This window comes from Thalia democratica, chromosome 3, assembly GCF_965202585.1.
Source record: "Thalia democratica chromosome 3, ktThaDemo2.hap1.1, whole genome shotgun sequence".
NCBI classification, from domain to species: Eukaryota; Metazoa; Chordata; class Thaliacea; order Salpida; family Salpidae; genus Thalia; species Thalia democratica.
Genome location: NC_139167.1, coordinates 33,262,548 through 33,406,726, shown reverse-complemented (window position 1 = coordinate 33,406,726; position 144,179 = coordinate 33,262,548). Strand labels below are relative to the sequence as shown.

Here is a 144,179-nt window from a genome sequence, read left to right as displayed (position 1 = left end):
CCTAGAAAAATATTCAAAGCAATGTTTTATGTTAATCAGTCATCATTTTTAACAACATGGTTGCGGAAAGATACAGGGTTTCCACTATTTAAGTCTAAAATTCTTTCCTAAGTGACCAGAAACTTCCCTGAGTATCTTTAAATTTCCCTGAGTTTATTTTAAGTCCTTAAAAATTTCAAATTAAAAAAAAAATTACAATGTTAATCTAATTATATTGAAAAACTAGCCGCAAGGCTAAAAATTTTAAATACGCACTTGAAAAAAAAATTAACATTTTTACCTAAAATAGTGAAGCTAGATTAATTAAATTTCATTCTAGATTAAAAATCTTTAAACTTCCCATGAATTTTAAGAAATAATTAAAACTGCCTTGAGTTTCCCTGAGTTTAAAAAAAAGAGTCAAAATTGTCTGGTTTTCTATAATTTGAAAATTTCCTGACATCCCTGAATGTGTGGCAACCCCTGAAGATATTATTATTTTTTAAGGTTTTAAGGTTTTAGCATTACAAGATTGAAATGATGTTGTAAAATTGCTTTAAACGTGTTTTTTGATTAAAAAACTATACAAAAAAACTTTATTTGATAGATTTTTTAATCTAAGCGAAATTTTGTTAATTTTTTTTTTTTAATTTAGGCTTTTTAGTCTTTTTTTGAAAATTAAAAATTAAAAAAAAAAAAAATCAACTTTTTAAATTCAAGGCTATTTCGCAAAAATTTTCAAATTCAAGGCTTTCCAGGATTTTTTATTTTTAGCAATCCTGTTAATAACATAATAAAGAACAATATGACAAAATAATTATTTATTTTATTAATATACAATATAATTTACTGTTTTACACTGGTAAACTTGATTAAATATATTTGCACACATAAGAAAATAATGTTCTAAACATGATTATAAAAATCAAAGTGTTAATTTAATTTAGTTCTAATACTATTTTTTATGTATTTAACATAAGTTTTCTAAAACTTTATTAATAACCTCTTTCTTAACAGAAATTAAGAACAAATTTCCTCTTATTATTAAATATTTCTCATATTCTATTTAGTACTACTACAATGTTTTGATAAAAAATTCAGTTTGTGGTCTTTTTTGAGCAAACCTAGATTACATTATACATCGGGATCAAGTATTAAAAGAAAGATTTTTTTTAAATAGCAAGCTTAAAAGTAAAAATTATATGACTGCCCGATAGGTTGCTTTTAAATATAGTAACTTTTGAAGTTTCCGGCTGGAAAAATAATGTTTAGAAATTTTACAAAAACACCTTGTGTAAACTTTTAAATGATTTAAAGATTTTTTTTACCTTAGCAAAATTTTATTTACTGGAAACTGTATGCAACCGAAAAAGTTCAACCTTAGAGTTTTTAGCTAGGTTGTTTTTAATTGTGGCAATTTATTTTTTCAATACATTCTAAAGAACTTGAAATAGTATGCACAATTTTAACAACTTAAATAAAGATTAGTTGATATAATAATTGCTTTAGTTATTATTATTTCTGTGCAAGTTTTCTTAATTTTTAAGTTTTTCTTCAAAAAGTCAAGAACTACCATCATAAAACATTTTTTAAGTGGTCTTAAATTATGCAAAATATGTTTATGTGATGAACTGCCATATGTAAACAAATCTTAGCTAAAAGTTCAAAAGTTTTATTGATCCTATACAGTTTGCATTGGGGTAGTTTTAAAAATAAATCGAAATACACCAATGTGAAAATTCATACAAATCAACTAAAATTTTGCACATTGTGTTATTGTGATATTTTTAAAATGTTAAAACTTTTCCAGCTGAAAACTCAAAAGTTGCTGCATTTATAAGCACCCTAAAGTCCTAATTAAAATTTAAATTTTTTACTTGTTATTGCTCGTAAAACATTAAAATTACACTATAAGCGGCACTTTTTAAGAAACGTAAATAGTTATTAAAACAAAAGCTTAATGCTCAAACTAGGCTAAAAAAACAGTAAAACGTAACTACTTGCTAGTCACAAATACAACATACTTCAAACATTATATTTGTTAAAATAAAAAGGTGTTGGTTAAGTCAAATATTTTTTACGTTATTAAATTTAAATAAACATTTAGACCAAATAAAAGACTTAACTTAGTAGACCATCTACAAAAGTTTAAGTAACAAAATAAAAAACAAACTTACAAAAAAGTCAATTAAACGGACAGTCAATATGTGATATTCAGATTTTCCTTCATTTTCTTCCTAATGATATTTTTAAAATTCTAGTTTTAAACTAAATATTTACAGTTCTCAACATAATACGTTTTAAGAAAATAAACGTACAAAATTTATTTTAACTGAACTTAAAAATTCATCCAAAGGGATCATAGGATCATAACTTGAATTTTTTTATTAAATTCATATAGATAAATAAAAGAAACTCTTTATAAACAAGTTAAAACCAATTAAAAACAAATATTTTTTGTTTGAAAACAATTGCTTATATAAAATTTCAGATACTAATTAAGTCTCAGAATATGTAAAGTAATAATTGCTATCATGATGCTTAATTTACAAAATAAATAGTATATTCGGTAATTAAACTTTAACTCTGCAAATTTCAAAAGTAATTAAAAAAATTTAAAATAAAGTTTTAAGTCAATATTTACAGGTATGCTACTGTTTTTTGAGATTTTTTTCCAGGTTTTCTTAAATACTTTAATGTTTTTAAAAGAATAAATGTGATATATTTTTAGTGTTAAGTTAAGTTAATGGTGATTACATGGTTGCCACTCATCAAGCTGAGAAAAATTTCTTGACTTTTCCTGACTTTTTACCAAATTTTTCCTGACTTTTCTAAATCAGTTTTACTTATATAAGTGTTCACTTATTTTAATAAAATACTACCCAAACTATTTAATATTATTAGTATTTTATTAAACTAAGTGAACAATTTATATAAGTAAAACTGATTTAGAAAACTGATTTAGAAAATACTGATTTAGAATTTACTGATTTAGAAAAGTTGATTTTACTTAGACATAAAATGTCTATACACATGTGTTCCATTAGAGGAAACGATAAACATGGTAGCAAACGATGAATACTAAAAAGAAAATGTTTCAGTATTCACAAAACAAAAAATAAGAAAAAAGGTATTCAAGAAAATACTGAAAACTTGCTCACAGAGCATCTTCTGTTTTAATAATCAAGTATTCAAACAAATAGATGGACTATCTATAGGATCGCCATTGGCCCCCCTTTTGGCCAATTGATTCGTTAGCAAATTAGAAACAGGTCTTCTAAATGAAATGCAACCTAAAATGTACACGAGATATGTGGACGACATTTTTACTATCTTCTCAAATGAAGAAATAGCAAATAAATTTAATCAAAAATTAAGTACTCTACATCAAGATCTTGTTTTCACAATGGAAACATGTATATCAAATAAAGTTACTTTTTTTGACATAAGTGTTAAGCTGGAAGAGAACAGATTTACTACCTCAATTTACAAGAAACTATCAAACACAGATGTTCTATTTAATGTTCGCCTTTGTACCCGCAATCATGGAAGAAAAACTTGATTAGACAATTGTTCATCAGAAACAAAAGATTAGTGTCAGCAGAACTACAGAACCTAGAAACAAATTGAATAAAGAATCTTCTTTTGAGAAACGGTTATCCGATTAATTTCATAAACAATGAAATAGAAAAACTTCAAAAATTAGAAGATAAGCCACAAATTCCTAAACAACAGTATTTAACAGTTCCTTATATAAAAAAGGTTTCAGAAAAATTGAGCAGAAATATAACAAAAAATTTGGAAACAATTGGATTTAATATCAAAGTAGCTTTCAGAACATCTAAAGTTGGAAACTATTTTTCATTGAAGAAAGGATCAACAAACTCTACAGAAATTGCATCGTTTATAAGTTTCAATGTCCAGGTGACCTGGATACACAATATATTGGAAAAACGGAGCGACAACTGTTCGTCAGAATTAAAGAACATACAACACCTACAAATAGTGCAGTTTTTTCACATATAGAACAATGTAGAATCTGTCAGAATCATAATGATATTTTTAATTGTTTTGAGGTAATTAAATTTTGTAAAAATAGAAATGTTTTACTTGCAGTAAAGGCTATTATGATAAAAAAAATTAAACCTAAACTTAACCACCAACTAGGTCCTGATAAAGGATCTGAAATTACACTTAACATTTTTGAATAGTCAATTTATGTTCTAATTATCTATTTTAGTTTTTATGATTAGTCTGATTAGTTTTATATTGATTGCTTCTTTAGTTTACTCGTATTTTGTTTGATTAATTAATTTTTGTGAGTATTTATTTTGACAAGGAAATTAGTTAAATTTTAAAAGCATTGCTCAATAAACCGTTTAAATCAAAAAAAAAATTGTTATTAGCAATTAATTCGCAGATAAAATCATGTAAACATCTTTCGCTATAAACTATATATCTGTTGTATAAAATATTTCCTCTTATCATTTAGTATAAAATTTGTAACAAATAAGTATAATCTTATTTACTTTAAAAACTTAAGTTACTCTACAAAAAATACACATAATAAGTAAATTTAATCTTGGCGTATACCTCTCTTATAACTTAATTTATAAATTTAAATAACTTTGAAATAATTATAAAGAGGTAAAGTATACATATTAACTTGTTACATAAAATACTAAACTAACTGCTTAGTTATAAAGAACTCAATGATTTAAACAAAAAACACTTTGATTCTAAAATTATGCTTGATAAACTTTTGTGTATATATCACTGTTTCACTATGGAAATGTCCTTGCTACAGATCATCAATACTAAAAAGCTTAAAAAATCTGCTTGTTCAAGTAGGGTACTTGTTCAATAAGTTAATAGAAAATTTTTGCAGATTTATAAAGGATATTTTACTAGATTATACCAGGTGAAGGCATTGGAAATAAAAATAAATATTTTTGTAAATTTCTAGGAAAATTTTGTAATTTTTTTCTGACTTTAAAGGACTTTTTATTAATTTTTACCATTTGAAGGCTTTGGAAAACAAGGAATTTTGTAAATTTAAACTCGCTTTTTTTTAATTTTATCAAATTTCCTGACTTTTCCTGACTTTTTTTCAAAACCCCCCATTTTTTCCTGACTTTTCTTGACTTTTGTCATTTTTAAAAATTTTTCCTGATTTCCTGACCGAGTGGCAACCCTATGATTAACTGTATTAAGTATAACAAAATTTAAAGGCTACTTTTGATGTGTTTTTTAATAAAATGTATATATAACAGATCAAGAAGGAAAAATGGCTATTTTTGTGTAGCTGTTTTTGATTAGATTTTTAAAGTATTAATTTTGTCTTGAATTTAACCAATAGTTTAAGAAAATATTTCATTTAAACAAATAACTATTCTTCTACATAACTGACTTCAATTTTTTTATATTGTAAATAATAAATAAGTTTTATCAATTATTTTAATACTTTGCTACACCTGCTAGACATTAAAACAGTCATTTCTTATAAACAGTCCACTGTGTAGTAAATGTTCGTTTAGTGCAGAATAATATTGTGAATATATAACTCCGATTTAATTAGTAAACAATAAATTGTATTAGTTTTACAATTATGTAGTTCCTTTCTTGTAATTAACATTATTTCAACAAGATTTTAAAAGTTAGTTCTTTTTCTAAAGTTAAAGTTTTTTTTTTCTAGAAAAAAAAAATATGTACTAGTAGTAACTCAATAGTAAAAACATTTTTTTTAATTGTTTGTTGGGTGTGAAAATAGGGGATACGTAAATATGCACAATGACATTATTGCACCGTTGGTTAAATTTCCATGACAGAAAATTAACTTTAAACAAAAAATTAAAAATAATAATAAGAAAAAATAACCACTAACCAAGGGTGAGAGGTCACAGTGATAGTAAAAAGATTTAATGAAAAATTTTATAAAAAAATTAACTTTTTACAAAAATGACTGTTCGTGCAAAAAGGCCTTTTTGAAAATATGACCCTTTGTGCATACTTGGACCTATTTTAGAAATTATGTAAATGCAAATAAAATCTATACTTCAAAGTTCGAGTTTACTAAGAAGTTTTATAGCTTTGGTTTTGTTATGACTTACAAGTTTAATTAGTCATAAAACTGAAATTTTTTTGCTTATAAAAGTAAAAAATTACACATAATTTTACTTAACCATATTTAATTCTTAATAATTTGATGTTTAGCTTAAACCTACTGCTGTATTTCATATTTATGTGCATTATGAATATTTGTTAAAAGACAATAAACTTGAGGTTGTAGTTCTAATTTCAGGGTTGCTAAAGGTTTTTTTGTTAATTTATTTTACATTTCTTTCAGGTCTTAAAATAAAAAGTTTTTTGGTCCATATTTAGTATAAAATAAAGCTTTAAGTAAAAAGACTGTTTAAAATTCTGGGTAGCCACTAGTTTTTTAAAAGTTTTTCACAGGTTTTTCGAATTATTTTCAGGTTTTTAAAAGTACACATTTTGGGTCTTTTTTTATTTCATGTTAAGTTTATAGTTAAGAAGTTAATATCATTGCAAAGTTACTGTAAAAGTACTTAAAATGTATTCTTTAATAACATCTTGATGGCGAAAGAATCTAAATTGCACGAAGACAAATTTGCACGAAGAGTCAACTTTGCATGACACAAATTTAAAATAAGTGGTTGTTTTGCACAGAGGATCAGTTGTGCACAAGAGCAAAAAAACATTGAAAAAACTAAAAGGTAAATCAACAAAAATAATGCTATTGATAGAGGGTTAGGGGTAACAGTAATATTAAAATAAAAAAAAGCAACAAATTTTATTATAAAAAAGCTACCCTTTGAGGGTATCGATTACGGGTAACAGTGACAGTAAAGAAAAAAAATAACTAATATAAAATAAGTTACCAATCGTAGGTAAAGATTAGAGGTAACAGTGATAGTAAAAATAAAATAAATGTTTATAAAATTAAAAAAAATATATTATAAAAAAAAATTAATTAAAAAATTATCTAATAAAAAATTCAACTGATGCATTTTTTTTCACTCGTGCAAAAATGTACCCTCGTGCAAAATGTCTTCATGCAATTTTGTCTGCTCGTATAAATTTGACACTTACCTATTTTGATGATGTCAAAAATAATTACCTTTATGATAAATTTTTATTTCAAATCAAAACTTTCCTACTTAACATGTAACAGGGTTGCCACTTGTTTCTTTAAATTTTTTTCCAGGTTTTCAAATTTTTATCCAGGTAAACTTCCTTAAATGTTTATTTTAGTGATAAAAAAAGTAGAGTAAAAAAAAATCAGTTTTTTTTTCATCTAAATTGTCAAAAGCCAGGTTTTTTGCAACCTTTTTAAGTTTCAGGTAAAAATCTTAACGGAATCATCATTAATTTTTTATAATAATTAATGTATAGAAAGTTTAAACAATAATTTATTATAAATAATAAATTATAAACATTAGTAATAAAAATCAAGTTTAAAAAAACACTTGATACAAAGTATAAATAAATTACAACTTAAACAAGTGAATCTAGTTCAAGATCAAGAGCATAGTTTTCAAAACATTTTTTTTATCATAAGGTCCTCTATAAATAATTGAATAAAGCTATGGCCCCAGACCACAAGGTTTCTTAAAAAGTTTTCATTAAAAACAAGTAAGACGTTTTTCCTCTTCGAAATTAACTCCATAATATATAATGTAATTTTTAAATTATGACCCCCTGTGGCCATTTGCTCAATGTAATCCGCAAGTGGTCATTTGGTTCATTTTCAGAAACCCTGATCTAGATTAAAAATTGAATTAAAATTTTTCAAACTTTTAAAAGGTTGTTTAAAACAGTGGCCTGAGTCATCCTGAGTAAAAAAAAATGGTATGAGTTATCTAAAGTCAACATAACATTTTCAAGTATTTTAACTGTTCTGAGTTAGCTTTAATGTTTGGCAACCCTGTAAATTGCATAATTTTCTTTCTTATTATTATAAAATATTAAAAGTTCCCTGTAATAAAAATAATATGTTTGTACAAAAAAGCAACATTAAATTGTAAACAAGAAGAAAATATAGAAAATAAATGTAAATAATAAAATATGATAAAACTAACAGTGTTCGTTTTTTCCTTCTCAGTGGACATATCTATATTACTTTAGATTTCTGTGAATTTTATATCTTTAATGAATTTAAAACTAACAACTATTTTATAGTTTTATTAGTAAAAATACTAGTATAAGAACTTTAAAAACAGTAAAAATTTATAAATAAACTTTTAGCATTTAAGTAACAAAACAAAACATATTTTATAGTCATAATGACACATAAGAAGATCACTTTCAGGCAAAAAGCAAGAATGAATTCATTTTTTAACAACTCCTTGAATATAACTTGACAATTTTCTTTTATAATATTTTTTAAATAGTGTCTGTTGTGTGCTTTATGTGCATTCAATATGTTTATTGTGCACAAAAAAATCTTTTAGATATAATATAAATCCAAATAAATCAATGCTTTTCTATTTTTTGAAATTACTATTCATAATCATAAATTTTAACATGTGATTAAGCTTTAAAGATAACTAAATTTTTAAGAAAAGTATTATTTAAGAGTTGCAATGATAACTATCTGTAACGACTTTTTATCAGTGACCCATTATGAAAGTTATTGACTGTAAACATTAACTTTAAAACCAGTAGTGCATGTATATGTATATACATGTATATTTATATATATATACAGTTTCACACTTGAATTGTACTTTAGCATATGAAGAAGTGAAATAAAACTTCCTTGCTTAAATTTATCAAAGTTAGATGCAGTTTGAAAAAATACAACTGTTATATTTCATAAAAATTTTTTTTTGCATCTTTATATACAGTGTTTTCAGTGAGCTTGTAAAAACATATAGTTTCAAAACTAAGATAGAGACTTTCCTTTAAACAAACTACAAAACTATTAATATGCTTTGTACATTTTGTTTTAATTTAAGAATAAAAATATAAAACTATAATCCAATTCCAAGTGTTTTGATAAGGGTAGGTAGTACGTGGGTGGTGTTTGAGAGACTAATGAGTCTTTTTGATTTCGATGTGCTTTTGCTTAATTATAAGAATATGAAAAAAACATATTAAAAAAAATAATGTTAACTGCCCAAAAAACTAATTTCACCCCCTAAAACCACATACTTTGATTTTTGACTTTAACATAACAAAATCATTTATACATGTCCTAGACTTATAATTTATGTCTTAAATGAAAGCTTATACGTTTTGACATATATTTAAATACATATTTAGACATTCATAACTGCATTTGATGTATTATGATGTCAAAATCACCCTAAATGTGCAAAATTTGTCTGTAAAATATAGGGGCAGGGAGTACAGAAATTTTTTCAGTCATGTTGTAAAATTAAATAAGTACATATGATTCGGATGTGTTTTTGATTAGATAATGGAATCAAAGAAAAAATTATAATTTTGAAAAAAAAAGTTGCAGCCCAAAAAACGGATTTAAACCCCAAAAATCACATATTTTTTGATTTTTGACTTAAACAGTAATAAAATTACTTATTCATGTTTTAGACCTAGACTTATAATTTATATCTTAAATGAAAGCTTATATTTGTAGGCAAAAAGTAAGTCATTTCAACTGCTTTTGTTGTATTATGACATCATTGTTACACTAATATGCAAATTTTGTTTTTAAAATTGCACTACTTTTTTTATAATAAAAAAAGCAAATTCTTCTGCTGTTCTACTTTTATTTTTGATTTAGAATATAAAATGTGTCAAGTCAGCTAGGCAAAAAAAATATTTCTAATGTAATGTCATTTCAAATGCATGTTGATATATATATATATATATATATATATAAAATACATTTTAGATCACTTTCTGTTATTAGAAGTTATGATTGTTGAGAGCATTTTATATAAATGTTACAATAATAACTAGCTGCTATAAGTTTAAAATTGTAAAGATTTGATAAAAAGCTTTTAAATTAGAGTATTAATACATATAAACAAACTGAGAAATTAATTTTTAATTTAGTTATATGTACAATACTTTATAAACTTTTACTGATAGTAACTTGAAATCAATAACATACTTTAAGCTAAATAAAATATTTTCAGATAATAATTAAGTGTTTAATTAAATAAAAATTCTTGAATTTAAAAAATAAATTTACATGTACTTTCTATGATATTTGAGTCTAGATCTTTTACTCTTAGACAGGTGCTCCAAATAATCATAAGTTCTAGTAAGGAATATGATTTGAAATGTATCAAGATGCAATTGAAATGACATTACATCAGTAATATTTTTCTGCCTAACTAACTAGACACATTTTATATTCTAAATCAAAAAAACAAAAGTAAAACAGCAAAAAAAAATTTATTTTATATCAGAAAAAAAGTAGTACAATTTTACAGAAAAAAATTGCGTATTTAGTGTAACAATGATGTCATAATACAACAAAAGCAGTTAATATGTCTTTAAATAAATGTCAAAAATATAAGCTTGTATTTAAGTGATAAATTATAAGTCTAGGACATGTATAAGTGATTTTGTTACTATTTAAGTCAAAAATCGAAAAGTATGAGATTTTGGGGGTGAAATTAGTTTTTTTGGCAGCAAACCTTTTTATTTTTTTAATTATTTTCTTCAGATTCTTTTTAATGAAGCAAAAACACATCCAAATCATGTGGACATCAATGAATATTAAGATATTACCAAAAAATGTACTGTACTCTCTACCCCTAATTTTGCTAATAAGATTTAAACTTAGGGAGCAGAATAATTACTAAAAGATAAAAAATTCTTAATAACATTTTACTAATAAATAAGCTTAAACAAAGTAGAAAGATCAATTCATACAGTTAGCTTTACATACTTGAGAAAATTTTAGAATTATTGTATAACTTAAAAAGTTTATATAATACTAGAAAAAGCACTAGAATTGAGAAATAAAATAAAAATATGTAGTTAAATAACTATCTCCAGTACCGTTTTACTCACACACAAAATTAACATTTAATTCATGGTGCCAAAACAATAATAAACATTTTTAGAAAAGTATTTTTGAGTCTCGAAATACTACAGACTAATATTTATCAAATAAAAACTTAAATGATAAAAACATGGATAAAAAAAAATTCATGACTCTTGTATAAAACTCAAGGTTTTCTTTTACTTAGCTCATCAAAATCCAGGTCTTTAACTTTTATGGCAAAGCTGAAAATACAATTTTTGAATCACATTCAACTCAAAAAATTTTAAAGTATTGAATAATTACTGATTTTTTTTTAATTTTTATCTACCATTCTTGTTAGCTTATAATAAAAAAATTTAAACAGATTAACCATATTCCATGATTAAATACATTTACAAAAAAAAAATGTATATCTTATAGAATATTAGAATATTGAAACCAAAAATTTTTCTTTATTAAAACTTGTATTAATATGTGTCCACTGTGCTGTTGCACCAAAGAGGAAAACATCATTAAAATTATGGGGTTGCCAGTAGTGACTGTTTAAAAAAAACACTTAAGTGGCAAAAACTAGCCTGAGTTAAGATGAAAACTGAATTAAAATTAAAACTGTTTATCAAGATTTATGACAAAAAAATCTGAATTAAAAAAAGTACTCAAAAAAGACTAAGCAAGTATGAGTTATTCAAACAATGAAAAATCTAAATTAGCCATAGTTAGTCCAAAAAAAGGTAGTCTGAGTCACAGAGGCTTAGTTCTAAATTATATACTAATTTAGTCATAGCTGTAATAAGAACCACATAGTAAGTTGAGTAAAAGATATCAATTGAAAATTAGAAGTTGACACAAAGGATTTTGCATAAAATTAATAAAAAAAAAACATATTTATTTTTGTTCTATAAATTTGTACTGGACTTTAATGAAGTTTAACTTGAATGTCATTTAAACAAAAATAAAGCTAACATCTTTTTAACTGTTTCAGGCAGGGCTTCCTTTCAACTAAAAGAACTAAATTTTAGCTCAAATGATTTTGAAAAAGTTACTCTTTTTAAATAGGCTAAATCTTGTTAGATTCTGTTGGAGGTTTAATACTTTTATTTTCATATTAAAATAAGCAAAGAATAAAAACAGAATAATTAATTTTTTTAATTCTTACATACAGGGTTTCCCTTTACTGCAGTCTTTCAATCCTCAAAAATCTTAGCCTCAAAAATAAAAAATACCCTAAAAAGCATGGTTTTAAAACTTTGAGGGTGGCTTGGCGTTTAGCCAACAGATCCTTCGCTCTACTGAGCACAAAAGATAGCTTTTTTCAAGAAAGTGTTCAACGTTTAAAAAAGCCTACTGTTATCTAATATGAAAGTTCATTATCGTAAATAGTTAAATAGCGATGAAACCAATGCAAGTTGGATAAATCAAATTCAAATATCCGTTTTAAACAGGCATATTTTAAAGTGGTTTTTACTGTATTCTACACTATACTTTATCTATTTTATTCTATTTGTACAAATTAGCTATGTTGTTTTGAGGTTAAAATATCTAATGAAATATTATTTTATTTAAAAACTACTTATAAAAATCAACCTTACCTATCCAAAAACTATTTTATATATAATTTAAATATTAAAATAAAATGATTGTTGCTTAATAAAACTTATAATAGTGATCTAAAAGTTCTAAACTAATACTTTTATAATTTTTGTACATTAAACGTAAAATAAAATTACACGATTTTAAAATAACTTTAATAAAAGCATAAATTAAAATTTTTAAAAAATTAATTTCCTTACACAAAGGGATATTTTACATATATCAACTTATTAATTGTTTTTATTTTATATATAAACTAATAAAAAGTAGCATTTACTTACTTATAGTATAATAATAAATTGTATATTGAAAATAATTTAGACTTTTAGATATAAAAATGATTAAAACTGGTAAACGAATATACTTTTTCTCTTAAAACAAAAAAGAAACTGTTTAAACGTAATAAAATAAATTTATAAAAATTTAAACGTAATAACTAGAACTCATTTTTAGTAGTTATAAGTGATAGTTTTAAAAGTTTCAAATAAATGTTTTCAATAATTAGTCTTTCAGTTAAAATAAACACGAAAAACTGTTCAAACGTCCTTAGTAGAACCCTTTTGTATATATTTAAGATCAGTAATTGGACGAGGCATGGCTTTATAGGCAATTTAAGTGGAGAATAAATGTACTTTTAACGTTTAACAGACACGAAAACAAAGTTATAGTATCCAAAATTCTAAAATGTTGTTTTAGTACATAAATTAGACAGACAGTTTTAATATTAAGTTTACAGTTTTATAAAAAAATCTTAATAAATATACTTTTTAGTAACAAAAAACATAAAAACGCTTATAAAACTCTTATGTAGAAGTTTTTAGCACAAAAGTTACAAAAAATAATAAAAAAGTAGTTTAAGCAAGTATAGTAAATAAACTTAAAATAAATAAACTTTTTAACAGAAACAAAAACACAATTAAAGCGTCCTTAAAGTTATCTTAAACAAAGTTTAATGAAAAAAAAATCAATTATTGTACTTAACAAAAAAAATAAATTTTCATAAAAATTTCTATCTATAGGCTACAATCCTTATTGACAAAATATTTTACAATTCAGATAGTTCAATAATCCGTTCGGCAATTAAACTTTATAACAGTTTGTATAGGTAATATAATTTTCTATTACAATAAACAATTTGGATTGGTTTGGTAAGCAGTTATAAAAAAGATAATCTTACAAAGTACAAACTTTTTGGTAAAAAAGAATACAAAAAAACTTTTAAAACGTCCTAAGTAGAGGTTTTTATCACATAAATTAGAAAACTAGTTAAAAAATGTAAGTTGAGCATGTTTTATAAAAAAAATTACAATAAATGAACTTTTAGGCTTAAACAACCACAAAAGAACCTTTTAAAGTTGTTTTAAACAAATTATTTTAAAAATAAATAAGTTTGTATCTTATGTTTGTTTTATAAATTATTAATTTTTTTTTTTTGTTATATTTGCAAAATAGACATAAACTTAATAGGTTTAGCATATATTTCTTGAAGTTACATCTAAGAATATAATTGCAGAACAGAAATTTGTGAAAAACTTCCAAAGTTATAAAATTTATTAAAGCTAAATTTGATTCAATTTGCAAGCCCCGACGGCCGAGCGGCTAAGGCGCATGGCTGTAGAACAGCATAATCTGACCTGTGTGGGTTCAAAACCCAGCAGGGTCATATTTTTCTAACTGGTGATCTGCCTGGCTCACCACTGCTGATACTCACCTTTTGACTCAAAATTTTTTGAGTCTAAAATTTTTGTTTCATTAAAAGTTGTTTTTTAAACAAGTCAGTAGAGGAATCAGATTAGCTCTGCTGATTTAAAACAGGGTTAATTGAAATTACCTTACTGAAATTTAAAATTAACTAAAAGTAGATATCCTCCATCTTTTTTAAAGCAATATACTTCAAATGATTTCATAAAATTAAATTTAAATTGTATGAGCCAAGAAACAAACAAACTGTTACTAAGGCTATTATAGAGAGGGGTCAATCAATTTTGTAAAGAAAACTTATCACTAGGTGTTAAATGAAAACCTAAGTTTTACCTGTAAGTCTGTTGGAATAAATACAAAAATTTGAAACTTTGGCAGAACAGAGTTCATATTAAACTATTTAACTAATCACTATCAATAACTAAAGTTGTTTACAATAAAAAACTTTTTTGGTATATACCTTAAGCTTTTAAATGTTATGTATTAACTAAATTTATTAACTATATATAAATTGGGATATATATTAACTAAATATCTATTATAAATAATGAGAACTTTAACTAAACAAATGGACTTAAAATACAATAATATTCACACTATTATTACATTCTTAGATTAGGTTAACATCAATTTTTTTTATCTATGTGCTGTTAACTGTGTTACCATTACTACTGTTTATAAATTTAAACATTATAAGATTTTATTATTTCACTCAAAAAAATTTATGTTGTGTTTTACTGTTTAGCTGTTAGCATCAATTTATACGGTTGAACGATTTTACCTCATTTAAAAAAGCTATCTTTCGTGCTTAGTAGAGCGAAGGATCTGTTGGCTAAACGCCAAGCCACCCAACTTTGAGTCTAGTAATTTGAAAAATAAATCACGTTTGCAATTATCATTCAATTTCAACAAAAAACATCTTAAACGATTTCTCGTGCTTTCTAAAACTCAGATTTTTTAGTTTTATCAAAAATAAAAGCCGATAAAAAATATTTTTTTCATCTGAATTTAAGTTATTTTTAACCTGTTTTTCTTTGATTAAGTGTACACGTTAATTATAAAATCAATCACGTTCGCAATTCTTATTCAATTTAAACAAAAAAACATCTTAAACGTTTCCTTGTTCTTTGTAAAACAGAGATCTTTTAGTTTTATCAAAAATACAAGCCGACAAATAATATTCGTTTCCATCTAAAATTCAAGCTATTTTTCACCTGTTTTCTCATCCTGTAAATTGGACAAGATTTTTGTAAAATCAATTGCCTTTGCAATTCTTCTTTAATTTAAACGAAAAACATCTTAAACAATTTCTTGTGCTTTGTAAATTTCAGATCTTTTTGTTGTATTAAAAGTAAAAGCCGCAAATAATATTTTTTACTATCTTAAAGTCCTACTTTTTCTAGCTCTTATACTATGTCAAGATTAATACTTGGCATATACATATGTTAGTTTCGATTATTTCATATTTAAATTTTCAGTCTAATACGCCATATAGATTGTTTAGCTTTGCAACTTTCTTGTCAATCGCGCTCATTTTGAAATATCTTATCACAAGCTTCTTAGTAATCAAGAAGCAAATATGCCAAAAACAAAAAAAATATCATTTCATTTGTTTCTTATTTTAAAGATTTGAATAAACTTCTCAATATTATGTCAAGTTTTTAATTTTAAGAAAGATTTACAAGAAATCGTGGAGAAACATCTAAAAAGATTAAACAAGTTTATAGGTAGAAAAGTTATGTACAAAAAAAAGAAACTGCAATGTTTAAAAAAGTTCGTGTGTACTTATATAACATAGCAACTTTATATTGTCAAAAACATCTTACTTTTAATGTTTATTAATTGTTGAGAATTTTAATTTTATTTTTATCTAAGTTCTATAAAAGTACTATTTTTTATAGCGAAAATTGTTTGCTGTTTAATGACTTTGACATAATTTCTAGATCATCATTGTTAAATTTGGATGTAAAATCAGCAGAAAACTTATTAGAAGGAAAATTTTGTATCTATTTTGTTCAGGCGCTGCTACCGAAGTTATTAGATAGTTGACATTTTTTGTAGCATTGATATTATACGACTTAGTTTCTTTTTTATTTTGTAAATAAGATCAAAAGCCATATACTACTAGAGCTGGTTTAAAAAAAAAGCTCAATGGGACCTTAAGGAAAAAATTGAAGAACTAACAGTTTCTGTAAATTTACAATACAAAAAAATTAACCACGAGTTTTTGCAATAAAATCAACAAAACTATAAATATTTGGTAATGTATTAAAGAAGTGGTTTCGTACATAAATGTTTGTTAAAATTACAAAAATTTTAGTTACAATTTTTGATTTCAGTTTGCAGAAAAGCTTGTAGAAAATTTAGATAATGATGAGACCATTCTGTAATTTTCAAGTGAAGAAGCACTAAATATGAAAAAAAATCACATATTGATTTTTTTTTGTGAGGAGGTTAAAATACAGTTTCATTATCAGAGAGCCTTTTTAATCTTGTTAAGTGTTATCAAATAATAACTAAATGCATGTGAAACTTAGATCCACCTTTGGATTACTGTTTTGCATGTGGGGAAGTAGACAAAAGAACTACGAAAAAGAAACGTATTTCATGAGTTAGTTTATCAAAAAAAATATGTAAGCTAATTGTTACACTAATTAAACTTAAAATAATTTTAGATTCAGTGTGAGGTTACAAAATGAAGAGGATGGTTTCGCCTAATATGTGTGGGACTAAATATTTAGCCATCAAAAGAGTTTAAATGTATGATGTGTGAAGATTCTTAACTGATTAAAAATTGTTTTTATTGTTGCTGACTTGTACAATAAAATATAAGTTGAATACAAGCATTTTTAGTTCTTTTTTTCTTCATTAATAATTTAGCTCCCAAATATAAAATGTTTACACCTAAGACTAATGAATTTTTACAATATTTTTTAAAGAGTAAGAGGTTTGGATAATTTGGCTTATTAAAACGACTTGTTATAACGATTTGACTGTGTGTAAATTATTTTTAACACTATTCTTAAGTTATTTTGTATAATCTGTCTATTACAACAAAAAGTTAAATAACTAGTACTCAAGACACATCTAAAAATGTACTTATAAATTGTTTTTTTTAAACTATAAAAAAAGCTACATTCAAATAAAGTATAGTTTTTATCGCAGTCTGAAACAACATTTTGCTGTAAAATACATTTATTTGTGATAACTTAAATAGAATATCTCTTAAAAATTGAAGGAATTAGTAGTGTCTTATGTTTATTTAATTCTGACATCAAAACTGAATTTTAAAAACTCAAAGAAAACATTATTTTAAACAAACATTTATCAAGTATTTTATCCAGCCCTGGTGTTTATTATAAGTTGATTATAAATTGTCTCCGTGTACGATCGGCAGGCCGGGTTAGACAGCGTTTTATTAGCTTTTAAATACTTTTGCGAAATAAATGTATAGAGATGTTTCAAATTCTTTTAGCTCAACATTAAACACCAACATAGGTAAATAATTTTTTAAGTTTGTAGACAAAAATTTCTTTAAAAACATTTTCTAGAAAAACCTTTCAATAAAATTCTGAACTCAAACATGTTTAAAATAAGCTATTCATGTATGCTTAAGATCGAGACTGAAATCGCAAATTAAAATCTCAAAGTCATAGATGAAAGAAATAACAAGAAGAAAAATGAATTGTAGAATGAAAACCTCATGCCCAATGGAAGGTAAATGTCTTTCCAAAAGTTAAATACAAAGCTACTGTCACATATAATGATAAGAACTGCATTATAACGGATCCACCCCAAGAAACTTTAAAACAAGTTACAATGAACATAAGCATAGTTTTAGAAATAAACATCTGAAAGAGTTCACAAAATTAAGCTCATTTATTCAGACCGCTAACTTCAACGAACATATGATCAAAAACAATGTTAAATGGAAGATTAAACATAAAATTATTCAACGTAAACTGGGTAGGGTGTGCAGTCTGTGCAATAAAGAGAAATTTGAAACAGAATTCGCTCACAAAAAATCATCCCTCAACTCCAGAACTGAACTAATCGGTAAATGCAGACAATTTGCTAAGTTTTGTTTAAAATAATAACAATACCGTGTCTATAATTGCAACTTTTACTCTTTTATAAGTTTGTTGTATTTGTGTATGTATAATTGTCGTTTTTGTATCTTTTTTTTATTATATAATGTATCAAATAATATAACCGTTATGATTACTTAAACGATAATTCTATAAAAATATTTTAATTGTAAATCAATTAATTTTGAATTTTTGTTGAATTAAAAGACCTATTTTGTTTGATCAGTTATAATTAGAATATAATTAGCGCTTACTAATAACACTTAATAACAGTACATTTAGCCTTGTCTGCCTTGCTTTATAGAGTTTTTTAGTTCGTAGTAATTGCATTATGCATTAAACACTGTGTTAAATAAAAAAAATCTGAATTTGAAATTGTTACATTAATATTAATATTTCTATACTACCTTATATTTGAGCTTTTTCCAGTGGAAATATAAAAGACCATAAAGTTATCACCATTAGAAATAATACATAACAAATATTTTGAAGCGTGCTTTTTATAACAAGTTCAGCTTGAGAATGATTTAGACCATTTTTCACCCTTAAATATATCTATCTTTACCAAAGAACGATATGACTCTTGATAAACTAAGACTTAAAACAAACTATTTTAGTTTATTTTTAGTAGTTATTTGTTTTTAGTCATTCTTAGATTTTAGTTGCGGGTGATGAAATTGGAAATACGAAACTATATTCAAAATTATACAAAAAAGACGTTGCAGAAACTTAGATCTAAAGTTTCTATTATAGTTTTTAATCATTTTTATCAGAAATTTATTTTATTGTAAATAGTATGGTGACAAGCTGTGATAGCAAAAAACAGTTTAAATCAAAACTAAAGTTTAATAACAAACCTTTTAAAATAGCGCTTTACCAAAAAGAAAATTTTTAAATTATAATAAATTACATAAAATTGAATAACCTATTGTTTTAAGTAATATTATCTTTAAACACTTCTTAGCAATTTATTGTTAGTCTAGGTTTCAGATTTGAAAACTTTAATAATTTTACAGTCTATGATAATGTTTATACTATTAATTTGTAATTTACCTCAAAGGATTTCTATTACCATATATACTTTGTCAGAAAGAAGTTGTTTTATAATTATAATTTTTAGTACATTACAGTTATAATTAAGCATTATACAGCTTGTTCCTATTTATACGCATTAGTTGTAATTTAAAATCAGCGAAAAGCTCAAAAATTGTTAGATTGAAATATTAGTCTGCTCTTTTCTAAAAAAAAATTCTATATTTTCTTACATCTGTATCACTCGGATGAAAATTTCTTGTAATAATAGTATTTTAACTGTTATGAATTAATTAGTAAAAAACAACTGAATTAAGTTTATATTTGTAAATAACAAAAAATATGTTAGGTTATTTATATTTATAAATGGTTATACTTTGCTTTTAAAAATGAAAACATCAATCAAAAAATATGTTTAAAATACAAAACCTTTTGTAGGTATTAAACAATTTCTTAAAATTTTAATTAATCTTTAATAAGAATAAAATATAAAATATAGTTATCAATAAGTAATCTTATTTCCACTTAAAGCTTAAGAATCAAGCTAATCTTTTTTTTATACATTTGTAAAAGATTTAGTCCAAAATCAGAAGTTTAAATTTATTTATGATAAAACGTGTCATTGTATTAGCTCTAGAATTAAATGTTACAATTATTAAATGATAAAAAACTATTATAAGTAATAAAAGACGAACATTAAATAAAAATTGTTTTTAACAAAATTTTACAAGTGATAAATTTTTACCTATGAATTTTGTTTTCAAAAACTTAATTCTTTAAAAAGAGATAATAATTTGTTTCAGACAAAAACTAATCTGAATAAATAAAAATTAATTTTTCAATGCTAATGAAAATTAGTAAATGTTAATTTTAGAAATAAAAACTACTGATTATTTAGTGCACAAGAAATTTAAAATTATTACAGAAAAAAAAAACTATCATTAGTATATAACGTTTTTTTTTTCTTTTGTTAACAAATGGAAAGCATTGAATAATTTAGATATTTCAAATTTTGGATATAAAAAACTTGTATAAAGATATCCTAATTGAAGTAGGACTTTAGTTAAATACATACGAAACGTTGAACTAAAAAGCTAATATTATATAAAACAAAATTTAATTGGGTTAGTTTAAATTCGAATTGAAACTTTTTAAAGTATATAAATTTGAAATTTTGCGTTATATAGGTCATAAAATTATCTTTTTATGTCGAAATTAACTCTTGATAATAAGAAATTGGCGAAGTTATTAAATTAAATGTTTTATAAAAGAAAAAACACATAAAACTATTACAAAATTTTTATAGAAATGGTTTTAGTGACCATTGGTAAATATTTGAGAGCAGTCGCGTGGAAGCTTATCCGCATTTATTAATAATGAGTAGTGTTTTACGGTGGCTTTATTTAACAAGTCATTCTAGTTCAGACAAAACTCACTCAAATGCATTGTTATAAAAGCTAATGCTGCTTGAAGCAGAATGTCTTGGACAATAAATTATTCCTTATTTTTTTAACTTAAAGCTATAAAAATTAATTATTTTTTGTGATTTTTAAACCAAATTAATGTGAAATGGTGTGTAAATAAACTAAATAAAACGCAAATAAAATTACTAAATATCATTAATGTTTATAAAACTTTTTCATGAACTCAGTTTTACAAAAAATTAAGTATAGAGACTACTAGCTTTATAAAAAATAAAACTTAATAAAGTTTTAAAGTTAGGTATGCAGTAACTGTGTTGCCATTAGTTTTAAAATAAAGTTAAATGAGCATGAACTAGGAAGAAACTTAATCTAAGGTATTTAAAAGTAGTACAAATTTTTTTTTTTGCTAAAACTAGTATGTAGAAAATTATAATACATAGCAAATAGTTTTCTTCTTAAGACCTGTGAAACTTATAGGGTTTATTCAGATTAAAATACCTAAATAAATTACTTGAATGAATTACAAACTACTTAAAAAATTAATAAGTGTTTGGTTAGTGTTGATTAGTAGCATCTAATAGTGGTATAAATAGCTTAGTCTGTCTTATTTTATAAGTTTTTAAATCATGACCATTGCGTTTGCATGAAACACCGTGTTGAATAAAACTCTCAATTTGAAATTGTCTACTTAATGTATATATGCTCATTTTCAATTAAGCTTTAAGTTGTGGAATTATAACTTACCTTAAAATTAATACAATTAAATTAGTAATGTAAATTTATTAAGAAGGAAAATTTTGAAACTCTGCGGTTTGAAATGAAACCCGCACACTTATAAATTGAAACCCGCAGAGCAAAAGACTGCAGTGAAGTTTTCAACTAACATCTCATTTTTTAATTACAAAACTTGCAGTTACGCTCCATTACTTTAATAATTAGTAGATGCTTGTTGGTTTCGCAAATTGTTCACACTTTTGATACAAGTTTTATAAGTTAAAAATCACAACATTTTTATTGTTTTTAAGTCATTAATAAACTCTAAAATAACTTTAAGGTGTTTTTTAATTTTTATACTATAAAATCCATAAGAATATATAAATTTTTTTAAATTACTTAGTATAGCATTAAATCAAATTCGTTCTTAAAACTGTGTAAAAAGTTATAACAGATCTTTGTATTGATTCGAATGTTTTTGAACACTGCTTTGTTAAATGAACAGAAGATTGAAATTATGTTGGCAAACACTAAAAAAAAGTTAATGATAAACTAACAATTTAATAAAACTAAGTTTAAAAACAAACTCAAGTCACATATAACTTTATATTATAAATATTTTTTAATACTTTTATATCATAAAAAGTAGTTTTTGTAGTTTTTAAGAATATTATTACCTAGTGTTATTAATAAAAAGTTATTTTAAAGGTTAAAAAAAAGTATGCAAATACTAAAAAAAAACTTTAAGTTTTACACAATTTGTATCATTTTTTGATCTTATAGTAAAGTTAAAAGTATTTTTAAAAATACTTTTATTAGTTATTGATAAAGTCGTTAAAATCGTATATTTTATATATTTTATAGAAAAAACTAATGTACATTGTTAAATAACTTTAGTAAACTTTATCTCGTAGATTTAGAGATTTAGAGTGAAATAGATTTGCGACAAAAACAATAATTAGATGTTTTCTGCTCTTTTTGGCCGATAAAGTATTATTTTTACAATAACGTGATTTTTTTTAATAAAAGTATAGAAACTGAATAATTCAAAGTTTAAAAATGAGCACATCACTTTATAGTACTCAAGCATGTCAATCAATGTTTTTATTAGCTGAAATTCAAACTTATGTATGTGTCATAGTATTGTGAAAAGGTTTGCCAAATAATCTGAAAATCTGATACTAAGTTAAGTAAAAACATCTCAAAATTTAGGTATTTTTTGTTAAACGAAAAAAAAGACCTAGGCATTAGAAAAAAACTTATTGGGTAACCTGTATTTTTTAACAAATTTAATATTACTATGCCTAGTTTTTAGAAGTTTTTCAAATTCTTATAGAAATAGTCTAAAGTTTAAAAGTAATAATATTTAAAAATTTGTCACAGTGATAATAAAATGTAATACTTTACTTAAGAGTTAATAAAAAATTACACAAAAGGTGCAATAATAAATTTAAAACATTTATTATAATATAACTAAATTAAAAAAAAAAAAAGCAAAATATCTTTTTTGTTAAAACTTTATCATTTTATTGCAAACTTCTTAGATTAAATATTTTTGCAAGGCCACAAATGAATACTCAGCAATGTTTTCAATGACCGTAGTTTCTATGCAAGTTTCAAACCACGTATTTCTTGTGATGTCATAAGTAGGAATCTTTAAATTGCCGTCATTATCCGAAGGGAAAATGTCATCGAAAACAAAGATTTTGTCAGCAACGATGTGCAAACAATCAAGGCGACCAGAGTTATATTGACCAATAGTGTAAGCAAATTGTTTTGTAAAATAATTATTTGCAATAAAAGTAAACTGCTTTGTCGAGCAATCATATACTTCATGAGTCATTTGGTCGCCCAACAAATAACTGTATCGATCAATCCCACCAATTACAAACATCTTGTTTCCTTTCGCAATCACACCCGACTTCAAACGACTCACTTGCATTTGAGCGGGTAAATACGACCATTTGTCGAGATGGTGGTCGTAAACTTCTACGGATTTCAGAACTTCATTAAAACCTTTTTTTTACCGCCGACCACCACACACTTGCCATCAAACACGGTGCAAGACGCATTTAATCTTGCTACATTTAAGTTTGCACGCTTATTCCACCGGTCATTGCCAGGATCGTAAACCGAACAGCTAAGGTACCTGTGTGAATAACAAGGTTTGTGAAATATGTATATTTTACCCATAAACGCGCAGCTACAGAAGTAACCAAAATTTGGCACAAAACCCGCACTATCAAGGGGTGCTAATGACTTCCGAACATTACTTTTTGTACAATAAACTTCAAGAGATTCTAAGTCAAGACATTCGTCTGTGTAATCACTGCCACCTGAAAAACAATAAAATTTTGTACCAATAACAAAAGCTTTGCATCTTGACCTTTGTGTTTTCATTTCACTAGTTATCTTACATCTTTTCATTTTTGAACCATATATCTCGTACAAACAAGAAAAATTTCTAACATTTTTGAAAACTCTATCTTTGCCGCCGATTAACATTACTCTTTTGATATTCAATATGTTGCTGTAGTGTCTATTTTCTAACAATGTTTTCGGTGAGCAAATGTAGCTGTCTTCTTTTATTTTTAGAGCTTTTGTAATTATTTTTTTGCATTTTAAACATCTTAAGCATAAAGGATGAGCCCGCACAACATCGACCAGCAGTTCTTTAGTTAACAAAGGTAATCGAACTAATTTCAAAAGATAATAAATAAATTGTTCACGTTCACCATTTCTGTACTCTATCCAATCTATTACTGCATTGAAAACTTCAACTTCTGAATTTATTTTCAGTTGGGATGAGGCAACCAGATTTGCAATGTCATTATAACTCAGCTCATAAAAGACTTTTTCTTCTGATTTTAAACGGTACTGCTGCAAGAAGATGTTATAAAAGTATTCATTCAGGTGTCTGAGATGTAGCAGCTTAGAAATTTTAAAGTAAAAACGATAATTTTTCGACGTAAGCATTTCGTCGCAAAAATATTTTTGAACTTTGATACTCCCCAGCAAGCTTTCTGCCTTTAATAAATCAATGATGATTTTTTGAACCATATTTAATTTACCTAAAGTTTAAAAGTTACAATAGTTACATCTTTTACATTATAATTATCACTTCACACATTAAATTCTTATTGGAAAATATTTTTTGAAATAACTTTGAGTGTTAAAAACAGTACGATAAACCTTGCCAGAAAAGAAACAAATACATTTTTACATGGGGTAAAAGTGTTTTTTTAAATAAATAATTTTATATTTGATTTTGTTTTGTTGTTTAACTTAGCTACTTTAAACAAATTAAAAAACTATTTTACTTTAGTTAGAGAATCTTTTATTTTGTGTCGTTACTAACAAATAACTTCATGAGAACCTACTTCGGAGAAATTTAGCTACTGTTATAGTTATTTTGTTTGTCTTATATGAAAAAAAATTTAAAACTTTATATATTTTATCTAGTAGGAATAAATATAAGCAAAACATATAGTAATTATTAAATTTATATATTTTCTACCGTTTTTTCATTGACAAATGTTTTATATTTTAAAACAGTTAAAAGCAGAACTTTAGCGTTTTAAAAAGAATAAATAAATGTTTTAAAATACCTGTCGTTAAAAAACTTAACATATTTTTCAATGTTAATTCAGATATATTTGTGAAGTTAAAAGTTCTCTTCTTGATGTTCTTCAATGTTTTTATTCTTCTAAAGTATCCAAAATTTTAAAATAGAAAACCAAAAGAAGCATGGAAGCTGTTCTGTCCACAACCTGCTTTTAACACGGCAGTAATATTTTTGTTGTCTGACTTTTTATTTTGAACTTTTTTCAAGTATTCTGTCAGTATTTGCTAAAAACTTTGTGTTCGTTCTCTACTCTCATTAACTACATATGGTGTAAGTTTTGAATTGGTGTTTCCCATTTCTATATGTTTTAAATATACTTCTGTACATTTTTTTTAATTCTAAAGTTTTCTATTTTAATTAAAGAAGTTCAGTTTAATATTTAAAATGGAAATTATTTATGATGTTATGTTTTAAAATATGCTTCTTACACACTTTAAACTAAAAATGACATGAAGAAGATATTCTAATAAATCTTTGTTATAAACAACTATGACTTGTCTTGATGTGAAACTTATTTATGTTATTTTAATAACACTGCTTGTGTTTAACAGCAGATTTTAAATACGTAAATTGTATTTATTAATTTATAGTTTTAAAATGTAAATAAAGTTGTAATGAAATGAGATCACAAAGTAGTATATCAGAGAAAAAAAGTAATATAATAGTTAACAACAGATTTCTATTATTTTTCTGACTTTAAGTCATATTACAATATATCTACATTATTAATGTAACTACCTTTAGGATTTAGAACTACTGACTAAATATGTAAAGAAATCAGATGATAACCGAGCATAATAAAGCTAATCTCAAACTTAATATTAATTCAAAGTAGTATTAATGAGAAAAAAAATGTTATCTTAAACAAAACATCTCTATGTACATAAAATTAAATACGTATGTGTGCAGTAACCATTTCATTTTTGCGAAAATAATTTTTTTTATCAATTCTTCAGCATTAAAACACCGTGTTTTCATATCTTTCAATTTCATTTTTACTCAATTTTGCAATCCTCAGAGAAATTTTTGATATACTGGTACTTTATAGCAGTGGTATTCAACCTTATCGAAATCTGATTACACCAAACTACTTAAACCTTAATTCTGTGCACACTAGAATACAGAAAATATAAGTCATTATAAAAAATTCTAGTATATTCATGTTTTGAGTTTCTTAATATACAAAAAATGTAATAAGAACTAGCTAACTTATATTATAATTTACTTTTTATAATAAAGACAAAACAAACGTCATTTTGAATGTTCTTGTTAATTTTTTTAATTTTTCTGTGCACATTAGATTAATTTATATGTACACTAGTGTGCAGAGGTGCTCATCGTAAAGATTACTGCTTTATATCACTTTTAAGCTTCGTAAAAATTGACCAAATTAAAAACATTTTAATGTATACAACTGAGTCATATCAGATATCATATATCAAAAGCAGAGCATTTAAAAGAAATCTTTTTGGAATCTGAAACTTTTACTTTAAATGAAATAAAAAAAAGAGTGATCGAAGTTTTTAGCTATTTAAGTGTTTGTGTTTACTTAATCAAATTTTTTTTTTGTTATTTAGACTTAAAATATTTTAAACAACTGTACGATATCATAAATCTTTTTTTGAACTCAAGCTGACTAAGGATAGTTTGTTTTTTCTTAATAAAATCCTAGGATAGTTTTAGTTTTTTATGATCTCAAATCTGATTTCTTTTAGATTTCAAAAATATTTTAAAAAAGAATTGTCACTCTACTTCTCTTCTGCTTTTTTCTTAAAAGATAACACTACCCTTTTATCTAAAACACGAAAAAAAAATACCATTCCAAAATTTAAATTGGTCTCAAAACTACTATTAACCTTTAAAAAAAAAGAATGTTTACTAAAATAACTAAACCAATTTTTAATAAATGATCTTTTAGTTCTAAAATGTTGTTTTTTTAATATTCAAATATAATATTAAAGTTTTACCTAGCTTGTACAATTAGTTTTAGTTTCTAAATTAATATTAACATGTGCCACAACCCATTATAAGATTGCAGCAATTGAAAAACAAAAAAAAAATCATTTAAATGTCATGCCTATGCAAACCATTTTGATAAAAATCTAAAAAGTTTTAGCACGTCACTGGTCTCTGCTGTCTTAGTTAATTATAAACTTTGACCTTTTCTACTATACTATTAAAATTTTAGAGCTTTGCTTTAATTTAATATGACTTACTTTGACTGAAAATTGGTCACTACTTTTTGTTACTTATTTATAGTTATACTTTGTCACTTGTACTTTGACTTTTTGAGTTAAACTTTTTCAAAACTACTTTGACTCTTGGACTAAGTTTGTTAGAACTACTTTGACTTTATGGACCAAATATTGTCAATTTAGTTTTGACTTTTTGGATTCAAAATTTGTCATTTCTACTTTGTGTCTTTGTACTTTTTTGGTTTGCTTTAACTAATATATATTATCACCTATTTTTGTGACTTAAAATCTTAAATTTTGCCATTACTCTTTTTGGAATACTTTAGCATAACCATCGACATGTGACATATTAGGACTTAAACTCTATTAATACCCTTCTTACTTAATACTTTGTTCAATATGAGACTGTTGTTTATTGGTTTTCCTAACTCACTAACCTTTCTGGATATGGGTACAAACTCAAAGGTTTTTAAATTGGCATATAGTAAATGTAAGTATTTCTTTTAAAAAATAAATGCACACTTTGTTTTGGAATTATTAAAATATACAGTTAAATAAAATGCTCTATTTAACAAAAATGACAAAAATATAGGAATGTGAGAAAAAATTGTTATAAATACTGCCTTCAAATAAAAAGGAAAATACTAGTAAAACTTATGTGGGTAAAAAAATTTGTTGGTAATGTTTAACTGTTACCTTAATGACTGTTTATACTTACCCAAGATTGCCAATTGTAACCTATGGATGTAGGTAACTTAAAAAAATAAAGTTAACTTATACTAAATACTGATATTAAATTTTACTTAGGATTACTTATTATTAAACTCGGCACGACTCTGAATGAACATGTTGTATTAACAAACATTGGAAACCACTAACCAATATATAAAGAGCATATATCTAAAAAAAAACTTTAAAAGTGGTCAAAACTTTTACACAAGAATTAATTTCTAACGGTAGTTATACATTGAGAATGTTTAAACAAATTTAGATTTAACTATATAGGATTTGAATAAAATTTAACATGAAAAGTAAAATTTTTGAATAAAATGTTTACTGCAGCAGGATTTAGCTAGGATCCCCCACCACTGTCTGTGGCTGGTTTATATAGCAATGTTCTTAACTTTATTCAACATTACTCTTTAGTTAATCTAAAATTGAGCTTTTCTTTAAAAATATTTCAAACTTCATGCTGTTTTTCTAGAGTTTAAAAAAAAATATCCAACCAAAAAAATTGAGTAAAAGTTGTATTCTAACTCGTATCAATATAAAAATATGTTGTTAAACTTTTGTGATACTCTGACTAATTATTGTAAAATTAAAACTTTAATATAATTAAAAATGAAATACAAACCAACTTATAATACAGTTTAATATAGTACACACAGAAATGTTTTTTACTTATTTTAATTTAAAAAAATTAAGACCAGCTTTATGATTTAAGTGTAAAATATTTAGATAAAGTACTAAACCAAAATCCAATATAACACAAAAAGTTAAAACAACAGTTTTTAAGTTTTTTACAGTAACAAAAATAAATGACTATAAGTAATGGTCATTAAACTATGATGTTACGTTTGACAGATTAATCGAACATGTAATCCAAAATTGCCACAAATTACTCAAGCATGATATGAAAAGTTTAATCAAATAAATAGCTATTTAGTATTCAGAACCCTATGGAATTTATATTTTTAAGTAATTTATACTTAACTAAAGAAGTATTAGATTTATTTTTAGTTGTTTTGACAGTTTTAAAGCTGCTGCAAAATGTTTACCATCAAATGCGTTTTGTTAAATATAAATGTTTATATATAAATTAAATACTTTTTCCCTTGTTTCACCTAGTTTTTTTATTTTTATCAAAATAACTTTGTTTAAACTAGAGTTAAGACTTTGATAAAACAAGTTAAATGTTTTGATACGTTATAAATAATGAAATTTGAATCATAGTTCGGAACTTTTAAAAGTAAAGTACGTAATATAATTTAAATAAGATTGAAAATAGTAAATTTTGTATATATAGTTTTTTTTTAACGGTTTCAAAGATTTGCTAACATAATTGATTCTTAAAAATGAAAAGTCAAAAGTAGACATTTACTTTAAACTGCAAACATGTAATTTTTGAAACCCTGCTTTTAGTAAAAATTTCAGCCCTGAAAGTTTAATACATTAACAAGTTCCTGTTAAAATTATTCTACAAACGCCACAATTGTTAGAACGTTAAGATATTTTACTTTACTCCAATTTAATTATTGTTATTTAAAGTTATCAACTCAAACCCAATATTTTTAAACATCTCACATTAATTTTTTTATAATTAAACTCAGGTCACGTATTTATGTTAGAAGTGCAAAGAATGAAACACTAGACATTCTTTATAAATTAGTCTTCATTTAACTATCATTTTAAAAAAGTATTGAAAAGAAAATGATAATATAGTAATTTTAAGTTGTTAGTATATAAAGTTGTCACCTAAATAATTTCAAAATTACAGTCAAAAGAGGCAGGCTACTTTCATACCATCATTTGAATTTCTAAATAATTTCATTGTACTATCATAGGATTTTTTTATAATTATTTATTGCTGTTAATATTTTTACAAGAAAATTTTGTTAATTTTACAAAAAATTATATGACTTAAAATTATTAAATATAAGTTAAACTAAAAAATTGTTAATGTCAAAATTTGTAAAATATTCTAGCAGCTATAATAGTGAACTATAATTTAAATTTTTCATTTGTTGACAGTTAAGTATTTATTGTAAATTATTAAATACTACTTCTATCTATATACTTAAAGTGAGGCCTTAAATCAACAGTCTTAAATTTATTTCTAAATATCACTGAAGCTTTACTTTTTAAAGCAAACTAATGCTTGTTTAGTATTCTGTTCTAGGTTTGCACAGCAAACATTTACATTCTGTTAACTATGTTTATATCAATATTTTGAAATTGTTGAATAAATAATAAATATTTAACTGCTAAAATTATTATATGTTATTTATTTTAAATTAAATTATCTTATAAAAATCCAAAAAGTAAGTAATATTAAGGTAGTTGTCTTCAATAAATATATTAATTTGAAAAAGTATTATTTTGAATTTTTAAAACTGAAAATGGTACATTAAACAGATTTGAAGTTTTATTCAGAGCAGGCTTTTTTTAGTGCCAAATATGGATGCATTTTATATACTACCCTCTATTTACAGCACAGTTTTTAAAAACTGGTTTTTAATGACAGTTTAAAAGCCACAATAGAACTGGAAAAACTTAAGTCTACCAAGTCAAAGTATAACTAACAAAACTTAAGTGTATAAAATTAAAGTAGAACTGACGGGTTTTGTTTTTACAAGGTCAAAACAGAACTTATAAAAGTCCACAAATTCACTATAGACAATATTTGTCCAAACAACTCACAAGAGTAATGATATTGTAAGAGTACAAATAATTCACAAAAAGTGGTGACCAATTTTAAAATTTAGTTATTCTAAGGCTCTTAAAACTTAATAAAATATATAAAAAGTCAATATCTGTTAGTAGCTAAGTTGACAAAGACCAATAAAACATGTGAAAAAATTAAGGGTATATATTTCAGCGCTAGGTATGATATTTGAAAGATTTATTTTTTCATTATTTATCTATTTTTAAAATGCTTTAAAGTTTTTAGTAGGTTGTAAAATATGATCAGTATTATTTTTGAATTTAAAAATAATTTCCGAAGTTCTAGTTAACACATTAATTTTTCTTTTAATAAAAAACTTAATAAAACTAAAAAGTCATTTGTTAAAATTCCTCAGTCAATTAATTTTATAACTTACTTTAAGATATTAGATGTTTTAAGAATTAGTAAAATTTTTAAAACGAGTTTTTTTTTTCTAATAATCTTTATTTTTTCTTGTTTATTAAGGAAGCGTAGTGTTTATTTTCAATCAAAAAGGAGAAGTAGAAGTAGATTGAAGATTCTCTTTTAAAAGTTAAAGAAAAGAAAATGAAACAGGATATCAAACTTCATTTGATAGCTGATTTGATTTAATAGAAGTTTTGGTAAAATTCTCATCTTTCTAGCCTGTAAAAGAAAGCTTAAAATGTCGCTTGTTTTACTGATGCAAATTTCAATTCACATTATACAGCCATATATTAAGACTCATCAAGTTGAAATATACATCATTCTAGAAATAAACCACCTTGTTCTGCTAACATTAGTTCAATCAGACATTTTTTATGTTATTTATTGTAATATTCTTTTTTAATAATCTTTTTTATTAAAAGTAGTTTTTTTTTTTTAATTCAGAGCTGATAAATGTAATATTGTTTTGTACAGTCTTTAATATTTTTAGTTTGGTCTAAAACTGTTTAAAAGTTTTAATATTATTCCAATCTATTTCTAAAGCAAAAAGTTTCTTATATTATACATATTTCTTTTTATTTGTTAGTGTTTGTGATGTTATTTGTAAATACAATGTATTTATTCAATGTCATGTCATGACATTGTAATAGTAGCCCATAAGTATTTTTTTAGTATAATTATTAGTTAGTTTAATACTTTGTATCTTTCTTTCATGGTTTAAATACTTTATAGTGCGGGTTTAAAACATACTTAACCAGATAGGTTTTAAATTAAAGAAATCTTCATCCATTAGTTACACATGCATAACTTTAACAAAAAACAAGATTTGAGAAGGCTGTGTATATATTCATATTTTTTATTTAAATGCTTAAATAACTAACTTCAGCAATTGCTTTATCTTCAGAATTATATGCTACAATTCAAAACCAGCAAAAGTTAAAATATAAGTATTTTAAACGAGTGATATTAAATATGCACGAAATAAAACTTTTGTATGAAAACACTTTTGCACGGGTGGTATTGTTTTTTTATTTTTAATTATAATTTTGTCTATTTTAATTTATTTAAATAATTTTTACTATCACTGTTACCCTTAACCTTTACACATGGTCGGAACAGAGATGCTAAATCGCAGAGCACAAAATCCCCGCAGTAGAATAAAAAATAAAAAGCATGGCAATAGAATTAAAATTTCTTATGAAAGCAAAAGCTGTATTTTACAAGTTGAGAACATAAAAGTTTCATATATTCAATTACACCAACATATTTAAAAGCATATTGTTTTTATAAGTATGAATGCCTTAAATGTAAGTTTATGTTTTTTATTTTCATAAGGTTAATTTTATTCACTTTATTGTTAATTTAATCATAACTACCTATTAACCTTGTAGTAGTAGGTAATGTTTGGTTAGAAAAATTAAAGAAAAGTATCTTCCACTTATTTAAATGGTTAATAAACTAAAAACATTGTAGCTTTGGAACTAATCTATGTTAAATTAATTTATTATTTGATTTTTTTTTCCAAAAATTAGATGCAATAGACAAATTATTTTTTCTTATATCCTACTTTTATCAAATTATTTGAATTTTTAAACTTAAAAATAAAGTTTGATTATTAAAATTTTTTAAGATTCATTATAAATTATTTTATTAAGACATAGATTTCACTTAAAAGTAATTTGAATATAATTTATTATTTTTGTTTACAAACTTGAAACTACTATTTGCTTAGATTAAATCTATTTAAAATTTTTAATGTGACAAATTTACTGAGTCTTTTTTTATTATAATTAGGTAGTTTATCTAAAAAAAATATTATACTTGAAAGTTTTAGTGTACAACTCAAGGTTTTTAAAACTAGTTTTGTAAATTAAGCAGAGTTGAAACAAGGTCAGGAAAAGTCAAAAAACTCAGGAAAAGCAGAAAAAAAAGATAAATAACAAGAATAGTAAGGTTTTTTTTTAAACAGTCAGGAAGTTTGACTAAATATTAAAAAATACCAGATTTTGTCAGTTTAAATTCACTGAATTCCTTATATTCAAAAACAAGTCTTTGAATGGTAAAAAAATAATTTAAATTCTTCAAAGTGTGATTAAAATTGAAAAAATTTCCAAGAGTTTTACAAAATTACTTAATGCCTTCATCTGGTAAAATTAAATGAATATCCTTTATAAAACTGCAAAATGTTTCTATTAAAATTTTTTTAAACTATCCTACTAGAACAAACAGTTTTTGTAAGCAGTTTGATAATCTGTAGCATTTTTTAGTAAAACAATGATAATACACATAAGTTTGTTTATCTAGCATTTGTTAGAATTGAATTGTTTTTTGTTTAAGTAAATAAATAATTTCATTCTAATTAAACACTAGGTTTAGTGTTTTGGGTAATAAGTTTATGTTTATAATTTACCTCATTATAATTTTTTCAAAATTGTTTAAATTTTTAAAATAAATTATAAAAGAGGTGAACTTCATGGTTAAGTTTAATTATTTATAGTTTATTGTAGAATAGTTGTTTTTTAATATTTTTTACATAAATAAGGGTAAAATATTTACTACTAATTTTATAAATATTGATAAACTGAAATATAAAATTGAAGGCTTTATTAATTCCAAGTGTTTGAATATGTATTATATTATTTGTTTAAATTGATAATTTGATTTAGAAAAGTCAGGAAAATTGTAATAAAAAGTCAGGAAATTGTTTAAAGAGTGGATAATAACTATAGGGTTGCTATTTTACCTAGAAATTAAAAATTCTGTACTTTGACAATTAAGGCAATTAAAACCTTAGCAAAGCTGAAATTAGATATAATTTAAAAAAAACCTACATTTTTTAACAATAAACCTAAAAAACCTGAAATTCTTAACAAGTTTACATAGTTCGGTAATAAAATTTAACTTGATTCAAAAATATTTCATATAAATAAGTTTTTTTTTATCAACAAAAAAAACTTTTTTTCATAAAACGCATTTTAATAAACTTAAGTATTTTTCAATGGCTTATGCTATCAGGGTTGCCACTTTACCTGGAAATCTGTTTTTACCTGGAAACCTGATACTTAACAACTAAGGCAAAAAAAACCTGGAATTTGAGAAATTTTTAACCAAAGACTTAGAAAAACATTCAGTTTTTAACAATTTCAGCATGTTAAGTAGTACAATTTTAACTTGACACAAAAAAACTATCATATAAATAAGATTTCAATTAAGATTTTTTAGTTATAATACACATTTTAATTAACTTTATAGTACATATACAATGTTTTTTTTATTATTTAACACAGTTTTTTATATTAGACATAACTTTAAACTAAAAATAAACCAAAATACATGTAATTTTAAAAGCCTTGTAGAGATTTGAAAAACCAGGAAAAATTTATAAACATGAGTGGCAACCTTGTACTATTCCAAACAGTTTATTACAATAAATTTAACTTTAAACTAAAGCTAGACTCTAAAATGTGTATTTTTGAAGATTTTTTGAAATCATGTAAAAAATTTAAATAAAAATCAGGTGGCTATTCTCAGGGTTGCCACATAGTCAGGAAAATTCAGGAAATCAGGAAAAACTAAGAAAAATGACAAAAGTCAGGAAAATTCAGGTCAAAATGGGGGGTTTTTGAAAAAATTCAGGAAAAATTCAGGAAAAAAATTTATAAAAACCTCAGATATTGTCAGTTCAAATTTATTTATTTCCTTTTATTTCAAAGCCTTCGATTAGTGAAAAATTAATTAAAAATTCTTTAAAGTCAGACTAAAATTGCAAAATGTTCCTTAAATTTTACAAAATTACTTAATTTTCAATGCCTTTTTTAGTAAAATTATAGTAAAAAGTCAGAAAAATCTTGAAAAAAGTCAGGAAAACTTTAGTAAAATGTCAGGAAAAAGTCAGGAAAAGTCAGGAAAAATTTCTCAGCTTGACTTGTGGCAACCATGCTATTCTGTAGTAGTTAAGGTAAGTCTCTAATGGTTTTTTTTTCTTGGATTTACAAATAGTTATTAAGTTACACACTAAACACATTACTTTAGCAGTTACATTTTCGTAGGTAACAACCGTTGAAATTATTTTAGATGAAATTCCAGACCAAGAAGATTTACCAACTTTAGATTTTCCACCACCTAAAAAGATGAGGTACCAGAAATCTTGGGAATCTGTTTATGAGTTAAAAGGTTTTTTTATCTCTAACAATTTGTAGTATTTAAGAATACACACTTGAGTATTTCAATTTTGAATTCAACAACAATTTTTTTTTAATACTGAGCTTTTTTATTAAATATTATAAAGGAAAGTTCTCATGTTTTTATTGAATTAAATTAATTTTTCCATTGTAATTTTTGAAAAAAAAATAATTTTTAAATAGTTTTTAAAGTATTTTTTGTAATTTTATTTCAATAATACACAAAAAATTTTATCATCTAAAGTCAAAAATTCCAATTCACTTTTTACCTAAAAATTAACATTTTGTTTTAATAATTTAATAATTAACAATACTTTAGCATGACATTTTTTTTTACTTTAGTACTAACCTTTGACTACTTTATTTAAATAAATATACTTAAAATACATTTTATAATAACAACACACAAATTAAACTGTTAATTTTATTATAAAATTAAAACCAAAATTTGTTAGTATAAAACAATGTTCGCTTCATAGACAAAAATTGAATTTCTAATTTTATTATTTAAGTAAAATGGTTCATAGAGGCCATAAGGCGGTGAGATGGGCAAATTATTTATTTACAACAATTTTTTGGTTTTACACCTTACAAATTATCATGATTTTTGTTTGTTAAACAAAAAAAATTTTTAATTTTTGTCATAAAATACATTTATTTGAATATTAAAAACATTTTTTTGACAAATGGTTTGTGGTAATATCAAGAATTCTTTATAAAATTTTTTAGTATATTGCTTTCAATTACAAAAAGAAAATTTTTATTTACTATTTTATAAATGCTAAGAAGATTAGCTTTGACTGATTTAATTACTAGACAGATCTACTTAGTTTTTTTATTTCAAAAAGAATTATTTCACTGCATTGATTAAATTTATATATAAATTTTTGATAAAAGTTGTGATATAAATAACAATTTTATTATAAGCAAATTTATTATCCCATTTGTAAGCTTAGATTTATAAGATAGATTTAACTAAAGCTTTTACTAATTGAGAATAAATAAATTAAAAAAAAATTGTTATTTATTGATCTTGTAGTGAAACAAAATTTTAAAAAGCACGTTTTAAAAGTAAATACATACTTAACTAGCTCAAGTTGAACTGTGATGCTTACATCAGGCTAGCCACTTTACCTGGAAGCCTATAATTTGTCAAATTAACCCAAAAAAAAACCAGGAATGTTTGTATTTTTGAAAAAAAATCGGAAAAACTTCAAATTAAAAAAAAACCTGGAAATTTTAACATTTTAAGCATTGTCAGTAGTTAAATTTTCGATTTGACACAAAAATTTATAATATAAATAATATTTTTTTTTCTTCATCTAAAAATTTTTTATCTACCAACACATTTATTGTAAGTTTAAAGTATCTTTTTAATGTTGTCATACTGTTTAACACAGTATCTTACTTTGAACCTAATTTTCGACCAAATAAAGATTAAAATTGTGAACTTTTAAAATTCTGTAAGAATTTTGGAATACTTTGAAAAAAATTTGAAAATACAAGGCAACACTATTACATCTATTAAACTGTTTAGTTTATTGTGAAACGTTTTTGTTAAATCATTGAAATCTCAATTGTTCACTTATTAATAAAATAAATATTAGATACACAACTTATTTATAAACAAATATAAATAGTGTTTAATGTTTTATTAGTTATATCTGTTATGTCAACTATGTGTAATGCTGTTTTACTTATTAGATTGGATTGCTCCAACAAATTGTGAAACTAAAGCTTTTTGCAAGTGGTGCAATGTAGAACTACAAGCAAAAAAGAGCAACTTAAAAGTTCATTCTTATTCTGACCGACATAAACGCGCATCTCCAGTCACAAATAACCACAACTCAATAAATCAGTTTAGGATGGAAAAATCTTTTAAACAGCAATTCAACAATTTCCTTAAAGAAAACGTACGCCAGACAGAAGTCCGGTTAGCATTGCAACAAGCTCTTCACGGGAACTTGCTAGCAGGCGAACACCAGATAGATGTCATGAAGACACTTGGGACAGCTCACGAATCAGCAACGCTTAAAAGGAGGAAAGCAAAAATGATTCTGTGCAATACTCTCGCACCAATTTGCAGAAGACTAATCATAACTGATTTTATGGTGAAGCATTGTTCTTTCTATCTGGATGAGAGTACAGATACTGCTGGACAAAGTTTTCTAGGTAAGAAAATAACTTTTAAGCTTTGTTAATTTAATTAAGTTTAAATTTGTTATTTATTTACATACATTCTGTTGAATATAAAAATATTTTAATACAAAAAGCTTATTAAATTTAAATTTCAAACATGAAATAAGCTTAAAACACATTGTTCTTTGTTTTATTTTTTTAATATAGATTAATTCTTGTAACACGTTAGCTGTAAAAGAAAATATTTTGTTATGCAATGAGTTGGACATTTTTAGATTACTCAGATGTAAGTAGGTTTAATGACAGTTAAAGGAAAAAGTTTTTATTTTACAGAATTTAATAGGTTAATAAATTAAAATTTACATAAAATTAAAGTTAGAATTACTATGATTTTTTTTAATAATTATACAGTAAACTCGTTCTAGTAAACTAAGTCAGTTTCATTTCTAACATATATTTGATTTTTGTGTTGACTTTTATTTAATAGTTTAAGAAATATGTCAAAATATTGTTGATTTTATTTTTCTAGTAAGGAGAATGATTTAATTATTATAATATTTATTAAACAGCAAAAATTTTAATTAATAAAGAAAATAATGAATAAATTAGCAATTTGTTGCTTTAACGAGCAGGGTTGCCACTTCACCTAGAAACCAGGAAAAACATGGAGTTAAAATTTTAGGCATAAAAATACCTGGAATTTTGTACATAAATCTTTAAAAGACGTTGAAAAACCTGATATTTTCAATAATTTTTACTTGTATAGTAATAAAATTTGGATTTGAATAGAAAATTATACCCTATTTTTCAAAGTTTTTTGTCATCATCAATTTTTTTTATTAATGAACCATTTATAAAGCAGCTTTAGTGTACCTTTTCCATGTTTTTATACTCTTTAATACAGTTTTAACATTAAACTTAACTATTAACTTTAAACAGACCTTAATATGTGTAATTTTAAAAACGTGGAAGAAATTTAGAAAACCTGGAAAAAATTTTAAAAATACCGAGTGGTTAACCGGAAGCAGTTTATGTTCAAATAATTATAACAGTTTTCCTTTTATATACAGCGGTTGTAATTACAATTAAAGCTATACTTTCTTAAACTTTTGTTCTACTACCTTCAGTTGTTTAACTAGAACAAAGTGGTAGTCCTTTAATTTCACAGATTTTATTTACTTAAAAGTTCGACTATATTTGGTATTTTTTAACTTTCTTAGATATCTATTTAAAAAAGCATGAGTAGTAGTTACCAACAGATATTTTTAAAACATTTATATTTTTTTTTATTCCAAAGTATACAGATTATAAGTTCTTTTCATTCAAAATTTTACAGTTATTAAACTTATAACAAAAAAAATTAGAAAGCTTTATGTTTGAATCACAGGTGTTAGTATTTGTTATCTAAGCAAAATAAAGAAAACTTCAGTATCTACATTTTTACACCTCGAAGACCTTGGAAGAGACAAATCAGCGTTATCTATTGCTAACGCATTCAAAAGAGTCTTAAAGATGTATAATGTTCAGTTAAAAAATGTAGTTTCAATATGTAAGTATATATGAACTGTTACTGTTTTTTTCATTTTTGTATTCTAGTTATGTATTTATTAAATATGTACTACTAACGTGTTTTTAATTTTAAATTTAGATATTAATAGTAAGTTAATTTTTGTTTATTTCAGCTATTCTCTGTGTATTCTTGCTAACTTTTATAAACTAGTTTTAATATCTTACAATGATCTATCTTTATTAATAGACTTAATTTGATTTTATTCAATTGTTTAAGAAAAGTATAAATTTAAGCACAAACTGGTCTTATAATTTAAGAAAAATATTTTTTTTTTTTTAACTTAGTAAATATATTTTTAGGTACAGACGGAGCTGCTTCCATGACAGGAGTTAAGAATGAAGTAGGACAAATTCTGAAAAAAGATAATCCCAGGCTTATAACAATATCCTGTACAAATCATGCTTTGCAAAATGCATGTTTAAATGCAACCAAAGCTACAATACCTAATGAAGTAAGTATTAAAACTATTTTATATAAATTATTAATTCAATTGTTGAATGAGAATTTTAGTAAGCTGCATTTATTCAAGTTACAAAGTTGTTTTTTTATATTTATTTATGATATTTTATTATATTTTAATATGTTGTATTAAAAAAAACCATTGTTGTTGAATAAAAGTGTGTATACTTTTAAATTAAATAAGGTTGAGGAGCTTATTAAGAAAACGTTCAACTACTTCAAGTTATCTAACACAAGAAGAAGTGACTTTGAAAATTTAGGTGTGTGTATGACGGGTGAAATTCCGTTAAAATTTAAAGCCTTAAGCAAAACTAGATGGATATCACACTTTCCATGCATTGAAAGAATTTTATTGAATTGGGAAGTACTCAAAGCTTTTTTTAATGAAGTAGGTATTAAACTATTACTATAAACTTCAAGACGCTTTAATAATTAGAAAAATTATTAGTATAAAACTTAAAACAATCCTGTTTTAAATTATTTAGCATTTTTACAATTTACAAAGTTATCAGTTTATTCTTAACAGATAAATCAACAAACGTTAACTTTTGGAGCAGTGTTCGCGTTGAATACCAAGAACTTAAGGAGTTAATGATGAAACTACAAACGATACCTTTTAGTAACGCGCAAATCGAGCGAGACTTTTCCTTGATGAATATCTCGAAAAACAATAGACAATCTAATATGGGCCATATTTTGTTAAACTCCTTAATGATTATTAGGTAAGTAAAAATTTAATGTATTTGGATTTATGTCTTTTTATTTTAACCTATTTATTTCATAGAAATGAAATTTTAATGTGTAATTTAAACTGTAAAGTTTTTAATCATTATTTAGATTATTTAATTTTAGTTAAAGTTGGGTATGCAACTCGATGACCGAGAGGTCTTTTTGTGTACCCGGATCCTTGAAACAAGAAATTTTTGAATTTTGTTTTGTTATTATTCAACAAACCTTATCATTTTGATTTTTACTTTTAAAAAACATATTTTATTATAGGAGACTTAAAGGCCCTATTAATAACTTGTTTTTTTTAATGTAATCAAATTAAATTAATATTTTGTATTACAACGATTTGTTTTATATAATTTTTTTTCTTTTATTTTAAATATAAGGGAAGAATAAATGCATAATAAGAATTGAAACATTTTTTTGCTAAATTTATCGGTATATTATCAGTAAAATTCAATAATATATATCACTAGTAAAAGTTACTAGAACTTTTTTAACAAATTTTAGTTTAGGTAGTTTTTTAAATTTTTTATTCTAATTAAAACTATTTGTACAAGGTTAAAAAGCTTGGCGTTTGCTTATTATTTAAATATTATATAGGTTGTTGTCTTTTTAGATAAAGTAAAGTATAGTGTTAATCTGTTTGTTGAATATTTTTATCATAAATATAATATTGGTAAAGTACAAAATTATAACTCAATGTATGGTTTATAAATTACTCTTTTTCATTCAAAGGTTCAATTCAAACATTAGTAATAAAAAATTCCTACAATTACTTTTTACATTCTTAAGCCAATTATTACCCAAAATTATAATAAATTCTATTTTTCTCAGATCAACCTGCAAAAGAATGGAGTTATGCTGTGACAAATTTCCACTTTCAGATACAGTGATAGAAGAAGTTGGTAAGTCTAGTTTGTACAAACCAAGAAGCCAAGATGTCAATGAAATCTTGACAAACGAAGAGTACAGCAAATTTAAACCTTCAAATTTGACAATGTTTGCAGCAAACAATGTAATATAAAATTTCAACAAAATTTTTGCGTGTTAAAAAGCAGTTAATTTAAGAAAAAAAAAATGCTTTTCATTTAAAGTCAATTCACTATTTTAAAAACACTTTTACTTGAGTGACTGTTAAAGCATTCTACTGTTTAAATTTGTTGTGACTGTATTTTATTCAAAAATTTCAAATTTGTTTATTTACAAAGTTTTGTACATTAATTGCTAAAATTTCTTAGACTATTTGTACTTTTTTACATATTTTGTAGTAACAATAATAAGTTCAATAATAATCCAACCGTTAATCGCGCTAATTTTTTATCATATGAGTATTATGCTAAATTTCTTTTGCCTAACAAACTTTAAAATTTCTCATTTTCTTAGTTTTTATTAAGTATTTTTTAATACTTAAAATTGTTATTTTAAATTTCCGTATTAACTTTTGTATTTTTTAAAATTTTTATATAAAATTTTAGGTTTTTAAACAAAACATTTTTACTTCAATTCAGCTTTTTTTTTAAACAATTTTCTTTATTTACCAATATAGATTTTTTTTTAATTGCCATAACTGCTAGTTATTGCAATACAAATTAGTTTAAGTCATCGTGCTGTAAACTGCCCTTATGTTATGCACTTGTTCTTTTATTAATAAACATATAAAATTAATCCAAGCTCTTTATATATATATCAAAAAAGTATGTAGAGTATATAGCTTGTATTAGTATAATATTTTGTAGTGTCGAAGGTTTGTATAATTTTTTTAATTACAATATATCCTAGTTTTTATTTTTTCACAAACTTTGAAACTTGAATTAAATGAATAAACCTAGAAGTACATAAGCAACTTACAAAAATAAATTACTTTTTAGTTAACTATACTTACAAATTAAACATTGAAAATGGTTTAAAACTTAAAGATAAATGAAATAAGTAATACTAGTAACCTTTTAGATTTTTTTTCTCTTAAATAAAGTTTTATTTTATGAAACAAATTAAAGTAGTTTAACATGAATTCCTTTAAATGTACAATTTCAGTCTTTGCTTTATATCATAGTCATTATTATCTAATAAAATATCTTTTCACTAAGTTAACATTTTTAGCTGCGAATATTCTTACTGCAAAAGCTTTAGTATAATTAGATTGTTATAAAACTTATAGCAGAAAATATTTTTAATTTAGTTTAAAAAAGTAAATTAAGCTTAAATCTTTAACAAACCAGTTAAACTGACCTTTTTTTTTTCATTTAATAAAAATTTAAGGTATATAAACAAATAAATTTTTGATAAAAATTTTCATAAGAAAAAAAAATGTTAAAATAAGTAAGTAAATTGTAAATTAAACACTTATGTAGTTTTTCACTTTAATAAAATTTTTGCAGGAACAAAAAAAAATTTTGACTTTAAGAAATATAAGACAAGACGTGAAAGTTAGTTAAAACTTAAAAAATTAACATGCATATTAAAGTTTTAAAATTAAGTGAATTACTCAAGCGTACGATTTTGGCTTATAAATTTATTTTTTCTTCTAGCTCTCTCACTTTTGCGCTAAAACTTTGCGTCTATTTGTAAAGTTCTTAAATGAAGAGAATAACTCGAGCGCGCTCCAGCGTACCACTCACTTTTCACTTTACTTTCTTTTATTTCTCCAAATTTCTCTCAATTTACTATAGAGCTTTAAAGCGCGTGTTTACAATTAAAACAGCTGTATTTAACTGCCATCTTGATTATACCATGTCTGGTCGGAACCTTTGTATTTTTTAGTTTTCTATTAACTAATTAAATTATATTTTTGTTTTGATTTTTAATAAAAAAATGTTTTAATTTGTGTTAGTTATTTGTTTTTACTTACTCTTGGTCGGCTAGATGTTTTTATTCTTTTTTCTTTCTTTCTTTTTCAAATAATTTCTATTAGTTATCTTTTACTCTACAATCACTGTTACCTATAACCCTTTACTTCGGTTGATGGTTTTTTTTTAACTTTTTATTTTTATTCTAATCTTTCTTTTTTGTTTTTTTTTCTCCTTTTTTTTTATCTCGAGCTAAAATGACCCATAGCAAAAGTGACCCTCCATAGGAAAGTGTGTTCGTGAAAAATGTTTCGTGAATATTTGACCTGTTTATGCCAATAACTCGACAAATTAAACTTTGACTATCTAAAAAACAATATCATTTTTTTTAACTTAAAGTTTTTTTTTTTGTTATATAAACGGCATTTAAAGTTCAACTTTAATATTTTTTGGATTTAATAATAAAAAATTAAGATATCTGTACCGATAGTTACAAGCTTTAACTAATTATTTTAAATCCAGGAATAGTGACTACAAAATTTTTTGTTTAAGTAAATAAAAACGAGTAATATATCAGAAAATGAATTTTTGATTTGTGCATAGAAAACTCAATGATGAATTTTGATGGACAAACTTTACAACATTTAAATATTTTTGCTAAAAAAGGTTAAATTTACTACTGCAAACTGCTCGTTAATATCGAATAGGGGCAATGATCTTATAATGACATATAGTTTTTATTAAACTCGTGTTTTGTTTTGTTTTTTGTGTTAAAAGTGTATAAAAAAGTCCGAAGTATTGTGAAAACTTTATATTCATCTTTGCGTGTGTTAAATTAAAATTGATATTTTTTACAGACTGAAAAGTTTAATTTTTTTACAAAGTAAATCTTATAAATTTATTCATTGATGTTTTTTCATTACAAACGCTTTTTTTGAGTATAAAAGTATTAATATTTTCACTAATAACAAATACCTAAATGATGCTAAAAAAGTGACAAATGTTATAAAAGTGTTTAATTTTTTTTAATTATTACAGGTAGAAGCTCAATAGAAGACTTTAATGTTGTACCAGCATTACAGCTAGTTAAGGTTATACCTAGTAAAGAAACAAATTTAAAACTAAGCAAGTATATTGAAGACGAAATAGTTATTGAAAACATTGCGACATTGTTTCACTTTGCTGAAGTGCACAAACTGAAACCTTTGTACAAAACAGCGTCTTCTTATCTAAAGCGTTGTTTCCAAATGGCTTCTGAATGTAGTAACTTCGAATTTCTTAGAACTAGATTACGCTCTTATTAAAAATATCCTACAAGGCTCCGATTTGCACATCCATTCTGAAATTGAAGTTTTTAATGCAGCTGATGCCTGGCTAGAACATAAAAAATATGAACGCAGCAAATTTGTTAAAGATCTCTTTCTCAAAGTGCGTTTTTCATTGTTGTCCCAGGATACTTTTAAAATCATTTTTAACCAGTCTAAATCTTTCTCCAAGAATAACGATTGCGCCGCAATCTTTAAAAATAAAATAAAAAAGAAAGAAAACTGACCTCGAACAAACTTTAAAACTTGTTACACAAACAGATACTGTAGATCGAGTAAATTTAATTTGATATTTTGCGGAGGCGAAAAAAATGTTTTTTCTCAAAACTTTGCAAGACAATTTCACGGAGATGACCTTAAAACTGCACATGCTCTCCCCCCTATGGTAAAAAAAACGTCAAGATCACAAGGCAGTTTTTCTAAACGGGCAAGTTTTCGTATTTGCCCTTTTAGATACTTTTTTGATATTTTACAGGTATAAATAATATTGTTATTTACTGGATAATTACCCATTTATGTTTTATTCTTTTTTTAATTTAATTAAATATAATATATAATAAAATAACACATAAAAGATTAAGAAGCATGTTCTATCTTCTTTAGTAATATATCTTTTACAGAAATTAAAATTTTTTTTAACTAATTGTAACTAGTATAGCAAAAAACAATTTCTAAGACTTATGTATGTATTAATATTTGAGAGTGAATATCAGTTGTTTTTAACACTAAAAGTTTTCAGTTTAACATTTTACAAGTATGATATTTTTTAATTTTGGCAAGTTTAAACTATTAACTAAGTTTTTTTCTATTAAAAAGTACTTAATATTTCTTTACTACTTGTTTTATAAAGTCTACTTAAATTTGCTTGACTTTTATTTTTTGACTAACAGTTTTAATAAAACTTTTGTAATTGCAATTGGTTACATTTATAACAAGTATGTTGAAATTTTATTGATATATTGGTTATAATATTTGCTCATTTCAATATTTCTTTTTAACATTACAGCTTAAATAAAAAGATTAAGCTTTAAATAAATAAAGTTTTTCTCGTTATTTATTTTATTTAGTTTGTAGCTAAACCTTGTTGATTTTAAACAAAGCAATATTTCTAACAAAAAATATTATTCAGTATAACTATTTTAAAACTTTATTTAATTTAATTTATTTAATATTTAATTATAAATTTCATATTTATTAGTTGAATAAAACATAAAAAAAAGTAAAAGAGCAAAGTTTTTGGAATAAGTGAATTACTGTATACATACTAAAGACATCTACGAACTAATTTTTAATATCTTAGAACTCTTTATAAAATTCCATTAGAATTAAAAAAAAATTAAAGCATATTAAAAATATAAACAATTGTAATAAAATAATTACTTCTAAAAATAAATTTTATATGCTTTTATTATTGCAATCTTAGTTACTACTTTATTGGACATTTATGTGAAATTATACTTATTTCACTTCAATTGTCCATATGTCGATGCATGCATTCGAATAAATTTTAAAACTTTTTTAATTAGAAATTCCTTTCAAAAGACAAGTTTCAAATAAATAATAACAACAGTTCTCTAATTTATATTTTAAATTCTACTCGATATTTTTTGATTGACAAAGGCAAAATAAATACAATTTTGTATTCATTAATTGCCGTGTGCAAAAACAGGTGAGTATGTAAGCTGGCTATTAAAACCGTGCTGAGACACCTGCAGATTCCAACATGCACATTCTAACATGCCGAAACACTTGCAGCTTCCAACATGCAACGAGACACCTGCAATTGTCAACATGTTAAGCCACCTGCAACTGTCAACAAGTCAAGCCATCTGCAACTGTCAACATGTCAAGCCACCTGCAAAAGAGAGTGTAAAAATGTATATAAACGATGAAGCACATCTACAAATTAGGTTATTATACCTTAACTATCCTACGGAGCGGACCTAGGCCGCTTCAACGGGGCGACTCTTCCTTCGTGGAAGTAGTTGCAGCTTTTTACGTGAGACTTCGAGGCCGGAGACGTAAATGGCAGTACGATACAAAATAGTTGGCTTGGGACTGCGCGGCCGCAGAGGTTAACTAGAGAACGATATAAAACAGCTTACGTGAGACTTTGAGGCCGAAGACGTAAGCTGTGGTACGATATGAAACAATTTTGATAGGATTTCTACGTTCATAAATATTGTATTTTCTTTTTATCGATATTGAAGTTCGTATAAGATTAATGTGTAGAAAACTTAAGCGTCACGCACCATTTTGAATCGTTCGTTTGTGAAAGTAATAAATTGTACATAGTTTTTGTTGTTTATTTTATAACTAAATTAAGTTGCTATACCTATTTATACCCGTTAAAGATAGAGATATAATAATATCACTTTATTTTACATATAAATAAATATGGTATACAGTAACTTAATTAAAAGACACAAGGATTATATTGTCTTATCCTTTAAAGTATTAAATTAAAAATTAGTAAAGTTCCATATTTTCCGAAAAATATTTTAGAATAAATTTGAAAAATATAAAATTAAAAAAAAAGTAGCAATAAAATCAATTTTATATTTAAAAACAAATTATTTACATATTTGGCAAAGTAAACAACTGAAAGGTTTAAACGTTTCTTATGAATTTAAGTAGATTTTATAGGTTTTGTAGTTTTTATTTAATTTATTCTTGGATTAAATAACAAAAAAAAAATAATTACACATCTGCTAGATTTTTTTTATTGATTTAAAAATAAAAAGTTTTAGTTTATAAGTTGTAATTACTGTTTAGTAGGTTTACTTAAAATTATTATTGTATAAGGTATACATAAAATATTTTATTTTTGTGCTATAGCGTCTAAAAGTTTTTTTAACATAAAAGAGGTTTATTTAATATATGTATAAATTGTAATTAAAAAACATCTAATTATTTACGTGGATAAATCATAAAAAAAACTTTTAAGAAAAAAAAAATCAGAAAATTAAAATAAAGTTTTTGTTGCTTTACAATTAATATTTTATTGATATATTTAAATTAAAAGTTGAGTTAAATATTAAACAATTTTTTATATTATTTTAAGGAGATAAACAAAATAAGGCAAAAATAAAATATGAAATAAAGTATTTCTATTTACAATTCGTTTGAACTAAATAGTAATAAAAACAAAAAAAAAACCATCAAACAACAGAAATTTATTGAAATAAACTGATTACTCAACCATGAATGACTCAAAAATCTAAAATGTAAAAAGAAATGTTTCTAATACCGATAGGGAAAATTGTTTAATACTTTTATTCAAACAACATTAGTTTTAAAATGAATACTATGAAATTTTATATAATATTTTAGATTCAGCTGTGATCATATTTCATTATTCTAATAAATTTCTTTTATATTTGTATATTTAAAGTTCTTATGGTGTTTTAAACTACAATTGAAATGTAATTGATTATCTTTTTCTTTAGTAATATTAAAGTTAAGTATATTTTATTCAAAATTAAGCGCTTGTAAAAACTTTCGAATTTAAAACGAATAGTGAACATATTGTTTACAAATGCTAATCCCACCAAAAGTAAACTTACACTTTTGAAATTCAACATAAATTTCCTTTAAATCAAACAAATGTAATATCATTAATCATTGTTTAAAATCACAAATAGATTAACATAAGTTATGGAATTTAAATATATTATATAAATAAGTTTTAGAGCTTAATATTGTATTTGTCTTATCTTTATTTTTTTTGTGTATGTGTTAGCCACTGTGTTCCATCTTATGTTAAAATCAATAAGTTTACAAATATTTCATTGGTATTCATAGGCAACATATTGGAAGGTTTTTCACTGTCAAGCTATCATATTTCAACTTAAAAATATACCTTAAAGTAAAAGAGTTCAGATTTATAAAACAATAAACACTACTAATAAAATCTTATAATGACCAGGGAGGCCATTAAACCTACAATGCTGAAAAACCTTTTATTTTTGTAGTAGAAAAACATTAGACTTACTCATCCCTCTACAATAATAAATGTTTTTCGAAAAATTTAGGCTAAAAGAACATAAAATACCTTGCAATTTCAACTGCTTTTAAATGTAAAGTATTAAAATTTTGATTTGACACAAAAATCTATCCTAAAAACAAAATTTTCTCTACTATCTTATTTTTTTGTTAAAAAAAATCACATTGTAAGTAGCTACAGAATTATTTAAATGTTGTTTACAGTTTAATACAGTTTTCAACTTTAAATTAAATTTTAAACTCAAAGTAGAAGCAAAAATGTGTATTTTAAAATTCTGAAAGAAATTCAGATAACCCTGAAAGAAATCTCTCAAATACCAGTGGCCACATTAACAAGAAGTTAGCAGTATGAAAGTATAAGTATGTAAGCGTAAAATATAATTTTTTAAAGCAATTTTCTTGCAAACGTTTAAGTACTTTATATTTATTTTTAAGATCTAAAAATTTACTTATGGCTTCTTCAGAGTCTAAACTTGCGGTAGGATGTATTTTTGACGATTTAAAGATTTTTAGTAATTATAAAAACACTTAAAAAAAAAACAACTCATACAACTGATTTGCGTAGGCTAATCGAATGAATTTTGGTTTTTGCAATTTTCTTGCAAACTTTCAAGTACTTTATATTTATTTTTAAGATCTAAAAATTTACTTATGGCTTCTTCAGAGTCTAAACTTGCGGTAGGATGAATTTTTGACGATTTAAAGATTTTTAGTAATTATAAAAACACTTAAAAAAAAAAAAACAACTCATACAACTAATTTGCGTAGGCTAATCGAATGAATTTTGGTTTTTGCAATTTTCTAGCAAACTTTCAAGTACTTTATATTTATTTTTAAGATCTAAAATTTTACTTATGGCTTCTTCAGAGTCTAAACTTGCGGTAGGATGAATTTTTGACGATTTAAAGATTTTTAGTAATTATAAAAACACTTAAAAAAAAAAAAAACAACTCATACAACTGATTTGCGTAGGCTAATCGAATGAATTTTGGTTTTTGCAATTTTCTTGCAAACTTTCAAGTACTTTATATTTATTTTTAAGATCTAAAAATTTACTTATGGCTTCTTCAGAGTCTAAACTTGCGGTAGGATGTATTTTTGACGATTTAAAGAATTTTAGTAATTATAAAAACACTTAAAAAAAAAACAACTCATACAACTGATTTGCGTAGGCTAATCGAATGAATTTTGGTTTTTGCAATTTTCTTGCAAACTTTCAAGTACTTTATATTTATTTTTAAGATCTAAAAATTTACTTATGGCTTCTTCAGAGTCTAAACTTGCGGTAGGATGAATTTTTGACGATTTAAAGATTTTTAGTAATTATAAAAACACTTAAAAAAAAAAACAACTCATACAACTGATTTGCGTAGGCTAATCAAATGAATTTTGGTTTTTGCAATTTTCTTGCAAACTTTCAAGTACTTTTTATTTATTTTTAAGATCTAAAAATTTACTTATGGCTTCTTCAAAGTCTAAACTTGTGGTAGGATGTATTTTTGACGATTTAAAGAATTTTAGTAATTATAAAAACACTTAAAAAAAAACTACTCAAACAATTGAGGGTAATCGATTGAATTTTTATTTGGTGATATCAAATTTAAATGAACGCTTATATAGAGTTAATCACTTGAGAAAACATATTCAAGTTTGCTTTGGGTTGGAATTAATATAGTTTTGTAAAAAGAATATAATGTTAAATTAAAGTTTAATTTGTTGAAGTTTTTTAAAAAGAATGAAAGAAAACAGCTAAGACATAAAGCTTAAAAGAAGATCGAACTTTGTGTACAGAAAGCAGAAATAGCGAAACAAAAGTAAAGTTTAGATAAAAATATACGACAATATAATTACTTTTAAACTTAAGTAATTATTTGTAATATATAAAGTTCAATATTATTGTTTTATTTATTGATTTTGTTTTTTGTTTCACTTGAATTAGATATTTATTAAACTAATAATAAGAAAAATTATCTAAAAATAATTAGACTTAAAAATGAACCTGTTTACATTGAAAAAAAAGTGAATTATATTAAAACCTAGCTTAAAATAAATGAACAGAAAATAGAAACAGAAAAGTAAATGCAGTGGCTACATACTTTCCTCGTGTGAATTATCAATATACCCCAAGTAAGAACATGATGCGCAATTCCAATTCACATTTTCTATATCTTTAGGCAAATTGTCAATACAGCAACTATGATACCACTTTTGGCAGTTATCGCATTGTACCTAAGATAGGATACGTTAAACAATTAGGTTTTTATATTAGTTTGTATATTACAGCGAAAATCTATATTATACATAAAACAATGAACTAACCCATATATAATCATCTTCTTTTAAATTCGTATCTTGTGGAGTCTTGAGCATGCATATGTAGCAGATAGTCGTTTTTATAACTGAAAATTTAACCAGATTAACTCATATAAGTTTTGTTTTTGACGATTTAAGTACCTTAGTTGGGCTAATAATTAAAACTAAGTTAACAGTTTTATACATTTAACGGTCGTAGTAAAGATTATATTTACCTCCATCATTTATCAACTTAGCTGCCACTTTTAATCTTTTTTCATAACATTCGGTACAATCAGTTGTTAGCTGTATCGATTTGGGAAGCCACGGATAAGATTCAATTATTTTTTCACCAGCCTAAAAAGATTAGTTATTACTAAACGAAGCTTATTAATTCACCAAAATATATCAAACGCAGTCATAAACTTATCTCTTTACTAGTATTTTAAAAATTTTATCAGTAATACCTCAATGACATAAACTCCACAGCTTATTCCGTCTGTTTGCTTGTTATGTTTTATCGATACGGCTTTGAAAGTGTTCACCTTTTTTAACAACTCTTCGTTTTTTCTAACGTGCGTTCTAAATACAAAGACATTTTAGAACTACCATAAAAAAAATATTATCGCAAAACGAAATCGTAACTACTAAACTATTGTTAGTAGACAAAAAATGTAACATATTTTACATGCAACACAATAGTAGTATTATATTTCAAAACGAAACATGTCACTGTTATATTTAAATCTTAGTACAACTTTATTATAAAAAACAATTTTTAAAATTCTTTTTAAAAATATAACCACATTACATACAATAAAAAACTATTTTTTGTTGATAAAGAAACAAATACTTGAAGTTTTAAATAGCTGCAGTACAACGTAAATTAAATTATATATGTCTATTAGTAAATTTAAAATTCATTAATCAGTCTAATTACTACACAAAACTTACTTCATATATTTTAAAAAAGTCTCGCACTGTTGTATTTCACCCTTTGAATCTTTCAATGAATCAAAAATAATGATATTCGTTTTTACTTTGAACTAAAAAACAAGACTATTTTTTTACAACTTGACCATTAATGTAACTATAAATCAATCCTTTATTTTCAAAAAAAAAAAATTTTTACTATAGAAATATAAACTTTCAACAAGTTTTTTTTGTAGCTATTACACTACACCAAACCCAATCTACGATGTTATCAAACTTTACTCAGATTAAAGACGGATAAAGCTTTTTTCAATGATATAATGCCTTAAAAATGGCCTCTAATAAAATAACTTGACTCATTAAAATTGAAGTATAAACTCGCTGAAAAGAGTGGTAAACTTTCTTCACTTTAATTTAAATCTTTTTTATCTTACCTTTTTGAAAGAATAGCTTGTGCAGTGTGAGTTACTTTGATACTATACTAGACTTTAACAAGTTTTAAACAAGTAACACTGAATACAAAGTATTAGTATACAAATTTGTACTACAACTAAATAACTTTTTAAGCTAATCATGAATTTTCATTATTTTGTATCATATTTTGTATCACATCAAAAATTTTCATAGTTGGTTTAAATTAAAAACTATTAGATTCTATGTACAAAAAATTACTAACTACTGCAATCCAATGGTTGTTGGCTTTAAGATGACAAAATCCAAAAAATGACTCGCTTTCAACAATCTGAGAACATATTATCATTTTGTTTCGAATACGTATTAGTGTTAAGAAATAGTATACATGATAACTCACAATTTTTATGAAACTATGATGTACTTTCATTCCATTATACAGCTTTTCCAAATCAAGTCTTTGAATTTGGTCATTCAAAAGTAGTATATCATTAGCTTTCGTTATATTTAATAGATTTAAGAAGTAACCGTATATGACCTGTGTAAAGTTATAATTGGTTTAATTTTTGCTAGAAACTATTTAGTCTTAGTTAAAAACAACATACACTATTTGAAAGCTTTCCGACTGATCTACTGTTCAGAGTGTAGAAGTCCCAGTGGGTAATATACGTACTAGCTCCTGTATTAATCCTTCTTGCGTGTGTAACAATAGTATACGCATTTCTAAGTGGTTCGGTATCCCACAAATAATACACCTACAAATTGATTGCCGTTGTTTCATTTTATATTTGAAAAATACTAAAATAATTGTTTTACTTACTTGTTGTTCAGCATATTTAGGTTTGTTCCGTACAAACGTTGTTATTACGCTACTACTTTTTCGTTTTTTATTCTTTTCTTTCGTGACTGGTAAGTCAAAATCACTTGTTTTTTTTTTTGTCGTAATTTGTTGATTTTTTACCTTTACCTTTCTCTATCAACTTTGAAATGCCTGATACCTAAAACAACAAGAGTTAACAAACTTTTAACACTTTTTTTTCTATACCAAAACATATTCTGTGAACCTTTGAAGTTATTTCAAGTTTTTTGGGCGGAGCAAAATATTTAGAACTTTGTTTTTTGTTTTTTTGATCTGGTAGTTGTTTTGCTCGGTTCCAAACCTCCTCTAATGTCAAAGTTCCATCTCTCCCAGTACACTCCTCAAGGTCCACAAAGTCCATCTGGTTTCTCATCATGTACATGAAATATCTGTTTTTTTAATAATGATAAAACTTTATTTATGTCAAGTTTGTATTATTTATTGACGTACCTTCCTTTCATATCTTCATAAAGAATCCTAACAAATTCACTTGGTTTAAGCCGAGTTTTTTTCTTAAGTATTTGGTGTTTAAGTATACGAAACCATAACTCGGCGTATGCGTTCGTATCTCTGAAAAATCGTAAATGTGTTATAGAATATACTATTTCATTACTTAATAAAAAAATTACCTTGTTTGGCGATTTTTATCTGAATACAGAAGCATCCCTGTCCACAAGGGAACCAGAGGCATATAAAATACGACAAGAGTTCTTATAAAACCAGGCAAATGGTATTTATTACGATCTTTGCCATTACTTGTAGTATTTAAAAAAATTCGTATATTTTGATAGTAATTTTCCAAAAGGTGATTTTTCTGCCATTGTTTTACAAGCTTCTTCCTCTTTTAGATCGTATTGCAGCCAAAACTCATCATATCCTTTTCCTTCTTGTTTTTTATTATTTTCATTAAGTTTGTCTTTTTTTCTTCGTCCTTTTTTTTATTACGAATCTTGCGGTTGAGATATTCTAACGCGGCCTTGAAATTATTTATATTTTCATTTAGTTAGTAGTTTTATGTTAATTGTTTTTTACAGCTACAGCGGGTATATTTTAAGAAAACAAATAATTTATCATATTAATTTAAAAAAAAAAAAAAAAAATTCATATTTCATGTATAATGCATACCTTTTGATCATCCTCAAAATTTTCATTTAATAATAAAATGCACAAATTAGTAAATAATTTGGTCAATTCCTTTTTACTCGTTGAGTCTATCATGCTGGCAAATACAAATGTCCAAAACTCTCTTAACTCGTTATTTTTTTTTTAAGTGTTTTTATAATTACTAAAAATCTTTAAATCGTCAAAAATACATCCTACCACAAGTTTAGACTTTGAAGAAGCCATAAGTAAATTTTTAGATCTTAAAAATAAATATAAAGTACTTAAAAGTTTGCAAGAAAATTGCAAAAACCAAAATTCATTCGATTAGCCTACGCAAATCAGTTGTATGAGTTGTTTTTTTTTTTTAAGTGTTTTTATATTTACTAAAAATCTTTAAATCGACAAAAATACATCCTACCGCAAGTTTAGACTCTGAAGAAGCCATAAGTAAATTTTTAGATCTTAAAAATAAATATAAAGTACTTGAAAGTTTGCAAGAAAATTGCAAAAACCAAAATTCATTCGATTAGCCTACGCAAATCAGTTGTATGAGTTGTTTTTTTTTTTTTAAGTGTTTTTATAATTACTAAAAATCTTTAAATCGTCAAAAATTCATCCTACCGCAAGTTTAGACTCTGAAGAAGCCATAAGTAAATTTTTAGATCTTAAAAATAAATATAAAGTACTTGAAAGTTTGCAAGAAAATTGCAAAAACCAAAATTCATTCGATTAGCCTACGCAAATCAGTTGTATGAGTTGTTTTTTTTTTTAAGTGTTTTTATAATTACTAAAATTCTTTAAATCGTCAAAAATACATCCTACCACAAGTTTAGACTCTGAAGAAGCCATAAGTAAATTTTTAGATGTTAAAAATAAATATAAAGTACTTGAAAGTTTGCAAGAAAATTGCAAAAACCAAAATTCATTCGATTAGCCTACGCAAATCAGTTGTATGAGTTGTTTTTTTTTTTAAGTGTTTTTATAATTACTAAAAATCTTTAAATCGTCAAAAATTCATCCTACCGCAAGTTTAGACTCTGAAGAAGCCATAAGTAAATTTTAAGATCTTAAAAATAAATATAAAGTACTTGAAAGTTTGCAAGAAAATTGCAAAAACCAAAATTCATTCGATTAGCCTACGCAAATCAGTTGTATGAGTTGTTTTTTTTTTAAGTGTTTTTATAATTACTAAAAATCTTTAAATCGTCAAAAATACATCCTACCGCAAGTTTAGACTCTGAAGAAGCCATAAGTAAATTTTTAGATCTTAAAAATAAATATAAAGTACTTGAAAGTTTGCAAGAAAATTGCAAAAACCAAAATTCATTCGATTAGCCTACGCAAATCAGTTGTATGAGTTGTTTTTTTTTTTAAGTGTTTTTATAATTACTAAAAATCTTTAAATCGTCAAAAATTCATCCTACCGCAAGTTTAGACTCTGAAGAAGCCATAAGTAAATTTTTAGATGTTAAAAATAAATATAAAGTACTTGAAAGTTTGCAAGAAAATTGCAAAAACCAAAATTCATTCGATTAGCCTACGCAAATCAGTTGTATGAGTTGTTTTTTTTTTTAAGTGTTTTTATAATTACTAAAAATCTTTAAATCGTCAAAAATTCATCCTACCGCAAGTTTAGACTCTGAAGAAGCCATAAGTAAATTTTTAGATCTTAAAAATAAATATAAAGTACTTGAAAGTTTGCAAGAAAATTGCAAAAACCAAAATTCATTCGATTAGCCTACGCAAATCAGTTGTATGAGTTGTTTTTTTTTTTTAAGTGTTTTTATAATTACTAAAAATCTTTAAATCGTCAAAAATTCATCCTACCGCAAGTTTAGACTCTGAAGAAGCCATAAGTAAATTTTTAGATCTTAAAAATAAATATAAAGTACTTGAAAGTTTGCAAGAAAATTGCAAAAACCAAAATTCATTCGATTAGCCTACGCAAATCAGTTGTATGAGTTGTTTTTTTTTTAAGTGTTTTTATAATTACTAAAATTCTTTAAATCGTCAAAAATACATCCTACCACAAGTTTAGACTCTGAAGAAGCCATAAGTAAATTTTTAGATGTTAAAAATAAATATAAAGTACTTGAAAGTTTGCAAGAAAATTGCAAAAACCAAAATTCATTCGATTAGCCTACGCAAATCAGTTGTATGAGTTGTTTTTTTTTTAAGTGTTTTTATAATTACTAAAAATCTTTAAATCGTCAAAAATTCATCCTACCGCAATTTTAGACTCTGAAGAAGCCATAAGTAAATTTTTAGATCTTAAAAATAAATATAAAGTACTTAAACGTTTGCAAGAAATTTGCTTTAAAAAATTATATTTTACGCTTACATACTTATACTTTCATACTGCTAACTTCTTGTTAATCAGTGGCCACCCTGAACAATTTGAAAAATAAATTACATGATATAGACTAGTTAATTAATTCAAAGTGGAAATCTATTTAAGTTGAAAAGATATTACTGCTATATACACTATTCACATTTTACATATGACTTTTTTCTAAAGTCTAATAGTCTTTAAAAGTAGCATTAAAATATGTTTTCAGTAACTTTATGTTTTTGAATACAATTTTTAATTTAAACTTGGTTTTTCTAATAAAATAGACAAGAGAACTTGTTTTTTCTAAACCTGAAAGAATAAATATGAAAGAACTTATATAAAACCAGTGGCCACTCTGTTGTTGTAAAAACAAATTTCTTGAAAATTTATAAAAGAAAGTTTCAAAATCAGTTTTATTTATTTGAGTAGGTTATGTACTTATAAATTTATTTTAAGTATTTGCTTATTAGTCCAGCACTTTTGTAAATTAAGTTAGATAGATTAGCTGATTTAGAAACTGTTTGTAGTGTATGTCAAAAAGACTTTGAACCTTCAAAAACTGATTCTATTTGTAGTGATAGTTAAAAATGGTGGTTCCATGTAAATTGTATAGGAATATCTGAACAAGAGTTTAGTTTTTATGTTAATATTTAAAATCCTTTTAATTGTATAGACTGTGTAAATAACCTAGGACTAATTAAATGTTGGGAGTGATGATTTTTGCAAATCTTGTTTTGAAAAATCCTCTTTTTTTGATGATTTTTTGTTTTGTCAAGGCTGCTTTAAATAGATACATCTTAAATGTTCCAAAGTATTAATTAAAATGTTTGCAGAAATGTGCATGATTTACCCTTTTTTTGAAACATTTAAGCTAAAAATGTCTGTATGTTTTAAATGTAAGTTGTTTTGTATTCTTACAATATTATTTAAATGTGTTTACAGTTTAATACAGTTTTTAACTTTACATTAAATTTTAAACTCAAAGTAGAAGCGAAAATATGTATTTTAAAAACCTGAAAGAAATTCAGAAAAACTGAAATAAATTTCTCAAATACCAGTGGCCACCCTGAAAGATTTAATAAATTAATAAAATGATAAAAACTTAAAAAATAGTTTAACCTGTTTTTTATGCTTCAAAAATGTCATGTGAGAGTGCCTCTGAAAATAAAATGAAATTAAGCTTGTACAAACAAGGTGATTACAAGTTTTATTGTGATATATGTAAGGAGTCTGTTTTTGTTTCAGAATGTTAACAACTTTAATTATGATTGTTTTTATGGACATGTTAAGCCTAGTATTTCTGAAATAAACAATAAGAGTTACTTAGATTTGTATAATGTGAAATTTAGCAAGAAAAATTGTATATGTATTGTTTTTATGAATATAAGTAGCTTGAATGCAAATCTTTATAAAATTAAAGAATTTCTGAGTGTAACTGAGGGGTTGCCTAATGAGATTTGTGTTTGTGAAACATGGCTAACAAATCTGAGACTTTTTGTTGGTAAGTTGTATGGATAAGATTTTGTAAATAAATTTTCTAATAGTAATCAATCTAGTGGTGTTGTATTTTTTGTTAGAGCTTGCCACTCTTTTGAGGTTGTAGAAGGTGTCTTTTGAACAGTGTGGTGTAGGTGATTTGTGGATCTCTATTTAACATGAAAATAATAAATCTTTTGTAGTTGGTAATGTATATAGAATCCAAGCACTGCATTTAATACTTTTAAAGAAAGTTTTCTTAAAGTTTTAGACCTATTAAATAAAAAGAATAAATATTATATATGTGGTGGTGATGTAAATATAAATATTTAATAGATATCAGTGTACTTGTGACTATTTTGATTGTATTTCTAGTGCTGGTGCTTAGCAGTTTTTTTATTTGCCATTTAGGCATTCTGCTAATTATTTGTCTAGTTCTTTGATTGATCATATTTATTCTAGTTTTGATTGTGAAAAGCTAAATGTCAATGTTGTGGATTATGATATATCTGATCATATACCCATTATATGTGAAATTAAATACAAAAAGACCAAAAATGAGTATTGTTATCTGAGGTCCTTTCACGACTTCAGTAAGTTTGAAGTTTGAGTTTTTCTGAATGATTTGAGTGTGAAATTGAGAAACATGAACCTGTGTGCCGAAAATTGTGAAAATTTTAATAAATGTTGGGATGAGTTTGAGAGTATTTTTAGTGGGACAGTATTTGATTTGATCATCCGCCAATCAAAATATTAAGTTAAAAGGTACAAAAATTAAAAGCTAAACCGTGGATAAAAAAAGGTATAGTTATCTTAATTGACTTTAAAAACTTAATGTTTAAATTTGCCATTAAAGATAAAACAAAAAAATTCTGTTTGTTTTAAAAAATATCGAAATATACTAAATAGATTAATAGACTGTTTCAAGAGACTTTATTGTAAACAACTAAATAAAAAGAATAAACAAAACAGTAAAAATTTATGGTAAATTGTCATTGTGAATAATATTGTTTCCACTAAACCTACGCCTAGTTGTAAAATTAAAGGTGTGCTTGATGGGTGTGGTAAAATTGTGAATGTCTAAAAATTTTTTTTTTTTTTTTTTTTAAAGGTAGAAAAACATCAGAAGAACCCACTCTCCCCTCTACAACGATAAACGTTTTCTGAAGGTCATGCAAGTGAGTTTCAGCTCATCACGTGTTATTCCACCTGCCCTATCTTTTAAATTTACTAAGAAAAAAAAATACTTTTTAGTTAAAAATAAAACTAAATCTGTCTAAAAACAAAAAAAAAAAACAAAACAAAAATGTTTAACTAACCAAAAATAAAAAACTAATCCTAACCCTTTATTCAAAAAACAAAACCCTTGGTGACACGCCATTTGGTAAACACTCACAAGGCTAAAATCTCAACATCAAAAACCACAAAGTGTGGGAAAATACTACAAATGTGTAGGCAATCTAACGTACAAAAATAATGTAAATATTGCTGACAATTTGTTAAAAAAAGAAAAAATGTTGTTGATGTAAAGAACAATAAGTATTTGTCTGTTTCAGTAAAAAATGATTTTGTTTTTAATGAAGTTTCTGATAGTGAGATTATGAATTATATCAAAACGATGAATTCAAATAAAAGTGTGCATTCTGATGTCTCTAGTATTCTTTTGTGAACCTCAGTGCAAAAATAATTTCTCCTTATCTTTCTAAATTGTGTAATAAATGTATTGAGTATGGTGTGTTTCCTGAGTTGTTTAAATTTGATGAGGTACCTATTTACCAATCTGGTAGGAAAAATGATATTAATAACTAAAGACCTATTTCTCTTTTATTCCTATTTTCAAAAATTGATTGGATTAGAAAATCATGATTGAATTGTTGATGTGTTTTTTGTTGTAGCGTCCGCAGATACTTACCTGGGGATTTGAGCTTTATGATTTTCCCACACTTTGTGGTTTTTAGTGTTGAGATTTAAACTTTGTGAGTGTTTGCCAAATGACGTGTCACCAGAGGTTTTTTCAACAAAGGGTTAGAATTAATTTTTATATCAGTTAGTTAATTTTCTTTTTCATTACGTTGACAGATTTTTATTTATTGATAATTAAAAGGATTTTTTTTTCCTTAGTAAATTTAAAGCTAGGGCAGGTTAAATAACAGAATAACATGATGAGCTCAAACTCACTTGACCTTCAGAAAATGTTAATTGTTGCAGAGGGGAGAGTCAGTAGTTCTAATATTTTTCTAACTTAAAAAAAACTTTATGACCTAGCTTCCTTGAGTAAAATGTTTTTTGTGTCTGTAGTAGTACCATTTTACTTCAAGACAAACAATTTTTTTTCATTATAAACTTTATTAAGGGCATAGGGGGGTAAACACCCTTTTTTGGTTTTTGATCTTATTTTATAGAGTTTTTACTAATCTACAAGATGCTTTTTACAGGTTTGAAAAATTCAAAACAACTTTTGAGATATAGCCGGTCAAAGTCGGAGGCAACGATAGGATCCTAATGGGAGGCGCAAACTAAAACGGCAAATAACTAGAAATAACTAAAAATCTATCTTCTCCTACGTTTTTTGAGATAACTACCTCAAGTTTTCAGGAAATGTTCCTTGCAGTATTTAAAAAATTCTGTCGGAAGGAATTTCGAAAAAATTATTAAAAAACATTTTATAATAAAAAAACAAAAAAAAAAGTTTTTTTTGTTTATTTTTTATATAATTTTTTAATTTTTAAATTTTTTTAAAATTCCTTCCGACAGAATTTTCTAAATATATTAAGGAAAACTTCCTGAAAGTTTGAGGTAGTTATCTCAAAATACGTATGAGAAGATAGATTTTTAGTGAAATAGTCTATTTTTGCTGTTTTAGTTTGCGCCTCCCATAAGAAACCTATTGTCCGCTCCGACTTTGACCGGCTATATCTCAAAAGCTGTTTTAAATTTTTTAAATCTGTAAAAAGCATCTTGTAGCTTAGTAAAAAATAAAAATAAGCTCAAAAACCAAAAAAGGGTGTTTACCCCCCCCCCCCCCCCTATGCCCTTAAAAACTAAGCGCTTTCGGAATATCCAAATTCCCTTATCAAAATGCTATACACTCCCTAGTTAAACAAACACAAAATAAATAAAGTGAAATTATATCATTTGTAAAAAACACAACTAATTAAAAGGACAAGTAATTAATAAAAGTTGATTTTTATAAACAAATAAGATAAAATGGATTATTTAAATATATTAATGACTACTCTTGATCCTTTATCAGGACCAAGCTGATTATTTAAATTTAGCTGGAGTTTTTTAATTAGTAGAGCTTCTGAAGGTAATAATACATTATACGAACTGCACGTTTTAATAATTTCAAAACAATTATAAATGTTTTTAAAATTAGTACAAAATATACAATTTTCAATATGTCAAATTCCGCACTGTTGGTTGGAGTCACATGTTCTTTAATTCTTACGAAAAGTTGTCTTTCTGTCTCACCAATATACTGGTTGTTTAGATCACCTTGACACGTAAATTTATAAACAATACAACTTTGATACAAGCGACTTATTGAATCCATAAGTGAGAAATTTTTCCCTACTTTTTCTGATCTATAAGCAATACGTACTTTTACCCCGATTGCCTTCAAATACTGCTTTTGTGTTCCTGGAGAATTTCTTTAATTTCGTCTTTTTAACATATGGTATTGTAATGTATTGTTTCTTATCATCTTTATTTTCAATTAATTCTGTCTCAAAGTTGTCTTTCTTTTGTATTTGTTCATCAATAAACTTGGCCGGAAATGAGTTTTTCATCAACAGCTCTTTTACCTTTTGCCACTCGTCATTTTGTAGATCTTCTGTAACAAGATTTTTGATTCTGTGATTCAGGTTTTTTACTAAATTTCTCTTCACGACTGCAGTACACACGAGTTAAAATTCATGAGCACTACCGTGATTGTTAGTTTTTTGAATATTGATGTTATAAACTTGTTGTTTTTTATTTTCACCTTTGTATCAAGATTTGGTAGTTTACCTTCTTGGCAAGTTTGGATTACAAATTTCATGTTTTATGCATATTGTTGATTTTTTCATCAAACTGATGTATTTGTTCTTTATTTTGGAAAATGTAGAAAATGTCGTCAACATATCTGCAATACATTTTAGGCCTTGCAGTTTTGTTAAGCAGCTCTGTCTCTAATCGACTGACAAACCAGTTGGCTAGTAAAGGGGCAAGAGGTGAGCTCATTGATAAACCTTTTGTTTGATATATGGTCCCATTGAACATTAAAATGCTTTGTGAGCATGATCTTAGAAGGTTTTTAAATACCGTTTGAGTCATTTTTTATCGAGCAAATATTGAACTAGTATGGTCTATGTATACTACTTTCATAACTTTATTAATAGTCTCCTCCAACGGGACATTGGTATACAAACTCTTGATATCAAATGTGACACAAATGTCTGTGTTCAATGGTCAGTGTTTTTTCAATTTTTCAACAAACTCAAAGCTGGAGTTTTAATCCAATCACTTTTTAAGTATGGTTTAAGATCTATCTCTGGCCATTTACATAAGGCGTATTCTGGGTTATTTATTGCCAAGAGTACTGGTCTGAGAGGACAATTAGTTTTATGGTTTTTAGCAAAACCATACATTTATCCAGGTTGTGTTCCTTTGGGTGTTAACTTATAGTACACTTTGTCAGTGACTAATGGCTTAATGTAATTGTATACAAGTCTGTATATAGTTGTATAAAAAGTCGTATATTATATATATTATATTATAAATAAAAGTATTGTATAAAAGTCTGTAGTAGCTTTTTGATAATTTAAGCTCAGACAACTTAAAATTCTACGTTTTTAGCTAATAAAATAATAAGCATTAACTTAACTACCTTTGCATTTTTTGCAATTTAGAAAAAATTTTCAAACTTTAGGTTCCATTATTTTCCTTCTAATTAAAGCTAACTAATAGCTTTTTTTGTTTCTTGAAAACGATCCTTTGCATTTAATTAAAAAAAATCCATTGGATTGGGGTTTGAATTTTTAGTGGGGCCCCTTAGTAAAAACGTTTTTTATTTTTGGAAATTTTACTCTAATGGATGTTTTAGACAGAATATATAAACATATAATTTTTATATTTTTACTTTGTAGTGTTTTCAACGGTCGTTGTTTTTTTTTAAACTTGTAATATTTTAATAATATAAAAATAATATAAGAAATATGAAGGATTTGTCTTCAAATAAATGTGCATGGGTCATGTCTTAAATTAAAATAGAAAAAGCGTGGACTGTTTTTAATAGACATAATTAAGTGTATTAAAACATGTAATTTTTTTTTTTGTTACAGTGACCATTAGAAAATTTAAGGTTTTTAAAATATACAATTGGCATTTTTTATATATATTATCATAATATTAGAATTTTGAAAACACAGTAAAAAATATTAAAAAAAATATTTTTTGGCTAAAACAATACAAAATATCCTTTATAGTAAAAATTCTGAAATTAAACTTTTTTTCGAAGGCCTCACTCAAAAATTAAAACCTCAATCCATTGTTTTTTTTTAATTTAAATGCTAAGGAGCGTTCACTAAAATATAAAAAATCTTAGTTTGCTTTAAAGATAAGTAAAATAATAGAATTTAAAATTTGGAATTTTTTTAAAAGTTTCAAAATATGTTAGCGGAGCTAAGTTAATGCTTTTAATAAAACTACACAAAGTAGAAAAAAAAATACTAAAATGTCTTAATATAAGTAGGTTTTGTTTGGTCAGGGTTGCCACAAATCTGGAATTCTAGAAAAACATTTACAATTTAGACTAAAAAAAAAAGAAAAAATTTGGAATGTTGAACAAACATCACTAAAAGACCTAATATTTAAAACAATATTTCATTTAAAAAAATTGATTTGATTTTACATAATAGATCTATCATATTGATTAAAAAAATTTCTTCATCAAAACTTTTTTGTTAGTAAAAAACTTATTTAAAGTTGCTTTACAGTATCTTTCTAATGATTAAATTCTTACACAGTTTTTATTTTCAACTTAAATTTAAACTAAAAATAGACTCAAAAACATGTAGTTTAATAACATGGAGTAAGTTTCTCAAAAACTTTTGCCCAGCCTGTTTATACAGCTTAAAAAAATAATAAAAATTTTAATGTCTTCATTCAATGAGCTCATCAATGCTTAACTATAATTCTAAAAAAAAGTAAAATCAATGATAATTGTTAAAATACAGGTGTGCAAACAAAAATGTAAACTAAACAAAAACAAATAATTACTTAAAAAAAAGTGAATTTTTTATTTTTAAGTTAAATTGACTAATTTAGTAGTGAATGGTGAAATTGTAATTTTTTGAAAAACTAGTGGTATAAGATTAATTAACTTTTGATAAAAGTGCATTTATGGTGTTTAGACATTTTACATTAAACAATAGCCAAAAAATTAAAGAAACATCAAATATAATAAAAACCTACTTAACATTTCTTTTTTGTAAGAAACTTGATAGTTTTATATTTAGTTGTTGTTTAAAAAAATCAGTTGTTAAAATGCATGAGCCTAACAAGCATATTAATATATGCTGGCTTTAATTATAAAAGTTTGAAATTTAGGTTGAAGTTATTTTTGATATTTTTTATGCTACAAAACATCTACAGAAAAATTTCTTAAAAACATGCACATTACTAACATCACTGTAAACTTAAGAGTTAAGTTTTAAAGTGTGAATTAAGTTGTACCTTCTATTTGCTTTGATGATAGTAACTTTTCATGTACATAAGTACTACAAATATTGCGTTGGTTTTGATTACCAATGTGATATATTTTGATAGTTCTGTGCTGTTTTCTTAGTTAATTTTCAAGTCACTGATGTATTTTATGTTGGTCCATTTTTTTTAATGGGCCACCTGTAAAGCTTAACAATTTTTTTAGTTGTTTACAGAGCTAAATGTTGCTTTATACAGTATGTTTTTGACTAAGCATTTGTTAATGAGGGGACATTTATTTTTTATCAGCGATTGCAAAAGTTTTTTTTTTATTGATTTTTATGGTTCTTCTTTTAAATTTTTTTTTTTAAAGTTATTCGTGCAGCTTTAAGAGATTTTAAAATTAAATTTAGAAATATTTTTTTTACTATCATTTTTTACCCCTAACCCTGAATGGTAGCTTTTTTGTTGATTAATATATTTTTATTTATTCATTTTTCTTTTTAAACATTATAATTTTTATTATTTATATTTTTACTATAGTTATACCTTAACTAAAAAGAATGCTCAATTTCTGCGATGTAAAGAGCTTATTTAAATAGATTTATGCAAACAACAGTATAATTAACTAACATTGTTATATGCAGTTTCATATTTTATTTTTGCTTGAAAAGGTCGCAATCTCTTGTCACCGAAACCGGTCGCGAATAAAATATACAATTTGCATAAATCTATTTTAATATTTATATTTTTACTAAAAATTTTCAAAAAATTGACCTCCTGTGTTCCCATAGTTTACAGAGGTTTAAAACTTTAACTAAATAAAGTAAACTCAAAACCTCACATAGAAATAGTTAAATGGTATTTAAATTAAAAAAAGAGTAATTCTAATAAACTAAATATAGTTTAAATGCTTAGCAGTCGAAAAAGTAAGGTTTACAGTAAAGGCTGCAACCCTTATTTTAAAAGAAAATTTAATGTATACATACTCTATGAGTAGTTCATATTTTCAATGATTGAAATTTTAAAATTATAATTCACAACTTTCAAAGGTCTAAACAAATCAGTTTATTAGTAAAACAACATTTACTAACTAAATCTAAATTAAGTAGGTTAAACAATTTAAATTAAATAATATACTTATAGGTTATTTATGTTTTACTACTAAAAATGGATTTTAGAAGAAACAACTGATTTCTTTAAGATGAAAGAAAAATGACAATGTATCACCAATAATCACAATCCAGGATAGATTTTGTTTTTAATAACTTGTAATACTACAATAATTATAATATTTTTTATTAATATATATAATTTATTAAAAAACCAAGTGTATTTAAATAAAATATTCTTACTGATTTGCCATATATGTAATACTTTTTTTTAATCTAAACATAAGAACTAATCATAAAAATGGTCAGTGGAGAAAGATTTGTTTTACTAACTTGTTATTAAACTTGTATGAGCTTGTAAAAATAAACAAAAAATTATTATAATTAACCTAAAGTTATATTTAATAGTATAAAAAGAAATACATTTTAAATAAACTAAAATTTATTTTATTTATTACTTGCGGCTAAAATGATCATTGAAACAAAATAAATATCATTCTTGGTTAAGTTTTATTACCAAACAATTTACAAGAATGATTAATTCTGAAGTATAACAAAACATAAGGTAGGGGTAGGCAGTACTTGGGTGATGTTTGCTTGACTTAGAAGTCTATATGATTTGGATGTGTTTTTGCTTGATTAGGAGAATCTGGAAAAAAAAATTGCAAATAAAAGTATGCTGCCCAAAAAACTAATCAAGACCCTAATAATCACATATTTTTGATTTTATGACTTGAACTGTAATAAAATAACTTATACATGTCCTAGACTTATATTTTATATCTTAAATGAAAGTTTATACTTATTGAGATAGGTTTAAAGGCATATTAACTGCTTTTGATGTATCATGATGTCATAATAACCCTGTATGTGCAAATTTTGTCTGTAAAATGGTGCTTTTTTAAAAATTAAAAAGCATAGCTTGTTGCTGATTTTAATAAAAAAATTTATTGTAAAACAAAACTTTTTAGGTATAATTACTTACCTTTTTAAATTTATGTGATGTGGTATGTATTTGATGTCATAATTCATTCAGCCTTAAGTGTTTAAAAAACCCCTAAATAATTATTCAATTAGCACTACAACAAATTTATGAAATAATAAAAAGTTATGATTTATTATAGGCAAGATAATGTTGTATGGTTCGTAAGTTAAGTTAATGATTGCAAAAAAAAAGACTTTTACAAAGAAATAAAGAACATTGCAAAATAAAATGAACATTGTAGTGTATCATTAACATTATTGCGAAATGACTGATACTTTTTTAAAATTTTATTTAAAACGGCTGTCCCATGATTGATAAAATCTAATGGACTATCTGATTGAAATAATTAGGTAAACATAATAATCTTAAATATATAAAATATATCATTTAACTTTCTATATACGCTACTTGTTCTACTAAAAAAAATATTCGGATCTGGTTTCTTGATAAAAAAATTATAGATCTTTTATTAGAAACATTTAATTTTACAATTCACCTCCAATTTTACAATCACTTATAAAATTTATATGCAAGTTTAGCAAATCACTTTTAGATGGGTGTTTCCTTTTCTAATTGTTTCCATCTTGAACTCTCATGAGGTAGTCTATTTTGTATAAACCTGAAAATATTTAAAAAGGTTTTGAAATTTCTGAATGGAATGGAGCAAAGGTGGGTAGCAGAACAAAAAGTTTTAAAGCTTAAACAGTAAAAGAAAAAATGAAAAGGGGAAGAAAAGGAATAAATACATGCAGAAGCTTCTCAAACTGTGTAAAAACTTGGGTGGGCCTGTAGTGAGCATAGAAGAGCTTCATACTACTTTAAAATCCCATCCTGATCAAAATGAAGTTATTTTTGTACTGATTTATTTCTTTTTAGAGAGTCACACAAATCTGAAGTGTTATACAATCCAAAACTTTTCAACGTAATAAATAATAACCAAGAGGAAAGACTCCTAACTTTTTGTGCTTTTTTTGCAGAAGATGACGAGTGCTGTCAGTCAGTCTCTGTGTTCATTACCAACAAACGCTGATGCAGCATTAATTGTAAGGGCTTCTTCCCTCAATATACAGAAAAAAAATTGAAAATATTTTGATAGGGCACAATTATGCTACATTATTTAATGAAGGATCATTAGACACATGGTATATTGCTCTTGTGATAGTAAAAATGATGATAAGACTTGAAAGATGGACTACCTAATGAGAGTTCGAGATGAAAATAGTTTGAGGTGCTAACACCCATCTAAACATGATTTGATGAACTTGCATATAAATTTCATTCTTGTTTGTAAAATTGAAAGGGAATGGAATGTTTCTAATGAATGATATATTACTTTTTTATTGAGACACCATATCCAAATGCATTTTTTAGTAGAACAGATGTCTTGTACAGAAAATTAAATGATAGTTTTTTTGAATATTTTATAGTATTATGTTTACCTAATTATTTCAAAATGATAGTCCATTAGATTTTATCAATCATGTTACAGTCGTTTTTACTAAAATTTAAAAAAAGTATCAGTCATTTGGCAATAATATTAAGTGTTAAAACTAAATGATACAGTACAATGTTCGTTTTTTTTTTGCAATGTTCTTTAGTTATTTGTAAAAGTCTTATTTTGCAATCGTTAATTTAATGTTCAATGCCATACAACATTATCTTGCCTTTTATAAATAATACCTAATAATATTTCGTTATTTGATGTAATGCTTATTAATAATTATTTAGGAGTTTTTTAAACACTTAAGGCTAAATGGATTATGACATCAAATATCCAGCTAATATTCATACCACATAACATAAGTTTATAAAGGTAAGTAAGTATACCTAAAAAGTTTTGTTTTACAATAAAAAATTAAAAAAAATCACTAACAAGCTATGCTTTTTAATTTTCAAAAAAGCACCATTTTACAGACAAAATTTGAACATGTAGGGTTATTATGATGTCATGATACATCAAAAGCAGTTAATATGTCTTTTAATTTATATCAATAAGTATAAACTTTCATTTAAGATATAAATTATAAGTCTAGAAAATGTACAAGTGATTTTATTACAGCTTAAGTCAAAACATTGCAAAATATGTGATATTTGGGGTCAAAAATAGTTTTTTGGGCGGCATACTTTTTTTTTGAAAAATAATTTTTTTTTTCAGATTTTTCTTAATATAGCAAAAACATATCTAAAACATATGGACTTGTATGAATTTTACAATATGACCAAAAAATGTGCTGTATTCCCTACCCCTACATAAGGAAATTAACTATTAACATAAATTTACAAGTAACGTTAGGCAAATACTTACACACATGCCCCACAGTATATTTATAAAGGAGATAAAGTAATACATTTACCTAGCAAAACAAAATAATTCGAAAATAAGTTGTAAGCTTAATTACACTATTCAGTCTAAAATCAACAAAATTAAACTCTAGAAGATAAAAAATAGTGAAATTTTCAACTAACTTATTTTACTAATAGCTTTATAATTTCCAAAACACAAATTAAGTGTGAGCGAAACACACACTAAACAACTATTATTCAGAAATTTAAACAGCACTATTATTTAGCTTGGTGATCTGAGTAACTAAACATAAAAATTAGCTTAATTAATCAACTCAATAAAATTAATAAGGGTACAGGGTCTGACATTTTTTCTTACTAAAAATAACATTAAATCTTACATAAACGCTTGAAGTACAAACTACAAGCCAGTTTTACAGAATTAAAAAGTCTTATTTAACTTTTGAGATATTGTAATTTTTATAAAAAGTTTCAGATACAAACATATGGACCACAAATTTTTTGAGATCAATTTTCTTGGAAAATTAAAAAATCACTAAAAACCTATCTTCTCCTTTATATTTTGAGCTAGAGACTTCAAACTTTCATGAAACGTTTTTTGTATAGTTTAAAACACTTTGAATGTTAAGATTTTAAAAATACTAAAATATAAACATTTTAGATAAAAAGAGCAAAAAAATAGGTGGTTTTTTAATAAAAATTTTATTTTTCAAAATTTTTTAAAAATTCTGCCATCAATCTTTTTAAAATTAAGTAATACACTTTCTGTTAAAATTTGAAGAAGATTGCTAAATGAAGGAGGAAATAATTTTTTGGTGAAATGGTCTTTTTTTTGCACTTTTAGTTTGAGCCTTCCATTACGAACCTATTGAGGTCAATGACTTTGATTGCTTATATCTCAAAAAATACTTCAAATTTTTCAAACGGTTAAAAATGTCTAATAGCTCAGATAAAGCTCTATAAAATAAGATCAACTTGTAAAAATCAAGGTGGATCCCCCTATGCCCATAATATATACTACAGTTTAAAGAAGTTTATGGATACTAGGGTGTATCTGTTGCCCCTCAAAAATTAAAATTTTAGAATTTGTAAAATTTTTTGACGTTGGAAAACAACACAAATAGACAGCACAAAAAAAAAAACTAGCTTCCTAGATTTAAGCCTGCCAAAGCAAATCACTTTGAAAATTTTGCTTTATGTTGGTATATTTAAAAAGGGGAAAACAGACTAATTCACAAAAAAAACTTATTTTCTCCTACGTTTTATGAGATAATTATCTGAAACAGTTGTGAAATGTTCCTTCCAAATTTAGAAAATTCTTTATAAACAAAGTTGAAATAAAAAAAATAAAACTTTTTTTTTTGTCAATTTTGCATAGATTTATTATTATAATTATTTTTTTTTAACTTTGTTTATATAGGTTTTTTAAATATGGCAAGGAACACTCCTAACACTCCATCTCAAAAAGCATAGAAGAAAATAAGGTTTTAGTGAATAAGTTTTTTTTCCCTTTGTAAATATACCGATATAAAGCAAAATTTTCAAAATTATTTTGCGTAAGCAGGCTTAAAGATAGGTAGTTATTTTTTTTGTGCTGTCTGTTTATGTAATTTTCCAATGTCAGAAAAATTTTACTATGCGAAATTCCAAGGTTTGGCAACATATTCACCCTAATAGGTACCACTTTAGGCATTGTAAATTCATTTCGGGTTTGTTTTACACAATTAGAACAACTCAGCTCATTTTCTAGTGACACTCCATTGTCTCTTTCAGAAAACCCAGAATTGATATAAGGATCCAAATAAGGCAATATAGCATAACTCTACTTTGTAGAGGATTGACCTGCATCCAATTTAGGTCCTTAAGTGAAAGGAATGTAGTTGGTTTTTTACTGTAAGTTTTGCTATGGTTTTTTTAATAGTTTTGTCTTTATTACCATTTTTAAGCATGGAACACCATCATTTTGTAAAAATTTATTTTCTAATCATTGCCATAAAAAATCAAACTTCTGCAGTGGTACGGTTGCTTTTCTTAAATAAGGTATACTGCATAGAGATTTGAACCAGGAGAGTATTTTTTTTAGAATCTGATGATTTTAAATAGTCAAGCAACCTGGTCCATCAACCTTAACAACATTTTATGGTAGTCTTTCAATTTCACTACTACTCTACATTACCCCACTTGTTAGAAAAATGACCTTTTTGGAATTGTAACATGACATGATCACCGCAATTAAGTGGTAGAAATGATTTTGTGTGCTCACTTAAATTTTAGAGTGACTTAACATAACAAGACTTAAGAGCTTCTTCCGTTTTATTCGATGCTTTGCGCCACATTTTCGATACCTGCAACTTATTGTAAGTCATAAGACTATTTCTGACTTAAGGTAATAAGTCCTTTAAATTTCTTACCATAAGGATCTGTTTAGGAGATAGTTTTCATCCCGCATCTCTGCGTAAGTAGAACCTATACTGTTCTGTCATTTTCTAGTTTGAAAATTTGACCAACATTCTCCATTGAATTATGGCTAAGTGGCTCTAACTGTTAGTTCTCCCTACCATTTGACATAGGATGTGTGAAGATGATGTACAATGGTGTATACCCATTTAAAAAAAAATCTTTAGCAAATTTGGCAAAAAACTCAAGACCACTAACTGAAGATATTTTAAGGAACATCAAAAGTGACAAAATACAACAAAAAGATTTACAAAGCCATTTGGAACCAGACTTATTTGGACCTAATTTGATTTTTTGTTGTTCTGTCCAACCTGAAAGTCTGTCAGCACGTAAAAAAATATCACTAACCTTTGAAATTAAAATAATCACAGTCAAGTAATTCAAAAGGATTTTTTTTGCATCAATGGTTCAATTGAAGGTAGGGGAGGGTTGCTTGGTGCAATTAAATTTTAAATGTTGAACTTTTATTGACAGTATAGGATTTGATGGTTCAGCAATGCGAGGAAAATCACTACTTATTATATTCCGTTTGATGCAGGCATCTCTTGAAAAAAAAAAAAAAACTTGCTAGTGCATAACCTGATATATCCAATTTCTTAGCTATATGAAATTTATCTGTGTCATCTTTTGCCATTAATTTTATAAAGGTACATTATTTTGAGCTGTTCTCTTTTGATTGCTAGCATATTTCTTTGACTGGTAGTAGATTTGATTTCTTCAAACCATGTTTTAGGTAGCTATCAAGGTCCCATAAGCATGACTGCGCACCCGTTTCTGTAACAACGTTGATTACGCAATAGTTTTGTTAGTGCATTTTAGTTTCTATTAAGTGTATGGTTGTTTATCAATAGAAGCTTTTAGTTAAACTGTAGAATAATTCAGTGATATCAATTTTTTCCACCCACTCTAAGAATCAAGAACATAATGATCAAGTTTGACTATGTTGATACTATCATAATTAACAACTGCTTTATAATAATTTTGTGTATATGATCAAGCAACCAGAAGTGCAGTTGTCACATCAGCTCTTTTATTGTCACTTTGATAAACTTTTTCTGAGAGTTAATTCAACATTTATTACAAGTAGAACACACAAAATACTTATTATTTTTCTGCTTTAAATAATTTTTAAGTTGGTCTACCACACATGTTACAAATTGTTTTACCACTTGGTTTTTATATGATTTTTCTTGAGGAGTTGTTTGTAAAAACTAAGGCTATAGTAGCAGGTTGTAACAATTGCCTGCCATCTGTTTTGCTTCAATTTAACCAGTTACTCATTAACATCTTTAACATCTAGACTTTTCCATCCTTGCGAATCTTTGTGTGTATTCTCATCTGCTAAACCAGTAACCATAGCATCTTTTAAAGTTATGTTTTTAAAGTTTACTACTTAATTACAAATACCTTTTTGGCAAGTACAGGTGTAAGAACATAACTGGATTTACCTTTAAATGGGCTAATAATCTAATGTTTTTAGCTAAATTCTGTGTTGTATTAAAATAGCCTGATCGTCGGTCAAAAACTGAAACAGGAATGACTGCAAGACGCTTTATCATACTGAAATTTTTCACAACCTAAACTTAATATATATGCATTCATTTTAGAATAGTATAGCCAAGATCTTAATTATGGCACTAGTAAAATTTACGAATTTTTTCTGACACTATCATCTCTATGTTGTCTTTTAGCTTTGTACATATTTGCCTAAATTAGCTTTATACCTCTTCATTACAGTCTCTCCCTATTGTAGATAGTCTATCTTTGGAGGCTTTGGTTTTGAATAAACTTTAATTAATGTTGTCACTGTTATGTATACTTAGCTAAGACGCAGCTAAAGAATCATCGACATCTGGTGTCTCTTATGTACTACTCTCCAATGGGCAAATAATCACAGGCATTTTTAATTAAATTCAGTACAATTCGATCATAAATAAATTTCTTCCTTGATTAAGTTTTATTAACCAAATATTTATACAAAAACTACAGTCCACCTTAAAAATCATTTCCATCTAAAGATTTTATAATATTTGTTTACAATTCTATTTTGCTATAGCACTTCTTTATTCATCAATGCAGGGTTGCAACTTTACCTGGAAAAACCTGGAATTTTGAACAAAAACCACTGAAAAAACCTGGAATTTTAACATGTTATGCAGTAAAATTTTGACTTGACTCAAAAAATCTGTCATGTAAATAATTTTTTTTTGTCGTCATCAAAAATTTTTTTTAGTTAAAAACATATTTAAAGTAGCTTTATAGTATATTTTCAATGTTTTTATACTATTTAACACAGTTTCTTACCTTAAACTTAACTTTAAACTATATATAGACCCAAATTGTGTACTTTTAAAAACCTGGAAAAAATTTGAAAACCCTGTAAAAATTTTGATTAAACGAGTGGTAACCCCGTTAATAAAATTACAGTAGTATAAGTAGAGTGTATGACTGTTGCTGTAGTAAACATTATTTAAATAATTAAAGATTTAATGAACAAGCCCTCTGAAAATTAAAAGTGTCTATAGCAGTTGCATGCTAAATCAAATTCAGATAACTCAAATTTATGTAATATATAATATGGGCCATCTATAAATAAGTGTTTTGAAGAATAAAAATGTAATAAAAAGTTCTGTACAACCAGTGGCCTTGAAGGTGCAGAAAATTTACAAGTAGTCAAAAACTCCCAGTTTCTTATAAACTTATATAGTAAGATAAAAATACTACAACTAGTTTATTTAAGTAATAATAATTTCAAGGGTTTTGTCAAAATAAAGTATTTTTTTAGTTGTTGCATCTGCTTCACTGCTCTACATGAGTTGACCCCTCTGGTTTAAACTAAACTAATAGCCTTTATCATTTTGTCTAATTTTAAGCACAATAGAATTTCAACCAACAAAAATTAGAGAAATAATCAAGGGTCCACAAAACTTGACTGAATGTAGTCAACAATTTTGTATCTAAATTAGGATGTAGTTTATAAAACTGCAAATATTTTAATTTGGCCTGATGATAAAAATAATATTGTACTAGATGTTTTTTAACTTAAAATGAAGTGCAAAAAAAATCTTTTTATGTTCAATTAGGGTTGCCACTTTACCTAGAAATTGACAACTTACCAAAAAAAATCTGGAATTTGAGAAATTTTGAAAAAAAAAACCTGGAAAAACCTGGAATTTTGTACAAAAAAAAGTAAAAAAACTTGGAAAAACCTGGAATTTTAACAATTTTCATAAAAAATTCAGTTTAGTAGTAAAACTTTGATTTGACTCAAAAATTCCGTAATAAAAATTTAAAAAATATGCAATCATCAAAAATATTTTTTATAAAAAAACATATTTAAAGTAGCTTTAAACTATGTTTTCAATATTTTTATACTTTCAATACCTTAAACTTAACTCAAAACTAAATATAGAGCCGAAAATGTGTACTCAAAAAACCTGGAAGAAATTTGGAAAACCTGGAAAAAAATTTGAACAAACGAGTGGCAACTCTGGTACATATCATGTTAGCTTGAAGCTTACACTAGATATTTTGGGTCTGTTATAAAGAGTTAAAACAACTTGGCCTGCACAATATATATAGTTTTGAAGTTCGGCCTGCATACCACTAAATGCCTACCAACCCTGGTATAAATAGCATGTCAGTCTAAAATTGCAAAATTTTGTTTTTGAACCCTGTTATATGTGTAAGAGTCAAATATGTACGAAGGTACACTTTTACACGGATTTATTTATATTTAATTTATTTAATTTATCACTTATTACATTTTGTTTAATTTTTTATTGATTTAAACTTTTACTATCACTGTAACCCCTAACCCTTACCCTTAGTAAAGGGTCTATTACTTTATTTTATTTTTAATAAATTATTTTTATTAATTTTTCTTGTTTTTAAAATGGTCATTTAATTAGTTATTTTTATTATCTCTGTTACCCTAACTCTTATCCTGGTCGGTATTTTTTAAATTCTTTTGTTTATAATGTTTTTTTTTATAATGTTTTTTATTTATTTTGTTTTTTACTCTCGTTCGAAAATGACTTTCGTGCAAAAGTGACCCTTCATGCAAAAGTTTCTTTTAGCAATTCGTTTATATTCGACCCTTCGTGCAAAAATGTCATTGTGTATATTTGACCTGTTCCCTTGTTATATAGTGTAAAATACATTTTAATGTATAAAATTTTTGAATTTAGAATAGTAAACTTCTTAACTGTTTGAAAATTTAATAATTTTTGATAAAATCACTACTTTGTAGCAAAAATTTTGCATTTTTCAAAAATCTCTTAGGTTTATACAAATGTAAGTGAAAACGTAAGGCTTTTAGCTGATTAAAATCTGCCAACTATGTAGTACCAATTTCCTTTTAATTTTCTTTTTATCATTTTATACACTAGTAGACTACTAAATGAATTTACCAAGTAATTAACTAACTTGGTGTATATACTTTAATTATTTATATTTCCTAGCTATGGATGTTATATGTATTTTGTTATAAATAAAAATATCTAAACAAAATGTTTAATTGAAACACAATGAAGCTAAGTAAAAGTTGTTATTCATAAACAACTTTTATTGCTTTCATTAAGTTTTAGTTTAAAACAAATCAACTAGTATTATTTTTATATTCGGTTTTAGTAGCATAAAATAAATAAAACAGCTCATAGACAGTTTTTTAAACTGTAAAGCATATTTTAAACATGTTTTAATTGTCTGTATATACAACATATGATTTTCAAAGATAAAATGTTAAGTTTAGTATAGAGAAAAGTCTGAATGAAGATAAAAAACCTTTTTGAAGCTATAATAAAAGTTCTGGTATTAATGTTTAATCCTTCTTTTAAAATTAAAATAAATTTTTATAAAGGTTTGAAGAAAAATTGTTATTGCAGTTTATGACCAATTTTAGAAATCTAATAACTTCATTAACTTAGACAATTTTTTATCTTTAAAATTTTTCTAATTTTTTTATTGTAGTAAAAAATGTCTTATATCTAGAACAAAACTATATGAAACAACTTAAATATGTAAAAAAAGGTGGCCCCTTATGCTTTTAAAATTCAAATAAAACTTTAATAAAAATAATATTTGAAGCTGTTATACACAATCTGAAGTAAATTATCGTTAAAAAAAATTAAAACAAGTGGTCTTATCACCATAAAAACTAGAAGTATGAACTAAAAGTCACAATTTGTTAGAACATATTAGTTAATTTAATTTCGTGGTTATAATAACGTGTTTTGAAATAATGTAGTCTAAATAGAAGACAAAAACCTATTTAATTAAATTTTTCTCAAAAATTTAAGCATAGCATAAAGTCTTAATCATTTTTTATGTTAGTGTTAAAAATATTTAAGAAAACCTTCCTCAAAATGCTTGTTTTTGAAAAAAACTTCCTTTTTTATTAAACTTTTGTTAAGAACTTTATTTCGAGTTTGTTAATAAGACTCCCATGTTTAGTGTGCACAGAAAACTTAAGAAATTTTTAAAATAGAAAAAATAGATTTTTCAAATATTGCACATTATGATTTTACTATATTTCATAACTGAAAAAGGGTTAAAATAGAATAGATAATTTTTCATTTATTTTTAATATTAAATATTTACATTATGGTTGCTAAATTGTTTGTGAAACATAAGATTACAGCGCACTCATACTTTTAAGCTCTACATTTTAACAATAAATATTTTTTTTTTTTTTAACCAAGTTTTCAATCAAACTCAATTTGGCTTCTATTTTTTAACTGAAAATAAATAAAAAATATTCATCACAAAACTACTATTACTCTTTATAAGCTCTATATTGTTATTTTAACATATTAAAATTTATGTAAATCAGTATTGAAAACAATAGTTAAATTTTTAATGGATACTAGCTAAACTATAATTAAATACTAATTATCTATTACTTTCAAATCTTTCATAGTTTCAAAACATAATGAATGTATTAAAAATTTACTAAAAATAAGATCTTTCTATGTTAGAACTAATTACATAATTAGTACAACTATTAATGTATTGTTGTTCACCTACTAGTTTAATGTGAGCTATTATAGAAAGAGTTATTAATAAAAACATATTTTACAAAAAGTTAATGTTTTAATTATATGTTTCTGTATTTTTTTAAAACTGTTTTTAATTTAATCTACAGCAAAGTAGATGAGGCTTTGCTAAAAGTTAAAAATTCCTTTTAAAATATTTTAAGAGTGTTTTGTAAAAAATTCATTAAATTAAGCTTTATAATTATATTTTTGTAAATAATTAATTCCTTATTTTATTTTATAGGACTGTTTCCCCTAATGTTTGCTGAATCATCAATTAACTTTTTTTAATATTTATACACTTAAACCCGAACCCACACTACCAAAATATTATATTGTTTTTATTTAAACCCTTAACCTTAACCTACATTACCCAAACATATTAAAACATATAATTTTTATAATTTTTCATGCTGACTCTGCAAATATTGGGGGATTTCCGTAACATCAACAAAAGGACTCATTTTATACATACATTAAACTAAGAGTTGAACGATATTTTTTAAAAATATGTAAAAACTTTTAATGCAATTTTTATAGCTTTAATTTAAAAACAACTTAAATCATAATTCAAAAACGTTTATAATAATATAATCAGAACTTTTTATAATAAAAAAAAGACTTATAAAGAAGGTATAAAAACATTCTTAAAATCACAAGGAAAACAAAAGTGATAAAAAGTTTTTAAATTTATATTTTCTTTCTACCTACAATAGAAACGCTTTTTAGGCTATATTCCATCAGACGTCCTTTTTCTTGTTCAAAACTAAGCGCTTTCACAACTCTTTTGTTTTTGCTTTGTAAAATAAAAATACTTACAATCATTAAAACTACTAAAGCAGCCAACGCGAAAACAACACCAGCTGGTAGAATAAACACATTGTTCAAATTTTTTTTATCTTGAATAATAAAAGCAGCAGAACTCTCTCTTTTTGGTTTGAGACAAACAAAGCTGGCAATTTGCGTTACTTCGCAATAATCAGCCATTATAGGAAAAGGACTTTGAGTGATTAAAGGTTGAAACATAACAGCTGTACATTCAGCATAAGACCCTTTAAGGTAGTCAGTATATATTTCACCGTGAGTTTTCTCATCCCATTCTATCCCATTTGTAAACACTCTTTCTTGCTTTGTTCCATTGTAGGCTACATCTAAACCAATCCAGTAGCTAGCTCCATTGTAAGTATTAAACGTACAATAAGTATCCTTCTCATAATTGGTGTTTAATAGTTCAATGATTTTGTCGGCATCCAATTTGTTAGTAATTGGAGCTAATATCTGACCCTTCTCAATACATTTTAATTTTGCCTCACATAATGATAATTGTTCCTCATAAAAAGAAAATGTACCAGTACTTGTTTCAACTGAACTTGAGCAAGTCATAATATAAATATAATCTGTTATTATTTTCAATATATTTTTTATTTCTGATTTTAAGGAAATAAAATATTAATAAAGCTACTATAGGAGTTTTGGTAAATCAAAACGTTTTTTTTTTAACTAGTTAGTTAATTTTTAAAACTAATAATTTCACTTGGTACACACACACACATATATATATATATATATATAGAAAATAAAGTCATTATTCAAAATTAATCACTTTCTACATAGCCCACTTGAAGAGCTATTAAATAATTCATTAGTAAAATACGATTTAAAAAATTCTAGAACATATGTTTCGTAAAGCTAAATTCTTTAGTCATTGGCTAGTTCAATCTAAAATAAAGAGCACTTTGGTAAACAAAGATCTAAAAGTTTTACAAAAAACAAAAAACATTATTACATAATAAACGTAAGATGATAAATTTAAAAGTATTTTATGGTCACTTAACTGTGGATTTTGTAAATTTTAGTTGTTTTATTAGTTATACGGAAGATCAATCAAATTTTTGTAATGTACAATATTCAATTCTTAGGTCACACTGTTTTTTGTTTTTATGTATTATTTTTGCATCTCTATTTACTAAAGTTCTTTTTATTTTAAATTGAACTAGTTGATGACTAAAGCAATTAGCTTAATGAAACATATGTTTTAGAACATTAGACATTGTATTTTACTAATAAATTAAATATGTATTTTTATACATATTAGGGTGCTTATTTTTGCAGCTACTTTTGATTTTTTAGGTGGAATATTCTATACTTTTGAAACATCATAAAAACACCCCGTGTAAAAGTTTAGAAGATTTGAAAAAAACAATTAACGTTGGCTAATGTATGGGATCCAAAAAATACAACTTTGAAGTTTTTAGCTAAATTTTTGTTTACATGTGGCTAATTAAGACAAAAACTCAAGAAAGTTTTATGGTGGCATTTCTTAATTTATGTAATTTTTATCACTTTTGTAATTTTTCTTGATTTTATAGTTTTTAATAAAAAAAACTTTAATTAAACTGTTTTTAACGGTTTTGTGTAATAATAAGCCACATGTAAAAAACCAATCGGCTTAAAACTCCAGACTTGCATACATCCCATACGTTTTGCATAAGGGGGGTTTTGAGAAAATAGGTTTTAGTCAAGGTGAGAGTTTCTTCTAATGATATATAGTTTTGCATAGTTTGTTTTTATAATATTTGTAAATCATAAAAGTTTGTCCAGCCAGAATCTCAAAAGTAGCTGTAAAAATGAGCTGTAAATTTTGTGATAAAAGTATATATATACATATATAGTTTTATAACAAAATTATACTTTACTAAGTTTAAATTTTAGCTCATATGAAGTACTTATTCATAGAAGTCACTATCTTGTTAAAGAATAAATATAACTAAAATATTTAATTGTACTTTTAATTCGACTTAAAAAAATTTTGTATTTAAAACTTATAAATTTCTTTTAGTTTGTTAGAAAATGTTTTATATTCACCTTATAAAAAAGTTATACATAAACCTTTAATTTTCATCTATAAAAACAGTTAAACAAGCACTTTTAAATTCTATTGAAACAAAAAAAACTTGAAAGTTTAAAATTAAAAATAAATTATAGAAAATTGCATAAAATTCACTTTCATCAACATAACTAACTGATATAGTTACACTTTTATTTACTTCCAACTGTTTTGTAGCTCATTAAACAACAAGTAGATTTAAAGCAAATTTCTTATAAACTGATCATTTATAAAGGACACGTTGAGTAATTAACTAATTAGATACATCATCAGACCAAAATGGTTTTATTTTGTAAATGAAAATTACTTTTCACTATACTACTTTTTAGCTAAAAAGTTTCTTTCAAAGTATTGTGTAGTTTTTGATTTCTATTTTTTTTGTTTTTGAACGAATTTATACAAACAAAATTAAATAAAATAATTTGAATATATTTTACAGATTTTTTAAGTATTTCTTATAAATATATTAAAAGAAAAGAAGTACAATGTATCAAATCAAAAGTCTTTTGTTAGTTTGTTTTAGAAAATATTCAATAAAAATTATAAGTATTTCGAAATATTAGTATTATTGATGAGTTCCACATTTTTGACCCTCTTTAAATATTTTAAAGTAACCCTACAAGTTGTTCGATGTAACATTAAAGTTAACAATAAGTTTTTTAGTTATTTTGTTTGTTACCAGTTAATGTTTTCCACGATGACAGAAAAATATGTACTTACTTAATTTGCCCTTTTTTTATTTTTTTTTAGTTAAAAATGTCGCTAATAATAATTATTTGTGATAATTGTCCAAATATGTAAAAATGCTAAAATCTGTCGTTTAGCATATGAACTTTTTTATTCTTTTATTTTAAATATTATAATTCTAAACAGTTTGTATAAAATTTCAATATATTGATAAGAAAAATCTATGCAATTTATTTTTATCTGTTACTTTTTTACTACAGTAATAAACTAAATTATTGGAAAAAAATATTTATTGCAAAATTGTACTTTTATACTTTTTACAACTTTTTTGGTTTAATTAATCTGTAAACTTTATACTCAGTTAAATACAGTTTATTTCAAAAAAACTGATTTAGATTTATGAAGTGTTAATTTTATTGTGAATAACAAGTGAATATATTTAAAAAAAACATTTATAAATTCTAGGTTTGGAGTTTTACTAATGTTTGCCTTTCAAACTAATACAACTTCAGAATTGTTGAAAGGTAATTAAAATGACAATATAATTTTTTATAAATATATTAACAAAAAGATGTAGAATGCTATGTTAAATTAAATATTAATTTTTGATATAGTCTAATAACAAAAATTAAAGACATGAAAAATTTAAACTCATTTAAGTTACACCTTTTAATAATTTTTGAATTCTTTTTTATAACATTTAGTTTTCACTTTTCATTATCGAAAAAATTTATTGTGAAAGCTTTTTTTGGATAGCTCAGAGTATCAAGCAGAATTAGATTTTTCGGAAAGCAAATGGACAAAAAAAACTACAAGCTAAAATTATTATAAACAAAACAATACTACTTTTTTATAGATAAGCAATTAAACTAAAACAATTTTTCAATTATTTTTAGTATATTTGAACTCATTTTAATATATTTAAGTTTTTTTGTCGTAGTTTTTCCAAAAGAATTTAAATTCTCCATTTTTTTCAACATCACTTTAAAAATTTCAATTAGTACGTGCAAAAGCTGCTTAATCTAAAGAAAACTAATACAAATTCTATAAAAAGTTATTTCTTTACTTAAAATCTTAAAACTAAAGATAAATGTTTCGTCACTATATTATATGTTTTCACTTGTTTGTAGTAATTTAAATATGCTCTGTTCATAATTGTAATATCTACTTGAAAATGATTATCTTTAATCGAAACTAGTTGTAGAACTTTAAGCAAAGTAAAAGTATCGCAGATACCTTTTTATTTTTTAAAGTATAACTTCAAACATTATTTATTATTAAAAAAAATCAAAACATTTTTAATCGTTTATAAAAAAAAACAGTAAAAAATTTAAAAGTTTACCTTTAACTCAATAGAAAAAAGGGTTGATTATACCAATTCGATCATCAGTTCACAAGCTTCGGTAGTTCTGAGACCGGTCTCGTCCTTATTAGTACTTATCAGTCAGTCAAAACCGAAAAACTTGCAGTTTAAATCTACAATCTTTATCGTGCTCTCACACAAACCAGCCATTTGCTTGTATTGATCAGAGACGTCAGCATTGTCTTTTAACTATGTTTTTTATAAATCGAATGATAAACTGATAAATAATGCAACTTTACGAAAATATAGCTTACAGAATATATTTGAGTATATTTTAGTAAAAAAAGACATGTATTATAATAGCTAAATATAGTTTATTAGCTTCTTTCTTTATATTAAATAATTAAAGTCATAAATAATAGTTTAATTTTTTATTATAGAAACCAGTGGAAACTTCACATTCATACTCGTGCCAGGTGGGGGGCAGGTGAAAACATGTGGAAAAAATTCAATTGTTGATAAAACTAAATTTAATGATGTTAAAGAGGAAGTGGAACGTTTTAGCAAGAAATATGAAACGAAATTATGGTATCGAATAGGAACCAATATAGAATTAAACACAAACTGTTCTTACTTTTTAGGAATTAGAAATTTGAAAGTTTTTAGCTTTACACTTTGTTCAAAATTTAATTTTAAACATTTTGTTGTCTGTGAGAAGATTAAAAGCTGTAATATAACAACAACGCCGTTAGCAACTCCAGAAACGGTAACGACTAGCTCAACAACGACTCAAAAAACAAAATCAGCTAAGCTAACCGAAAGTCAAGAAACTAACTACTGGCCGTTATGGGTCATATTAGTTGTAGTTTTCTGCAGCATTTTAATCGTAATTGGGATTGTAGCTCTCGCGTATTGGTGCATAAAAGTCAGTTTCAAATCTCATGTATTTAGTAAAACCTTAAAAATTTCCAATGCTTATCTATCACACTTTAGTCTGTTTGAGATGTTAAAAATTTTGTATTTAAGTTAGTTTTGCATAATGCTTACTTAAATACGAAAGAACAGTTGTTTGGTTTTTATCTAATTTTTTAATTGATCTGTTTATTAAGCGGTGTGAAACCTTAGCACTTAATAATTAAAGTAGACTGTTTGTGTTACTAAATATTAAATATTTTACATGTTATATAAATTACATATAAGAAATCATTATATTGTTTATTGAACGAAAAATAAAAGCGCTCAAATATTTGGTCCAAGGACCTGTTGTACGAAAATACCTTTCGGTTATCGAGTTTAAAGGTATGTCAAGGACAATTATTATAAATAGTAATATTTTACAGAAACATGTGACAAAGTCTCGCAATAATGACACTACAGTTAGTTAAATTTTGAATAACTTGTTATATTAAAATCTTTAAAACATTAAAGAAAATGTGCTCAAGTATTTATTTCCTTTATACTTAAATTTATACTGACTCTCTCTAAAAATCTATGAAATTTAATAGGAGCAAAATTTGATAAACAATGAAGATACCATTGTATCCACGAATGACCACGATCATGTCAACTTCATTCGAGATATTCCAGCAATGGGGCTTGAAGAAGTTGCTCCAACTAACATCTTAAACTACAACCTGATAAGTGTACTTGGAGAAGTGAGTGTAGGAATTCTTGGTAGATATTAAATACTTTTTAATTTTTAGAAGTTTAAAATGAAATATATCTTAATTTTAGAAATTGTTCTTTAAAATAAAAATCTTAAATTAAAACTTAACAATTGTTGTTAGAGAAGTGAGTGTAGAATATTCGGTAAACTTTTGTTAATAGTACTTAGTATTTGAAACTGTAACAAAATAAATAGTTCTTGTTTCAAAAAATATTGCAACTTGTTTATACAAGTTTACATTTGCGTTTCAAAAAAATTTTTTTGTATACTGGTTTTTACCAAAATTAAGTTTCATAAAACAACCTGTTTAATTTAATAAAATAACCTGTAACAAAATAAATAGTTCTTGTTTCAAAAAATATTGCAACTTGTTTATATAAGTTTACATTTACGTTTCAAAAAATTTTTTTTTTATATACTGGTTTTTACCAAAATTAAGTTTCGTAAAAAAACAAATAGCATAAATTTAATAAAACAACCTGTTGAAAATATAAGTCATTATTAATTTTTACAACAGTTTATATTAATATTTGTTTTAAAATGTTTTTAATAAGTAAGATTATCATTTTTGTTTAATTATTATTCTACAATTACACAGGGCGGCCATGGAATAGTGATTTCTGCTTGCAGTAGTTTGGACAATTACTGTTATGCCCTCAAACTGCAAATTGTCACAACATCGTTAGTATTTATGTTTTAGTTATTAAAAGTTTTTCGTAGTTCTTTTAAACTATAGAACATGGCTAACATTTTAAAAATCTTTTACATTTTTTGACTTATAATTTGATGGAAAAAATGCATGGTTTTCATGTAATCTCTTTTTTGTTACTCTGAATTTTATGCAAATGCAACTAATTTATTCTAAACTATGCAATCACAAATCAGTAATTAAATACTATTCATAACTGAAGTATGTTTTTAAAGTTACAAATTGGAGAAAGTTAGAAACGAGGCAAACAAGCTTGCCAAGATGAACCATACAAGAGTTATCAAATATCATGGAGTTTGGGCAGAAGCGTTGAATGAAGAAATAAGGTTTATAATTTAATAAATAATATAAAATAAGTATTTAAACTTTTATAACTATTTTTATTTGTTTTTTAAATTACATCGCGCTTTTTATACTTTCTTTTTTACATTTTTCCTCTCATCAATTGTGTAAGCTGCAGTTTCTACAGCATTGGTTGTAGTGTTTATTTATAATTATATATTTCTAAAAAAAATTGTAAAGACAGATTGAAAATCTTTAAAATCATCATTCATTATTAAATTCAAAATTTTACAAAACTCTTAAATTTAAAACAAATACATTACAAACACAGTGCTTGTTCACTTATCCGAACACGTTGGGCAAGATATTTCTTTAAACATGTCCGGTAAAATAAAAAGTTTTGTAAAAATGAAACTGAGATTTAGTCTGAAGTTCGATAAATAGTCTTTACAAGTGCTTTATTATTCTTTGTTTTATATATTTTTTGTTTAAAAACAGTATTTTTATAGTGATTATTACAAGTATTTCAAAAATAATTACGGCCGTTAAAGACTTTTTATAAGTAGTGCAGCCCGGGAGCAGTTTCTTTATGAAAATTGACCCGTGAGTCTCTAAACGCTACCGATCCCTGCCCTAGATAAACAATGTTTTTATTTTTTTTTCTTTTCAAATCGTAGAATAGGGTCTCGAAACCTGTTTAACAATCCCTTATCCCTATACACAAGTTAGTATGAGCAAGTCTTATTTGATTAATGTGTGCTGATAACAGGTCATTTTACTTACTGTTAAAATAGTTTGTGCATCTTAAATGTATAAGAAAATAAAAATTTAAAACTAGTTCAAGAATTTTAAAATGTTGAAATGAACAATTTTTTTTTCAGGACTCACCTAAGTAAATCCTTCAAAATGTCGTCAACATTTATTGGAAACATCACAAGAAACTTAAACTCAGCAAGTAAAAATATGTTTAATAGTAATGAAATTTTTGTTAATTTTTATATAATAAAAAAAAGGCATTTTTAATATTAGTAATACACTATTTAATTTTGAATAATTAAAACCTTATTTTGATTAAAAGTATGATTAATTAAACTTGGTTTAATAAAAAAAACTTATAATTAAGTTTTATTTTTTCATTACAAAATTCAAAATTTTTATCTTTAAATTTAAACAACTTATACTATATGACAAAAACATGTGAAATAAAACCTAAAAAGGTTTAAATAATATTACTTATTGTGATCAAAACTTTTATATAAAAGAGTTTTTTTAACTTCACTTTTAAAAAATCTAAGAAAACATCAGCGAAAGTCTTTTAGAGCCTAAAACTGGACTTACGTATTTAAATATCAAAGTGATATAATATCATCTTAATACTAGTACACTCTAGACAAAATATTTTACCTGATATTGTTATATACTTCTTTGATAATTTTAGAATGTCATCTATATTTAATATTTTACATTTTTTATAAGAAACAATATAATATGTATTGTTACAGTTAACTTTTAATGTTAATTTTATACTTATTTTTATAGTTTTTATTAAAAAAAGTTCATATTTTATTCTAAGTTGAGTTAAAACATTAACATAAAAAATTATTCAAAGTTAATTACAAAACTTTATTTTTCAGAATCTCGTTTACTCATAATCATGAGTGAACTACTCCCGATGGATCTTCACAGCTTTTTAATTTATCCCAATACTGTTGATCTTGCTACAAATTTCAGAATAGTTGACGAGGTATTTATTTGAACTGTACAATTTTGAATTTATAAGTAATATAAATATTATAACTTTTTAAATTTCACTATTAAAGGCTTTTGCAATGATTATCTTCATTCTCTCGGAGTTTTTTTATATCATTTCTTGAAGTATAACTAAATATAGTGTAGTATAAAAAAAGAGTTAAGTTAACATAATTTATTAGATTTAAACATGTTAAGTTTTAGCTCATAATAAGAGTTTTAAAACTTAAACACAAAGTTCTAAAATTTGTTTGTAATATTTTAAACAAAACCATTACACATTTTAATTAAAAAGATAAAAAACTTTTGTTTCCCAACCTTAGCTAGTTCACTTGTCATATTTTTTAACAGTATAGTACAGCTTATCAAATATAGATATAGAAAAAACCGCTTCATAGTACAAATTACATCAGGGGTCGTCAAACTGCGGCCCGCTAAGAGTAAATATGCGGTCCTTGAGTACGATTTTTATTTGAATAGAATTCTGCCCGCAGAACTAAAATGTTTTAAGTTAATTTTTGTCGTAAGTTGGTTTGATTCGATTAATTTAATTTTAAGTCCCTGTAAAAAATGTTAAAATAATTCAAAAGACTTTAATGATAAAAAAAAAAACAGATTAGCATTTCACCAGGGTTTTTTTTTCTCAGTTTCAGAACAGCTTTCTATTACATCAGCAAGTTAAAAAGTGTAAAGTGTTTAAACTATTTAATAAACTAATTGCAAATGTTTTTCATTATGTACTAAAGTAATGCACAATAATTAACTTAATATAATTTTCTTACAGTTTAGGTTTTCTTTTGTTCTATGTTTTTTGTTCCTAAGTTTCTTTTACAGATTTAAAATTAATAAAAAATAAAATTGAGTGTGTAAATAAACATCTGAAATAACATAACATAAGAAATAAGGACTGTTTTAAATGACACATTTTAAAAACATTTTGATTAATTTAGAAATTGTCTTTACACTTTAAAGTAATTCCTTTGCACACCAAAACATAAAGAGCTCTTATTTAAAACTACTTTTTATTTATATTAAGTAAGATTAAGTTTAATTCATGCGAATTTTTTTTTACGTAATTGTTTCTACAAGTAATATCTAAGTGTGTACAGACACATTTAAAAAATATCAATGATATAAATTAATATGGTTTCTTTAGATATACAATTTAAATTTCCAAACAATGTTTTTCGGTAAATTAAATTAGCTGTTATGCGTTGCATTCTAATATATACAGTTGCTGTTTTTTGGAACTACTTATTTAACACAAATTAGATTTAAAGTTAGTAATTGTATTAAGTTTGTACATTGTTAATTATAATATTTCGAATTCAAGCAAAAAAAACAACCAAAAATTGCCACAATTCAGACTATGACTAATTGAAGACTTCAAACCTCAGACCAATTTAGTCATTTTTCAGTTTTTGGCTTAAATTGCGTTTTGTATATTAAAAAATCATGCTATTTTCTTTATGACTCAGGCTGGCTTTTTTTGCTTTTGAAAGTGGCAAATTAAACTAATGATGTATGATTTGTTCAATTCCAGTGTTTGTTGAATTATAATATATGTTAAATTTTGAGTCTTGAAGCTGATACAATTTGAAATTCTATTTATATCAATTACACATATATAAATCTGAACAATCAGTGTTGCCAAAAAACTTGAATTCCGGAAAAGCTTGGAATTTAATAATTTATGCTTAAAAAATCTTGAAAATCCTTGAATTTAGAAAAAACCTGGTATTTTGAGCTATTTTTACATGTAAGTTAATAAAGTTACGATTTGATACAAATGTATGCATTACATTTACATTTTTATTAAAAAACATATTTAAAGTTGCTTAACATTGTTATTTCAATGTTAGTTTAAAATTTAAGACAGTTTTTTTTACCTTAATTAATTTTATACAATTAATAGAAGTAAAAAGTTGTACTTTTAAATACTTTTTATTTATGCTTTGCAATTTTGCTTTTCTTATGTAATTACCTATTGTTGTGCAAATTTCTGTAATTACTGAAGATAGTCATATGCTTTGTTGAAACTGACTTAAGCGATTTGTTTTTTTGGTTCCCGCAATAACTCCTACTAACGTCTCTTAATTCTCATTGCTCGTTTTATAGTTCAAATTTACTCTGTTTAGATGCTATATTCTAATAGCAGAAAAATAAGTACTAAAATGCTCAATAAAATATGTTTTTTTTGTTTGTTAATTTTTTTATACTTTTGTTTAAGATTATGAGGTAATTTAATTGTCAATTTAAGCTGATTTATAATAAATTTAATCTTCTAGGTTTAGTTTCAATGCAAAACACAATTATAGGTAAAGACAATTCAAAAGCAAAGGTGCAATGCACCAGTATAAAGATTCTGATTGTACAATTTTTGTTTCTATTTCTAAAATAAAAATAATTTAAACGTAATAAAAGCTGTCTTCAACAATATAGCAATATTAAAAAGATGCTGTTAAGCTGCTTTAAATATGTTTTTTTTGATAATAATCGCAATACTGATTTGCAACACTGAATCGCAACACCGATTATTTTCGGCAACACTGGTTTTTCACACTTATATGTATACAATTATATAAATAATTATTTAAATTATATTAGCTACAAGACTTTAAATTCAACATAAAATATAATTCAAAACAACACTGTGGATTGAACAAAACATACACCATAAGTTCAATTTTCACATTTTAAGCAAAAAGTTAAGCCTTAGTGACCAAAATTTATGCTAATATTTTAGTTTACTAAAAGCAATTCAAGCCAAAAACAGAAAAAACTTACTTAATTTGCCTGAGACTTAAAGTCTTAAAATAGTCATAGTCTGCGTTTTAGACAAACTTTAGCTGTTTATTTGCTTAAAATTGAACTATTTTTATTAAAATCGTACATACTTAATAAATTTAATATCCCTTATCTAGTTTGTATTAAACAGACAGATCCAAAATTAGATAAGTAACATTTTAGTTAATTACTGTATACTACTTTAGTACAAAACGGAAATTATTTGCATTCAGTCCGTTTACTAAATAGGTATTATATAGCTAAATTATTAAATCCAAGCAGTTTTGTTTTCCGATAATAACTTGCTGTTGTAAAAAGAAAGTTATTATTAAACTAAGAAAAAAACCCTGGTGAAATGCTAATCTGTCATTTACACATATTTAACCTAGAAAAGTAAAGTATTTTAATTGTTTTAAAATGTTATTCAGGTACTTGAAACGAAACCAAGTTACCGAAAAAATTTAACTTAGAATTTATTTTTACTTAGCGGGCCAGATTTACCCTTCGTGGGCCGCAGTCTGCCGACTCCTGGTCTAGTGTGTTGATATCTTTGGTCAGTTATGCCTCATTATTTTATTTCCTCATTTTTTAAACTCCAGAAAACGTGGTATAAGTTATCTGAAATTTCACTACTTATCTACACTTTACTACCATAATTTTTACGCCTTCTAAGTATCTATTGCCAACTGATTTACTTAAGTCCCACATAAAGCATCGTCATTGTCCTTTTGTAAAACCCTAATGTAAATTATAATTAACCCTAAAGCGATCAGCGTATGCAGTACAATTTTAAATGAAAATACGTCTAATTATATTTTGAAATACAACACAAGAGTAACAGAATATGGTTTGAAATAACTCTTGATCCACAAAAACAATAAAATTAAAAATGATTATTTGTGTAAAGTTTACTTTTGAAAGTTGTAACTTTGTTTAAAACAAACTTTTATAACTTTATTTATACAACAGATATTTGAAGGCTTGGAATATCTTCATAACAAATTGATGATGGTCCACAGCGATATCAAGCCGGAGAACATTCTTCTCAGTTTTGACCTGCAAGTAAAATTGACGGATTTTGGTCTAGCTAAGTTTTTTGGTTAGTTTTTGTTTTTACAAAAAAATTTTTAAATTTATTTTTGCTATCAGTATCTTTTTATCTATTTTTAAACGTCACAGCATTATTTGATACATAATAGATCAAAGTTTGAAATTCAACAATTTCATTACGGGTAACACTACTTTTAGTCAAAGAAAACCTATTATACGTATAAAAAAACATTATTACTTATTTTTTTTTAATTTTGCTGTGACTTCCCTACTTATTTTTAAGTAATTTTCGTATATAATGATATTGATTTAAAAAATATATTTTTTATTTAATAATCACTTTATACTATTTTCCTGAATTAATTTCTAGATTTTATGTGTTAATATTATTTTAAAACTATTCAACTTAGTTTTTCTAAAATCGAGAGATTTTAAAAATAAAAACTTTTATAAAATTTTTTGATACTTGACTAAATTGACGATTATATATTTCTTTTCTTTACGTTTTTATCAATATTATTTTGCAAAAATCTCTATGATTCAAATAAAGTTTTTAAATGTTAAATAATTATAATTCATCTTTTAATGTTTATATAAGAGACCGTTGAAACTTATATGTAAGAGTATTTGATTCCTATATGGACTTTAGTTGTATTTTTTTAATCAAGCTATAATCATATTATGGAGTTAGGTTTTAAATTTATTCGAACAATAAGATTTCATTAAGAAAAAACAAAAAAACTTAGTACCTCAAAAAATGATTTAGAAATAATATATTTTTTGCTCGCTAGTTTTAACAATCGACTTTGAAATTTTATACACTACACTTAAAACTATTCACTAGGTTCATTACTTAAACTGAGTTTTAAAATATTTTATTTTTGTAGCATTTAAAAGGTTCTTTTAAAAACATAGTTTAAAGTTATATACAGTTTTGTGAATAATTAACCATAAATATATGTGACATATACTCAGTTAGAATTTTGAAGATATACTTGAGCTAAAGAAGTTCAAAGACTTAATTTAAAGCAATTTAAAGAGTTTTTAATATAAATATAAAGATATTGTAGTACTTAATAAAAATATTTCACAAAAATCAAAAAAAAAAATTACAAAATTTAGTACCCTAAAAAAAGTTTTAAAATTAAAATTATTTTTTTTGCTTGCTAGTTTTACCAATAAGTCAAAATTTTAACACATTATAAAATCTTGAAAAGGTTCATTACTTAAACTAAAATTTTAAACAACATTTTTTATAGCATTTAACAGTTACTTTTAACAATATAGTTTAAAAATTATATACAGTTTCGATAATCATTAACATTAATTACAGAAGACATTTACAATTTCGTGAAACATAATATAGTTATAGGAGTTTAATAACTTTATTTTAAAACAAATTTATAAGTTTACAATATAACACATGGATATATTTCAATATTAAAAAAAAATTATTTAACAGGTAAACCAGGAAACTTAATTCAACATAGTAGGCCATCAGGAACTGACCTTTACATGCCTGAAGAGCAGGTTATATAATTAATTTTTTTTTTTTAAACTTATTTTGTATAATAAACTTCAATTGTTTTTAAATTCTCATATACAAACAAGCTATGTTTGTTTTTGAGATTAAACAGAAATAATTTATTTTTTCTTATTAATTTTTGGTCATGTAAAGTCAAAATAAGTGGTTTAAACCTAATTTTTTTAATTCACAATCATATTAGGATGTAGTGGCAAATAAATTTTTTTATTTTTAAAATTTTAAAGCTTTTTATTTTCTATGTACGTTATATTCAAACAAAAGTAAAAAATATCGTTTTAAGAAGCATCAAGTTAAGTAAAACAAATTTAAACTTTGTAAGTAATTAAATTATGATACAGTTCTGATTTTTATTTAGAATAGTTGTTGACTTATAAAACATTTATAATAAAATAAACAGCTTGTTAATTAACTTATTTCAAAAGTTTTATTATGTTCGCAGAAAGCTAACAAGTTCACAAGTTCGGCAGATATTTTTTCGGCATCCCTCACAGGAATTTTGGTCTTTTGTAGGCCACACAATATTGTTAGAACAGTTCTGGACTGCAAAAAGAACAAATTTCCTAAATTTTTTGATAAAAAGGGCCACTTCAAAATTGTTAGTTTGTATTTCTTAATTACCTATTGTTACTAATCAGTTTCTACTATTTTTTTTCGGTTGTAATATTTCTAAACTATTTTAGAAAAATGTGTTTAAGAGTGGTCTCTGTAAAAATCTAAAAAAAAGACCTTCGGCACAACAGGTCAGAAAAGCTCTTCATAAGCTAAAGAAGTAGAAAACTAGTAAATTAGCAAACTTTATTTATTTTGTTGATTTAGTTTATTTTTCGTTAAACTTCGTTTTGTGTTATACGTATATGTCATTTTACATTTATACTATAATATGATTTCTATTTACATATTAGCGTTTTTTTCTTAGTATTTCTTTAAGTTTAATGTTTTCAAGGTTGAAGTAATTAAAATCATAGCAAAAAAGTTTAATAAAAAAAAGTCAAGCTCTACTATAAGTTTGTGTTTATTAAGACTTAGGAAGACAAGTTAGCTAAAGTTCACAATTGATATTTACATATTAGACCTGTTTATATAAATGTTTTAACATTTTATCAACTTTAGTTTAATGAGTTAAATCTGATGCTAAATACTTTAAACTTTTAAAATAGTTTCATTATTTTCTGTTATTAGTTAGGTTTTTATTACTCAAGTGTTTTATTTTACAATATATATTGTACATACAAAATTTTGAATTGATTTAAACAACTTTCTTTTAATAATAGTTTTCCTAAGACTATAACTTGTTTATAATAGATTGTGTTTTAGTTTAGTAAGTTTTGTCTTAAACCCTTCTTTTATAATGTGTTTTGAAAGTAGTAGTTTGTAAAACTAATCAGAAATCGAGTCTTTTTTTTATGTATAAAATACAAAATTATGTGCTTTAAAGCATTTTAATTTTGGATATTAGATGTGTTACGTTTAAAAGTTAATTGATTTTCGTTCAAAGTTTTTAGTTGAAAAGTGTTTATGTTAAAAATAAATTCATGGATAGCTGATTGTTTTATTATTTAACAGTAGAAAAAAGGTACAAACGATTTTGTACGGGTAACTGAAAATTGTATAAGTCATTTTATTTAAATTAAATAGAACTAATTTTTTAGTCGTTTAATTTCTTTTAAGTTAATTTATTTAAGAATTTATTTTAAAAATAAAAGTTTAAAATAAAAATGTATAACTACGTTATATCTGCTTACATGACAATTCAAATTCCGAAAACTCAAAATCTTGAAAAAATATTTGATAGCAGAGTTTCATTCCATTTACACGGTGCAGCTTTTACCGATTTTACTAAAGTTTTTCAGATTTCACGCTTACTCGTATTCTTATTGCTACTTCTACAATAATGTTTTATACATCATCTTTTAGATTAGAGTATTTGGTTTTCGAATTATCATTTGTTTTTGATATAGGGTTAAATTATGTATCGATTTAAATTTCAAGTTAAAAAAAAAAACATAATAACTTACGTTCGAGGGTTAAGGCTAACAGTGATAGTTTGTCTTTATCTCAAAAGTTAATTTATCTAGCTATGCTCTGAAATTTTAGTTTTTAAAACAACAAAAATGTTGTTGGGAAACCTTACCATAATCAATTATATTTTATTATTCTGTTTGGATAAGACCTTTTTATTCAACTGAAGATCATCTTGTTTAAATTGTGTAAATATTGCTTTCTGAAATTATATATATCATGAAGCTTATAACTAATTTAAACTTTATGTACGATATGGTTTTTTGTGTTAAGGTAGGACGAGTTAAACTAAAATTACTGATATTGTTAAATTTAGAGATTGTAAAAAAATTGAAATATAAGGGAGGAGACGGTGTGGTGCTCAAGGTTAACTATGGTTTACATAGTTAATATTGGCAGAAATAGGCATAAAAAAATGCACAATAATTTTTTCTCAAAAAAAATGTTTTAAGTACATTATACTGTAATGAAAAAACAAACCATAAGGGGGATAAATCACCTTTTTCACGATGAAGTCTTATTTTATTGATTTTGGACTAAGCTAAAATTTGCTTTTTACAAATTTTTAAAACTTTAAATACTTTTTGAGACATAACCTATCAAAGTCGGAAACTACAATAGAGGAGGTCTAAAATTGTTTTGAAATCTGTAAAACTCATCTTGTAGCTTAGTAAAAACTTCATAAAAAAGATTAAAATGATTTATGCCCTTAGTAAGAATATTGACTTTTTGTTGGTCTTAAGTTTCTTTTTTTTCTTTAAATTAAAACTAGTCAAAAAATGTATGGTGTTAAACTCGATGATCACAAGGTCTTTCTGCACACCATTCCAATGACCATAGTTGCGAGCGTTCACATTTTTCTTACTTTCATTATGCTAAAAACAAACATTTATAACTTCCAGGTTTTATTAAAAAATGTAAAGCTTTCTAGTTTAATTTTGACTGAAAATTAAATTTCAAATTTTCTTTTTCCTGGTAAGAAGACAAGCCTTTTTTTTTAAAGTTAAATATAAGTTAAAATTTTTACTTTTTATTTAATTTTTCAATTTAATTTTTAAGTTGTTGTTAAACTTAGATTTCCTTTGTTTTTTTGTGCAATTCTAAAACATTGTTATTTCATACTCAGTTAACCATTAAAAACTAGTGCTTATTTGCAGAAATAGTATAGTATGGCTTAAATTACATTAAACGATTGGTTTTTCATATATTATGTAGTTCTTAACTTATTTGTTTTTAAAATATAAACCACTAAGTAATTATGAATTTTTCATAAAATAATAAAAAAAAAAACCACATTTACTTGAACTAAAAAAATAATTGAAAGGAACGTATTTTTGATTAAGAAAATATATATAAAGTAATAGTGAATAAATTTTTATGTACAAACTCAGAAAGAAAACTTAAAAACGTAATAAAACAAAAATAGAAAACAACCGTTATTACTTGATTAGTTTCAACTAAACCATTTTAAATATAAATCAATTTTAATGTTTAAACAGACACAAAATCATATTAATGATATTCTAATTGAAACCTTTTAATACATAAAACAAAGGATTTAAATCAAGTTGAACATTCGTATATTCAAAAAATTTATAATTAATTGTCATTGGGGGATAATCCGTTTAGGAATGATTTTTAGTAGTTGTCTGAGTTTCTAACAAATAATTTTCATATGTACGTTAAATTGTTATCAGTATTAAATAGTGTTAGTTTTTAAACTACATCCTAATTGTCTTTCAATTTATTGTTATAAATATACTAAGCAGTATCATTAAGATGTCGGTAGTCATGTTCTAAATGTAGCATAAAGAAACAGAATTCCTAAATGTGGAAACCGCTCAGTTCTACCAATAAGATATTAAATATTCTGTGATCTGTGCGTTAAATTACTTTTAAGTTAGCGTTAATAAGGTATGAACTTTTAAAGACAGGCGTCCGCGAAAGGTACCCACTAAGTCACAAACTGAATTAAAGCAATTTTTCAAGAAAAGTAATTGGTGTTAAACATTTAGAAAAAAAAAAACAATTAAAAACAATATATATTTTTTTCAATTTTCTTGTTTTGTGTTAAAATACATAAATAAAGTTCCAACACAACTAAAACTAGGTAATCTTATAATTTACATAAGTTGTTTTGTTAAGTTTGAAAATAGAATTACAACACGAAACGGGAAACACATTTTAAAACTAAACTAAACTAAGATAGGCTTATAAATTTAATCTAAAATTTTATTTTAAACCCTATAACCATATTCATTAAGATTTTTTGAGTATTTCACATAACATAATGAAATTAACAACATCATCAACAAAATAATCGAGTTAATTACTTAAAAAAAAACAATTATATCCTTGAAAAAATTTAATTAGTTATTAAAACCGATGATTTAAATTTTAATTGATTACATATGGCAATTTATAACTTTATTATTACCTTTTTTATAATTTTTTTTTTATGGAACGAATACTATAGACTTTGTTTTTTTTTGCATTTTATTTTTAACCTATCCAAAAATTTGTTATAACAGTAAAGTATTGTAAACTGAATGAATGGTAGTAATTTAAATCATAACAAACAAAAATAAATATTTTCTAATTTTTATAAGAAGTAATCAATTCATTAAGGTTGTCATTATTGAACAATAAGAAATTTTAAAGCTGAATTAGTTTTAACTTGAAAATAAAATACAAGACTATTGTTTATTTATACTGATCAAAACTAATAATAAAACAAAAGCGTGTGTATTAACCAAACATCCAACTAAATTGTTGTAATGTTGTATATGTGGTGTTTTAGTTCCAGCATTCTTACATTAATGTACTTTACAAAACTAATACAAAGTTTTTTAAAATTTTGATATGTTAACACAAAAAACAAACTTTATAAATATTTTATTTAATTTTAAAATTTATATATTTTTATAACAATATATGAAAATAAAGTTAAATATAAACTTACATAAAACAAATATTTTCGGACTAAACTATTTTCTTAAATATATATTTTATCTAAGTTATAACTAAGTGTTACACAAATGTATAAACTAATGCACAAAAGCTATATGTTTTACAATGATTAAAGTGATAAATTTGTTTGTAGCAGTAAAAATATGAGTTATATTGAATATTCGGCCTGTAAAAATGTTTGTTAAAGTCCTATAAAAAAGTTTATCAAAGTCACCAAAATTATGCTGATGAGTCAAACGCACTTCTAGTTGGTTGATTGTATACACCAAATGTATACAAATACTTAAAGAAAACCACAAAAAACCAAATGGTAAAATAAGTTGTAGCATATGTAATAAATCAACCGACAAATTTGTTTAGAACAATAAAAATATGAGATATATTGAGCGTTCTGCTTGTAAACACTGTTGGAATTTCAAAGTTTATCAAAGTCACCAAAATTATGCTGATGAGTCAAATGTACTTTTATATGGTGGATTGTATACACAAAACTTTGATGGCTTTTGCAGCCAAGGTCGTAGAAAAATATGTTCGAGCTAAAAAATGCGAAGAAGAAAAAGGAAGTACAGGGACAGAAAAACGTACTTTTACACACAGGATGCAAACTATCCCCTGCACAGATCCTTTTGGGACAAAATTTAAAGAAGTCATTACCTTTCATCAAAAAGAGTGTTATGTCTTACAATATACGCATATCTCAAAAATGTGGCGTGAAGTATGGAGTAAAAAGGAAGAATCTCTTAGTATTTGTCATGTTAAGTCTCTGGAAAATATAAGTGAGAACACAAAATTGTTGCCACCACTGATTTGCGGTGATCATGTCCTGATACTAAATCAAACAGGTAACTTTCCTAGCAAGTAGGGGAAAATTGGAGTGGTTGTGGAAGTTAAGGACTGCCATCAACGTGTTGTCAAAGTTGATGGATCAGGTCGCTTAACTGTTCAAAATCGTAAGTTTCTAAAAAGATTTACCCCTCCTGTTTGCAAATCTCTAAGTAGTATCCCTTATCTGAGAAAAGCAAACATACCACTATAAAAGTTTGTCTTTTCTGTTAAAGTTGAGAAAAAAAGATGTCAAGAAAAGTTTTAATGTTCTGTGTTTTTATAGAAGGAAAATTATTTTTGAATAAGCATGTGTAATTTCCCTCTGTACTAATGGCTTTCTTCAAAATGGATGTTGAAGTGGAATGGCTCGAATTTGCTTTGATCTATAATTTCTTGACTTATATTTTCTACAGAAAAGCAAACAGACCGCTAAAGTTTACTTGCGAACAACAATGTGTCCGGTATGAGTATGGAATTATCGGATTATTTTTAGCGTTTCCTTGTAAGACTTTATGATGCTTTTTAAAAGCTTCGTGACACCGACGTTGCTGATACACATTTATTGTCAAGTTGGAATGTTCACTGTAATTGATGTTTTATGGTCTAATGAGTGAGTTTCAGTCCAATAGTGACGTCATAAAGTTTGTAGTTGACTCTGCATCAGACTTGTCTAACAGCTATCTGTTCAAAGTCTTCTTGGATGAAGAAGAAGAGATTGACTTCCAAAAATTCGAACTGTTAGTTGGTATCAAGTATTTGGAAAATAAGTGTAGCAGTATTTCGTCAGTGTTTAATGCTATCAGTAATGCACCTTCTACTTTGTTTAAAGTCGATAATATGATAAAGATATTTATCAGAAAATAAGTGAAGTTTCAAGGTAGTTAGATGAATGACGTGTGGTTTCGTTCTTCAAAGCTGAAAGTTCAAATCAGTGAAGCAATTAAGATTTTGAATGCTTGTATTTAGCAACTGAGTGAAGAAAAGTAAAAATTAATTTTTAAATTTTTGTTACAGTTTGTTTGTTTAAGTTGTAGTTTGTTTTAATAAATCATTTAATAGTGAACTAAGTTAATCGTAACTTTTCAAACGTTTTTGTCTTTTTAAGTTTAATTTCGTTGAACTTTAAACCTGAAAAATGTGTTTAAGTTGTAACAAGTTGTTTTAAAAGAGTTTTGTTTTGCTAGGTAAATTTATCGTTTTATCTCATTTGTAGATAAAATCTTGGAGAAGATGTATAAGTATTTACCTAGTTTTAATTATGTTTTGTATTACAGACTTTATCATTCTTGTAAATAGTTTGTGAATAAACTAAACAAAGAAAGATGTATTTATTTAATAACAACCGAAGATTTAAATTTTAATTGATTACATATAGCAATTTATAATTTTATGATTACCTTTTTGATAACTTATTTTTTCATATAACGAATACTTTAGACTTGGGTTTTTTTCTGCATTTTATTTGTAACCTATCCAAAAATTTGTTATAACAGCAAAGTATTGTAAAATGAATGAATGGTAGTAATTTAAATCTTAACAGACAAGAAAAAAATTCTAATTTTTATAAGAATTAATCAATTCATTAAAGTTGTCATTATTGAACAATAAGAAATTTTTAAGCTGAATTAGTTTTAACTTGAAATAAATTACAAGAATATTGTTTATTTATATTGATCAAAACTAATAAGAAAACAAAAGCGTGTGTATTAACCAAACATCTAACTAAACTGTAGTAATGTTGTATATGTGGTGTTTTAGTTCCAGCAAAGTTTAATTTTTGTTCTATTATGAGTTATTAAAATTTGTTCAAACTGTTCAACAGATAAAACTTTAGACTTCTTTCAACCAAAAAATACTTATTAATATTCACAAATATATGTTTTTCAAAATACTCGTTCCCTATTTTCAATTGAATGCCGTTAAGGCCTTTTTTAGAATAGTTACCTCTAAGAGAGTCCGTTTTTTGTTTTTTAAATATTAAAATTTCAATTTAAGGAAAACCTCTTCATATAGCCTTTCGCCTACACGTACAACTTCAATTAAAAAAAGAAATTTAAAATAGTTTTTAAACGCTGAACAAGCAAGAATCTTAGCTTTATAGTCTAACATTATAAACCAAACAATAAATGTGTATTTATTTATGTTTGAAGTTCCAATGCAGCCGCTTTACTTTGGTAATTTTTACACAAATAGGTTATTTTTAAATTGTTTTAGAAAAATTCAGAACAATTAGAACTGCAAATTCAGAACAATATTTATAAAATTAGAACCGCAATTAACTTTTAATAAAATGTTTTTATCATTCCTAAAAAAAGAAAAAAGCACTGTGTTTAATGCGCTAAAAACTCCCCGGCAGTAGGCTCTAAAGTATTATTTTAACTAATTTAAATCTTATTGCCCATGGTTTTTTAATACTAACCACATATATTCTTGATAAGTTTGCTTTACGTTGAGTCTAAAAATTTTTAAGTTTTTCTGTTTACTTTAACTCAGGGGTCGGCAGGCAGTTGGTGCTCGCGGGCCAAATTTAAAGTTTTCAGAATCTTCGCGGGCCACAGTTTTAGTTTTAGTGATATTTGAATAATCTTTAGGCTTTAGTTTTAGTCACACCAGAGATAGTTTTACTTTTATTCACTTCATTACTTAAAATGACTTTTAGCTACAAAAAGAATGCCTATTTAATATATAAATATCTATTTGAATAGAATTTACATTGTTAAATATACTAAGTCTTGGTAGAATATGTACTTTCTTAAACACTTAATGAATTAAACTTAATAAGTTATTTTTATTGTTTTACTTACAACCTAATTCTCTATAAAAACCGAACTTGAAAAAACATTTATGGGTCACTTTTATACATTTTTTTATATTATGAACCACCTTTTCATATTTTTAAAAATCTTAAATTTTGAAAATAGATTTTGCGTCTTAATAGTTTGTACTCTTTTGAAAACTTAGTAGTTAGTTAATTAAATAAACCTAATACCTATTTCTACTGTAGATAAGCTAAATAATTTTTTTAACATAGTTAATGCTCGAATACTTTAATAAAATACTTTATTAGTATTTAATTAGTCTTTTAAACGGTTGCCACTTCAAAAGCAAAAATTTCTGAATTATATTAAAATTTTATTAAAAGTTAAAATAGCTAAAATTTTTAGCTTTAGTTCCAAAACAAAGCACAAAAATAGGTAAAACCATTTAAAAGCAAAGGTGCAATGTACAAGTATAAAGTTTTTAAAAGTACAACTTGTTGCTTCTATTTTTAGTATAAAATTAAATTTTAAAGTAAAAAACCAGTCTTAAATAATACAGAAAATTTTAAAAGATACTGTTAATCTGCTTTAAATTTTTTAATAAAATATAATTATATTGTAAATTTTTTTTGTGTCAAATCGAAATTTTATTACTTGACATGTAAAAATTGTTAAAAATTCCAGGTTTTTTCGATAACTCTCAAATTTAAGGCTTTTTCAGATTTTTTAAGTATAAATTGTTAGATTGCAAGCTTTTCAAGAATTTTTTGGCAACACTAGGTATTCACAATTATATGTATACAATTAATATAAATAATAATTCAAATTATATCAGCTGCAAGAATTAAAATTTAAAATATATTTTAATTCAAACAAACACTGTGCATTGAATAAAACATAAATTATAAATTTAATTTACCACACTTTAAAGCAAAAAAGTCAGTCCGAGTGATCAAAACTAGCCTGATATTTTAGCATAAAAAAAGTAATTCAAGCCAAAAACTGAAAAATGACTAAATTGGACTGAGATTTGAAGTCTTCAAATAGTCATAGTCTGAGTGTGTGGCAATTTTTATTTGTTTATTTGATCGAATTTTAACTATTTTGATAAAAAATGTTTAAACTTAATAAATTACTATTTCTCAATCTAGTTTGAATTAAATAGGTAGTTTCAAAAAACAGCAACTGTTTATATTAGTATGCAACGCATAAAAACTAATTTATTTTGCTAAAAAACATTGTTTGAAAAATCAAAAAGTATACCTAACAAAAATATTTTTAATTTATGTCGTATATATTGTTTTATATGTGTTAGTACACACTTAGATAATTACATGTAGAAACAATAATGTTAGAAAATTATGCATAAACTGAAGTTTATCTCGTTAAGTACTAAATAAAGTGGTTTAAAATGTGAGCATCTTTGTACACTGGTTTGCATAGGAATTAATTCAAAATGCAAAGAGACTTCTAAAAAATTAAAGGTGTCAAAACCAAAATCAAATTGACCTTATTTTATGTTATTATGTTATTTCAAATGTATTTGTGCACACTAAAATATAACACTTAGTAAGAAAACATCTGTAATAAGAACTTAGGTTTAAAAACGTGTAAAAAAAACTAAACTGTAAAGAAATGACATTTTAGTTAATTACTGTGCACTACTTTTGTAGAAAACATTTACATTTAGTTTATTTACAATATAGGTATCATATAATTATAAGCACTTTTTATACTCATTTTATAGAAAATAATTTGCTGTTGTAAGAAGAAAGTTATTATGAAATTAAGAAAAAAACTAGTGAAATGCTAACCTGTCTTTTTCACATTTTTTAACTAAATAAGTAAAGTCTTTTAATTGTTTAAAAATGTTATACAGGGACTTAAAACTAAATTAATCAAACAAATTTAATTTAAAATATAATTTTGCTCAGCGGGCCACATTTACATGCTCGCGGGCCGCATTCCATTCAAAAAAGTAACGTGCTCGCGGGCCGCAGATTTACCCTTCGCGGGACGCATTTGGCCCGCGGGCCGCAGTTTGCCGACCCCTGCTTTAACTGAACAGTTAAAATATTTAATAATCAATTCTGCAGGTCTTTTTTTGTCCCCGTTCTAATATTTAATATTATGGGTTAGATTTAAATAAAAAATACTAAAGTTTGTTCGCGACTTTCATTAAATTATTAATAGAAAACTACCAAACAAAAGTATTATCTGGCCGCAGCTTAATCTATAATGCCCCCTTAAGATCACTAGTTGTAATTTAACACATTATCCTTGCTTAAAAATGGGAGTGGCAAAATCTCGGATAAAATTCAAATTATATGACTTCATTCCTATCTCGGATAAAATTCAAAATTTATGACTTCATTCCTTTAAGCATCATAAAACTTGTATTGAACAGTTTATGTAAAATGTTTAATATTTAAACCTTTTATGATTGAGAACTTTCATTTATAACGACTCTACTTCAAAATGAAACTCACATTTTGTGACGTTAAAGTCTAATGGTAGTAATTAAGTAGAAATTTAGTTTATTATTTTTATGCGTTTAAACATCCAAAATATAAGAGGATAACTTAATTTTTTTGTGTTTAGGTTTATTAGTCTCAAAATTAAAACCATAGTGTAAAAAAAACCGAGAAAGCAACTAAAAAAACGAAATACTTAGTATTCTAAAAAAAATTCGGGTGCACGACTACAAAAATTCGGACAATTCAAATTCCGATAATTCAAATTTTTAAGAAAAAATTGAAAAGGCTACAACTAAAAAAGTAATGCATATTTGTCAAATATAAAAAATAATATGCAGTTTTTATTAATATCTACGAACCAGTTTTTTCTTTTTACAAAACGTTAATTACTTTTTGAGATATGGCTTAAGTAAAGTAAAAACATAGTTAGTTTTAGTATTTTTTAAAAAACTTAAAAATTTTTAAGATTTAGCAAAAAAGAAAAAAGTTGCTTGTAGATACTAATAAGATTAACAAATATATATTTTTTTTTCAAATTTATAACACTTATTGAGATATAGTCTTTTAATTTTTTTTTTTAATTTGAATTTTCGGAATTTGAGTTGTCCGAATTTGAATTGTCATGTAATTCTCGTGTCTAATAAAACTTAAAAATAATCTAAAATCAACATTTTTAAAAAATAGAATATAGGCTTGTGCTTTTAAATATTTAATTTATTTTTTAAATTCTGTTAAAGCTTTTTAATAAACTATTCTAAACAAAAAACTTATTAAAAATTAATTAATATATATTATTATTTGAAATATATCGTTTATCTATAATATTAAATTTCTTAGTAAAAAATAAAATTAAATTGTATATTGCATACAAAACGTAAACAACAAGCAATCAAAACAATTAGTTAAGTTCATAATAACAATTATAAATGATCTAAAACTGTTTGTTTTGAAACTGATAAACATTTTCTTTAAAAGTGTCTGTAAACCTTAAGAACAAAAATTCTTTGAGCTCTAAACATTACTTTTTATTTTACTTTTTTTTTTTTTAATGAAACAATTTTTGTACATATATTTTTCAGCAATTAGAAACAACGGTTAAGTTTAACATCATGTAAAATATTTAAAAATTTAAGCATAAAAACAAGGCTTTTTTTTGTTAGTCACCTTAACTAAAGTTTAGGTACTTTAACGCAACAAAAGTCTTCAATACTTTTAGTAACTTGACATGGTCCTTTTTGCCACAAATCTTCATTAACATTATAGCGATAAACTTCTGTTAAATTATTTTGCAAAACATAAACATAATTTCCTACCAGCATAGAAACTGTGAATGCTAATCTAAAACAATAACACTCATGCAGGACTTGCGAACCGGGCAAAATAGAGAATATTTTACTAGTGCTATCGTATACTTCACACGATCGATCAATAACAAACAATTTGCTTTTTACCGCAACCAAGCTGTGGCTCGATCTAGATCTAACCATGCTGGGCATCTCATACCAGCTGTTCTATAGCACATAATACGATTCAACAGTGTTTAATGGAGATTCATAATATATATCAAAACAGTGACGATCAGTATCTGACTCTATATGATATCCCCCGCACACTACAATGGTTTCTTCAAACATGGTGCATGCTGCTTTCACCCTTCTTGAATACATTGCAGCGACTTTTGTCCATTAATAGTTTTTAGTATCAAACTTTAAACAGGTGCGTGTTTCTTCCCGGTATTCTTCGCCTCCAAAAATGAAAACCTGATCCATAAAAGCACATACGCAAAAGTTTTCTGTCGGATACATTTGTACGCTTTCGACCATTTCAGATACTTCAGTCCAAGTTTTTGTTATTTTCGAGTATTTGTCAACTGATATCTTTAATTTACTTTCAATAATATAATGAGTTATGAAGATTTCTGATCAACGACAATTAAACACAAATATTTCTCCTTTCACATAAAAAGCATGAGAATAACGACTTTCATTAATTAATGACAGAAGAGATTGCACTCTGTTTATGTCACACTCGTTTATCTGGTTTACATTTCTAACAGCTTCAATCATTTTTGCGTTGAAGCCTCCGCAAACAAGTATGCTGAACTGATCCTTAGAACAATATCTGCTTGGTTGGTTCATACTTAGTTTATTATGGTCACAAATGTCTTTGTCATGTAGGAGCTGTTTTATTACTGCAACGCATTCCTTTGTATCTGAAAAACAAGATTGGTCATCCAAAAGGTGTTTCAAAGTATCTTTTGAAAGCAAGTTGAGGCATGTTGTGAATAAAATATTTTTTGAATATTGTCTGCGTTCTTCTATATCGTGTTCTATCCACTTTATAGCGAACTTATAAATTACAAGTTCAGATGTTATAAGAAGTTCAGAACTTGAAAGTATTCTTTTCATATCAGTAAAACTTATATCTAAAAAGTTTAGGTTTTCGATAAGCGCAATGAAACAACGTTGTATATAATCATTTATCACTTTTTTAGGACTTGGTAAATGTAAAGTTTTAACCAATTGAAAAATTGTCAGCACGATCAAAATATTTACTTTTTCTTCATTTATTTTGCAAAGTAAGTTCGTTACATTTTCGTCAAGATAAATTTTGCTTGATTTAATAGTTTTAACGAGTTTTTGATTTTTAAGCGTTCTATCTTTACAAAAATTTAATACAATTTATATTTTGAGAGTTTTAATATTTTTATTGATAACAATTTTTAATAATTAAAATCATGAACTTTAAAAGTTTCAAAATTTTAAGTATAATTTTAAGGTAAAAGAAAAATTAGTTTTTATAAAAATGTATTAACTTATAAAAGCACTTACGGTCTACACATAATCAAAATAGTTAAAAAAAATAAGTATTTCAATTAAAAATTCTTAATCAAAGCTAAAGTAGGTACTTAGCGTATAACTCAGTCAAACTTTCAAGCTCAAAGGTTATTTTAACAATTATATGTTGTTTTATAACTAATTATCAATAGTAAACATAAACCATAGAAATTTGTTTGTATTTGTTTATCTAGTTGACAAATGTCAAAGTAAACGATGCATAAGAGAAAATTTATATGCATAATACAAGAACGCAACTAATTTCATTTTTTAACTGCATATTCTATGCATTTAGCATGTAATCAGGAAAATAATATAGTTTATCAGCAATTTTTTAAAAACAGCGTAAATACACTCTATTTTTTTTAAATTATTTTTAAAAAATTAGCTAGCTTATACTAAAAAATAACTTCTGCACAATTCAATATATGTTTTGTTTTGTGTCGTTTGCTCTTATTTTAGGTTATTTTACTATTTGTTGTTTATAAACTAAGCTAAATCTTATCAATAAAACTAAAATTAAAGAAAAGCTAATTTAGATATATTATACTAAAGTAACTAATTTTACCACCCTGAGCATTCTTATTACAATAATCTGCAACAATTAAAAATAGAATAAAAAGTTCATAGGCAAACCAAAATTCTTTAACCGTATATAAAAAAACAGTTACCAATTAGCCCTTCAATCCGTCACTAAATGTATGATTAAGTTTACCAGAAAACAAAAAGAACATAAAATAAAAATTAATTTTTTCCTGAATGTAGCCTCTGAAATAGACAAAGAAACTTTAATTTTATTTGACTAACATTAAAAAATCTGATAGTTGCATGAAAAATTTCAAAGAAAATTTTATCAAACATAGTAACAAAAAGTTAACAGTAAAAAAAATTGCAACTCAAGAACGAAGTAATGCTTTTAAGACAACATTTATTTAGAATTCAGCCTAACTTACCAAGCTTCTATAAAAAATATAACATAAGAAAGTTTTACGCGGTTTCACCACTATATAACATTAAGAAATAGATAAAGTAATATTAAACCAAGTTTTAACACTAAACTAAAAATAAATAGCACTAAACTGTAAAATTACACGTAGGAATTGAAAACTCAAACAAGACTATGATTTAAAATAGGAATACTATGCAGAACGCAAACAATACAAAAAATATATTAAAACATGTAATTTATGGCCATAGGGGGAGTAAACCATGTTTTTTACAAGTCGATCTGATTTATAGAGTTTTTTCTGAGCTTCAAGATGCTTTGTATCGATTTAAAAATTTTAATTTTTGTTGAGATATGATTAGTCAATTCGGGCCGCATAACAGGCTCCCAATGGGAAGGGAAAACCAAAAAGACTACTTCTTTTAAAATCTATCTCCTCCTACATTTTTCAATCAATCTTCTTCAAACTTTCACAGTTTAATCTTTTTACAGTAACTAAAAAACATAACTTTAAGATTATAAAAAAGTTTTGTAAAATTTTTTTTAGTTTTTTTCTAAACAAATTTTTTTAATTTTTGTGATTATATATTTTTTTTGAAATTACTAAAATCTTAAAGTAACATTTTTTCCTTATAAAATAAGGAATGTTTCCTGAAAATATGTTGAAGATTGCTTGAAAAATGAAGAAGCAGATAGATTTTTAGTGAATTTTAAAACTTCAGAAAAAATTGACCCCGAAAAATTTGCGGTTTATACGTATATATCGGAAAATTTTTACAAAAAAAATAAATATCTCAAAAGTTAAATGACGTTTTTGTATTCCATAAAAACTGGCTTGTAGTTTGTACTTAAAGCTTTCGTAAAAAGCCAAAGTTAATTTTTGTAAAAAAATATGTTGGACCCCCTATGGCCTTATATAGAGTTTGTATCTTGAAAAAATTATAAATTGATAAATTTAAATGCCAATTTGATATTAAAAGAGTTGAAAAAAAAATAAATAAATATTGTCAATACTTAAAAATTTGTTATGTGGATTTGTTAAATTTCTTTATTATTTTTCAAATTTAAAACTTTAAAAAGAACTAGCAATTTATTATTTTTTTAAATTTAGTTTTTTAGTAGTGATTTAATTAAAAATACTTATTATGCCTTTGTAATATCTAAACAAATGAAAGTTTAGTCTTATTGTTAAAGTACAAGTTATAGTATGTAATTTTATCAAAACTTTAAATGGTATAAAATGCAACTTAAAATTTACATATGGAGAACATTTTATTAATTTGTTAATTGTCGTCTTTATATTTTAAGGTCCTGCGAAACTATTTTAATCATAAGAACAACAAGTACTTAACCAGTGTATTAAACTTATTGTTTTTTAAATTCATGAGCAATAATTCTGAAGCATTATCTTAAACTTTATTGTTTTTAAGTTTTAATATTTTAATAAAATTAATGTTGTATTCAATACGTTTATAAGTAATATGTGCACTAATGTTAAAAATTAAAGCTAATAAAACTATAAACTTGCCTAAGTTAAAAAATTGGATGGTATTATCTCCGAATTGCTTTGCAGAGTTTTCTTTACAAAACTTAAACATTTTAATTTTTTTTAAATTGGGATCATTTTGATCAACATCTCTTAAAATCATCTTGTGAAAGTTTTCTTTGATGTTTTGGTTTTCTTCTTTTGATACTTCATCCATACCTTTATTCTACTAGAAATATGCAAATAGTCATAGTCTGAGTGTAGCAACTTTTATTTGTTTATTTGATCGAATTTGAAGCACTTTGTTTTAAAATGTACAAACTTAATAAGTTACCATTTCTCAATCTAATTTGTATTAAATAGGTAGTTCTAAAAAATAGCAACTGTTTATATTAGTATGCAACGCATTAACATTAGTTTATTTTGCCAAAAAACATTGTTTGAAAAATCAAAAATGCCTAACAAAAACTTTTTTAACTTGTGTCATATATATTGAATGCAATGTTACTGTACACACTTAGATATTACATGTAGAAACAACAATGTTGAAAACTATGCATGAACTAAATTTTATCTCGTTAAGTAATAAATAAAAAGTGGTTTAAAATATGAGCATCTTTGTTCATTGGTGTGCTTAGGAATTAATTTAAAATGCAAAGGAAACTTCTAAAAAACCAAAGATGCCAAAATCAAAACAAATTTAACCTTATTTCTTATTGTTATTATTGTTATAAAAAATGTTTTTGTGCATACTAGAATATAATATTTAGTAAAAAAAAACATCTGTAATAGAAACTTAGGTTAAAAATACGTGTAAAAAAACTAAGATGTAAAGAAATAATATTTTATTTAATTACTGTGCGTTACTTTTGTACAAAACAAACATTTGCATTTAGTTTTTACCAAATAGGTATCATATAACTATCTTACTAATTTAAAGCACTTTTTACAATCTTTTTGCAGAAAATAATTTGCTGTTGTCAGAAGAAAGTTATTATGAAACTGAGAAAAAACTGGCGAAATGCTAACCTGACTTTTATAATTTTTTAACCTATATCAGTAAAGTTTTTTAGCTGTTTTAAAATGTTATACAGGAACTTAAAACAAAATTATTCAAAAAATCTAACTTGAAATATATTTTTGATCAGCGGGCCACAAAATTTTCTTTCGCGGGCCAATTCCATTCAAAAAAATAACGTGCTCGCAGGCCGCAGATTTACCCTTCACAAGCCGCATTTGGCCCGCGGGCCGCAGTTTGCCAATCCCTGATCTACATGATGAAGGCACGAACACGACTATTTAAATTCGAATTCTTAATTTGTTTAGTGCTGCAACTCAAAATGTACTGTATATTTAAATAAAATATATCTTTACGTAGGTTTTATTGATTTCTATAATCCATTTTAACTTTTTCACGAAAATTTAAACAATTTTTGAGATGTGTTAAGCAAAGTTGTATTTCATGTAAATCTTGTAACTTTTTGATTTATCAAAAAATAGTTCATAAAAATGGCTCGTGTATATTAGTAAAACCTACACCTTTTTTTCTAATATTTTTAATATATTAAGATATGGTCTTTTAAATTTTTTTTAACAATTATCATGTACCGTATACATTATACAAAAAGAAAATTTATTTAAACTTTTTTATAATTAAAAGTAGTACAATAAATATAAAAATTTTTTAGTGTTTATACAATTTCGGAAAAAAATAATTTTAAATACTAAACTAAAACTATTTAATACTGAAAATAATACTTTTAATAAACTATTTAATTTACTTGTTTAGTATTTTCCCTTATTGTTGATTAAGAATAGTTTTCACGTTAAATATAATTTAAAATTAAAAACTATCGTTGGTTTAAATTAAAAAAAAGCTTTTAGAAATGTTTACTTCAAAAAAATAATAAATAAAAAATGATAAATAATAAATATATGAAAAGATAAGTTAATGTAAATAGCTCTCGTAGAGTCTATTAATTTAATTTTATGTAGTATGTTATGCTACATAGTTTAGTTCTGTTTTATGTGTTTTAAAAATAAAATTAAACAATGTTTTACAAATAAATGATATATAAAAATAAAAATCCTTAGTAGTGTAAGCTTTAGTTTTTATTTACTATTACTAAATATTATTTAAATCACTTAAAAATGTTGTATGTATATATCGTTTCATTTAATTATTTTTCATATGTTCTAATTTGAAACAAAGCTAAACCCAGATCTTAAATTAAAGCAATGATCAAAGTCGTAAAAAATTTATATTTCATAAAAAAACTTAAAAGTTATTACAACATGTTGATTCCTAAAACTATAAAGGGATAAAAAAACACATAATGATTTCTTAAATTATAAACCAATAAATACCTACAAGTCTTGTAGGTTTGTTTTAATTTATATTTTAAAGTTGAATAGAAAACTATTATGCATTAAAAACATTTTGAAATTGAAGTTTTATCTTTATTATAGATTTTAGAAGTTACTACTTAATATTTTCAATTAAAATACATAAATAAATTTTCTAAGGTTAATTTTTTTTTAAAACTATGCTCACGTCATAGGTATTATGATTATGATTATTGTATCTTTATTACAAAGATGAGCTGAGACCTTTAGAAAAAAAATAATTTTTTTGAACAATTCAAGTGCTTAGAATAACATTGAACTAAAAACATTTAAATAAAAAAAAAAAAGTAATAATTAATATTTATTAAAAAAATTTTCTAATTAATTCCATCACAGTGCTACACTATAGCCGTTTTTTAAATTTTTAAAAGCACTTTTCTTTGGTACTTGAATTTTGGATACCTATGGCAAATTTTATTATAAATTCTAAATATTATAAATTAATTCAGCACATTTTCGTCAAAAGAAATTTTGCTTGATTTAATAGTTGTAACGAGCTCTTGATTTTTAAGCGTTCCACCTATAAAAAAACTAATATTATTTTATATATTGGAAATTTTTATATTTTTATTGAATACAATTTTTAATAACTAAAATCATGAACTTTAAAAGATTTCACAATTTTAAGTATAATTTCAAGTTAAAAGGAAAGTTAGTTTTAAATAAAATACATCTATTCATAGAAGCACTAACGATCTACACATAGTTAAAGTAGTTTAAAAACTAAGTATTATAATAAAAAATTCTTAATTAAAGCTAAAGTAGATAACTTAGCATATAACTCGAACAAACTTTTATGCTCAAAGGTTATTTTAATAACTATATATTTTTTTAACTATTTATCAGTAGTAAACATAAATCATAGTAATATGTTTGTAATTGTTTATTTAGTTGACAAATGTCAAAGTTAACGATGCAAAATCCAAGATTAATATGTATAATACGAAAAAACAACTAACTTTATCTTTTTAACTGAAAATTTACAAATTTTTTTAACTATATAAATAGAAAAAATTTAGAAAAGATTAAGTTATTTTATTTATTTATATAATAGTTTTTATAATTAGTTTATAGATTCAAAGAAAGAATGTTTTGTTAATGGGGAAGTTATTTTTCTATTTAAAAAATATATGTTTTTATCTATTTAAATTTTTATTGTTTATTTATAAACTAATAACTTTTTTTTTAGATCTTGAAATGATTTATTTAATTCAAAGAAAGTGTAAACTGGATTATTTTAAAATATGAAACTTAATTAGTTTTAAGTTTTGACATTTTAAGCAGTATACAATAAAGTCCTTAATATTTTTCTATTTAAAATAAGTCCTAGTACTTATTAGTTTTTTGTGTCTTTTATTGCTAACAGTAAAAAATTTAAGTATTATTTATTTTAAAGCAAATTTTACTAGTCATCAGAGTCAGCTCATAAATTAATATGTTATTATTTATATGTATCACTGATTAAATATATTTTAAATAATAAATTTTAGTAATGATACAACTATCATATTAAAGTAGATCTTAACAATAAAACTATCACAACTCAGTAGATCACTACGATTTACTATAACATCACAGTAGACCGCATGTTACAACTATCACATCACAGTAGATCGCAATTTTACAATTATCACATCACAGTAGAACGCTATGTTACAACTTTCACATCACAGTAATCGCAATAGTACAGCTATCAGATCACAGTAGATCGCAACGATTTAAGTATGTAAGAAAAACTATTGAAAATGCTTTTTAGAGTGAATTTTTTTGACGGTTATTTTTAATTAATTAAAACCTTTACAAAAAATATTTATTTAAACGTTAAACAACTCTAAAAACTACTGTGTCTTTTAAAGAGTTGCATTAAAGTTTTCATATCATACTAAAAAGATATCCACTGTCAAATACTAATTTAACGGTAAGATTTCTAACTGCACTAAATTCAATTTACTAAAAGTTTTATTTTATAGATTGTAATAAAACTTAACAAGTTTTTAACGAGAACATTTGCTACATCTTTTACAGAATTGCGTCAGTTATTGATTTAAATTATAAAACACATGTGATAGTTTTATAGTTGCGATCTATTGTGATTGAATAGTTGTATTGTTGCTATCTACTGTGAGGTGGTAGTTGTATTGTTGCGATCTACTGTGATATGGTAGTTGTATTGTTGCGATCTACTGTGATGTGATAGTTGTATTGTTGCAATCTACTGTGAGGTGATAGTTGTGGTGTTGCAATCTACTGTGATGTGGTAGTTGTATAATTGCAATCTACTGTGAGGTGATAGTTGTGGTGTTGCGATCTACTGTGATGTTATAGTTTTATTGTTGCAATTTACTGTGATGTGGTAGTGTATATACGCAATCTACTGTGATGAGATAGTTGTGGTGTTGTGGTCTACTGTGATGTGATAGTTGTATTGCTGCTATCTACTGTGATGTGGTAGTTGAAAAATAATTTGGAAAACTCTGACATAAAGCTTTGACAAAAGAATTCTTAAGCCGAAATATACCAATTAGTGTGAGACATGTGAAACAAAGTCACAACACATTATAGAAAAACATCACAGATACATTAAAAGTATGAATTTTGAATGTAAAGATGCATTATGTTAGAAAATTGCAACTTGTTTTCGGTACTTTAATTTAAGTTTAGTAGTTTAAATCCAAAATAGTCAAGTCATAAATACTTAACTTAAATGGCGGTTAACTATAGGTCTATGACGTAATTTTAAATGTAACAATACTTCTACACTAAAGCAGCTTAACATTTTAACAATTTTTAATTTGAAACTTCAATCTTACACTGTGTTATGACTCAATAAAGATTAATAATATAGAATATTTTCTTATGATCGTCTACTAACGAGTGGTTTTGGTTAGTATATTAGTGTATTAGCTTACTAGACTTTGTAGATTTTTATCAAAATGTTTCCCCGTTTTAATTAATAATGTGTAACTTTGTATAGTAATAGTTGCGTTTCCAAGGCATCTAAATAAACTTTAACTTAATGTAATACAGTGCTTCCTTATTTCTAAATTAATGTGTAACTTTAAATAGAAAAATGCTACGGTTTCAGGCGTTCAAATAAGTTAAAAATTTTTTAGATAACTAACTTTATGACCCTTATTACCGAGTAGTTTTGACTAAAGTATGCGCTCTCCCGGCATCTTAAAAAATTACAAAGCTTAGAAATACAGTGCAATTTTCAAATATTTGAAACGATATAGCTAGTCAGCTATTGTAAAACTCTATTTTTTAAATCTTAAAGCTTTTTAAATGGGTAAATTTTTAACTTATTATAATAAAAAGTAGTGATGTTTTGAAAAATAATTAAATTAAAAAAAAATATATATATATAAAGTTGTAGTTAATGTTGTATTAATGTATTAAAATACTGACTAACGGTTAAATTGTTATTAATTCGAAAAAGCTGACATTTCAAAAACATATTTTGAAGACAGATGATTAATTAATTCAAACCTCCAAGTTTCTTCATTTTAGGTTGTCTTCCATGAATTTCAATAAAAATATTTCTTGGTTAGCTTTATTCAGTTTGTCAAATTTAGCTGTCCTCGTGGATCGGCTGTCCAGTTTTCTTCGTGGGTTGGTTGTTCGTTTATTTTGTCGGTCGGTTGTCGCGTCGTCTTCGTGTTTTGGTTGTTCAGTTGTTTTCGTTGGTTGATTGTCCAGTTGTCTTTGTGAAAAAAAATAAAACTAAAATGTTATACTGTTATAATAATTTTCATTTTTTTTCATTATAAAGCAGTTTAGTTCTATCCATTTTTATTTGTTGTCTAAGCGTGAGAAAGAAAATGAAACATGTGTTCTAGCTTATTTTAAATATTTCAAAAAAAAAAGTTAATTAAAAGAAATTATAACAATATAGCTAATTGGTGTATTGTGAAATCTATTTACTATTTGTTTATTTAGTTACGAATGTTTGTCTGTTAATGGTTTGAACTTGAAAATTACATGAATACATATACGTTTATAATTTTTTTAGATATATTCTAAACTTACACCATTAATTATTTAAATCAACTAATTATTATTAGTAAGAAATAAAAATTTTCCAAAGTGGGCGGTACTGCTACGTGGGGGCAAATTTAGTAAGTCGGGGTCAATAACTAGTATGGGGGCGAAACAGGGGCAATTTTTATATTTTTAGGCAGTCATAACACTGTCACTTTTTAGCTTGTTACTTTACTAATTGTAACTTGCTATTGAATATTTGACTTTGATGTAAAACTTGAACAAAAAGTGAATTTTGTTTACGTAAAATATAGAAAAAAATTTCATTGCTTAATACTTAGTACTACTATTTTCAAGTAAGTTTCATATTTTTATTAATATCTTTTCTCATTTAGCAAGTACATAGGTGCCTGTCAAGTCCATCTTTCCATTTCATAACCTGAAATAAATGCTATTTGTGATCATAATTTATTTTAAAAAATCTATGTTACCATTATAAACTGCCACCTCATGATACTTCCAATTTTTTGATTATTTTGTAGTACATGGGAATCAAGTATCTTAAGTATAGGTAGTGTTGGAAACAGTCAAATTTGAACGAGCATACAAAATCAAACGAGGCGAAACAGTTGCACGAGTGCACAAAATTGCACGAAAATACTTTTGCATGAAGATACTTTTGTACAAGCAGACAATTTTGCAAGGGTTGAATTTTTTTTTATTATTCTTTTTATCTTTTTTGTTTATTTAGTTATTTTTTTTAACTATCACTATTACCCCTAATGTCTTAATTTTTTACTTAGACAGCATTTATGTTTTCAAATAGCAGTTAAAAATATTTAAAATAGAAACATATATTTTAATTCATAGTATGGTACCTAAGGTTCTAACTTAATTTAGTTTTTAAACTAAAACAGCTTTTGTTTTTTTTTATGTTGGCTGTACTTATTAATAAATAGAGTTTTCTTCTGTTTATTAAAAAGTGTGAAAACTATAACTTTGTTGTCTTTAAATTATGTAGATTGTTTGGCATTCTTTGACTTTTTATCAAAATGTTCACATATTGTGATTTACTACATGTACATTTTAGTATTTTAGAGAATTTTAGTTAAATAATTAATTTTTTTTTGGTTTTATCCTTTAAAAACAAACATTTAATTTTAATAATATCTCTTGTCGTCTTTTTTTCTTATAAATAATATTTCAAAGAAACTTAAACTGATTTTATGGAACTAAATTTTTAAATAAAAGATAACCAGTGTTATTTATACATGTTATGAAAAAAAAACTCATATACTTAAAATTTCAGAAAATAAAAACAGCTTAATTTAATAAGATTAAAAGATATGTATGTTTTTTTTTTAATTGATTCTGAAAAATTAACATAGAAGTTATACTAAGTTTACTAGTTAATATTATACCAATTAAATAACTTTATCTATAAGTGGTATGATTTTAACGTTCAATAGTAAAGTTTAACCCCATTTAAGCTAATTACATTTTTATCATTTCTTTAAAGAAAACAGTTATTGGCTGAAAATTTACCATTTGATAAAATTATATCATATATTATTTTCTCTTTAATTAAACTAAATAAGTTTTAATAATGCACAATACAAATCAGTTTAATTTACCACTTGTCGCCACATTCTTGATTAAAATTTCAGAATTCACATCTCTACCGTTTGCTCATATACTAAACATAGCACTCCGGCTAACTAAAGTCGCCAAAAAAGTAGCGTTATCCCCATTTGATAATTTCTGGTTAAGACTATTATTTTTTTTTAGCAGTGCATAGAAAGAGATATAAAAAAAACTTATTTCGTCAAAAAAAAGTTTTTTCATTCTTATAGGATCCTCGCTGTTTGATTTTCTTTAAAACTTAAAAATAAAACAAAATCGTTGCACTGTTTAGGGTAGTTGAGATTTAAAATCAAAAAAATTTAATTAACGATTTGGAACTAGTTCTACTTACAACTTAAGATTTTATAACCTAGATACTGAAAACATTATATAAAAATATACTACAATTATCAACTTGATAAGCGCTTAACTTGTTTCAAATTTACTAAAGGAGTAGATACTCTAATTAAAACTTAAAATTTTGCCTAACCTTAGTTATAAAACTTTGACATTTCCTTTTTTAAGTTTTATATCCAGTTTGCAAAAAAAATATAACTATAAAAAGTTAAACAATGCATGATGGATTTAACGTAAATCCAATGGTTAGTTAAGTATATGACGGTTTCTTCTGTTGTCTATTCTGGAATCTATTGGCACGAATAACTGTAAAACATGTTTGTTAGTTATTAGATTTAGTTTTAAATTCTGCAAAATGCGTAGTAATGTATTGTTTATTGTTCGATAAAAAACACTTAAAATTTTTTTCGAATGACCTGACGGACAAGTAGTTCTTAATTATTTAGTTCATGTAACACGATCTGGGTTTTATTTATCAACTTGATATACTAAGAAAACCTAAGGACAAATTATTATTTTGAATATTTCAGAATATTTCAGGATAGTTCGAAACTATTTTTTGTAATTAAAAATTGACTAATCTTAAAATATAAATTTGTTTATTAGGAAAAGTTATCTTAACTTTTTTCAAGCCCGTAGAATAATTCTGAATGACTTAGGACTGTTAAAAAAGTCAACAAGAGATTATCGTTTAAAGGTAATAAAGTGTTAATTTAGTTTTATATTTTATCTTTTTTAAATAAGTTTATTGTTATTGTAACACTAAAAAAGTAGCAGCTACACCTTTATCCACTATAACATTTAGTTAAGCAAATTTATTTTAAATATAATATTATTACTTTTAATTATTGTATTAAAGTTAAGTTGTCAATATAAATATATTTATAGAGTTTAGGCATCATTTATTGATAGTGTAATTTTTTAAAAAGTTTGAAGTGGTTACAAGTAGCTATTAATATACTATTAAAAAAGAAGATATATTTTTCATACAGGTATCTGATTTAATTGAACCCACTTTGCTATATTTAACACAGTTGCTATATTTTAAAGAAGTTTCTGTTTCACATACATCTATTTTCTACTAATAATTAAGTTTTATTTTATTTTAATAATGATTTTTTATTAACTTATGCTAGCGACCTTATTTAAAATTTTGTTCAAAATACTAATAAATTTCGATTATAAAACCCAGCCCTTTGAAAATTTAAATCAATTTCAACGTTTCTTCAAGTTTTTTAATTAAAGTCTGATTCAGTTTTTGTAAGGCAGTGATTCTTAAACTTATTTTTGTAGTTGCCATGCTGGCCACTTAATTTAGTTCGCTTTCTTCCTCGTTTTTCATCATAACTGGTTTGTAAAAATCTTTGTTATCTATTATTAACTATGAACTCATGATATTTCAAATTGTTATTTAAAAAGTCACTTAGTTAGAATAAATTTAAAGTTATACAGGGTTGCCACTTTACGTGGAAACCTAGAAAAACCTGGAATTTGACAGTTTAGGCAAAATTGAACCTGAAATATTTCACTGATTTTAAACCAGATATAGAAAAACTTGCAAACAGTAATGAAGCTAATACTGCACATTAGATAAGACTTCAGTAGTTGACATTATTTTATGTAATTTTTTTTTATCTAATTATTTCTTATTCAACCTGGTTTGTATTGTATTTAAGTAGTTTTTTTTTTTTATAATAACACTTTTACTAAATTATTTATTCTACAACAGGTTTGCTTAATGCCAAATGAATAATAATTACGGTTGACTTTCTATCGAGTTCCAAATTTTTACCCAAAAAGTGTAAATTTATACTTACCTAAACTTAACTTAAATAAAGTCTGTTCTAAGTTTTAATAAACAAAATTTTATTATAGTTAACAGCTTAAATAGATCATTTTGTAATGAATGTTTATTTTATGTTTTATTGTTTTAGTTTTTTTGATTTGAGTAAAATTTTTATGATTGAAAAAGCTTTTAGCCAATTTTATTGACAATAGCAACTTTAGTCTAAACTATTGTTGCAAACTTTCTAGAACTCATTTTAAGTTTGTAGAATTACCTAGTTTATACTATTTAGTATTTTTATCAGTATAATGCTAAATTTACCTACTTTTACAGAAATTACTGGTATATATATAAGTTTTTGTCGATGACAACAATACATACCACTTAAAAATTAGCGACGTTGATCTCGTCAGGCTGAAAGCGCCTTTCATTGACGGAAACAAGATGGCCTGCTAAACGAAGAGATCCAAGAGTTTAGCGGTGTTAGGTTTGCGGGCTAAACAAGAAAGACCACATGAAAGCTTTTTTCGAGGGAAGGTCAGTGAAGCTGCCGAATTATTACTGCGGGATTCTGAAAATTTAATTGGAGGTTGACAAAGATTATAACATGGATGTGGCGGAAAAAATGTTCGATTATTTGGAGAACAAGCTCAGTGACCTGGAGGAGTTATAGGAGCGCGTGTAACACTCTCACGTTTGCACGGGTGTTGAGGAGCTCTTGGAAATCGGGCCGTACATCGGAAACGGAGATTCCGAATGCGGCCTTTTCAAGTTGGAACGTTCCACGGTTTACGGCGTGCTTTCGATTTCCTATTACGAGAACAACCACGATTAGCAGTTCACGAGGACGATGATGTTGGTCGAGTCGTGTTTAAATTTTAAAAGGGAAACGATGGGTAGGCACGAAGGTCCAAGGTGGAATGCGTGTTTGAATTTTGTCAATGTTTTTGGTGTAGTGTTATGTGCGTTTACTTTCTGTAATTGACAACGCGATTATGTACGATAATAATTGAACGTATTAAAATAAATGTCATGAAACTAAAAGCGGTAATGTTTTTTTTAATGTTCTGATAAGTACATTAAAACAAAAACATAACTTTGAAGTTTGTATAAGTTGATAATTTTATGTCCAGAAAACTTAATATTTGTCCTTAATTTTTATGTTATGAAATGTTTAATATCTATGCCGTAATCCTAAAAAAAAAAAGATTATTTGCCTAATTTTATGTTTTTAAATTATACAGTTAATGGATAAACCTTCAGTACTATCATAACTTCATGTTTTAACGTGCATAACTAATGTTTCTTATTTACTACTATTTACAACAACTATTTACTCGTTTTATTTAAAACTTTACTTAATATTTCAAAGGCAAGCAACAATGACCCAGATCTGACCTAAAACAAAAAACGACTGACTTACTAATGTTTATGAAATTTAAGTAAAGCTATACTAAATAGTTATTTGCTTAATTAAATTAATTAAATTGCTCAGTTTACTGTTAAGTAAAAAGCTTAGTTAAACTTACACATTATATTTACAGTTTACTTCTTTATTAGTTGACAAAGTCGGAGTTTTTCATTTATAATTAAATCCCAGTTTTAGTGTCAATTAAAATTATACTATATGAAAAAACAAAATATTTTTACCGTAACTCCATTTGAAATTAATAAAACTCGCTAATACTGATCACCGAATCAGTAGAACTTGCCGGATCATTGTTTAAAAATAATTTTTGGATCCTATTATTATTGATTTAGTAAATTACTGAATTTACTCTACTCTTTTCAGCTTTTTCCAGTTAATATTGTATTACTTTATTTTTATAAATTTCAGTAAAGAGATTTTTACGTGGTGGTTGAAAAAAAAGGTACTAGGCATATTAAAGGAAATGATTGAAAATTACACAAGATACTTAAACATTTATGATGAAAAAATAAAAAAAGGGCCTTAAGACTTTAGAAATGCTTGAGGTGACCTTATAAACTTACACTAAATATTACAGGAAAGTTTTTAGAATTACATATCCTTATTCTATAGATTAAAAAGATTACTACTAATTACTTTATACACTTAACCCGTTAAATATTTTTGTACAAACAACTGTACTAACAAAAGACAATGTTTTTTTAATATTCAAGATTTAACGCGGTTTTAGAATAAAGTTAGTTAGTTTCGTTTATAAGTAGTTAATAGTGAAAATGTTTTTGAAAGTTATTAAGGTAACTTCAAGATCTATAAAATATAAAGGCAGCTAAACCTAAGCTTATGCTTACTTTAATATAACAAGGCTACAACCTTACAGAAAAAAGTTAAAAATATATTTAAATCATTATGCTGTAAATAGTGCAATATTTTTTAAAACAAAGGAGATAACTAGTAAAAGGATAATTTTTATACTTTTGGTATCTAAAGAACTTTTACTAATATTCTACATTACTAGTTTTTATTTGCATTTAGTATTTGACCTTTACGCGAAAAAAAAACAAGTGGGGTTCTAAGTTATACTAGATTTTCCGGGGTTTAAAAAATAACGAAATATAAATGTGTAGGATAGTTACCGGTAGATTGAAGATTACACTAGGTTTTCTGGGGTTTAAAAATAAGGTAGAAATGTGTAAATAACAATAATAATTTCTAGTAGATTTAAGATCTGACTAGATTTTCGTTGTGTTTTCAATATAGTAAAACAAAGTCACGTAGTAGTCAAGCCACTGAATACCTGCCGACCCCTAGACAAAAGTAAACTTCTTAAAGTTTTCTGTCAAGGAGGCAATTGAAAAAATAATTGTGAAACTCTATTTATAGTTAATGTTGTAGACGATATACAGTTTTAAAGAAAGGTGACCTATTGAATTATTCTTGTTGTAATTATTAAAGTACTTAATGTTGACCCATTGTTGCGAGGCAAAAAGTGTTTAAAGCAATAATGAATGAGCATATTCAAAGTCTATAGTTTTTCGTATATTTGTTTGAATACAAAAGACTTAAATAAAAATAAAAGTTAAACAGTTTAATTGTGAATTTTACAAAATTGCCTATATTTTGAGTGAAAAAGAAACAAAAATAGCAGTTCAAGGTACAAACAATCCAATTTTATAAATAAACTCAGCAAATAAGATTAATACAAACATAAATATTTACATTGATACAATGAATTGTTTAATACAAGCACTGACTTTGGAATTTTCAAATGGAATTACTTGTGTTAGTATTTTTAAATAGAGTTATTATTAATTACTTTATAGTAAATTACTGTTTATGTATACTTTTGTGCTTAAGCTAAGTATTATTTGCTGATTTAGTCTGATGGGTTGTTTTAAACTTATGAAAATTATTTATTGAGATTCTAATTATACACTTGTGTTAACTTATCATACCATGCTTTATACGCTTTTTAAAATCTTATAAAACAGTTTTGCTAGAGATCTTTTGTTAACAAACGCTTAAATGTTTATTTTGGATAGTTAGTTAAGTTACATAAATGTAGTAGCGTATAATGAGTACTTTACAATTAAGTTTAGATGATAAAAGGCTTTTATTTATAAGAAATAATTTATAATGTGTAAAACTAAGTAGCTTACGGCTATCATATAAATTGACTTTGTTTGTTAGGTTATCTTTAGTTTTTGAAACTTGAATTTTGTTTTTCAATACCATTTTATTTTTTAATTGTAAACAACTTATTTTCTATAACTTTTAAATACTTTTTAGTAGGGTTTAGATATTAGTTTATTTGGTGGGTCCGACTTGTTAAAAGTACTAAGTGGTTCTTTTATAGCAAGTTTTATTAAACAGTCATTTAAAAAGCAGTAATGTAATAATTAAGCCGCTTTTCAATATAGTAACAATGAAAAAAATATTTTAAATTAAAATGAAATGTTTTCAGGCTAAAAAGCTATTGCTGGCTGGAGACTTGTTTCGGCGAGAAATAATTGCTCATAATCACTTTAGACTATATACTTAATAAAGGAAACAAACAATACTTTTGTTCGAATATTTAATTTTAAGAGATTTATAAAACTGTATATCAATGTTTCCAAAAGTTTACATCTCCGACCTGTAATTTTTTTAGCCTATACTCAAACTGTAAACATAAGTTAGTTCAATTGGTACGAATTACTTAAAAAAAAAATTCTCGAAACATGTTAAATAATTGAAATTTAATTAGTCTGACATTTATGGAAGTTGCTAGAATACTTGAAAAATTTTTGTACATAAATACCAGTGTTTTTTTAATAAAATCATTTAAAGCGATTCGGTAACTATCAAGAATATATGTTTTTTAAATGTTTATATAAAACAAGAGTTTATAAATTAGAACAAATTTAGGGTATAAATTAGTAAGGTATTTAATTTTACATTTTTCTAGTAAGGTTGGTTAACGGTAGTAAGTATAATAATTACTAGAAAAAAATAATATAATTACTTAAGCGTGGAAACTTCAACTAAAACAATCAATAACTTATACAATCAGTGTATTTGTTCTAATAATTACGTATATTTTTGTCTAAAGTTGGTTTGAGGCAGAACTGTCGGAAAAAATGAAATGTTTAAAACTTATAAACCATTTTGTATTTAATACTCGAGTAAATTTCGGTTATATGCTTATCATTAAACTAAAAACTTTAGTTTGAGGCAATTAGTAATAAGTAAAATTTTTATTTTTAATAAAAATCAAAGTTGTAACTTCAAAATAAAGGTATTTATTTTTAAATATTAGTAATTTGTATTACTACCAATTTATTTTATTTTAGTTTTTGAAAAACGACATTAACCTTAGTTAATTCTCTAGCTAGTATTAACTTAAGTAAAATTTCTGTGTTGAAAGGGATTTAATCAAGTGACAAACATAAATGCGAGTATTCATAACTTTTTAGCCGTTTTAAAATTAAATTTTTCTTAAATTTTCTTACTGTTTAAGGTCAAAATAATGAAACTTTTTTTTTATCACAAGTACAGTTTGTATAATGAAAATGTTTTGTTTAATTATACACTAAACTTATTTTACTAAAAGACGTTAACAAATATTTATTTTAAATGCTTAAGTTATTTTATTGATAAATAAACAATACTTTTATGTACAGCAAGTTGAAAGATAAGATCTCAACCTTTATAATTTACTTTTATTTTAAATAAACATTTAATAAGTAAACTTAGTTTTTAACTTAAAAATTTTTCTTTAAGCCTACCAATTAAATAAATTTATTTTTTGCCTACTCAAAAATATTTTAAAAACCAAGAAAATGTTGTAATTTAAGATTTTTTCAATTACTTGAGCGCAGTTAGTCTACAATTACACTGACTATATGTACAATATGTATTAAATATAGTTTAGTTTTAAATCTTAGTTTTACAACAAACCATTTATGACTTAAATTCCTGAGAAATTTTTCTATCTACATTTACAAATTATAAAAATAAAAACAAAACGAAAAAATAAAAATGTTTTGTTCTTTTTTATTTATTTCGACAAATTTTTCTAACAAATATTCAAACATCTTATAATACTCTGGTACACAAGCAACTATGTACTTTAAAGTGTTGGTGTATTTATGTCAATCACAGCAGGTAAACTCGGGTAAACATCACGGCCCTTTTTGTATTCTTCAATATTTTCAATCAGCTCAGGCTACAAAATAGTTATTTTGCTAATTATAAAAAGTACTTAAAAAAGCGCTACTATATAACAACTATAACTGCTAATTATTTCTTGAAATTATATAAAACAAACAAAACGCTAACATATGTCACTCATTTAAAAGGTATAAATATGTTATTAAACTTAGAAAATAACATAAAAAAACAGTTTTTAGTTGCAAGTTTTAATGTTTAGATCTTAATTGATGACATTAAAAATAGCTTTTAATCTTATTTCAGACATAAACACGCATAATATTTTAATGCATCATTAATTTTAATACAAATAAAATAAGAGTATGGAAATTAGTTGAAGCTAAATATGTATAATCTTATGAAGTTATTTGAGAAATTTTTTAGGTAGTTTGTATAACAGAGTATTTATAAGTAGGCAGAAAATGCTAAAAAAAATTTAAACTTTGAAAATTTTTTGTTTATCTATTTAAGTGTTTTTATTAAACAACCGCAAAGTACTTAAAAAAGCGCTACTATATAACAACTATAACTGTTAAGACAGGGGATAACTTTATTTATGCTAGTTTTATTGTGTTAATCAATTTTTTTGTTAGCAAGTACACTTATACTTTATTCATGCTAGGACAACGTTTGTTGAGCTTATAAATACAATAATATAAATTTAGTTCACTTTATAATAGCGGTAAACTTATACTTTTTCCTAAGTACTCTTCATATATTAAATTAAGTCAATCTAATAAACGTTTGAATAAAGTATTTGAATTTAATGTTTTAACTAGTTTACACATTAAACCTTTTAGTTTGTTTATTTCATGTTAAGTATAAATAAAGTGTTTATTATTGCATTTAAATTAAAAAACCAAAAAATTAAATATTAACTGTAGCCTTATTACCTGAGTTAAAATTGGCGGGGTGACATTGTAACTTCTGTCAACATTTGAAATGTCCCCAGGAGCAAATTGACCTGAAATAACAAATAATACTTGAGTTATCAACTTAAAATGATTAAAAACAATTAATTCGGTAATACATTGAAACATAAAACAATAGTTTTTTAATTGTAAGTTAACCATCAACAAAATATATTATATTAGTTTATATACACGACAGCATGTTCGTTGAAAATGTTTTTGTTTTTGTTCGACAAATTATAAAAAAAAAAAGATCAAATATAGTGTTTGAATGACGTTTAATTTGGAAAATACTTTACTTCTATAAAATAATACTAAAACCGGAACGATACTAAAAAAAAAAACAAGAACTTACAGTCGTCTAAATTCTTTCCAAGCACATAAACAGCAAGCTTAGCGCGATTTGGAGCATCAACTTTTACATACTTTTTGTAAAAATTAATGACGTCATCTTTAGTAACTTTTTCCAAGAAAGCAGCTTCTCTTTCAACTTGTAAATTTTAACAAGGCATTAATACAGGAAAAACATATACTAATAAAACAAATAACTAGTTAGTAGAAATAGTCTCTTACATTAATGACTTTTAAAGAACATTACAATGTTTTGATATTAAAAAAATAACGTTATTTCAAGCTTAAAGTAATAAATAAGGTGGTGATACTTTTTATCTAACTTACAACGTCCGAAATCATACTGTTTTGTATATATTTCACTCCTATAAACTCCATGTTCTGAATACAAAGTTTTTGGTTTTTCGGTTAGTTTTGTTTTCAAGGCTTCGAGTACATCATTGAAATCTTTAACACTCAGGTCTTCCAAAGTTTTCTAGAATAGTTGAAACTGAATTCTTTTTTTTTGTTAGAAAAACCAAATAAGTAAAATTTAAACACTGTATAACAATAATATTAATGAAATACTAGGTAAAACGATAATAATACTGACTTCAATGGATTGAATAAAAGCTTCGATTCTTCCATCAAGAAAATCAGAAGACTTTTTTGACTGAATTAAAAATTTGATGTTCATGCAAGTTTCACTTTTCCGGGGATAAAATTGAGTTAAATAACCAAGCTGCTCCCTACAACAAAATATGAATTTATTGAAATCCAAAATATACATTTTTAATTGTAAAAATTGCCTTAAACTTAAATTAAAAAACGTAAAATAATATTTTTTTTTAAATATAAGGATATACATATAAAGAGCTTTTTTTTGAATAAAAAACATTTTAATTTTCTAATTTTTATAAACTAGAAGTGAACCAGACAAAGTTTTAGAAAATAACGAAATATTTTATTTAAGAAATATCAAGTATCCGATAAAGACTTTCTAATACTAAGTCTGCGATTAAAAAGTGCTATTCAAGACAAGTTCAACGCATAACCCATTTTTTGATCAGTTTCTGATTTTATTTTAACATAATTAAAAATAAGGATTTTAAAAATAAAACAGCATAAACTTATGCAAAATATAGCTATTAGATATCATAAAATTTATACTTTTTTGATACAAAAATAAAATTACTAAGAATCTTCAACAGAAAATCGTGTAATTGCATAAGCTCTAACAATTTAATGCTTAAGTATGTGCAACCTTTAGAAGTATAAAGTATTTTTACTTTGAAATTTTGATACATGTTTGATATATATGTCATCATTGATTTATAAATAAAACTAATTTTATACAGCGTACAAAAACTTTCTAATTTTGATAAAATTCCATATTTAATACGGACTTTTTAAATTTTCACTTTATATTGTTTTACTTTTAATGAATTGTACTTAAAATTTTGTTCGGTTGAATTAGTAATGTAAATTAACTTTACTAGATATTTTTACTTAGTGTCCTACTTATGTTGAAACCTGTTTTGTTGCAAAAACAGAAACAAACTTAATGGTACATTTACTTTAGGTTTAAACTTTAATTGAATGTACCCAGTACTCTATTAAGAAATATTCATAAACGTTTCAAAACAAATTATGTTTTTGATCAAGTTAGTTTTTAAACTAATTTGAAACCAAAACAAACTTAGTGCGAAGAGTTAGAAAGAAAGAACTTTCAGTTATTTGAACAAAAAGTTTTGACATCACATTAACTTCATCAGATTGAACATCAATTTTGAGGTTAACAATACAAGCAGAAATATCTATGACTTCGTGCTTCATCTTGTAGACAAAACTACTACCTACGATTTTGTTTTGTATTTTAAAAACATAAAGAATACTGGTGTAAAATACTTTTGAGTGTTAAAAAATAAAAATTTCAAACAAGGATATATCTAGTAGTTAATGCAAGTCTTATAAACCATTTAGTAAAAAAAATACAGTAGCATAACAGAAATTTAATTATTTAAGTATTTGATTCTGAATAAAAACCACTTATTCTCATGGTTGATAAAGAAATAAAAATTATTTTATACTATTATAAAAGCTAGAGATTTAAAAAATCCCATTCCCATCGAAATATCTTTCCTAAAATTAAATTTTGATGCATTACAGATTATTTTGTCTTTAGAAAATTCTATTTTAAGTTTTATGTGAAGAACATTATAAAGTTTAATAATTTATAATGTTCATGTACTAACAAAGTTATTATTTTGAGCTTTGGCTAGAGAAACGTATCATTAGGATTTATTGTTATATATAAGTATAAACTATTTTGATATACGTTTAAAACAAATTTTAACTAACTCTTATATTTTAAAATAAAAAAAACAACTTGTAAAGTAGTTTTTTTTTAAACAAAAACCTTTTTTGACGACAATTTCTTGTGTTCGGTTTATTTTTTCACAAGCACAACTGTTGCATTTTTCTTTGAAAATTTTTTCAACCAATTCACTGATTGACAGAGCATCTGTAAAAACACTAGGTTGAATTGCAGTTCAAAAGTGTTAAAAAAACTGTGATGAAAGAGTACTAACAATCTTTATTTAAGCACCTTTTTAATTACAACAAATCAGTTTAAGCACTAACCTTGAACGGTTAGATTTCCCATAAACAGCGATTCAATAGAAATATGTGAGAAGTACTCATTTTCAATAAACGCTTGCAACTTTTCAACAGTAACATTGTCCAGTGAATCTATAAGTTCTTGTTTCAACCAGTACTTATCAACTTGTAATACATAGCAATAAGAACTAGCCAAGCTGTGCGGTTGTTTCGCTTTGAAGTTTGCCAAGTATCGTTTTTCCTAAGTTTAGTACATTTTATGCTACGAAGTTGCTATTTTAACATTAGGCTAATTATTTAAATTTTATTATAACTTTTTTTTTTAATTCTTGTTTTATACTCACAGAAAAGATTTAACTGTGTAGTGTTTACAAATTAAACAGAGAAAAATGGTACACTTTTGCTTAAAAAATCTAAAAATATTTTTTTTTTAACTTACTTGTTCTTTAAATATCTTAAAACGCTTCGGATCAACCTCAAACTTTACAACTTTATTCAAAATTTTTTCTAGTAAAGTTTTCTGCTTTTCACTATACCCAAAAACTCGTATCTAAAATTATTTACTATTAAAAACATTTATAGCTTTTTGTTTTTACTAATTCTTAAAAATTATATGAAATGTTTTTGAAATTTTTTAGGTTCACTTAATTAATTTTTATTTTAACATTTGACCGACTACAAAAGAAAAACATTTTTAAACTTACACCATTCATAAAAACATAGTAAAATTAAGATATACATAAAATATGATAAAAATATTAAAACTTTAACTGATTGCATATACAAGAACTTACATAGATTCCGTAATTTTCGGTATATATATCATAACCTAACCCAGCACATTGAGCATCATATACAAATTCATTTAGAGAATCTTTCAGCAGCTCTGAAGACATTAAATTGATATTTAAAGTTTGTATAACACTATTATTTATAATAAGTTTTAACATCAGTAAAGTGAGTTTGTTTAAGAAAACATAAAATGTTACTTATTCTTAATTTATTATATGAACAAAAGCAAATACTTTTTAATAATAAACTTGGCTGATGTTTTTATTAGTTACTAAATAAATGTTGTATAAAATAAAAGTTAACATATAGTTTTAATGGTTTTTATTAATCAAACATAAACAGAAACGCTAACCAACAAAGATGTCATTCATAATTAGATTTTCAGGGCTGTTGTTGCATACAGGTGAGAAAATATCAAATTGTAAATAAGATTTAGGTAAATTAAATGTTGTGTCCTGTTTAAACCAAACTCTTGACATATCCGTTTTCTGCCGTAAACTTTTGTTTAGTTTTCAATATAAACTAGTAGCAATGCTTAATCTTGCGTTAAAATAGTTTTATATTTAAAATTTGACCTATAACTTATAAAAGCTGCAAATCCCTGACCAAACTCTAAAGTATAATGATTTATTACTATGTTTAATGTTTTAATATGCAAAAATATGTAAAGAACTGCTAGTTTGTACCATTAAAATCCTTATGTTATAGCAAATAAACCACAAAACAAATTTTTAACAAACATTATTATTTCCTTTTACCTAACTTAATTTGCACAGTAAATTATTTTGATGCATACTACTGTGCACAGGTGTTTACATTAATACAACTATTTTGCATTTTAAATTATTACGAATGTAATTTTAGCCTATAAGATTTATTTAATTACCAAAGAACTTAATAAAAGTAAAAACTTATTTAATGATTACTGCCGCGGTTTTGAGCTAATTAGGCATTCAAGGAAACTCAAAATCTTATTACTACTTAACAATTCAAATAAAAAGTTAAAAATACGTGAGAACTCATTTCAATAAGTTGTTACAAAAGGCCTAAGATTTGAAATGAAAAAATAGTGAAAAAAAAAGTTTGACTCTGAAAATATTAGACCCAATAATTAAAATGAGACATGTTTGTTGCAAAATTTTATATGTGTAATTTTCAGGTGAAGCCTTAGAACAAAACATAGATTTTTAACCTCGATTTAAACAGTACACAATTATAAAACTGTTTATATGTTACTTAAAAAAATATTTACAATTTGAGTATATCTAACAAAAAAACTAACTTTAATCAAATTTGGATAATAGTTGCGTTCCAAGTTATCAGGAGGAGGTTTAATTTGGAAGTCGGTAGCAATAAATTCGTTAGGCGAAGGAAGAAAGTGGTCCTGATGTATCGGTGCATTGCTCAGTTTTTCAATGAAGTCTTCCGAAATTTTTGTAACATTGTACTTGAATTTAAACCACTTTTCAACTGTGTTGCAGGTTTTTTCAAACTTTTTCGCGTTCACTCTTAATCTTTATAGTTAACACCATTTAATTTTATTTTGAATAACGTATGAATATGAAATTTTAATTGATATAAACAATGCTATAATAGTAAAATAACTATAATTTCTAATTAATTTTTTTGCAAAGTTCACTTCCGACTGTGTCTATTTAACAAATTGTTATTACCAACAAAAAGTAATTCAATCAATTTATTTAGATTATAGGTAGACCTACACATTACTAATCTATCAATTATGTAATATGTTATCGTCTATTAAAAACAGATGGCTAGTTATTTCGAGTGGTTATCAAAATCGATTTATCTTTTTTCGAAAATAAATAAATGAGAGAGTTTATACGAAATTACAAGCTGTTGTCGCAGACAAGCTTTAGTTTTAAAGAGATCATTATATACACAAACAATGGTTCATACGTTTTATCGGAAAAGTGAGTTTATTGTCATTAGCATTATTGTAAACATGAAGTTCTAAAATAAATAAAACGAATTAAGTGTACTTTTCTGATTTAGTTAAAAAAATCATTTTTATCCGAAGTATTTTAAGTTTATAACATATACTTTAGAGTCTTTATCAAGTTAAAGAGTTTTTAATATATTATATATAACTCTCTTTATTTATAAAAATTAAAAAAAAAGTTTCTAAAGAGACTAACTAAAGGAACAAAATAAACTAATAAAGCTTTAACTAAAAGTTCTGTATAAAGCTAGTTTATTTTGACTGTAAATGTACGAAACAACTTGGAAAGAACTAATACTTTTACATAAAAATAATACTTAAATATAGAAATTCTATTAAGTAACCTTTTCATTTTGGAAGTATAAGACACAAAATTTTTAAATCTTAAACTTAAAATAAACTATAATGTTATAGAAAATAGTACATACCTGAGATTTTGAGGTACAAGATAAGATAATAAGTTTTCAATAAGTTTGCCATCAAACTTACTGGCAAGCATCAGACTTAATACTTCACTTACTGGATACCTATTTAAACTTGTGGCGATTTTATTAACCAAGGCAAGTGGTGTCGATTTTTCTGTATGTTTTTTTGAACGATTGCTATGCATATATTTATTAAAAAATTAATTGCAAATCAAAATATTTTATTACTAACTCTTATACAAACAAATATAGTTTAAATTTATGAAATGAAAGAAAGAATTGGATATTTTGCTATTGAATTGAATAAAAAAGTCATGCTGAAATACGTAATTAGTACAATTAAATATTAAGATTTACCTTGAAATCTAAACTTCATCTCTTTTATTTTTTTCAGCTCCGAATATATCTTTTCATCAGGTTTTGTCGCACGTAGCATGTTAATATATTGAAAAATAATGTACACAGTTTCGTCAACATGTTCTAAATAGTTTGGTACACAAAAAATGTAAATAAACTGACAAAAGCTGTAATTGAATATCTAATAAAAAATATGAGTTATTTTATTGAAATGTATTATCAACAATAAAGTAGTTATAAGCAATTAATTTATTAAACACTAGAACAGTTATGTGTTTAAAATTTCAACGAAAAAAACTTTAGTAACAATTAAGCACCTAAACTATCGTATACAGTATTAGTTTAACTTAGTTTTTATATGTGGTTATATACTCAAAGCTTGTTTTTTAAATATATAGGTTTTTTTTATCGTAATTTTCACAAACGTCCTGAAATGTTCCAGAAAGTAAACAAAACTTACCGATTCCTTCTTCTGTAAGGTTGCAGCAGATTACGAAAAATGCAAAACCGTGAAAACCCTCTTCGTAAGCCATTAAGCTGCTAACAAATCCTAATTTTTTCAATGACGAAAATAGTGAACCTTTACTTTCGTGCTCAATTAAATTGCTAACATACGTAACAGACTGTGAAAAATATTACAAAAAATGAATAGATTGTAAATTTGATATGTTTTAGCAACATTTGAAAACTTACTTTTGTTTTGTAATGCTCGGTGTAATCTGGTATCGGAAATCGAAGAGCCAGAGACATAATGTCTTTCACAGGAACGATGTCAACACGAATTTTAAGGTGTTCTTTGAGGTATGGACCTTCACTGTAGAGAGGAACCACAACTTCTTTGTTCACGATTCCGCTGAAATTTTCAACTACAATACTTTTCAGTTCTTCAACTGATTGCCTGCCAAGCACACAAAGTGTCATTATGTTTGAAGAGTAGTACTTTGCGTGGAATTTCAAAAGCTCATCACGAACTTGAATTCCTTTTTCAAGTGGTTCATCCATGAGGGAGGTGCGATTTCCTTCAAAGGCAATATTTAAATTTATCATCTTAACCAACTGTAAGGCAATTTTTTCTTAGTCTTATTATAAAATATTTTAAAAAATTTAGTCATAATACACTTACCAAGGTGAAATTTAGAATAATCATGGTTTTGATTGCTTGTCGCTTTATCCACCATGTAATTTACCCAGTTTTCATTATTCGAATTTAACTCGTACTCCGAATTAACAGCGTTGACCTCCCTTGAAGTCGAGTCTTTGTTAAAAGTTGGCGAGATGAAAAATTGTGAGAATCTGAAAAAACAAGGTTGTAAAACTATATGGGCTAAAAAATGAAAATCAAAAAATTTTTAAATCTAACATGTCCAATATATCCTCAAGCTTGTTGTGATTGACATAAAAATGATAGTTTGTGTGATCTAGCGCCGTATAAGCGTTGCAATAACCACCGTTTTGATCAATAAACTGTGGAAAAATTAAGCGATGTAAATAAATAAAAAATTATAAATTTTATATTTTTTATTTGGAACAGTGTAGCAGTTTTTTTATGTTCACCATACAGAGACGGGTAAGTTTAAAACCAAGACTTGTTTACATTAAAGGTCGATTTTGCACGACAATAAAAAAGAAAACAAGTTAGGTAAAAAACTACTGACCACATGTAAGGGGTAACAATGACAGAGAAAAATAATAAAAAGTTAAAACAAGAAAAACAAATCAAACAAGGGGTTAGGTGATTTAGCAAAAGTAAAAAAGAACATAAATATTAAATAAGAAAAAAAAGTTAATAACAAAAGTATAAGAAGAAAAAGTTGTCACCAAGCAAGAGTAAGCATTAGTAGTAACAGTAATAGTAAACAAAAAAATGAAGATAATTTAATAAACATTATAAATTAGAACTATTTAACCCTTTCAAAAGTATCTTCGTGCAAAAGTGTCCCTTTGTGCATTTCGACACCTATCCGTATCATAAAAAAGTAATACTTGAAATTCACTAGTTGAAGATGTTCATTCAACGTGTTTCATTTTGTTTGTTTTTAATCAGTGTTAACATAAAGAAGTAAGAAAAAAAGTTGAAACAAATTTTCAAAACCGCTTCTTTGTACGTCAGAGATAAAAAAAAACTTTAGATTACATAGAAGTTGTTATTTAAGTATATCTTCTGCAAAATAAAAAATATCAAAATCAAACTTTTATAATAAAAGTATTTTTGTTTGAAAAGTTACTTTATGTTGATTATCGTTTTCTTATAAGATACTAATTGTTTGATTTTTTAAAGGAAGTTTTAATACTTAGTTTGTTTATTTATATAAATAAGTTTATAATTTTAAAACTAAAAAAAAAAACTTTTAGCTTCAAGTAACAACTTTAAATTTTTTTTTATTAACTACTTTTTATTTAATTTTTAGTGATATTAAAAGACAAGCTGTATTAAACAGTAATTAAAAATTGAATAAATGAAAACCGTTTTATATTTTCCTTCTTCTGGGTATTTTTCTGTTCCCAAAAACAGCATATGTTCACAGAAATGGGCCAACCCTTGTAGTTCTGCTGGATCCTTTAATGCTCCTAGTTTTGTTTAAAGCTAAGTAATTAAATGTTAATTGTTTAAACTCTATATTAAAGTTAATAATTTTATATTGCTTAAAAACATCTCATTGTCATATTATTAAAGTACCTATTTGTACATTCATTGAAGCAGCTGCCTTTTCAGTGGTTGGGTCACTTATCACTACAACTTTAAGTTTATTGTTGAGTTGGAAGCCAAGGTAAATACGATCATCTGATGGAGACTTTACAATATCATCATAGACTGACAAGATGCTGATAAAAAAATATTTTATATAACCTTTTTGTTGTTCATTTAGACATGCGTACTTTTGTTATCAAATGAATAATTTGAAAAATTTTGAAACTTAGCTATCTACGAGTAACAACTTAAATATCAATACTAACCTGGAGTAGTCTATATTTTTTGCATCAGTACTGGTCATTTTATTAACAACTTCTTTTGTTTGATCCAATTCCAACTGGTGATCCATTAAAGAAATAAGTAAATCAGATAAAAAGCTTTGAAGATATTACACGTATAATTAACAAGGTAATTTATAAAAACTAAAATTAATTTAAGAGTTAATTCAACCATAGTTCAATTTCAATGAAAACAAGAATCCTTTTTTGTAAGCTATTTAATTAGTTCTTTATCTACTTCCTATCAAATAGTAACTAAAATTATTTATATTTATTTAAACATATAGTGTACAGTTTAGTTAGGCTAAATGTATTATTTGACTTGAGAGTTTCCGTTAAGAAACGTAAATAAAAAGAAATAAATGTCTTAAATTGTCCATGTATACTAAAATTGTTATTTTTAAAAGTTGATGGTAACCTTTGTAATTCATTAGTCAATAGATTTTAGAAAGATTACTAAGCAAAATTAGCCTCTATTGTTTGGCGTTAATGACAAATTAATTTTGTTAACCTTAAAAATAATAAGTTTGTGTAGTTTTTAGTTAACTATAAATAAAAATAACATTGATAATAAAAAAATCATTGAATTAAACAAATAAACTAATTTAAATTAACTCTACAAACATAACTGTTTTTTTATAGATAATTAAATAAATTATGTTTTAATTACTTATTTAATATACCTTATGTTATGATCAGCGGGATATAATATAAAATATATTAGTAGTTTGGCTGGTAATTTTTTAGTGCTAAACAGATAAAACATTAAAAATCATAAAAATTCTAAAATCTTGAACAAATTTTTTAAAAAAATAGAATAAAGAATTAGAATATAGAATGTGCTTAACATTTATATCAGGACTTTCCAATATTTATTTTTTCAAAATGCATCTTTAAAGATGCTAAAAAAGGTATGGCCCTCTAACAAAGTTGTTACAAAGGTTCCATTAAAAATTTCTGAGACAACATTTTTTTATTTTTTATCATCAACTCTAGAATTTCTAGTGTAACTTTCTAATTATGTCCTCTCTGCGACTTTTAATGCTCATGACCCCAAAGGCTCATTTCCCACTTGTCCATTTTGGGTTACCCTGATTTAAATAAATAGTTTACTATAAATAATCATCACTAACTTTTAGTAAAAAGTGGTGAAAGCATTCCACTTAGTTTTTTTACCTAAAATTTAAGTGAATTAATTAGTAAAAAACCATTAATCGTGCTTAAAATTTCCTTAATATATTTAACATTTTTAAATTTCAAGAAAAAATCTTGACTCAAATTTAAAATAATACTACACAACTTTTTATACTTGTAAATGTCTGTTAAAATAATATAAACGCTTAAGTTGCAGAAATCTGTTTTTAGATGCAATAGATTTTTTTGATGCTAAATTAGTTTTAAAGTAACATAGTTTACAAGATTCTTAAACATATTAAATATTCTATTGCTTTTATTTTTAACCTAGTTAATTAACAATATAAACCGCTAAGACCAGTGTAAAAAGATTTGACAAGCTGGGCAAAAGGTATGGGTTTTTAAACTAAAAATTAGGAACGCTAATAACTTTTTTCTATAGATAACTGTTTATTCCAGGGTTTCCCAAAGTGGGCCAAGTGGCCTACTTTGGGCCATGACATACATTCAGGCGATAAGAAGCAAAGAGTCCGAAGGGGTGGTCATTATTGAAATTTACACAAGATATTCTCGAGTTGATGATGAATTGAAAAAAAAACCTCAAGTAATTTTAAAGGCAGTTATAAAACTCACACCAAATATTTTGGTGTTGTTAATGAAGAGCAAAAAATAAGGTTTTAAATGTTTTTAATAGTAGTTTTTTAAGTAATCTGGTTCAAGGAGGCCAAAGTATTTTTTAAATCTATTTTTGTATAAGGATGCCATTTGAAAAAAGTCTGGTAAACTCTGGTTTAGACTAATACTAGTTAGCTAGGCAGTAATGCAAACTTAAAATATATAATTACATATACAGGGTCGCCTACTCATTAAAATAAAAACTTTTTTAATTTTTTATCAAAATAATACTACAATTGTGATAATAAGACTAAGTTAAGGCGCAATCTTTAACTCAATTCAATATTTAAGGGCATTCAGACTAGAATAAGTAAGAAAAAGTAACTAAAGTAGCCACAGCTAAATTGATAAGTTTGGGTGTCTGACAACTCTAATTATATAATAAAATGAAATAAGTTAAATTTTAAATATTTAAATGTAATTATTATTTAATCTTATGTTAATTTTAAAATATTAAAATTCTCCTATGAAAAAGCCAGGTTCAAAATACTTTCCATAAATATTCAAAAATAATTAAATAAAACTTTAAGTTCATTTTTACTTATTATGAACATTATATAGTAAACAATAGATTAGGTGCGATTATGCTTTAATTTAATACCATCATTGTTTATATTGTTTTCTTAGGTTTTTGCTGGTACTTGATAACCAAATGGCCTAACATTTTAGGCAAGTTTTCTTCAGGTTTTAAAAATACATTTTTAATGGTTATATCTTAGTTTTTAGTTAAGTTAAAGGTAAAAAACAGTTTTAAATCATATTAAAACATTCAAAAGATACTGTTTAACTATTTTTATTGATTTAAGAAAAAAATAAATGAAAAAAAATTGTTTTTATCTATATTATAGATTTTTGATAAATTTAATAAAATTGTTAGAAATTCCATGTTTTTATAGTGATTTTTGTTCATAATTCAAGGTTTTTCTAGAGTTTTCAAAAAAATTTCTTAAATTCCAAGTTTTTCAGGTATTTTAGCCTAAATTATTGAATTTGAGGGTTTTCCAGGGTTCCAGGTTTCTTTTATGCAACCCTGTTGATATATAGCTGATAATTATAACTCTAAATTGAAAGTTTTGAAATTTTTGTGTAGTTTATTAAATAAACTGGATAAAAATACTTTTTGGTTGTATCTTTGTTTTAATTAACTTTTCTAAAAAATATTAAAGAATAAATTTCGGTAATACCATTAAAATAAAGTAAAACGGGCATAACAGACTATTTACTATCAACAACTATAAAATTTATTTAAAAAACTAAAGAGATATCATAAAGTTAAAATTATTTTGTTTTGATTATCCTAAACAAGCTTAAAAAAAGTGTCAAAAAGGTACTGACAATAGAAAGATAATTTTTGCAACAAATAATAAAACCATATGTGAAACATTATTAAATAAAACTGAGATATTGGTATTATAGCTTTATTTTCCCACTTGAAGCATTTTCAAAATAAATGGTAGTTTAATTGCAATGAGTTTTTGACTTTTTAAGTTTAATAGTAACTAAAAATGCAAAATTAATTCAAAATTAGATTTGCAAAAACTTAACAAAAACATTTGAAATTTAACTAGTCTAATTATCATTTTCCTAGTATGTTGCAATTTTTCCTTAAACTTATTTAGTAATATAAAAATCAATATTTTATATTATCTTATTCAAATACTAAATAATTTTAATTGTTTATAAAAAACTTGTAGAAACCAAACAAAAAAATATCCCTAGAATTTAAGTTTAATGATTTTTCTGTAGATTTTTCAATGTTTTTTTAGTCTGATTAGAATAAGTAACTTAAAATACTTTAAAATTTTTGCTATATAACCCTGGTTCTTACCTAAAATTATTCTAAAAGCACTATTGAAATAAAAAACAATCAAAACTTAAAATTAACAGTAAGATTATTCTAAAATTTTTAGTTTTCTCATGGAACTTAACCATGTTAGATAAAAAAGGTAAAAAGATAATAGAAAGTTTTTGTGTGCTTTGTTTAATTTTTACAAGCTTTTATTTTGAAATAAATTGAGAAGTATTTCATATAAGTTTAAGAAACAAAATTAACAAAATTTTTCTACCTTAAATTTATATAATTTCTAAAAGACTTTATTAGAAATGAAACAAATCAAAATAAATAAAATAACAAACCTAGTTTATATAAATGACAACAAGAATAAAATACAACTCAGTTAAATTATAAACTTCAATAATGTAAAATTTGTGCCTTTTAACTTTACAAATATGAGTTCTTTATCCTTTTGAATTCATAATGAAATAGAGAGCCAAGATAGTTCTAGCTAGCAGGGCTGAATAAAGTTTCAAAATCTAAAAATTCTGAACACTTAAGAATTATGTTTTTGACTACTGTTTTTAAATTCGCATGAATGGTTTTGTGGCAATTTTCTCAAAGATACCTGGCAACTATATAGCTATTATTGACTTGGTGAAATAAAAAATTAGTAAGAAAAGATATTAAATAACAAATGTTTTTTTATATAAAATTAAATTTAATAATATTATTTTTAGAATAGATTGGTTTTATGTTTTAACTAAATAAGTTTCTTTCAACCACATTCAAATATCACAGCCTTATAAGTGAAAACTTACAAAAGTTAAAATTGATACATGGATGCTGTATAAAAATAATTTAACGAAAAGCTTAAATTAAATCAAGTCACAAAAACAAACAAAAATTGCTTTTATTATCACTTTTTGTATTTTGTTTCTATAAAGTAACCTTTGAAATCTTCAATTTAGTTATTTTTTATACCGCTTGTTTGATATTTTAAAATAGCATTCTTTCAATATTAACAGCATTAAAATATTCTTTCAATCAAATTACAATTTTTTTTTGTATACTTTAGTGAAACAATAAGCTTAAAGTACTAAAATCGTACTGTTTAAATTTATTTTTATTCGTTTTACTTACAATACCTATAAGTTTAGACTATTTTTTAAATATATTTATAGTTTATGAAAATATATAAAAAAGTTTAAAAGCGTTAAAAAATAGTTTTAAACATGCAATATATATTTTTTTAGATTACAACAATAAAAAAATAAGTTTTTTATATATTGTTTTCTTTTTTTATTTAGTTTACGATATTTCACCATGACACTTAAAATACTAGACCTTGATAACAATATATTGGCTTTTCAACATATTTTTTTAAGTAAGTTTTAACTCAAATTAATATATGTATACATTAATATATTATCATTCTAAACATTTAATAACAGCTATTTACTAAACTAGCTCTTTTTGAATCCGTCAAGACTTTAAGTTTTTAAATATTATAAATTGTTAAGGCTTATTTTTTTTCTTTTTCATTTTTTGGTTTTATTTAGATAATTTCAAAACAAAAAGTGCAGTATAGATAAAATTCGCATTGAAACAAATAAATACACTTAAAGTTACTTTTTTTTGCTTTAAACGTTACTAAATTAAATAAATTCAACTTAAATGTCTTTTATATAACATTTCATGCTACTGAACTGTAATTTTTAAAAGGTATACAATAAGTTCAGCATTGTGCAGTTACTGCAATTAACTGTCTAGATTTATATTTCATTTTACAGTGAATTTAATAAATAAATTAAAGTAATAAAGTTTTTATTTGGTGAAAATATTTTATATTATATGCAAGTTAAGTGATTTTACTCCATTTTACTTTATGTTAATGACAACTTTTTTCATAGAAAATTAAATTGAAATCTTTGTTATGATAAAAAATTTCGATAATACTATTCTTTATTGTATTTACAAAATCTACTAATTTTGTTTTTTAGGAGTTTTGTATTTATAGATTTATATTAACTTGTTTGTTTATGAAGTAAGCTTGTTTGTTATGTCTAAACTACAAAACTTAAAAAAAAAGTTGGCAGGCTTTGTGAAGGCTATGTTGTAATTTTACTGACAAATAAATACGTTGGCTTAACTTATAAATAATTTTATATCGCTTGTTTTCTAACTGCTAAATCTTCACAGTAAACAGCAATTAAATATGTTACTTTAACATATGATAATACTTAGGTGTATAAGGTATGTGTAGTTGTAGCATGAGAAATGTATAAAAGTTATACACATTCTAAATTAACTAGATTTTTTACTAAAGAAATGTATAAACTAATATTGGTCTTTGTTGTAATAAACTGCAGCAAATTTTTTTGCATTACCACTTTTTGAACGCTAAATATCAAGAGAATATTTAAAACTTACTTCAACTATGATAAATGAGGCTAAAAGTCACTGATGCAACATTACGGTTAAAATCAATAATCAAACATTTTATCATAACATAACTGTCACATTTTGGTGTGAGAAGTCAGTTAGTTTTGTGTGCAGCTGGAGAGAAGTAGTATTGAATTAATGTTAAACTAATTATTTGATAGTAGAAGTACATAGGTAATTTTCTAAACATAGTTTAAATGTATCAGTAATTTTTTGACAAGATATCAAATAAATTCTTTTATTTTCCCTCTGAAACGATGTTATATTTTATTATATAAATAATTTGTATTTGGTAGTAGTGTAACATAAAAATGAATTAGTCGATCAATTATTTTAATACTTGTTTTCTTAACTACCAGTTCTTAATTGAGCTAACTATGTTACAAGGCTTATCTAATAAAATGCTATTACTTGTCCTCCTGATTAGTTCTAATGATAAAAATAATAAGGTTACGAAAATATGCGTTTTAGTTTAGTACTAATTGTTATTAGTAAAACTAGTTTCTCAAATTAACTATTTTGTATAAGTAGCTTTATATTTCCTAGTTAAAAAACTTCATCTGCAAACAGTATTATTAATTTCACAACATTTTGTCAAGTTTTTTTACTATAAAAAACAAAGCAAATAAAATAGAAAGTTCACAAACAAACAATGGTTGTTTATATTTTGTTGATTTAATTAAAGTAGTAACTTTTGTAGTATGGCTTTAAAATGTTAACATTTTGAAGTATGTTAAAATATTATTTAAATTTACTCTATAGCTTATATCAATATCAAAAACTGTCAAAATTCAAGATAAAATAACAAACTACATACATACCATTTATCTTTAAAAATTAAGTTTAAAATTAGTTCAACTTACGTTTCTAAGACTAGTTTTCATCATTAAGTAAATTAAAACCTAAGTTTTAAAGAGTCTTGTCGTCTGGCAATAGATTACAACTGGTGTTAGTCTATTAGTTAATAAAGTGTTTTTTACAATTTATTGCACCTTATAATTTAGAAAAATCTTAACATGCCAGAAAAAAAACGTGGCAAAAAGAAGCAATCAATGCATTTCAACATATTTTTCAAACATTTGAAAATGTTTTTCCTATTTTTACTGAAATAAGCCAGTTGCAGCGAGCTGATCTCCTAGTACTGAATAATTTGAAAAGTATCAAGACAACTTAAACGAGAGGTTGAAAAAATAATGATGAAATTCAAACAAATAAAGAATTACTTGAAGACATTCAGAGTGATACCAAATACGTAAAAATTTTTCAAAGAAGAAATTGCAAAGTTTAGACTGGAAAATACAAAATTTACAAACGAAAACAGAGTTATTAAAAAATCACTGAAAGTGGTTGGGGAAAAACGTAAACAATATCATCAGCAAACAGTTTTGAGAATAGAAGAACTGCGAAAAGACCTGCCACGTCAAAAAACTCAACAATTTAGTCAGATCACAGCTGGAGAGTCACTTGTTGGTGATCAGTGTGTGATTTGTCGAGGAGAAATTGAAATCGGTAGAAAAGTGATGCGTCTCGACTGCGATGGTCAGCACACTTTCTGTCAGGTTTGCATTTAAATATGGTTTGCTGACCAGAACACATGCCTCGTTTGTAGGCATAAATTTTAGTAAAATTTTGTTGGTTTTCGTAATATCTTTGTTAAGTAATCCGCGTTAGTAATAAAATACTTGAAAGTAAATCATCGTTATAGTTTAATTTTATTGTTAACATTTTTAACATAATTTTTTATAATTATAACTTATATACACTAAGGCTATTTAAATTTAGTTAAAAGTAATATATAATGTGACGGTTATCTATATTTATTTTTTAAATTACAATAAATTAAGTATCTGAGAAAAGTTAAACTTTTAAAATTAAATTTTAGTTATATACACTTGTTCCATTAATAAAAAAAATATTATACAATTACTTTATTGTTTTTAAGTTTCTTTAGATGTTTGTCGCTTTTGTAGTTTAAATGTACAAAAAATATTTCTAATTGTAAGTTTGTGTCAATCTATAAGCTTGAATTAGTTTAATTACTTAAGATTTGTTTTGCTAAACAAGCAATTATTAAAAATAAATTAAATCATACATGTTTTTAAGTTTACATATTAAGCACTTTTATTAGAAGGAAAGAAGTCACTGTATCTTCCTACTTTGTACAGTTTTTAGATTTGTGGCAGAATTAACATAAGGTTTCTTAATCGGCAAAAGTAATTATCTTTTAATACTTTTAAAAGAATTTATTTTGTTTGTATAAAAAAATATATTTGATAATACGCTTTGATCACCAGACTTAAAGCTTACGCTAAAACGTGACTTCTCAAAAAAAATGATCAATCAATTGTAATTGAACATACATGTTGTAGATTTAACAATTCGCATAACTTTTAATAAACTTATTGTGCTCTGATTTAGTTACTAATGACAGTATAGACCAGGAATCGACATGCAGTTGATGCTCGCCGGCCTATTTTCAAGTTTTCAAAATGTTCGCGGGCCGCAGTTTTAGTTTTAGTGACCTTTAAATAATTTTTTGGTTTTGGTTTAAGTCACACTAAAGAAAGTTTTACTCAGTTTATTATTTTAATAAATATTTAGCTACACATAAAACGCCTATTTGAATTATACATATTTATCGAAATTAAATTGACATTGTCTAATATACTTAAGTCTTAACAAATTATGTACTGTCTTAAAGACTTAATAGTTTAACTTAGATTTTTATTATTTTACTTACAATATACTTCTCTTAAAAACGAGCTTTAAAAAAAATTAGAGGGTGGCAGTTTTATACATTTTATATATAATAATCCACTTGTTCATATTTGAAAAAATATTAATTGTTAAAAATAATTTTGCATTTTAAATAGTTTTCATTTTTTTAAAATTCAGATATTAGTTAACTAAATTAAACTTATACCTGTTTGTATGTTAAAAGCACTAAAAAAGATGTTTAAGATAATTAATACTGAAATACTTTAATAAAATAACTTATTAATAATAAATCAGTCTATTACATAGTTGCCACTTAAAAAGCAAAAATGACTGAGTGACATCAAACCAGTCTAACTTTTTTAAAAGTTGAAAAATCTAAAAACTTGCAGCTAATCAAACTTAAATACCTAACTAAAATATAATCATTAAAAAGTACAAATTATGTAAGTAGCCAAAAAAAAGAAATTAATAAACTACACTGCAGTCATAAAAATGGTTATGAGAATTCGAAAATTTATTATGGCTTTTCCTATGGTTTTTATTCTTTATAATTTCCTTTTTTTTGGAGATTTATAAGTATTCAGAAGCTCAATCAACTTTTTGTATTCTAGTTTACATATAAAGTTGTATAAAATAACCTATTTACGGATCAGCTTATAGATTTGATTATTGTAGTTGCATAAAAATATTAAAACAAAGTTTTTTTTAAATAAGTAAACAATGGTAAAACTGTATTGTTTATATCAAGATAAATAGCACTATATATATTTAAGGACACATAATAGTTAGTACCTACAGTTTGCTAATTCTAGGTTATTTTTGTAGTTTCTAAAACGTTTTCATGAAAATTTCAAAAACTCATTTATCAATTTAGTTTAAAAGATCTTTCACATATTTTTGATTTAAGTTTAATGAAAAGTAAGTGTTTTGACCGAACAAAAATTT

General features: G+C 24.9%; 2 protein-coding genes across 2 annotated transcripts; one reads left to right on the top strand and one right to left on the bottom strand.

The window, feature by feature from the left end:
- The first annotated feature begins 82,779 nt into the window (after positions 1–82,779).
- LOC145832206 (interferon-induced, double-stranded RNA-activated protein kinase-like) lies at positions 82,780–97,959 on the top strand. Its single transcript, XM_082939529.1, has 9 exons — positions 82,780–82,800; positions 83,749–83,898; positions 84,508–84,590; positions 84,834–84,944; positions 85,782–85,855; positions 86,535–86,644; positions 90,406–90,535; positions 91,949–92,016; positions 97,864–97,959. Exons 1-9 carry the CDS (start codon positions 82,780–82,782, stop codon positions 97,957–97,959), a joined length of 843 nt encoding a protein of 280 aa, XP_082795655.1.
- A 16,355-nt stretch (positions 97,960–114,314) lies between these two features.
- Positions 114,315–134,559, bottom strand: LOC145832205 (insulin-degrading enzyme-like). The gene is made up of 18 exons (XM_082939528.1): positions 134,474–134,559; positions 134,196–134,341; positions 133,983–134,086; positions 132,879–132,982; positions 132,642–132,811; positions 132,212–132,537; positions 131,979–132,141; positions 131,165–131,315; positions 130,056–130,287; positions 128,006–128,222; positions 127,782–127,886; positions 127,062–127,218; positions 125,976–126,111; positions 125,711–125,858; positions 125,388–125,522; positions 125,015–125,085; positions 115,141–115,177; positions 114,315–114,460 (listed from the first exon to the last, which is right to left on the bottom strand). The coding sequence occupies exons 1-18, from the start codon at positions 134,557–134,559 to the stop codon at positions 114,315–114,317; spliced, it is 2,634 nt and encodes an 877-aa protein (XP_082795654.1).
- Positions 134,560–144,179: the final 9,620 nt, after the last annotated feature.

Bases quoted from the DNA above. Each gene is read 5' to 3' on its own strand.
- LOC145832206 (XM_082939529.1), top strand. From the start codon at position 82,780: ATGTTAAAGAGGAAGTGGAAC. The intron at 85,856-86,534 runs GTAAAAATATGT...TTTATTTTTCAG, and splicing joins AAGAAACTTAAACTCAGCAA to AATCTCGTTTACTCATAATC. The intron at 92,017-97,863 runs GTTATATAATTA...TAAATCAAACAG, and splicing joins TTTACATGCCTGAAGAGCAG to GTAACTTTCCTAGCAAGTAG.
- LOC145832205 (XM_082939528.1), bottom strand. From the start codon at position 134,559: ATGGATCACCAGTTGGAATTGGATCAAACAAAAGAAGTTGTTAATAAA. The intron at 127,219-127,781 runs GTTTTTGTTTAA...ACAAAATCGTAG, and splicing joins AGAAATTGTCGTCAAAAAAG to GTAGTAGTTTTGTCTACAAG. The intron at 125,859-125,975 runs GTCAGTATTATT...CAACTATTCTAG, and splicing joins CTTTTATTCAATCCATTGAA to AAAACTTTGGAAGACCTGAG.